Source organism: Arachis ipaensis, chromosome B6 (assembly GCF_059453495.1).
Source record: "Arachis ipaensis isolate K30076 ecotype BB chromosome B6, ASM5945349v1, whole genome shotgun sequence".
NCBI classification, from domain to species: Eukaryota; Viridiplantae; Streptophyta; class Magnoliopsida; order Fabales; family Fabaceae; genus Arachis; species Arachis ipaensis.
The window spans coordinates 58,393,222-58,537,400 of NC_142441.1; the positions used below are offsets into that span (position 1 = coordinate 58,393,222).

General features: G+C 38.9%; 2 protein-coding genes, 4 non-coding genes and 1 pseudogene across 6 annotated transcripts; 5 read left to right on the forward strand and 2 right to left on the reverse strand.

Annotated features, from left to right (window-relative positions):
- The first annotated feature begins 19,251 nt into the window (after positions 1–19,251).
- LOC110263331 (uncharacterized) lies at positions 19,252–20,526 on the forward strand (annotated as a pseudogene).
- Positions 20,527–23,175: 2,649 nt separating this feature from the next.
- Positions 23,176–23,959, forward strand: LOC148555719 (uncharacterized). The gene is made up of 2 exons (XM_088490673.1): positions 23,176–23,674; positions 23,781–23,959. Exons 1-2 carry the CDS (start codon positions 23,176–23,178, stop codon positions 23,957–23,959), a joined length of 678 nt encoding a protein of 225 aa, XP_088346799.1.
- Positions 23,960–24,079: 120 nt separating this feature from the next.
- On the forward strand, positions 24,080–26,463 carry LOC107648732 (uncharacterized). Its single transcript, XM_088491697.1, has 4 exons — positions 24,080–24,310; positions 24,915–25,022; positions 25,110–25,499; positions 26,184–26,463. Exons 1-4 carry the CDS (start codon positions 24,101–24,103, stop codon positions 26,211–26,213), a joined length of 738 nt encoding a protein of 245 aa, XP_088347823.1. The 5' UTR covers positions 24,080–24,100; the 3' UTR covers positions 26,214–26,463.
- A 3,948-nt stretch (positions 26,464–30,411) lies between these two features.
- On the reverse strand, positions 30,412–30,519 carry LOC148555720 (small nucleolar RNA R71). The gene has a single exon (XR_015887189.1). It is a non-coding gene; the product is annotated as a small nucleolar RNA R71 (small nucleolar RNA).
- An 8,186-nt stretch (positions 30,520–38,705) lies between these two features.
- On the reverse strand, positions 38,706–38,812 carry LOC148555721 (small nucleolar RNA R71). The gene has a single exon (XR_015887922.1). It is a non-coding gene; the product is annotated as a small nucleolar RNA R71 (small nucleolar RNA).
- Positions 38,813–63,054: 24,242 nt separating this feature from the next.
- On the forward strand, positions 63,055–63,162 carry LOC148555722 (small nucleolar RNA R71). The gene has a single exon (XR_015887313.1). It is a non-coding gene; the product is annotated as a small nucleolar RNA R71 (small nucleolar RNA).
- Positions 63,163–68,805: 5,643 nt separating this feature from the next.
- Positions 68,806–68,909, forward strand: LOC148555723 (small nucleolar RNA R71). The gene has a single exon (XR_015886957.1). It is a non-coding gene; the product is annotated as a small nucleolar RNA R71 (small nucleolar RNA).
- The last annotated feature ends 75,270 nt before the right edge of the window (positions 68,910–144,179 follow it).

The window sequence follows — 144,179 nt, forward strand, 5'->3', positions numbered from 1 at the left end:
GTCTGTCACTAACGCCCAGCCTTCAGGAGTTTGAAGCTCGTCACAGTCATTCAATCCTTGAATCCTACTCGGAATACCACAGACAAGGTTTAGACTTTCCGGATTCTCATGAATGCCGCCATCAGTTCTAGCTTATACCACGGAGATTCTGATTAAGGAATCTAAGAGATACTCATTCAATCGGATATAGAACGGAGGTGGTTGTCAGGCACACGTTCATGATTTGAGGGAGGTGATGAGTGTCACAGATCATCACCTCCATCACAGTTAAGCGCGAATGAACATCTTAGATAGGAACAAGCGTGTTTGAATGGAAAACAGAAATACTTGCATTAATTCATCGAGACACAGCAGAGCTCCTCACCCCCAACAATGGGGTTTAGAGACTCATGCCGTCAGAGAATACAAAGTTTAGATCTGAAATGTCATGAGATACAAAATAAGTCTCTAAAAGTTGTTTAAATACTAAACTAGTAGCCTAGGGTTACAAAATACGAGTGGACTATGATGGATGATGCAGAGATCCACTTCTGGGGCCCACTTGGTGTGTGCTGGGACTGAGACTTTAAGCAATTCACGTGTAGAGGCCATTTGTGGAGTTGAACGCCAGTTTTTATGCCAGTTTGGGCGTTCAACTCCAGTTTTTTATCCTTTTCTGGCGCTGGACGCCAGAATTGGGCAGAGAACTGGCGTTGAACGCCAGTTTACGTCATCTATCCTTGTGCAAAGTATGGACTATTATATATTTCTGGAAAGCCCTGGATGTCTACTTTCCAACGCAATTGGAAGCATGCCATTTCGAGTTCTGTAGCTCCAGAAAATCCACTTTGATTGCAGGGAGGTCAGAATCCAACAGCATCAGCAGTCCTTTTTCAGCCTGAATCAGATTTTTGCTCAGCTCCTTCAATTTCAGCCAGAAAAATACCTGAAATTACAGAAAAACACACAACTCATAGTAAAGTCCAGAAATATGAATTTTTCCTAAAAACTACTAGAAATAGACTAAAAACTAACTAAAACATACTCTAAACTATATGAAATTATCCCCAAAAAGCGTATAAAATATCCGCTCATCACAACACCAAACTTAAACTGTTGCTTGTCCTCAAGCAACTAGACAAATAAAATAGAAGACTAATAGGTTGAGAAGCAATAATATCTCAGAGTTTTTGATTGAAGCTCAGATTCTAATTAGATGAGCGGGACTAGTAGCTTTTTGCTTCTGAACAGTTTTGGCATCTCACTTTATCCATTGAAGCTCAGAGTGATTGGCATCTATAGGAACTCAGAATTCAGATAGTGTTATTGATTCTCTTAGTTCAGTGTGATGATTCTTGAACACAGCTTCTTTATGAGTCTTGGCCGTGGCCCTAAGCACTTTGTTTTCCAGTATTACTACCGGATACATAAATGCCACAGACACATAACTGGGTGAACCTTTTCAGATTGTGACTCAGCTTTGCTAAAGTCCCCAATTAGAGGTGTCCAGAGTTCTTAAGCACACTCTTCTTTTTGCTTTGGATCTTGACTTTAACCGCTCAGTCTTAAGTTTTCACTTGACACCTGCACGCCACAAGCACATGGTTAGGGACAGCTTGGTTTAGCCGCTTAGACCAGGATTTCAGTCCTTTAGGCCCTCCTATTCACTGATGCTCAAAGCCTTGGGATCCTTTTTAATTGCCCTTGCCTTTTGGTTTTAAGGGTTATTGGATTTTTCTGCTTGCTTTTTCTTTTTCTTTCTCTCTTCTTTTTTTTTTTTTTTTTTTTGCAAGCTTTGTTCTTTGCTGCTTTTTCTTGCTTCAAGAATCATTTTTATGATGTTTCAGATTATCAATAACATGTCTCATGTTCATCATTCTTTCAAGAGCCAACATATTTAACAGTCTTAAACAACAAATTCAAAAGACATATGCACTGTTCAAGCATTCATTCAGAAGACAGAAAGCATTGCCACCACATTTAACCAATTAGAATTTCTTTTATTAAACTCGAAATTTTATTGCTTCTTATTCAAAAGATCTACTATTTTATTCATGTTTAATGATGATGAGAAAAAAAACTATAGCTTAATTGGAGATAAAATCAAATAGATACTAATTACTATTATATGACTTCTAAGGTAAAATTAAAATAAGAACAGTTATCACAGAGTTAAGGCTAAGATTAGAACTCAACAACCTTGAGGTTTGGGAAGTGGATGTTCCTCTAGTCTGTGAGGTGCTTGGTCCTTCAAGAGAGAATTTCTGGCGCTTCAGTTCCTTTAAATCACGCCCTTGCTCCTCTTGGAGTGGGTTGTTTTCCTTTAGGGGCCATGATCTTAGTGATCACGGATAAGCACACCAAACTTAGAGCTTTGCTTGTCCTCAAGCAAAAGAAAAAGAAGGAGATGGGTAGAAGGAGAGCTCCTCCCCACCATCCTGGCGTTTGAACGCCCAAACACTGCCTGTTTTGGGCGTTCAACGCCCAAATGCTGCTATCCTGGGCGTTCAACGCCCAGTTGTTGCCCTTTTCTGACGTTGAACGCCAGATAGCTATCCTTACTGGCGTTCAGCGCCCACTGGATGCCCATTTTGGGCGCTGAACGCCCAAAATGGCCTTCACTGGCGTTTTCTTGCCAGTAAGCTCCCTATCTCTGTTTTGTGTGTAGATTCCTTCTGTAACCCTGTAAACTTATGCAAATGATTCTTTACCTTAGTGTCAGTGAACTTTATATAAACAAATAAAAATAAAAATAGGGCAAAATGCTTAGAGGATTGTTGCCCCATGGCTGGGTTGCCTCCCAGCAAGCGCTTCTTTATTGTCTTTAGCTGGACCTTGCTGAGCTTTTAATCTAGCTTCAGCCTTGAGCATTCTTGCTCAGTGTTGCCTTCAAGATAATGCTTGATTCTCTGTCCATTGACAATGAACTTCTTATCAGAATCAATATCTTGAAGCTCCACATAACCATATGGTGACACACTTGTAATCACGTATGGTCCCCTCCACCGGGATTTCAGTTTCCCGGGGAATAGCCTGAGTCTAGAGTTAAACAACAGGACCTTTTGTCCTGGTTTAAAGATTCTAGATGACAGTTTTCTGTCATGCCATTTTTTTTATTTTTCTTTATAAAGCTTGGCATTTTCGAAAGCTGTGAATTTGAATTCCTCTAGCTCATTTAGCTGGAGCAATCATTTTTCTCCTGCTAATTTGGCATCTAAGTTTAGGAATCTGGTTGCCCAGTAGGCCTTATGTTCCAGTTCCACGGGCAAGTGGCATGCCTTACCATACACGAGTTGGTATGGAGAGGTCCCTATAGGGGTCTTGAATGCTGTTCTGTAAGCCCACAGAGCATCATCCAAGCTCCTTGCCCAATCCTTTCTACGGGTATTTACTGTCCGTTCCAGGATTCTCTTTAATTCTCTGTTAGAGACTTCAGCTTGCCCATTGGTTTGTGGATGATATGGAGTGGCCACTTTGTGGCGAATTCCATACCGAACCATGGCAGAGTAAAGCTGTTTATTGCAGAAGTGAGTGCCCCCATCGCTGATTAACACTCTAGGGACACCAAACCTGCTAAAGATATGTTTCTGGAGGAATTTCAGCACTGTTTTAGTATCATTGGAGGGTGTGGCGATAGCCTCAACCCATTTTGATACATAGTCAACTGCCACCAGAATATAAGTGTTTAAGTATGATGGTGGGAAAGGTCCCATGAAGTCAATTCCCCATACATCAAACAACTCTATTTCCAAGATCCCTTGTTGAGGCATGGTGTAACCATGAGGCAGGTTACCAGCTCTTTGGCAACTGTCACAATCACGTACAAACTCTCGGGAATCTTTATAGAGTGTGGGCCAATAGAAGCCACATTGGAGGACCTTGGTGGCTGTTCGCTCACCTCCGAAATGGCCTCCATATTGAGATCCGTGGCAATGCCATAGGATTCTCTGTGCTTCCTCTCTGGGGACACACCTACGGATAATTCCGTCTGCACATCTCTTAAAGAGATAGGGTTCATCCCACAAGTAGTACTTTGCATCAGTAACTAATTTCTTCTTTTGTATTCTATTGTATTCCTTGGGTATGAACCTTGCAGCTTTATAGTTTGCAATATCGGCAAACCATGGTGCTTCCTGAATGGCAAATAGATGCTCATCAGGGAAAGTCTCAGAGATCTCAAGGAAGGGGAGGGACGTCCCTTCCACTGGCTCTATCCGGGACAGATGATCAGCTACTTGGTTCTCTGTCCCTTTTCTGTCTCTTATTTCTATATCAAACTCTTGCAGAAGCAATACCCATCTGATGAGCCTGGGTTTTGAATCCTGCTTTGTGAGTAGATACTTAAGAGCAGCATGGTCAGTGTACACAATCACCTTTGATCCAACTAAGTAGGATCTGAACTTGTCAATGGCGTAAACCACTGCAAGTAATTCCTTTTCTGTGGTTGTGTAATTTTTCTGGGCATCATTTAAAACGTGACTGGCATAATAAATGACATGCAGAAGCTTGTCATGCCTCTGTCCCAATACTGCACCAATGGCATGATCACTGGCATCACACATTAACTCAAATGGCAATGTCCAGTCTGGTGCAGAAATGACTGGTGCTGTGACCAGCTTAGCTTTCAGCGTTTCAAACGCCTGCAGGCATGCTGTGTCAAACACAAATGGCGTGTCAGCAGCTAGCAGATTGCTTAGAGGTTTTGCGATTTTTGAAAAATCCTTTATAAACCTCCTATAGAATCCTGCATGCCCCAGAAAGCTTCTGATTGCCTTAACATTGGCAGGTGGTGGTAATTTTTCAATTACCTCTATTATTGCTTGATCCACCTCTATTCCCTTGTTTGAGATTTTATGCCCAAGAACAATTCCTTCAGTCACCATGAAGTGACACTTTTCCCAGTTTAAAACTAGGTTGGTTTCTTGGCATCTTTTTAGAACAAGTTTCAGGTGATCAAGACAGGAGCTGAATGAGTCTCCATATACTGAGAAGTCATCCATGAAGACTTCCAGAAATTTTTCCACCATATCAGAGAAAATAGAGAGCATGCATCTCTAGAAGGTTGCAGGTGCATTGCATAGCCCAAAGGGCATCCTTCTATAAGCAAACACTCCGGATGAACATGTGAATGCTGTTTTCTCTTGATCCTGGGGATCTACTGCAATCTGGTTATAGCCTGAGTAGCCATCCAAAAAGCAGTAATAATCATGACCTGCTAGTCTCTCTAGCATCTGGTCTATGAATGGTAAAGGAAAATGATCCTTTCTGGTGGCTGTATTGAGCCTTCTGTAGTCAATACACATGCGCCACCCTGTAACTGTTCTTGTAGGAACCAGTTCATTTTTTTCATTATGAATCACTGTCATGCCTCCCTTTTTTGGGACGACTTGAACAGGGCTCACCCAGGGGCTATCAGAAATGGGATAAATAATCCCAGCCTCTAGTAATTTGGTGACCTCCTTCTGCACCACTTCCTTCATGGCTGGATTTAGCCGCCTCTGTGGTTGAACCACTGGTTTGGCATTATCCTCCAATAGGATTTTGTGCATGCATCTAGCTGGGCTTATGCCCTTAAGGTCACCTATGGACCACCCAAGAGCTGTCTTGTGTGTCCTTAGCACTTGAATAAGTGCTTCCTCTTCCTGTGAATTTAAAGCAGAGCTTATGATCACTGGAAAAGTGTCACCTTCTCCTAGAAATGCATATTTCAAGGATGGTGGCAGTGGCTTGAGCTCTGGTTTAGGAGGTTTTTCCTCTTTCAGAAGAACGTTCAGAGGCTCTTTCATGTCCCCTGAATCCTCCAAATCAGGCTGAACATCTTTAAAGATGTTTTCCAACTCTGATTCGAGACTCTCAGCCATGTTGATCTCTTCTACCAAAGAGTCAATAAGGTCAACTTTCATGCAGTCTGTTGATGTGTCTGGATGCTGCATGGCTTTGACAGCGTTCAACTTGAACTCGTCATCGTTGACTCTCAGGGTTATTTCCCCTTGCTGGACGTCAATGAGGGATCGTCCAGTTGCTAGGAAGGGTCTTCCTAGAATGAGAGTAGCACTCTTGTGCTCCTCCATTTCCAGCACAACAAAGTCAGTGGGAAAGTCAAATGGCCCAACTCTGACAATCATGTCCTCAATCACGCCTGATGGGTATTTAGTGGAACCATCAGCAAGTTGGAGACATATCCGGGTTGGTTTAACTTCTTCAGTTAAGCCAAGCTTCCTAATAGTGGATGCAGGTATCAGGTTGATGCTTGCCCCAAGATCGCATAAAGCTGTCTTGGTGCAATCACCTTCTAATGTGCATGGTATCAGAAAACTCCCGGGGTCTTTAAGCTTTTCAGGAAAGCTTTTCAGAATGACTGCACTGCATTCTTCAGTGAGGAGAACTCTTTCTGTTTCTCTCCACTCCTTTTTATGGCTCAAGATCTCTTTCATGAACTTGGCATAAGAAGGTATTTGCTCAAGTGCCTCTGCAAATGGAATCTTTATTTCAAGAGTCCTTAGATAATCTGCAAAGCGAGCAAATTGCTTATCCTGCTCCTCTTTCCGGAGTTTTTGAGGATAAGGTATCTTGGCTTTATATTCCTCAACCTTAGTGGTTAAAGAAGCCTTTTTAGAGGGGTTGTTATCAGCACTTGTGTGTGTCTGATCCCTCACTGGCAATTGAGTACCAGAGTCAGAAGCTGGAGTGACGTTAGACGCCAACTCACTGTCTGTTCCTGGCGCCTGAACGCCAGAAATGTGCCCCTGTTGGGCGTTCAACGCTAGATTCTTGCCCATTTCTGGCGTTGAACGCCAATCCTGCCTTGTTTCTGGCGCTGAACGCCAGTTTTGGGCATGGTCTGGGCGTTCAGCGCCAGCCTTCCACCCATTTTCTGGCGTTTTAGTGCCATAATTATTTTTCCCTGGGCTCTTACTGTCCTCAGGGGAATCTTTGGTGGGTTGCTCATTTCTTGAATTTTTGATGCCTTGAGGTGGGGTATTTAATGTTTTCCCACTTCTTAATTGTACTGCTTGGCATTCTTCTGCTATTTGCTTTGATAACTGCTGCTTTGTTTGCTTAAACTGTTCTTCCATATGTATATTAGCTATCCTTGTCTCCTGTAACCTGTCTTTGAATTCAGCTAGCTGCTTTGTTAGAAAATCTAATTGCTGATTGAATTCAGCAGCTTGTTTTACAGTACTGAATTCAGCAGTTACTGTTTTAACCTCTTCATTCATGGAAGGGTTGCTGCTTAGATACAGATGCTGATTCCTGGCAACTGTATCAATGAGCTCTTGAGCCTCTTCGATTGTCTTTCTCATATGGATAGATCCACCAGCTGAGTAATCTAAAGACATCTGAGCTCCTTCTGCAAGCCCATAGTAGAAGATGTCTAAGTGAACCCACTCTGAAAACATTTCAGAGGGGCATTTTCGTAGCATCTCTCTGTATCTCTCCCAGGCATCATAAAGAGATTCATTATCTCCTTGTTTAAAGCCTTGGATGTCCAGCCTTAGCTGTGTCATCCTTTTTGGAGGGAAATATTGATTCAGGAATTTTTCTGTCAGCTGTTTCCATGTTCTTATGCTGGCCTTGGGTTGGTTATTTAACCACCTCTTGGCTTGATCTTTTACAGCAAATGGAAACAGTAATAGTCTGTAGACATCCTGATCTATTTCCTTATCATGTACTGTGTCAGCAATTTGTAAAAATTGTGCCAGAAACTCTGTAGGTTCTTCCTGTGGAAGACCGGAATACTAACAACTTTGCTGCACCATGATAATGAGCTGAGGATTCAACTCAAAACTACTAACTCCAATGGAGGGTATGCAGATGCTACTCCCATATGAAGCAGTAGAGGGGTTAGAATATGACCCCAAAGTCCTCCTGGACTGTCCATCTCCACTTATGTCCATGATGGATATATGGATATAACTTGGACTGATTTACCTTTTTATTTATTTTATTTTATAAGAAGTAAATACTTAAATAAAATAAAATAACTAAAAAGGATTTGAATTTTGAAATAATAAAATATATATATATATATATTTTTTTTTCGTAAAAAAAATTAAAAATAGTTAGTAAAAAAAAGGAAATTTTTGAAAAAGAGGGGAGATATTTTCGAAAATTAGAGAGAGAGAGTTAGTTAGGTAGTTTTGAAAAAGTTAAGAAACAAACAAAAAGTTAGTTAGTTGGTTGGAACAAATTTTGAAAAGATAAGAAGTTAGGAAGTTAGAAGAGATATTTTGAAAAGATATTTTTTAATCTAGTGAGGAGAGAGAAAAACAATAAGATAGTACAAGATTTAAAATTTTTAGATCTAATGCTCCTTGTTTTCGAAAATTTTGGAGGGAAAACACCAAGGAACACCAAACTTAAAAATTTTAAGATCAAGACACAAGGAAACTCAAGAACACTTTGAAGACTCACAAGAACACAAGAACATGAAGGAAGAACACCAAACTTAAAATTTTTTTGAAAACCAAGCCAAAATTTTCGAAAATCAAAGGGAAATCAACAAGAAAACACCAAACTTAAAGTTTGGCACAAGATTTAATAGAAAAAATATTTTTGAAAAAGAAGGTTTTGAAAAGAGTATAAAAGATTCTAACCCAATTACCAAGAACACAGATTAACGCTCTAGCCAAATGAGTTATGGGACCTTAAAAAGAAATTTTAAGAAAGATTGTTTTTGAAAACACCAAACTTAAAGTTTGGCACAGGATTTAATAAAAAAAATTATTTTTGAAAAAGGTTTTGAAAAATATGATAGCCAATTACCATGAACATAAACACCACGTTCTAATTAAATGAGCTATAAATTTAAAGTGTTTTAACAAGGGATAAATAATAAAAGACTCTAAACCAAAAAAAGAGAAAATTTTTCCTAATCTAAGCAACAAAATAATCCGTCAGTTGTTCAAACATGAACAATCCCCGGCAACGGCGCCAAAAACTTGGTGCACGAAATTATTACTCTCTTACAATTTCGCACACATGACCAGCAAGTGCACTGGGTCGTCCAAGTAATACCTTACGTGAGTAAGGGTCAAATCCCACGGAGATTATTGGTTTGAAGCAATCTATGGTTATCTTGTAAACCTTAGTCAGGAAATCAATTATGTTTATCAATTGAATTGTGAGTAACCAGTAGAGCATAAATTAAAAGTTACTTGTGGTGCAGTAATGGAGAATATGTTGGAGTTTTGGAGATGCTTTGTCTTCTGAATCTCTGCTTTCCTCTGTCTTCTTGTTCACGCACGCACGTCCCCCTATGGCAAGCTGTGTGTTGGTGGATCACCGTTGTCAATGGCTACCTTCCATCCTTCCAGTGAAAACTACGCTCACGTGCTCTGTCAAAGCACGGCTAATCACCGGTTGGTTCTCGATCTGGTTGGAATAGGATTTACTATCCTTTTGCGTCTGTCACTAACGCCCAGCCTTCAGGAGTTTGAAGCTCGTCACAGTCATTCAATCCTTGAATCCTACTCGGAATACCACAGACAAGGTTTAGACTTTCCGGATTCTCATGAATGCCGCCATCAGTTCTAGCTTATACCACGGAGATTCTGATTAAGGAATCTAAGAGATACTCATTCAATCGGATATAGAACGGAGGTGGTTGTCAGGCACACGTTCATGATTTGAGGGAGGTGATGAGTGTCACAGATCATCACCTCCATCACAGTTAAGCGCGAATGAACATCTTAGATAGGAACAAGCGTGTTTGAATGGAAAACAGAAATACTTGCATTAATTAATCGAGACACAGCAGAGCTCCTCACCCCCAACAATGGGGTTTAGAGACACATGCCGTCAGAGAATACAAAGTTTAGATCTAAAATGTCATGAGATACAAAATAAGTCTCTAAAAGTTGTTTAAATACTAAACTAGTAGCCTAGGGTTACAAAATACGAGTGGACTATGATGGATGATGCAGAGATCCACTTCTGGGGCCCACTTGGTGTGCTGGGGCCCACTTGGTGTGTGCTGGGGCTGAGACTTTAAGCAATTCGCGTGCAGAGGCCATTTGTGGAGTTGAACGCCAGTTTTTATGCCAGTTTGGGCGTTCAACTCCAGTTTTTTATCCTTTTCTGGCGCTGGACGCCAGAATTGGGCAGAGAACTGGCGTTGAACGCCAGTTTACGTCGTCTATCCTTTTGCAAAGTATAGACTATTATATATTGCTGGAAAGCCCTGGATGTCTACTTTCCAACGCAATTGGAAGCATGCCATTTCGAGTTCTGTAGCTCCAGAAAATTCACTTTGAGTGCAGGGAGGTCAGAATCCAACAGCATCAGCAGTCCTTTTTCAGCCTGAATCAGATTTTTGCTCAGCTCCTTCAATTTCAGCCAGAAAAATACCTGAAATTACAGAAAAACACACAACTCATAGTAAAGTCCAGAAATATGAATTTTTCCTAAAAACTACTAGAAATAGACTAAAAACTAACTAAAACATACTCTAAACTATATGAAATTATCCCCAAAAAGCGTATAAAATATCCGCTCATCAGTAATTAATGCAGAAATCTTCTTCCGGGCCCACTTGGTGTGTGCTTGGGCTGAGCATTGAAGCTTCCATGTGTAGAGACTTTTCTTGGAGTTAAACGCCAGCTTTTGTGCCAGTTTGGGCGTTTAACTCCAGCTTTTGTGCCAGTTTTGGAGTTAAACGCCAGAATTCTTGAGCTGACTTGGAACGCCTGTTTGGGCCATCAAATCTTGGGCAAAGTATGGACTATTATATATTTCTGGAAAGCCCAGGATGTCTACTTTCCAACGCAATTGAAAGCGCGCCAATTGGGATTCTGTAGCTCCAGAAAATCCACTTTGAGTGCAGGGAGGTCAGAATCCAATAGCATCTGCAGTCCTTTTTCAGCCTCTGAATCAGATTTTTGCTCAGGTCCCTTAATTTCAGCCAGAAAATACCTGAAATCATAGAAAAACACACAAACTCATAGTAAAGTCCAGAAAAGTGATTTTTATTTAAAACTAATAAAAACATAATAAAAACTAACTAAAATATACTAAAAATATACTAAAAACAATGCCAAAACGCGTATAAATTATCCGCTCATCAGGAGCCTCAAAGCATCATATATAGACAAAGGAATAATACTCATGCATGCTCCTAAATCGCACATGCAGTCAGAAAATATTACACCCCTAATTGTACAGTTAACCATGCATGGACCTGGGTCACTACAATTTTCAGGTATGCCCCCCATTAAAGTAGATATGGAACTACCTAAAGGAATAGTTTCTAATTCATTAATCTTGTCCTTATGTATGCACAAATCTTTTAGGAATTTTGCATATTTAGGTACTTGCTGAATAACATCAAAAAGAGGAACAGTTACCTCAACCTTTTTGAAGATTTCTACCATTTTGGGATCAAGTTCCATCTGCTTTATGGACTTCTTTGCAAGTTGTGGAAATGGGATATGGATGGCATCTCCTACAGCTTCTGTGTCTCTTGCAGCTTCTGCGTTCCTTGGTGCTCCATTCTTGTGGTGAGCTACTTCTTCTTCAACCAAGTCTTGCACTTCATCTTCTTCTTTAACTTCCTCTCTTGCAGTGTAGTTCTGGATCTCAAAGTGATGGCATTGATGCCACCTTTGGGGTTGGGTAATGGTTGAGAAGGAATTTCACTGGAGTTTGAAGGCTGGTTATTGGAGTTATTTATTGATCCAATCTGTGAGGCAAGAGCTTGTACAGCAGAGGTCAGACCGTTTAAGGTGGAGCTAAGCGAGCTCTCCATGGCCTTTTGCCTTTGCTCAATAGACTGAAGTAGTTCATCATGAGAAGAAAAAGGGGGATAGGTGATCTGAGGGGCCTGCTATTGGTTGTGCTGAGATCCTTGAGATTGCCTTAGATGAGGTGCTCTGTAAGGCTGGTTCTGGTTTTGCTGATACCGGTTATTCTGATTATTATTATTATTCCACTACTGATTTCCCTGGTTGTCTCTGCCTCCTCTATTATGGTTGTCCCTCCAGTTCTAGTTAGAATTATCTCTCCACCCCTGGTTGGAGTGGTCTTGCCAACCTTGGTTATAGTTCCCACTCTGGTTATAGTTGTCGCCTTATTGATGATATCCTTGATTTGGGCGGTCACAGAAATTGTGAGTGGCTGCCAAGGTGTTGTCCTCATGTTGGAGCTGTGGACATTCATCAGTGTAGTGACTATAATCATTCTGCATACTCTCTGAAGAACCAGTTGTTGGCTATGTTGTGGTGAAGGAGGTTGAGATTGTTGCTGATTCAGATTTATCTGCTTCAGTAGGTTGGTCATCTCACATATACTCAGTGTGAGAGCAGTAGTCTCAATGCTAAAAGAAACCTCTACAACAGTCTTTAAGTGGCTGTTCTTGTGCCTGTGATTTCTAGTGGACTCAGCTATGTCACTAATCAGTTTCCATGCCTCATCATGTGTCTTGTACTTTTTCAGAGACCCATTACTAGCACCATCCAACGTGGTCTTATCCTGAGGCTTCATTCCTTGTGTGAAGTAGCTGATCAATACCAACTTATCAATCATGTGGTGGGGGCATGCATCCAGCAGACTCTTGAAGCTCTCCCAGTACTCATAAAGGGTTTTTGATTCACCTTGGATGATGCAGGAAATCTCCTTCCTTAGTCTGTCTGTAACTTCAGCTGGAAAGTATTTTTCCAAGAATTATCTCCTGAGTGTGTCCCAGTTGGTAACAGTTGTTTCAAGTTGGGAGTAATACCACTCCCTCGCCTTTCCTTCAAGAGAAAACTGGAAAGCGATTAGTAGAATAGAAGTTTCATCTGCACCATGATGCCGAACAGTAGAATAGGCTGTCTGAAAATCCCTGAGGTGCTTTATAGGCTCCTGAGCGGGTAAGCCATGAAACTTGGGTATCAAGTTGATTAGCGCAGACTTCAGTTCAAAATCTGCAGGCAGATTTGGGTGATGCACTTGATACGGTTGCAGAGTAAAGTCTGGGGCTCCTGCCTCCTGGAGAGTAATCCTCCTGGGTGTTGCCATGTTACCTGCATGTAAATCAACTGAATCAGTGGTAGATGAGCTTGTTTCTTCTTCAAATGGCGGTTCAGATTCGCTCTCAGATAAGACTGGTGAATTGGCAAGAACCACTTCACCACTCTCAGAGGCTAACTGATGCCGAGCTTGCCTAATACGTGAAAGAGTTCTTTCAATTTCAGGATCAAATGTGGCTAAGCTCAGATCAGGCAGTGAATGCATCGTTGATGCCAGGGCATTTTGGCCAATTTCACTGACCTTTTCTTTAGTGTTTTAGGGTAGTTTCATGCATTTTCTTAGGAAATAAGCAAGTTTTGGGTAGAATTTCACTTACATCTTGAGTTAAGCATACATTGAGCACTTTACATGATTTCATGAGAATTTTGCATGAATTAGATGACAAATTGGATAATACATGTCTCATGATGTGGATTAGAACTTTGATGCACTGTATTGCTTGATTTCAGGACAAAGGAAGCAAGAAAGAGCCACGTTGGCAGCCACGTTAGTCTAACTAACGTGACCACTAACGTGGAATGGGAGCTAGCTTGCAACGTTAATGACAAAAGTAATCGCCAATAACGTCCTCGAAGCCATCATAGCCCACGTTAAGAGTCACGTTAACTAAGTTAACGTGGACTCTAACATGGAAGAAAGAAATAAGGCCAACGTTAGTGACACTCACCTTTGTCACTAACGTTGGACCAAGTTCATAAGTGGCCACGTTAAGAGTCACGTTAACTCAGTTAATGTAGACTCTAACGTTGGGAAGCAAAAGAGAAGCCAACGTTAGTGACACTCACCTTTTTCACTAACGTTGGCCAAGCTACAATGAGCCACGTTAGTTGCCACGTTAACTTAGTTAACATGGAAGCTAACGTGGAGAAAGCAAGTGATCGCCAACGTTAGTGACACTTACCTTTGTCACTAACGTTGGAATGAGCCACAATGAGCCACTATGAGCCACGTTAACTCCCACGTTAACTTAGTTAACGTGGAAGTTAACGTTGAGGATAGGATGATGAGCCAACGTTAGTGACACTCACCTTTGTCACTAACGTTGGAGATGGCTATCATTACCACGTTAGAAGCCACGTTAACTTAGTTAACGTGGACTCTAACGTGGGAAGTAGGAGCACCTTGGAACGTTATTGACAAAGGTAAGTGTCACTAATGTTCTCGATGAATTGGCAAGCCTACGTTAAGAGCCACGTTAACTAAGTTAACGTGAACTCTAACGTAGGCGGAGGGAGGACTCTCAACGTTATTGGAAAAGGTGAGCCCCAATAACGTGTGCGAAGGACCAAGAGGCAACGTTAGTGGTCACGTTGGTGCCATTAACATTGAAGTTAACGTAGATCATCCCTGGGTGAGGAACGTTAGTAAAAAAGGTGATTGCCACTAACGTTCTCGAACCCACACTCTCACTTAACGTTAACGCCACTAACGTCCTGAGCTAAACACCCTGCCTACTTCACACTTTCTCTCTGCAAGTAAAGCTAAGCCCACTGAAGAAGTATAACTGCTTCAAACTCAAGATCCAAAGGCCCATATCCAAGACTTGAAAAACCAACTAGAAGATCAGAAGAGTAGTATATATAGGGGTAGTTTTGAATTAGAAAGCAGTTTTTGGGGGATGGGAAATTGAGAACTACTCTCTGTATAATTTACTTTCTCTGCACTTCTAGTTCTAGTTTTCATGATGTATTCTCCATCTTTGTTTTCCATTTCAAGAGCCATGAACAACTAAACCCCTTTCATTGGGTTAGGAAGCTCTGTTGTAATTTGATGGATCATTACTAATTTTCATTACTCTTCTTCTATCTTTTCTCTTGATTTTACTAGAAAGCTTTCAATCTTCATCCAATTGGGTAGTTATCTTGGAAAAAAAGCTATTCATACTTGGATCTTGATGAGCGGATAATTTATACGCTTTTTGGCATTATTTTTAGTATGTTTTTAGTAGAATCTAGTTACTTTTAGGGATGTTTTCATTAGTTTTTATGTTAAATTCACATTTCTGGACTTTAATATGAGTTTGTGTGTTTTTCTGTGATTTCAGGTATTTTCTGGCTGAAATTGAGGGACTTGAGCAAAAATCAGATTCAGAGGTTGAAGAAGGACTGCTGATGCTGTTGGATCCTGACCTCCCTGCACTCAAAGTGGATTTTCTGGAGCTACAGAACTCAAAATGGCGCGCTTCCAATTGCGTTGGAAAGTAGACATCCCGGGCTTTCCAGCAATATATAATAGTCTATACTTTGAACGAGTTTAGACGACGTAAAAGGGCGTTGAACGCCAGTTCTACGCTGCTGTCTGGAGTTAAACGCCAGAAACACGTCACAAACCAGAGTTGAACGCCAGAAATACGTTACAACCTGGCGTTCAACTCCAGAAAGAGCCTCTGCACGTGTAACATTCAAACTCAGCCCAAGCACACACCAAGTGGGCCCCGGAAGTGGATTTATGCATCAATTACTTACTTCTGTAAACCCTAGTAGCTAGTTTATTATAAATAGGACTTTTTACTATTGTATTAGACATCTTTGGACGCCTGGTTCTTAGATCATGGGGGCTGGCCATTCGGCCATGCCTGGACCTTTCACTTATGTATTTTTAATGGTAGAGTTTCTACACTCTATAGATTAAGGTGTGGAGCTCTGCTGTTCCTCAAAGATTAATGCAAAGTACTACTGTTTTCTATTCAATTCAACTTATTCCGCTTCTAAGATATTCACACTACAAGAAAAACACCCATTCAGCCACACTTTTTTTAAGCTACATTTGAAAAGCGTAGCCTATTCCTAGAATAGGCTACGCTTTTTTGCAGGGTGCCCTTTTATAAGATAATAGGAAACACTATTGAGGCATCACTCCAAAAGTGTCTCCTTAGATATTTTAAACATCACTTATAAAGTGTAGCCATATCTGAATAGCTATGGAGACACTTTTTACACCAAAGGAAACGCTTCTAAAAAGTAACCCATTTATTATGTTTTGGGTGCGATTCTAAAATGCTGCCTAATCCATGTAAGACTACTAAATCCCTCAACACTTACTAATTTTTTTTTCACTTTCACCAACACAAAAGTAACTTCAGAATTATTTCACTCGAGAACCCCAACTCCTCAGTCCTCATCACCAGTCACCACCAACACTCCTCAGTTCTGCCGTCGCACCATGCACTCGTGAACCATCGGTGTTGGCACTCCTCTTCCACACTCACCGCTCCTCTGATCCCGTCGCTCACCGCTCCTCTGTTGCCGTCGCTCACCGCTCCTCTGATCCCGTCGCTCACCATCAGTCGTCTTCGCGGTGTGCTCACATCGGTTGTCAGCATCATCCTCTGATCCCGTCGCTCACCATCGTGGTGGAGAAGGTATCTACTCACGCCCATTTTGTTCTAAAATTTCAGAGGGTTATGATTCCGACTTTAGGGTTTTCAATTTGGGGGTTTGGTGACCATTTGCGGCGTGAGTGAACTCTCGTACCCTCATTTCTCCTTTTAAGAATTTTATTATAACTTCTATGATGATTGATACTCTTGGACTCTTGTTACCAAATGTTCAGAAACTGATGACAGGAGAGGACCATCATTAAGAGCTAAGATTGTAGGAAGTAATCACAAGAACAAGAACAAGAATAAAGCTAAGGTGGGGTTAGCAAGACGAAGCAATCACAAGAACAATTATTTTGAAAAATGTTTCATCCATCTCAGGTAATGTTCCTGAAACCTAAACTAGAAGCTTAGTAAAAACAGAAACAAGCATTCCTTTAAAGCTTTCGTGCCTTGGTGTGATATAAGATTTTTTGATAAATGCTCATAAAGAAAACAGTTCTTTAAAACATTATATTCTTCATAAATAAGGTTAAATAACCAACAACAGTAAGAACTGAAATGTGCCGGCTGTACAGATAGGGAAGAAGATTCTAACAAGCAAAGAGATTAAGATAATAATGCATTCTGTAGTAAAAACACTAAAGATACAATCGATAAACTGAAATTGAAAATAGACTGAAAATCAGCTACTTGACTAGTAGATATGCATCAATGTGTTTCTCAAGATCAAATGTACTCTCCTTGTTTTCTCCTTTATCTTCACCATTTAGGACATCTCTTTTAATTTAGCTAGTTCTATGGCCACTGAATTGTTCTAAAATTTGAGAGAGTTCTGATTTTAGTTAGGTAAAATTCTTATCTCTTCGTCTGCCATTTTTGGTAGTGCATATATAGATTTTAGGCCTTATGAGCCAATATCAAAAGAGTACAAGGTTTCTTGAAGCAATTATAAAGATACATGGATGTACTTGACTTCTAAAATTAGCTTGTGTGTTTTCTAAATGGACACAACGAACAGCCTAGCATTTTGTATTCTTTAATATTACTTTATAATTGATTATTGGGGAATTGAAAGGCCATAGGTCTTGCTATGAATAAAATTTTTTACCATAATTTGTGGCTGTATGTGACAAGCATGTGTTGTTAATATTATGAACCACATCAAGAGGTTTAAGCTGTCAGGTAGTGGAATGTGAGTGATTTTATATCAACACCCTCACGCAAGAAGCCATTGGACTTGAAGTGTGAACAATGCATAGGACCATCCACCTCTTTATTTTCTTAGATTTCGAAATTTATTAAGGAGCTTGGGGCAACATTTAATAAATTATAAACCATTTGGACATATGCTGTCATATATCTTCTCTCTTAAATGGTTAAGCTGTTGGTATAGAAACATGAATGATTTTACATCCAACAGCAAGCATACATTTGCATACAATCATAAATTGAAAATTGTAGTCATTATTCCAACTATATGAGACTATATGAGATAGAGTGGTCAATTGATGCTAAATATTGCTGATTGGACTTGTTCACTTCTTCATATGACTAGCTTTATTTATGCATTGTTATTTTGTTATTTTTTCAGAGTGGCAGAAAGCGATTTATTCAGTTGGTGGATCTGAGATGAAGAAATGGCCCATGCAACTACGGAAATCTATGTCTGATGGGTTGTCTGCAACTAGTAATGGCCCATTCTATTCTATCCTTTTCTTTTTTGGGTGCTCATTCTATCATTTGGATTTGCTTCCTTTTGCTGCAATTCCTTTTGTATTTTATTTAAAAAATTTTAAAATACATATTAGATTTGTAGATGGTAATTTTCTGCGTGATTAAACTCCCTTGAATATAATTCGTTTGACTGAATTTAATTTCGTTCCTCCTTCAACGGTTGAACTATTCACCTCAATGGATTATTGAAAACACAAGGTGTGGATAAATATTTTTTATTGCTGAAGCCAATATAAGTGAAGTTCTTATTTTGTTATGATTATTGATTCGTCCATTTTAATTCAGTTGTAACTAAATTATATCATGATCGATATTATTTTGAATATGTTTCATTCAATTATGATTTATAAAATAAAGTGAATACTACTATGCCTATTATATTATGCATAATTTATTATAAAAAGTAAATATATAATATTTAATAAATTTTAACTATTTTATTTTTAGAGAAAATTTAGAAAATCAGTATTTTTATTAAAATCTAACCAACATTTAGCTAACAAAATAAAAATGAGTAATTCTTTATAATTAGATAAAATTTCACATCATTAAAAATATTATCAAGATTTCTTCCTTTTATTTTCAGTTACTCAGTTACTCATGCTTTAGAATTGAATTTTGGGCAGTTATCAGATTGCTTTTATTTTCCAAATAAGTTACTGACCTGAATTGAGATTTTTTATTTTTTTCCTTTTATTTTAATTATATTAGTTTAGAATTTATGAAAATAAATCTAGACTAAATATGATTATAGTCTAATCTCTTAGAATTTTACTTGGTAACAAACAGATTAAAGTTTTTGGTTAAAGCTCCCAAGTGGATTTTGTCAAAACGTTGATCGTGTCATGGCAAGGTACAATGCATACTTTTTCTTTTCACTTTATTATTATGCTATTAATTCATGTGTAGCTCCACCTTGATTGCTTTATTAGTTATGAATTTACAATTTAACTTATTATTTATGTACTATAAATTCTTTGTTTTCCTTAATTTGTTTTGCTTCAGCGAGTTTCTAGTAAAATATTTAGAGAATTACTTCTAAGACTAGGAACTATTTCCTAACCTAACTACAAAGCTATGAAAGTCCGTTTCATAGCCCATGCCCCTTATATTTCATAACACCCTTCCTCCTCTACTCTTGTTATCTTCACTTTGCGACCCCTTATAAATTTTCCTGTAAAAAAATTTAATAATTATCGATTAGGTTTTGTGATATGCCGAAGGATTGGATGGATCTACCGAGGTATAGCAAAGAGTATATCAATGGTGTTATTAGTTTCTTAGAGTTTGCATACTCTGAGGGAGAACCGGACGGACAACAAATTCAATGTCCTTGTAAGAGGTGTTGTAACATTGAGTGGTATAGAAGAGATGTGGTATTTGACCATTTAGTAGCCGACAGATTTGTTAAGGGATATAGAACATGGATTAATCACGGGGAATGGACAATCCCGATGGTGGTTGATGATGACACGGATGATGAAGGTGCACGCGATGACATCGAAGGACTGCTTAATGATGCATTTGGAGATCATGCTGAGGGTGTTACTGTAGGTCCAAATGAAGAGGCTAAAAAGTTTTATAATTTAATAGATGGGGCAAGTCAAGAGTTATACCCGGGCTGCAAGAAATTTTTTACATTATCTTTTACCATCCGCCTGTACTTGTTAAAGTGTTTGCACGGTTGGAGCAATGCCTCCTTCACTTCCCTTCTTAAGCTATTGAAAGAGGCAATGCCTGAAATTAACATACCTCCATCTTTCCATAAGACGAAGGCTATGATAAGAGATTTAGGTCTGGATTATAAAAAAATCGATGCTTGTCCTAATGATTGCCTCCTGTATAGGTAAGAACTAAAGGATGAAACACAATGTCGTGTGTGTGGAACATCTCGATATACTGAAAATTCTAGTGATAATAGCGAGAACCAACCTCACAAGAAAGGTCGTCCTATTCCTGCAAAGACGCTGAGATACTTTCCTATAATTCCAAGACTTCAGAGATTATTTATGTGCTCAAAAACGGCAGTTAGTCTGAGGTGGCATGATGAGGAGCGCGTTAAAGATGAGACGTTAAAGCATCCTGCTGATGGCCTGGCATGGAAGAACTTTGATGAAATGAATGAAGATTTTGCAAAAGAATCACGCAATATTAGACTAGGCTTGTCAAGTGATGGGTTCAACCCATTTCGTAGCATGAATATTTCGTGGAGCACGTGGCCCGTAATGTTGATGGTATACAACTTGCCCCCGTGGATGTGCATGAAACCTGAATATTGTATGCTTTCTTTGCTTATTCCTGGGCCACAATCACCTGGCAAAGATATTGACGTGTATCTACAACCATTGATAGAAGACTTGAAGTTGTTGTGGGAAATAGGGGTGGAAACTTATGATGCATCAAAGAATGAGACCTTTCAAATGCGAGCAGCTCTTTTGTGGACAATCAATGATTTTCCTGCGTATGCTATATTGTCTGGGTAGAGTACAAAGGGAAGATTGGCTTGCCCTTGTTGCAACAAAAATACCTCTTCTCTACAACTAAAACATAGTCGGAAGACAGTTTATATGGACCATCGTGTCTTTTTACCCATGGATCATCCATGGAGAACCAATACAAGGTCTTTTAATGGGAAGCAAGAATTAAGACCCCCTCCACCTGTTATAGAAGGAACGAAAATTTTTGAGATGCTACAAAATGTTGAGAATATTTTCGGGAAGAAGCAAAGTACATCAAATAGTTTCTTATGGAATTGGAAAAAAAGATCAATTTTCTTTGAATTGCCTTACTGGCACAAGAACCCACTGCGTCACAACTTAGATGTCATGCACATAGAGAAGAACATATTTGACAGTATAATTGGAACCCTTTTGGATATCCCAGGCAAGACAAAGGATCATCTGAATGCTCGATATGACTTAAAAGATTTGGGGATCTGGAAAAATCTTCAACCAAAGGAGGTGAATAATGGCAAGAGAACAAAGTTGGCAAAGGCATGCTTTTCTATGACTGCTGCAGAGAAGTCAATTTTTTGTGGTGTTTGAAGACAACAAAACTACCTGATGGTAGTGCTTCGAATATATCACGGTGTGTACATCTAGGAGAAAGAAAAATTTCTGGGTATAAGACCCACGATGCTCATTTTTTGTTACACTACTTACTACCAATACCGATTAAAAGCATCCTTCCTGATCACGTGGCCATTCCGTTGATTCGACTAAGTTCCTTTTTTCGTCGCTTATGCAAAAAGTTAATCACACTGGAAGAGATAGATCGACTGGAGTTAGAGATTGTGGAAACATTATGCCACCTTGAGAGGATCTTTCCCCCTAGTTTTTTTGACATAATGGTTCATCTTCCCATTCATTTAGCAAATGAGGTGAGATTGGGTGGTCCGGTACAGTTTCGTTGGATGTATCCTCCAGAAAGGTACATGTGTACATTAAAGTCGTATGTACGCAACAAAAGTCGCCCCGAAGGTTCTATTGCAGAGGCATATCTGGCTGAAGAGTGCTTAACTTTCTGCTCAAGATACTTGCATGGAGGTGTGCAAACAAGACTTAATAAGCGACCTCGGAATGATGATGATTCTAATGACGATGAAGTTTTGCCTTCAAAGTTGTTTTCTAACAAAGGTCGTTCGTTAGGCGTGGGAAATGGAGAACCAATTAATCTCGATGACATATCAGCTGCTCAAGCCCATGTGTATGTATTATACAATTGTGAAGAAGTCGCAGATTATGTTAGGTAACTTAATATAACTTATGTTTATTCACTAAATCAAGTGCATTTAGATTTTTTCCGATCAAACATAACTATTATTAACTACAGAGAGCATGAGGATGAGGTTAATAATCAGCGAGGAACAAAATGGAGAAAAGCAAAAGTTCACAGTAAAACCTTCTCGCAGTGGTTTGAAACTCGGGCGAGGGATCCAGATGTGCCTGTTTGGCTAAAAGAATTATCTCGAGGTCCGAGCTCTATTGCAAGAAGATTTTCTGGATATATAATTAATGGATATAGGTTTCACACTGTGGAGCGTGAGGCAAGGAGAAAAACACAAAATAGTGGTGTCACATTAATTGCTTTAACTTCAAGCTTTGCAAGTGCTAAAGATAAAAGTCCAATTCAAGACACTGTAGCTTATTATGGCAGGTTATTTGAGATAGTAGAGTTAGATTATTTTGGGCGTTTTAAGATTGTATTGTTTCGGTGTGAGTGGTATGATTCTAGGAGAGACAAGTATGGTCTTACATTTGTTCACTTCAATAAGAAATGCTACCAGAATGAACCTTTCATACTAGCATCTCAAGCACATCAGTGTTTTTATGTGCAAGATCCATACGAACATAACAAACATTATGTTATGGAAACTCTCCCAAGAGACTTATTCAAAACAAATGACGAATCTGAGTCTGAGGCCCGTCAAACCTTCTATAGTGAACAACACGAGCATATAACAAGTCCTGCCATACCAGCTGATGATGGTGAAATTATTCTGGGGAGGAATGATCTATGACCTACAGTTATTGAAACGGTTACCCAAGTGACTTCTGTCCAAAAATATGAGGCAGATTTCATTGGAGATTCTGATTCTGATGGCTCAGCCTAAGCAATTTATTGCTTAATATGTACATATGTATAACTAAGTTTTCTGCACCTTTTTATTTGTAAGTCATATTTTTGTTTTAATTTCTCATTTTGTTAGCGTTTCTTATAGGATATGTCACTTTATTGCTTATATTAACTCGAGTTAACTAATTTATTTGTGTAGGAATAAAGAATTTATTGATCTTAAAGCAACATCAAGTAAGAATTTGCTTCGACAATTTGAAGCCAAGAGACAAAAGATTGTAGATGAACGCAAGCAATATGTGATGCAAGGTGCAGCACGTAATGACAAGGAGGAAACTATGCCAAGGTTGGATATAGTCGAAAGTCAAAAAGAGTTGAGTGCAACCAAAGGAGTGAAGAATTGTACGTCAAAGAAGCTGGATTTTACTCATTTACAAAGCACACTCAACACAATCAACAGAAGGATGAATTTCACGCCTGAAACCTTGGAAGTACAGCCAAGCATTCTTGCGCAACAGTCAGAAAATAAAAAAAGAAAGAATCACTTGATTGTGGCTATGGCTGAGAAGAAGAAGCATGAAGTACAACATCAACCGTCAACACAAGGCTTGAACAATTCTAAGCTTACAAAGGTGGGTGCAAATGAACTTAAAAGGAAGCTCGATGCAATTCATCATATGAATAATAGCGTGCCAACAAGTGTAAGCCAAGATCGGAGTTGTGCAAATTCTACTCAGCCCACAATCAATCAAAGGCAGCAGCAGATTATTCAAGTCACACATGGTAGAACTCAAAAAAGGCAACATGACACTACTTTGCCGAGTTCAAACACTACCTCACAAGCTGAAGATTTAATGTTGGAGCAAGAGGGATCAAGAAAGGAAAAGAGCAAGCCAAGGGTAAGGGCTACAACTATTGATGAATTTTTAAAAGAAAATGGGATAGATGTAGAAATTGACGGACTAAGCTCTGAACTAAGTGATGATGTGGGAGATAGCTTTCCACTTGATGAAAATTATTATTCACATGTGATGGAGGACATTGATGATGACGAAGGTAATATATTTCTATCATTTTTTATATTTTTTGTAAATCATAATGCTTAATTTTTCAATTGGCATCACTAATTACTCCCTGATTTTCCCCTAATGCATGAAACTAGGAGAGCCAAAGAAGAAGAAAACCCGGGGAAAAACAACTTGCAAAGAGATTTATGCAAGAACTATGGATCAGCGGGAAGAAGTTATTTTTGATATTGGACAGCCAGTAGGACCAACCGATCAAAGTGTGTCTAATTTAACTAGTTTCGTAGGCACAATTGGTAGAATAAAAGATTTGTGAGTCTTTTATACACTAGCTGGCATGCTGTAACTCCTAAAGCTAAGAAATTCATGTGGAACTATGTTAATGTAAGACTCTTCTATTATTATTAAATCTCGATTATTCTAAATATAGGAAGGTGCGTATAACACTGTTGATATCATGCAGACCAAGTTTATCCTCCCAGATAGTGGAGAAAAGTGGGTGATCCAAGCAATTCGGGATGCTTGGAAGCGGTTCAAGGGAAAGATTAAGCAGAAGCACTTTGTTCCCTTTGATACCATCGAAGATATGGTGAAAAATCGACCGACACAAGTTCCAGAAAGTCAATTCATAAAATTGATCTATTATTGGAGTCATCCTACAATCCAGGTAAAATAGTTGGTACTTTAATTGCAAATATATTACTGTTTGTTAAGACATAAGCAAATTAATGAAAATTCAATCGATAATGTTGGAATCTGTCCTCTCTCATGCTGTACAAACACATATCCATTCTGATGTAGGTTCTTGAACTGAATTGAATTTTCTTCGAATATATTGCTGCCAGTTCCATTCTGAACTTCTGAATTTGTGTATTTACAATTCTATTTTTGGCTACTTTGTTTGCTGTAATTTTAAGTTGCTGCAATTCTATTTTCTATAGTTCTATTTTGTGCAATTTTATTTTCTGCAATTCTATTTTGTGCAATTATATCTGCTGCTATTCTGGTTGCTGTAGTTTTGTTTGCTGAAGCAAAATTTAATTATATTTTTCTCTGTTTCTATATACTAACTTTTTATTCAATTATAGTCTATAAGTGAAAAAAACAAGAAACATAAAGAACAGCAAAAGTTTCCACATCGCATGGGGCCAATCAATTTCGGAAGAGTACGAGTGGCTCTGGTATACTTATTTAATATTTGTGCTAGGATTTGTTTAGTTAATTTTGGTTATGTTGTTATAGACTTACTTATTTAAGGCTTTATTTTGTAGCGCGCGACAAAGGAAACAAATGAGGAACCAAAAAGGTTTGAAATGTTCCTTGCTACTCGAACAAGTCGGAAAAGGAAGGAAATTGATCAGGAAACACAAGATGCAATTGTATGAGAGTTCATTGAATTACTAATGATTATAAGTCAAATTTAGGATACGGTAATTAATTCTATTTCAAATGTTTCTTTTAATTAGGATGAATTCCAAAACCGCCAAGCTGCTGGTGAAACAGATGAGGAAGCTTTTGAGTCTTTATTTGGAAAAGAACAACCAGGTCAGGTTAGGTGCTATGGAAGATCTGTTACACGAAGTGACTTAAAAAAGCATGCAGAAATTTCTGAACTCAAGCAACAACACCAAGAGGAAGTCACATCTTTGAAGGCTGAACTTGGAGACATGAAGGCCAAACAGCAGCACCAAGAGGCTGACCTTCATGGATTGCGAAACATGATTAAGTTACTAGTTCAGCGATCTGAATCTGGAATGAGGCCAGAAGAAATTGAAGCTTTGTTACAAGATGCCCAACACTCTCCAATTGATGCAAATAGCGCTCATGGATCAACACATATTCCAAACATAAATATGGTATGACTAGTTTTTTTTTTATTCCCTAATATTTGTTTCTATATTGTTAATTGTTAATTAGGATTCTGAATATCTACTGTTAAGTTTAAAATTTTTATTTGTTAGAACTTAGGAGGATGCCAAATCTTTTTAATTTGAACTGAAATTGAAGAAGATGAAAGCTGTGATTTGGGCTTTTTGGTTTTATTTTTTCATTATGTAATTTTATTATTATTGTTATCAAGGTGGAAGTTGTAATTTTTCTGGTTTTTCTGATTTTTCTGGTTTTATTTTTTCATTATGTAATTTCATGTAAAGTTTGAGCTTCTTATAATGTAAAAATAAAAAAGGAAGAAAAATGTTATTATGCACTGCTTGTCACTTGTACAATGCACTTGAGTTTCTGATTTTAGTTCCCATTTAGTATGAAGTCGTGTTACTCCGTTTTTTAGTTATGTCCTTTATGGTGATTTATAGTATTCCCTGAATATGATTGTTATTTTAAAACAAAAGACTTTGGTTTATTTAATTATTTATTCAAACATAGTATGGTTTTGTTTCTTATTTTATGTTTTTGGTGAAATGAAAAGAAGAGTAGTTTCAATTATCCTATGCCGCTCGGATATTGTATATGTTATTAATATGTTAATTACTTTTTTCTTGTACTTTTTCAAATTATAATTATTTTTCTATATAATTATGCAGGATAATTCTGAAGATGCGAGTGAAGATTGAGATGCTGATCATAATGGTTTATTGACAAAGATGGAAATTGAAAGATGTATGGTTGATGATGATATCTTTTATTAGAAGCTAAGATACATTTATATGATATAATATTTTGGTTTTTCCTAGTTTATTAGCAGTAAACTCTAAGTGCATTATATGACTATACTTATTCTAGTTTGAGATGTATGAATACTCAAAATTATGATCATCCCAATATTTTTGGTTCATTGTATAATTATATTTTGTTTCAATATAATTTTTATTATTTAAAGATTATTGTATGGTATTATTATATATGTATTCATTTTTATTTTTTAAATAATTAACTAGTTTAATTAAAAATACAGGATTATATATTTAATTATATTCTCAAATATTAGAGTTTAAATAAAAAAAATTGTTAGAAATTTCTGTTTATATATATATATATATATATATATATATATATATATATAAACAGAAATTTAAAAAAAATGAGGGACAAAAGGCTACACTTATATAAAGTAGCTATAGGTATACTATTTGCTACATTTATAAAGTGATGCAGTAGCCCTGAAAGTGTAGCCTATTCTTTAGAATTACGGTAACTATTAGTGCTGAAAAGCGTAGCCTTAGGTCCTGAATAGCATCACTTAAAAAGCGTACCCTATTCTCAAAGGCCAGAAGCGTAGCCTTTGATACAGAAAAGCGTAGCCTTTGAGAATAGGCAACACTAGTATAGGGATCGCCTACAAAAGTGTCTCCGAAGCCTAAAAAACGTAGCCTTTTCCTAAGGCATCACTTTTTTTCGTTTTTGGCTACACTTTTCAAGTGTACTTGAATGGGTGTTTTTCTTGTAGTGTCATTTGCACTTCAACCTGAATGTGATGAACGTGACAATCATCATCATTCCCCATGAACGCATTCCTGACAACCACTTCCGTTCTACCTTCGATTGAATGATTATCTGTTAGATTTCTTAATCAGAATCTTCGTGGTGTAAGCTAGATTGATGGCGGCATTCATGAGAATCCGGAAGGTCTAAACCTTGTCTGTGGTATTCTGAGTAGGATTCTGGGATTGAATAACTGTGACAAGCTTCAAACTCGCGATTGCTGGGCGTAGTGACAGACGCAAAAGGAGGGTGAATCCTATTCCAGCATGATCGGGAACCTCAGATGATTAGCCGTGCTGTGACAGAGCATTTGGACCATTTTCACAAGAGGAGGGGATGTAACCATTGACAACGGTGATGCCCTTGCATAAAGCCAGCCATGGAAAGGAGTAAGACTGATTGGATGAAGACAGCGGGAAAGCAGAGATTCAGAGGAACGAAAGCATCTCTACACGCTTATCTGAAATTCTCACCAATGAATTACATAAGTGTTTCTATCCCTATTTTCTGTTTAATTAGTATAATTTTCGAAAACTCCATAATCAATTATTATCCGCCTGACTGAGATTTACAAGGTGACCATAGCTTGCTTCATACCAACAATCTCCGTGGGATCGACCCTTACTCACGTAAGGTTTATTACTTGGACGACCCAGTGCACTTGCTGGTTAGTTGTATCGAAGTTGCGACAAATTATAAATTGAGATTAGAGCACCAAGTTTTTGGAACCATTACCAGAGATCACAATTTCGTGCACCAAGTTTTTGGCGTCGTTGCCGGAGATTGTTCCAGTTTTCGGCAAGCTTTTGGTCCGGTAACATCAGTGCCAAATTTTGATCCGGCAACAACACCAAGTTTTTGGCGCCGTTGCCGGGGATTGTTCGAGTTTTCGGCAAGCTTTTGGTCCGGTAACATCAGTGCCAAATTTTGATCCGGCAACAACACCAAGTTTTTGGCGCCGTTGCCGGGGATTGTTCGAGTTTGGACAATTGACGGTTCATCTTGTTGCTCAGATTGGGTAACTTTCTTTTCGTTTTCTTTTCAAAAAGTTTTAAAAAAATTTTCAAAAAAAAAATCTTTCAAAAATTTCTCCTTTGTTTTCGAAAAAAATTTAAGATAAAAATGTTTTCAAAAATATATTTTTCTTCAGAATTTTTAAGAATGAATTCTAGTGTTTCACGAGGCATGTTGAAGCCTGGCTGGCTGTAGGGAATGTCAGGCGTGTCATGTCTGAGTTACATACTAAAGCTTGGCTGGCTATTAAGCCATGCCTGACCCTTTGATTGGAGCTTTAGAATAAAAGTACAAGATTCCTGGAATTCATATTAAAAATTGTGGAATCCTTATTTTTCTTTTTCAAAATAATTTTCGAAAAAAAAAATTTAGTTAAAAGAAAATACAAAAAAATCATAAAATCATAAAAATAAAAAATATTTCATGTTTCTTGTTTGAGTCTTGAGTCAAGTTGAAAGTTTGGTGTCAATTGCATATTCATCTTGCATTGTTCGAAAAATTCATGCATTCATAGTGTTCTTCATGATCTTCAAGTTGTTCTTGGTAAGTCTTCCTGTTTGATCTTGATGTTTTCATGTTTTGTGTCTTTTCTTGTTTTACATGTGCATTTTTGCATTCATAGAGTCTAAACATGAAAGATTTCTAAGTTTGGTGTCTTGCATGTTTTCTTTGCATATAAAAATTTTCAAAAATAAGTTCTTGATGTTCACCTTGACATTCAAAGTGTTCTTGGTGTTCATCTTGACATCCATAGCATTCTTGCATGCATTCATTGTTTTGATCTAAAAATTTCATGCATTGCATCTTTTTCATGTTTTTCCCTCTCATCATAAAAAAAAAAGGAATTTCTTTCCCTTTTTCTCTCTTAAAATTTCGAAAATTAGATTTGACTTTTTCAAAAAATTTTAAAATCTAGTTGTTTTTATGAGTCAAATCAAATTTTCAATTTAAAATCCTATCTTTTTCAAAATCTTTTTCAAAAATCAAATCCTTTTCAATTTTCTTAGTTATTTTTGAAAATTTCAAAAATATTTTTCAAAAATCTTTTTCTTAATTTTACCTCATACTTTTCGAAAATAACATCATCAATTAATGTTTTGATTCAAAAATTTCAAGTTTGTTACTTGCTTGTTAAGAAAGATTCAAACTTTGAGTTCTAGAATCATATCTTGTGATTTCTTGTGAATCAAGTCATTAATTGTGATTTTAAAAATCAAATCTTTTTTTTTAAAAAACTAATTTCAATCATATCTTTTCAAAAATATCTTCTTATCTTATCTTTTTCAAAAATTTGATTTCAAAATATCTTTTCTAACTTCCTAACTTCTTATCTTTTCAAAATTTCTTTCAACTAACTAACTAACTTTTTGTTTGTTTCTTATCTTTTTCAAAACTACCTAACTAACTCTCTCTCTCTAATTTTCGAAAATATCTCTCCTCTTTTTCAAAATTTCTTTTTAAATTAACTAATTATTTTAACTTTTGATTTTAAAATTTCGAAAATTACTAACCTTTTTCAAAAACTATTTTCAAAAATCACTAACCCTTTTTCAAAAATAATTTTCGAAAATCCTTCTCCCTCATCTCCTTCTAATTATTTATTCATCTACTAACACTTCTCTTCATCTCACATCTCTGCTCTCCTCACCTTTGTGTTTCTTTCCTTACATTACATTCTTTGTCCCCTTCCTTTCTTCCACTCACACAGGGACTTCTATACTGTGGTATAAAGGATCCCTATTATTATTATTATTATTTTTTCTGTGCCCTCTTCTTTGTTATATGAGCAGGAGCAAGGACAAGAATATTCTTGTTGAAGCAGATCCAGAACATGAAAGGACTCTGAAGAGAAAACTAAGAGAAGCTAAATTACAACAATCGAGAGAGAACCTTTTAGAAATTTTCGAACAGGAAGAGGAGATGGCAGCCGAAAATAATAATAATGCAAGGAGAATGCTTGGAGACTTTACTGCACCTAATTCCAATTTACATTGAAGAAGCATCTCCATTCCTGCCATTGGAACAAATAACTTTGAGCTGAAACCTCAGCTAGTTTCTCTGATGCAGCAGAACTGCAAGTTTCATGGACTTCCATCTGAAGATCCTTTTCAGTTCTTAACTGAATTCTTGCAGATATGTGATACTGTTAAGACTAATGGAGTAGATCCTGAAGTCTACAGGCTCATGCTTTTCCCTTTTGCTGTAAGAGACAGAGCTAGAGTATGGTTTGACTCTCAACCTAAGGATAGCCTGAACTCTTGGGATAAGCTGGTCATGGCTTTCTTAGCCAAGTTCTTTCCTCCTCAAAAGCTGAGTAAGCTTAGAGTGGATGTTCAGACCTTCAGACAGAAAGAAGGCGAATCCCTCTATGAAGCTTGGGAGAGATACAAAGGACTGACAAAAAAGTGTCCTTCTGACATGCTTTCAGAATGGACCATCCTGGATATATTCTATGATGGTCTGTCTGAATTAGCTAAAATGTCATTGGACACCTCTGCAGGTGGATCCATTCACCTAAAGAAAATGCCTGCAGAAGCTCAAGAACTCATTGACATGGTTGCTAATAACCAGTTCATGTACACTTCTGAGAGGAATCCTGTGAATAATGGGACGCCTATGAAGAAGGGAGTTCTTGAAATTGATACTCTGAATGCCATACTGGCTCAGAATAAAATATTGACTCAGCAAGTCAATATGATTTCTAAGAATCTGAATGGAATGCAAGCTGCATCCAACAGTACTCAAGAGGCATCTTCTGGAGAAGAAGCTTATGATCCTGAAAACCCTGCAATAGCAGAGGTGAATTACATGGGTGAACCATATGGAAACACCTATAATCCCTCATGGAGAAATCACCCAAATCTCTCATGGAAGGATCAACAAAAGCCTCAACAAGGCTTTAATAATGGTGGAAGAAACAGGTTTAGCAATAGCAAGCCTTTTCCATCATCCACTCAGCAACAGACAAAGAACTCTGAACAAAATATCTCTAATTTAGAAAACTTAGTCTATGATCTATCTAAGGCCACTGTAAGTTTCATGAATGAAACAAGGTCATCCATTAGAAATTTGGAGGCACAAGTGGGCCAGCTGAGTAAAAGGATCACTGAAATCCCTCCTAGTACTCTCCCAAGCAATACAGAAGAGAATCCAAAAGGAGAGTGCAAGGCCATTGAATTAATTACCATGGCCGAACCTGTGAAGGAAGGAGAGGACGTGAATCCCAAGGAGGAAGACCTCCTAGGACGTCCAGTGATCAATAAGGAGCTTCCCTTTGAGGAACCAAAGGAATCTGAGACTCATCTAGAGACTATAGAGATTCCATTGAACCTCCTTATGCCATTCATGAGCTCTGATGAGTATTCCTCTTCTGAAGAGAATGAGGATGTTACTGAAGAGCAAGTTACCAAATACCTTGGTGCAATCATGAAGCTGAATGCCAAATTATTTGGTGTTGAGACTTGGGAAGATGAACCTCCCTTGTTCACTAATGAACTAAGTGATCTGGATCAACTGACATTGCCTCAGAAGAAACAGGATCCTGGGAAGTTCCTAATACCTTGTACCATAGGCACCATGATCTTTGAAAAGGCTCTATGTGACCTTGGGTCAGGGATAAACCTCATGCCCCTCTCTATAATAGAGAAACTGGGAATCTATGGGGTGCAAGCTGCTAAAATCTCATTAGAGATGGCAGACAATTCAAGAAAATAAGCTTATGGACATGTAGAGGACGTGTTAGTAAAGGTTGAAGGCCTTTACATCCCTGCTGATTTCATAGTCCTGGATACTAGGAAGTATGAGGTTGAATTCATCATCCTTGGAAGACCCTTCCTAGCCACAGCAAGAGCTGTGATTGATGTGGACAGAGGAGAATTGATCCTTCAAATAAATGAGGACAACCTTGTGTTTACAACTCAAGGATCTCTCTCTGCATCCATGGAGAGGAAGCATAAAAAGCTTTTCTCAAAGCAGAGTCAAACAAAGCCCCCACAGTCAGATTCTAAGTTTGGTGTTGGGAGGCCACAACCAAACTCTAACTTTGGTGTCAAACCCCCATATCCAAACTCTAAGTTTGGTGTTGGGAGGTCTCAACAAAGCTCTGCACATTTGTGAGGCTCCATGAGAGCCCACTGTCAAGCTATTGACATTAAAGAAGCGCTTGTTGGGAGGCAACCCAATTTTTATTTAATTATTTTTTTATTAGTTATATGTCTTTATAGGTACATGATCATGTGGAGTCACAAAATAAATCAAAAATTTGAGAACGGAATCAAAAATAGCAGAAGAAAAATCACACCCTGGAGGAAGACCTTACTGGCGTTTAAACGCCAGTAAGAAGCATGTTTTGGGTGTTCAACGCCAGAACAGAGCATGGTTCTGGCGCTGAACGCCAGAAATGGGCAGCATCTGGGCGTTTGAACGCCAGAAATGCACCCTGGAGAAGAAGTGGCACTGAACGCCCAGAACAAGCATGGTTCTGGCGTTCAACGCCAGAAATGGGCAACAAATGGGCGTTCAATGCCCAAAACAAGCACCAATCTGGCGCTGAACGCCCAGAGTTGTGTGCAAGGGCATTTTGCATGCCTAATTTGGTGCAAGGTTGTACATCCTTGAACACCTAAGGATCTGTGGACCCCACAGGATCACCTCAGGATCTGTGGACCCCACAGGATTCCCACCTACCTCCACTCACTTCTTCTCACCCCTCTTTCACACAATCCCATAAACACTCTTCCCCAAAACTATTCACCAATCACCTCAATCTCTCTTCCCTATCACCACTTCACCACTCACATCCATCCACTCTTCCCTATAAACCTACCTCATAAACACCACCTACCTTCAAAATTCAAAATCAATTTCCCACCCAAACCCACCCTATATGGCCGAAAGCTAACCCCCCTCCCTTCCCTATATATAGCCCTCCATTCCTCCCCATTTTCCCACAATACAACCCTCTCTTCCCCTTCTTGGCCGAAACACATCTCCCTCTCCCTCTCCTCCATTTCTTCTTCTTCTTCACCCATTCTTTCTTTTCATGCTCGAGGGCAAGCAAAATTCTAAGTTTGGTGTGGTAAAAGCATAAACTTTTTGTTTTTCCATTACCATTGATGGCACCTAAGACCGGAGAATCCTCTAGAAAAGGGAAAGGGAAGACAAAAGCTTCCACCTCCGAGTCATAGGAGATAGAAAGATTCATCTCCAAAGCCCATCAAGACCACTTCTATGATGTTGTGGCCAAGAAGAAGGTGATCCCCGAGGTCCCTTTCAAACTCAAGAAAAATGAGTATCCGGAGATCCGACATGAAATCCAAAGAAGAGGTTGGGAAGTTCTAACAAACCCCATCCAACAAGTCGGCATCCTAATGGTTCAAGAGTTCTATGCCAATGCATGGATCACTAGGAACCATGATCAAAGTAAGAACCCGAATCCAAAGAATTATGCTACAATGGTTTGGGGGAAATACTTACCATGATCAAGAAGATGCACGCCCCTACACTAGAAGGGTCAACTTTAATCAAAGGTTGGACCAAGTCCTCATGGACATATGTGTGGAAGGAGCTCAATGGAAGATTGACTCCAAATGCAAGCCGGTTCAACTAAGAAGAATGGACCTCAAGCCTGTAGCTAAAGGGTGGTTAGAGTTCATACAACGCTCCATCATCCCCACTAGCAACCGATCTGAAGTTACTGTGGATCGGGCCATCATGATTCATAGCATCATGATTGGAGAGGAAGTAGAAGTTCATGAAGTCATCTCCCTTGAACTCTACAAAATAGCCGAAAAGCCCTCCCCTAGGGCAAGGCTAGTTTTTCCTCATCTTATTTGCCATCTATGTTACTCAGCTGGAGCTTTCATAGAAGGAGACATTCACATTGAGGAAGAGAAGCCCATCACTAAGAAAAAGATGGAGCAAGCAAGAGAGCCCATTCATGGAGCTCAAGAGGCGCAGGAAGCTCATCACCATGAGATCCTGGAGATGCCTCAAATGCATTTTCCTCCACAAAACTATTGGGAGCAAATCAACACCTCCCTAAGAGAATTAAGTTCCAACATGGGACAACTAAGGGTGGAACATCAAGAGCACTCCATCATCCTTCATGAAATTAGAGAAGATCAAAAAGCAATGAGGGAGGAGCAACAAAGACAAGGAAGAGACATAGAAGAGCTCAAGGACATCATTGGTTCCTCAAGAAGAAAACGCCACCATTACTAAGGTGGACTCATTCCTTGTTCTCACTTTCTGTTTTTCGTTTTCTATGCTAAGTGCTTATCTACGTTTGTGTCTTCATCACATGATCATTAGTAGTTAGTAACTATGTATTAAAGTTATGAATATCCTATGAATCCATCACCTCTTTTAAATGAAAACTATTTTAATTCAAAAGAACAAGAAGTACATGAGTTTCGAATTTATCCTTGAACTTAGTTTAATTATATTGATGTGGTGACAATGCTTCTTATTTTCTGAATGAATGCTTGAACAGTGCATATATATTTTGAAGTTGTTGTTTAAGAATGTTAAATATGTTGGATCTTGAAAGAATGATGAGTAGGAGACATGTTATTTGATAATCTGAAAAATCATAAAAATGATTCTTGAAGCAAGAAAAAGCAGCAAAGAACAAAGCTTGTAGAAAAAAAAATAGCAAAAAAAAATAGAAAAAAAAAGCAAGCAGAAAAAGCCAAAAGCTCTTAAAACCAAGAGGCAAGAGCAAAAAGCCAGTAACCCTTAAAACCAAAAGGCAAGGGCAATAAAAAGGATCCCAAGGCTTTGAGCATCAGTGGATAGGAGGGCCCCAAGGAATAAAATCCTGGCCTAAGCGGCTAAACCAAGCTGTCCCTAACCATGTGCTTGTGGCGTGAAGGTGTCAAGTGAAAACTTGAGACTGAGCAGTTAAAGTCAAGATCCAAAGCAAAAGAAGAGTGTGCTTAAGAACCCTGGACACCTCTAATTGGGGACTTTAGCAAAGCTAAGTCACAATCTGAAAAGGTTCACCCAATTATGTGTCTGTGGCATTTATGTGTCCGGTGGTAATACTAGAAAACAAAGTGCTTAGAGCCACGGCCAAGACTCATAAAACAGCTGTGTTCAAGAATTATCATACTGAACTAGGAGAATCAATAACACTATCTGAACTCTGAGTTCCTATAGAAGCCAATCATTCTGAACTTCAATGGATAAAGTGAGATGCCAAAACTATTCAAGAGGCAAAAAGCTACAAGTCCCGCTCATCTGATTGGAGCTATGTTTCATTGATAGTTTGGAATTTATAGTATATTCTCTTCTTTTTATCCTATTTGATTTCCAGTTGCTTGGGTAATTTATACGCTTTTTGGCATTGTTTTTAGTATGTTTTTAGTAGAATCTAGTTACTTTTAGGGATGTTTTCATTAGTTTTTATGTTAAATTCACATTTCTAGACTTTACTATGAGTTTGTGTGTTTTTCTATGATTTCAGGTATTTTCTGGCTGAAATTGAGGGACTTGAGCAAAAATCAGATTCAGAGGTTGAAGAAGGACTGCTGATGCTGTTGGATCCTGACCTCCCTGCACTCAAAGTGGATTTTCTGCCGCTACAGAACTCAAAATGGCGCGCTTCCAATTGCGTTGGAAAGTAGACATACAGGGCTTTCCAGCAATGTATAATAGTCCATACTTTGAACGAGTTTAGATGACGTAAAAGGGCGTTGAACGCCCGTTCTATGCTGCTGTCTGGAGTTAAACGCCAGAAACACGTCACAAACCAGAGTTGAACGCCAAAAATACGTTACAACCTGGCGTTCAACTCCAAAAAGAGCCTCTACACGTGTAACATTCAGACTCAGCCCAAGCACACACCAAGTGGGCCCCAGAAGTGGATTTATGCATCAATTACTTACTTCTGTAAACCCTAGTAGCTAGTTTATTATAAATAGGACTTTTTACTATTGTATTAGACATCTTTGGACGCCTGGTTCTTACATCAAGGGGGCTGGCCATTCGGCCATGCCTGGATCTTTCACTTATGTATTTTTAACGGTAGAGTTTCTACACTCCATAGATTAAGGTGTGGAGCTCTGCTGTTCCTCAAAGATTAATGCAAAGTACTACTGTTTTCTATTCAATTCAACTTATTCCGCTTCTAAGATATTCATTCGCACTTCAACCTGAATGTGATGAACGTGAAAATCATCATCATTCCCCATGAACGCGTGCCTGACAACCACTTCCGTTCTACCTTCGATTGAATGATTATCTCTTAGATCTCTTAATCAGAATCTTCGTGGTGTAAGCTAGATTGATGGCGGCATTCATGAGAATCCAGAAGGTCTAAACCTTGTCTGTGGTATTCTGAGTAGGATTCTGGGATTGAATGACTGTGACGAGCTTCAAACTCACGATTGCTGGGCGTAGTGACAGACGCAAAAGGAGGGTAAATCCTATTCCAGCATGATCGGGAACCTCAGATGATTAGCCGTGCTGTGACAGAGCATTTGGACCATTTTCACAAGAGGAGGGGATGTAACCATTGACAACGGTGATGCCCTTGCATAAAGCCAGCCATGGAAAGGAGTAAGACTGATTGGATGAAGACAGCGGGAAAGCAGAGATTCAGAGGAACGAAAGCATCTCTACACGCTTATTTGAAATTCTCACCAATGAATTACATAAGTGTTTCTATCCCTATTTTCTGTTTAATTAGTATAATTTTCGAAAACACCATAATCAATTATTATCCGCCTGACTGAGATTTACAAGGTGACCATAGCTTGCTTCATACCAACAATCTCTGTGGGATCGACCCTTACTCACGTAAGGTTTATTACTTGGACGACCCAGTGCACTTGCTGGTTAGTTGTATCGAAGTTGTGACAAATTATGAATTGAGATTAGAGCACCAAGTTTTTGGAGCCATTACCAGAGATCACAAATTCGTGCACCAGATCTCTTCTGAACCTTGGAAGAGGAATGAAGAGATCATGCTAGAAATGCTTTCTCATGTTGGACCAAATTGGGTTTGGTTGGGTATGGTGACTATAATCCTACCCACACTTGATTTGGGAATGCATGTGGTATAATCAGTGACCATACTTCATCTCTTCTCATGAGCAATTGACCAAGGAATTGGCTATTGATCAAGATTTGAGAGATTGAATTACCAAGGAATTGGAATTCGATCACTTAAGATTGCCAAGGAGATCAATGAATGCATTGATTGAGGAAGAGATGAAAATGAACTTGATCCGGAGAATGCAACATCTCCTAAGCCCAATGAATCCCCATTTCTGATCTTACCCATTCTCTTTAATTTCTGCAATTTACTTTCATGAGCATCTTCCCCATTTCCATTTACAATTCTGCAATTTACTTTCCGTCATTTACTTTCAACTCTTTACTTCCAGCACTTACATTTTTTGCTATTTACTTTTCCGCCATTTAATTTCCTGCAACTCTCAAACCAAATTCTGCTTCGCTCAACTAGAAAACCCCTCTGCAATTTACTTTCCGTCATTTACTTTCAGCTCTTTACTTCCAGCATTTACTTTTTCTGCTATTTACTTTCCTGCCATTTATTTTCCTGCAACTCTCAAACCAAATTCTGCTTCGCTCAACTAGAACATTCCTCTAATTAAAGTTGCTTGACCAATCAATCCCTGTGGGATTCGACCTCACTCTATTGTGAGTTTTTACTTGACGATAATTCGGTATACTTGCCAAAGGAAAATTGTTGAGAGACAAGTTTTCGTGCTATCAAGTTTATGGCGCCGTTGCTGGGGATTGATTTTGTATCAACAATGACTAAATTGGAGGATAACTAGATTGAGCATTTTTCTTCTGTTTGATTTAAATTTCTGTTTGAGTTAATTACTTTCAGTTTTAGTTATTTTCCTCCCTTCCCCCCTACACCTTTTTCTTAGTTATTTACCATTAAGTTCACTAACCCACTAACTGTTTGATATATTGCATCACTCACGCTAACAGCAATTTTAACAAGAGTACTTTCTGCATCTATTTCCTTGCTTGTGCCTTGTTGGTTGTATGACACAGAGAAGAAGCGGGGCTTCAACTTTTCTGAACCTGAGAGGACCTTCCTTAGATTAAGGAGGGAAGCAAGAGGAAAGAGAGTAGTTGGTGCTGAGGAAGAGGAGGAGTACTTTGAACCCGACATGGATGAAAACATGGAGAACCATCATGAAGAAGAGGCTCACAACCATGGCAGAGAAGGTCTAGCGCATCAAGCTGGACAAGAGAGAAGAGTTCTGGGTTCTTACATCAACCCAAACCCAGGAAACTGTGGAAGCAGCATCCAAAGGCCAACCATACATGCCAACAACTTTGAACTAAAGCCACAACTCATCACCCTTGTTCAGAACAATTGTTCATTCAGAGGAGGTGTCCAAGAAGACCCCAATCAACATCTAACCACCTTCCTGAGGATATGTGATACTGTGAAGTCTAATGGTGTTCATCCTGACACCTATAGACTACTTCTGTTCCCTTTCTCACTTAAGGACAAGGCATCTAAATGGCTGGAATCCTTCCCAAAGGAGAGTTTAGCAACCTGAGAAAATGTGGTGAACAAATTCTTGACAAGATTCTATCCTCCTCAACGGATCAACAGGCTGAGAGCTGAGGTGCAAACATTCAGGCAGCAAGATGGTGAGACTCTATATGAAGCATGGGAGAGGTTTAAGGACCTAACAAGAAGGTGTCCACTAGATATGTTCAATGAATGGTTGCAACTACACATTTTCTATGAAGTCCTCTCTTATGAATCAAAGAAGGCAGTAGACCATTCATTTGGGGGATCTCTGAACAAGAAAAAGACCATTGAAGAAGCCATAGATGTCATTGAGACTGTAGTGGAGAATGACTACTTCTATGCTTCTGAAAGAGGCAACACTAGAGGAGTAATGGAGCTAAACAATGTGGATGCATTGCTGGCCCAAAACAAGCTTATTACCAAGCAGCTGGCTGACCTCACCAAGAAGATGGAGAGGAACCAAGTGGCAGCAATCACCACTCATCAGCAACCCAAGAGGGAGTGAATGCTGAGGCAGAAGAGGAGCAAGAACAAGCCAACTACATTGGAAACTCACCCAGGCAGACCCATGATCCTTACTCCAAAACGTACAACCCTGGTTGGAGGAATCACCCAAACTTTGGGTGGGGAAATCAACAAGACCAAAGCCAAGATCAGAGACATCACAACCCCAACAACCATGCAGCTCACCAACATTTCACACAGAGATCATATCAACACCACCCTAACAACACCTCTCCACATCCATAACAAAACCAAAAGGACCCAACTCACCCATCCACTCTCAACTCACCATTTTCTGAAGATAGACTCTCCAAAATTGAGACTCTGCTTGAGGGCATATGCAAAGAGATTCAAGATAATAAGGTATTCAAAGAGGAGGTGCGAGCTAGTAACAAGAACCAGGGAGACACCATCAAGAGGCTGGAATTTCAAGTAGGATACTTATCGGAAAAGATTCCCAAACCTACTGATAGCTTCCCAAGTGACACAGAGAAAAATCCGAGAGGTGAAGCAAAGAAAGTCAGATGGGAAGATTGCAAGATGGTTACTATAAGTAATAAGGAGACTGAGGAAAAGCAAAATAAGCCATTAGAACAACTTGGAGAGACATCAGCAGAGAAACAGGAAAAGGATCACCAAGAACCCAAAATTTCACAAAAAGAGCTGACACAGAAGGAGTTGTTGAAACTCTATGCACCTTTTCCCCAATTACTCAATGGTGCTGTAGAGAAGAGAATATACTCAAGGTTTCTTGACCTGTTTGCATCCCTCCATGTAAACATACCATTCATCAAGGCCCTCCAACAAATACCCTCATATATTAAGTATATAAAGGAGCTGCTGACCAGAAAAAGCTCACTCAAGGGAGGACAAACAATAGTGATGAATAAGGAGTGCAGTGCTCTCATTCAACCAGAGTTGCCTATAGAAAGGAAGGACCCAGGGAGTTTTCACATCACTTGTGCCATAGGAGAAACAATGTTTGATAAAGCACTATGCGATTTGGGAGCAAGCATCAACTTAATGCCTTTATCCCTTATGAAAAGGCTGCAGATCAATGAGATAATACCCACAGATGTAGTTATTAGGCTGGCTGACAAAACTCAAAAACAAACAGTAGGAGTGGTTGAAAATGTGCTGGTGAAGGTGGGAAAATACTTCCTTCCCACAGACTTTGTCATCTTGGACATGGAAGAAAGTCACACTCACCCAATCATATTAGGAAGACCGTTCTTAGCTACAGCCAGAGCACTCATAGATATGGAGCGAGGGGAGCTAATTTTGAGGATCCATGATGAACAACTCTGCTTCAATGTCTTCAAACTCTCACAAGAAATAGATCATAATGAGATACTGAGGGAGGAGGCAAGCACTGAAGCACAACCAACACCTCTGGGAAACCACTTGGTTGAAGAACAAGGCAATCAGTAGCTGTCACAGCTCAAGAAAAATAAGGAGGAACCTAAACCACCAGAGTCATATGAGACCAGTAACAAAATTTCCTTAGAAGAGGAGGTCACAAAGAGCAAGGCAACATCAAAAGGGACAAAGAAGAAGGCACCAAGGAGGTGGAGGAACAAGAAGATCCCTACACAGGACTTCTCTCCAGGGGATAAAGTAATCTCATCTTACTTCCCAGATATTCCACCTCATCTCCCCACTATCCCATCTCAGTTACCTAAGGTCTTCACCATCAACAGAGTTCTTTCCTTAGAACATGTGGAGATCCTTGATGAAGCCAATGGATGTAGGTCTACTGCAAGAGGGGAAGATCTGAAGCATTGCCAACCACCATGACAAAAGCAAATTGTCGAGCTAGCGATGCTAAAAGAGCGCTTTGTTGGGAGGCAACCCAACCTGAGGTAGTTTCTTTTTCATTCTCATTTCAATAAAAATCACAAGTTGTTTCCCCTGTATTGCGAGGAGCTAAGTTTGGTGTTCCACACCAAGAAAACACCTAAGAGTGAAAGTGTAGTTTTAAGTTTGGTGTTCTACCAAAGATATTAGTTATAATCACACTACACTCCAATGACAAATTGCTAGCTCCAACCACTCAAGGGGACCACTTGGCAGTAGTTTAGTCTGAAGTTAATGGTTGTTTTGTTAATAACAACATATGAGGATCTCTGCAAGTATGCAATTTGTTGTACTAGGCAAAGAACTAAGTTTGGTGTTCACACACCAAATTAAGTTCAGAAAATTTGCAAGCATACATGCAAGCTAACTATGTCTCAAGTGCTTTGGAAACAAGCAACTTCCAATGACTTTGCAGGAACCTTCTGAGGAAATGGTGCACCATCATCCAAGGAAGTGAAGGAGCAAAAACTATAGATGAGGACAACAAGGGGACAGCAAGAAACCATCACCCGAAGGTTGTATTGTTACTTAATTCCATAAACTTAAAATGCTAAAAATTGGAAGTCAGAAGGAACTTGATTTATAGTTGCTCATTAGTTTAGATGATTAGAGTTTAATGGTTGCTTTATTGCTTTTGTCATATGTGTACTGTCCACGATACCTGCTTCAATTCCATCTTGCTTATTGTGTTGCTTGTCTCCTTTTGAATCAAATAAAAAGAGAATGATTGTTATCAAAGACCATAGTGGAGTTCATATTGTGGAGTAAGTTCCTTAGTGTGTGATATGGTCATAAGTTAGCTAAGTTGATTCACCAACAAGGGTGGGAAGATAACTATCTGTCCTGAATCATATGCTTGAAACACATCCCATGAGACTAGCTAAATAACAAGATCCTAATAAGAAAAAGGGGAAAAGAACAATAAGAGTTGAAAAAGAAAGAAAAGTTAATAAAGAATAAGGCTAGGCACCAAGGGTTTGAAACTTGAGAGATGTGTCTGTGGTGCTCCTGTACCAAGGATCTGCTTGGATGAATAAGTTCGTAGGAGTGCTTCATCACTTGGTAACTTGGGTTAACTAACCCGGGATCATCAACTGAAAATCCACTATCAAGAGCAACCTTGCTACAGAACATTTAGTAACCCAAAGAGGTGCTGGACACCAAGGTCTCAAGAAAGGAAATAACAAACCATGTGCCTGTGGTGTGTATGTATGGGGGAAAGAGACTTGAGAGAGTAAGTCCTTAGGGGTGTCTTAACACCTAGCACCTTTAACCAACTGGTTCGGGAGTGCTGGCTAAAAGCTTATCTTAAAGAGTCGCCCCCTCACAGAGCACTTAGCCTAAGAACACAAATAAGCCCTAAAAACAATAAAAGGATCAATGAATAAGAGTCTCATAGGGTGCAATCAAGTGAGTATTCCAGGACATGATAAAGGTCTGAAAGCCAGTGAAGGAATGAACCTAAGTTGCTATGCATGAAACCACCATAAAACCAAGGATATGACCTCCACAATAATGACTCATTTCTCTTGGCATTCCATTCATCATTCTCTTGTTCCAGTACTTGCTTAGGGACAAGCAAGCTTTAAGTTTGGTGTTGTGATGCCAGGGCATTTTGGCCAGTTTCACTAACCTTTTCTTTACTGTTTTAGGGTAGTTTCATGCATTTTCTTAGGAAATAAGCAAGTTTTGGGCAGAATTTCACTTACATCTTGATTTAAGCATACATTGTGCACTTTATATGATTTCATGAGAATTTTGCATGAATTAGATGACAAATTGGATGATGCATGTCTCATGATGTGGATTAGAACTTTGATGCACTTTATTGCTTGATTTCAGGACAAAGGAAGCAAGAAAGAGCCACGTTAGCAGCCACGTTAGTCTAACTAACGTGACTACCAACGTGGAATGGGAGCTAGCTTGCAATGTTAATGAGAAAAGTAATCGCCAATAACGTCCTTGAAAGCCATCATAGCCCACGTTAAGAGTCACGTTAACTAAGTTATCGTGAACTCTAACGTGGAAGAAAGAAATAAGGCCAACGTTAGTGACACTCACCTTTGTCACTAACGTTGGACCAAGCTCATAAGTGGCCACGTTAACTCAGTTAACGTGGACTCTAACGTTGGGAAGCAAAAGAGAAGCCAACGTTAGTGACACTCACCTTTGTCACTAACGTTGGCCAAGCTACAATGAGCCATGTTAGTTGCCACGTTAACTTAGTTAACGTGGAAGCTAACGTGGATAAAGCAAACAATTGCCAACGTTAGTGACACTCACCTTTGTCACTAACGTTGGAATGAGCCACAATGAGCCACTATGAGCCACGTTAACTTCCACATTAACTTAGTTAATGTGGAAACTAACGTTGAGGGTAGGATGATGAGCCAACGTTAGTGACACTCACCTTTGTCACTACCATAGGAGATGGCTATCATTACCACGTTAGAAGCCACGTTAACTTAGTTAACGTGGAATCTAACGTGGGAAGTAGGGGCACCTTGGAACGTTAGTGACAAAGGTAAATGTCACTAACGTTCTCGAAGAATTGGCAAGCCTACGTTAAGAGCCACGTTAACTAAGTTAACGTGAACTCTAATGTAGGGAGGGAGGACTCTCAACGTTATTGGAAAAGGTGAGTCCCAATAACGTGTGCGAAGGACCAAGAGGCAACGTTAGTGGTCACGTTGGTGCCACTAACGTTGAAGTTAACTTGGATCATCCCTGGGTGAGGAACGTTAGTGAAAAAGGTGATTGTCACTAACGTTCTCGAACCCACACTCTCACTTAACGTTAACGTCACTAACGTCCTGAGCTAAAGACCCTTCCTACTTCACACTTTCTCTTTGCAAGTAAAGCTAAGCCCACTGCAGAAGATAACTGCTTCAAACTCAAGATCCAAAGGTCCATATCCAAGACTTGAAGAATAAACTAGAAGATCAGAAGAGTAGTATATATAGGGGTAGTTTTAAATCAGGAAATAGCTTTTGGGGGGATAGGAAATTGAGAACTACTCTCTGTATAATTTACTTTCTCTGCACTTCTAGTTCTGGTTTTCATGATGTATTCTCCATCTTTGTTTTCCATTTCCAGAGCTATGAACAACTAAACCCCTTTCGTTTTGTTAGGGAGCTCTGTTGTAATTTGATGGATCAATACTAATTTTCATTACTCTTCTTCTATCTTTTCTCTTGATTTTACTAGAAAGCTTTCAATCTTCATCTAATTGGGTAGTTATCTTGGAAAAGAAGCTATTCATACTTGGATCTCTTCTGAACCTTGGAAGAGGAATGAAGAGATCATGCTAGAAATGCTTTCTCATGTTGGACCAAATTAGGTTTGGTTGGGTATGGTGACTATAATCCTACCAACACTTGACTTGGGAATGCATGTGGTATAATCAGTGACCATACTTCATCTCTTCTCATGAGCAATTGACCAAGGAGTTGGCTATTGATCAAGATTGGAGAGATTGAATTACCAAGGAATTGGAATTCGATCACTTAAGATTGCCAAGGAGATCAATGAATGCATTGATTGAGGAAGAGATGAAAATGAACTTGATCCGGAGAATGCAACATCTCCTAAGCCCAATGAAACCCCATTTCTGATCTTACCCATTCTCTTTAATTTCTGCAATTTACTTTCATGAGCATCTTCCCCATTCCCATTTACAATTCTTTAATTTACTTTCCGTCATTTACTTTCAGCTCTTTACTTCTAGCATTTACATTTTCTGCTATTTACTTTCCCGCCATTTAATTTCCTGTAACTCTCAAACCAAATTCTGCTTCGCTCAACTAGAACATTCCTCTAATTAAAGTTGCTTGACCAATCAATCCCTGTGGGATTCGACCTCACTCTATTGTGAGTTTTTACTTGACGTCAATTCGGTATACTAGCCGAAGGAAAATTGTTGAGAGACAAGTTTTCGTGCTATCAAGGGCAACCAAAAGTGATCCTTCCTAGTGGCCAAGTTTAAGCACCGATAGTCAATATATACCCTCCATGAGTTTTGGACTCTCGTGGCTATAAGCTCCCCTTGTTCGTTCTTGATTGTAGTAACACCGGATTTCTTTGGAACCACTTGGATGGGGCTCACCCACTCACTATCTGAAACTGGATAGATAATGTCCGCTTCTAATAACCGGGTGACCTCCTTCTTCACATCCTCTAGAATGGTAGGATTTAGACGCCTTTGAGGTTGTCTAACAGGTTTGGCTCCTTCTTCTAAGAAAATTCGATGTTCACATACTTGGTGGCTAATGCCAACTAAGTCTGCCAAGCTCTACCCAATTGCCTTCTTGTTCTTCCTCAAGATATTAAGCAACTTCTCTTCTTGGTGGAAGGTGAGCTCCCTTGCAATTATTACCGGAAACTTTTGGTTCTCCTCAAGAAAGGCATATTTTAAGTAGGTTGGGAGTGGCTTCAAATCCGCATTTTGTTCATGACTTGGTAGTTTGTCTTCCGGTATCATTGGAGGTGATAAGGCCTCTTCTTCACATACATAGGAACTCCCCACACTTGGGTCTTGATTCATACTTTTTCCATCAAAGCCATCTTGATGGATTTCGGCTACAACATTATCAACCAAATCACACCGGAAAATAGAGTGATCCTCCGGTGGATGTCTCATGGCTTCATCAAGATTAAAGCTCACTTCTCTTCCATCGATCTCAAATGAGTAGGTGCCCGAAAATGCATCCAACTTGAACCGGGAGGTCTTCAAGAATGGCCTCCCAAGCAAAATAGATGATGTCCTACTGGAGTCACTAGGGGGAATCTTGAGAATATGAAAATCAATTGGGAAGACCAACCCCTTTATACTCACTAGGATATCCTCTGCTATACCAACCACAGAAATTATACTTTTGTCTGCCAAAACAAACCGGGCGGCTGACCGTTTCAACGGTGGGAGCTTTAAGACCTCATAGATGGACAAGGGCATAATACTCACACAAGCGCCAAGATCGAACATACAATCAACAAATTGGATCCCATCTATGGTGCAAGTCACTAGGCAAGGGCCGGGGTCACCACACTTTTCCGGTACACCATCCATTAAAGCAGAAATTGAGCTCTCCAATAGGATAGTTTCTAATTCACAAATTTTCTCCTTGTTCATACATAAGTCCTTTAGAAACTTTGCATATTTAGGCACTTGGTGGATAGCATCAAAGAGAGGAATGGTTACCTCAACTTTCTTCAACATCTCCACCATTTTAGGGTCTAACTCAACTTGCTTCTTAGTCTTCCTTGCCAATGTGGGAAATGGTATTGGAGTTGCTTCTTGCACAACATCCCCATTCTTAGGCATTTCGCCCCTTGGTTGAGCAATCACTTCTTCAACTACCTCTTGGGCTTCATCCTCTTCCTCAACCTCTTCTATCTCAACCACATCGTCACTTTGAGTGACTCCTCTTGAGATTAGCTCCTCGTGACTCCTCCCTTGTAATTTGGTGCCGGACCTCAAGGTGATGGCATTGGTGCCATCCTTGGGGTTGGGTAAAGGTTGAGAGGGTAAGGAACTTGAGCTTGGGGGTTGAACATTAGAGGTTGATTCCATGCAGGAAAGAAGGGCTTGGATGGTAGAGGTGAGACCATTGATGCTAGAGCTAATCAAGGCTTGAAAATCTTTTTGTCCTTGAATGAGAGAACGGATTGACTGGTCTTGGTTGGTAGATGAAGAGGGGTAAGTAATTTGAGGGGCTTGTGGTTGGTTAGGTGGAGGTGCTTGCCTTTGATGAGCTGTTTGATGATTGGATTTTTGTGTGGTCTAGAATTTCACTAATGAAGTATCCTTGCAAGTATAATTTCTAAACCAATCAATAATCCTTTCATTCGAAAATTTGTTTGTCACAAGTACAAACCCCTAAAATCTATAAACCGAAGTATTTAAATCTCGGGTCGTTCTCCCTAGGAATTGCAATAAAGTGTCCTTGTTATTGGTTATGAGTTATTTTTGGGGTTTTGATAAGGGACATGAAATGTAAATGACAATGAAGTAAACTAATAACTATGAAGGTCTTGGCAAGGTTTGATGGTCAAGGATCTCTATCCTTATCACTAACCACAACATGAGAATTGGCAAGGATCAATCCCACTAAGTCATCCCTAACTAATAGTAGAGGAAAGTCAAGTGAGCTATATCAATCCAAATCCATAAGTCCTAGTTCTCCACCAAATCAATTAGTGAGATCTAGAGTTAATAGCTCTCAATCATCAATTACTTGGACATTAGTAACTCAAGAGTTTCTAAGTTACCTTCCCAAGCTAAGAGGAACAAAAATCTAACTCACAACTAAAAGGAGCATTTTAACAAATACATAGAAGGCAATAAAGGCAAACATTATTAATTGCAAGAATTAAAGGAATCTACAACTACAAAAGTAAGAGATTAACAATAGAAAGGCAAAACAATAATGAAACAACAAAGAACTTACCAATTGCATTGTAGAAGAAATGTAGATCTACAAAAGAAAGTTCGTAAGCTACAACTAACGATACAAAGGAATTACAAGAGAAGTAGAATGATACAACTACAAGAGAACAATTAAGGATGAAAGAGGAAAATTAAGAGAGAAGAAGAAGAAGTAGATCTAGATCTAAACCTAATCCTAATTCTAATCCTAATCCTAGAGAGAAGTGAGAAGCGAGAGAAGTGATAGCTTCTCTCTCTAAATTTCCCTCCAAAACTAACCTAAACTAAACTAATGTGTGTAATGTGTGTCATCCCTCTTCAATTCTTGGGTTAAATAGTATCAGAAATGAGTTGGATTGGGCCCACAAGGCTTCAAAAATCACTGGCCACGAGTTGCACTAAGTGAATCATGTGCAACCATCGGCGCGTACGCGTACTGTGCATGTGTGCGCCCCTATGCGCGATGCAAGTATGGCAAATTTTATATTATTTTGAAGCCCCGGATGTTATCTTTCCAACGCAACTGGAACCGCATCATTTGGACCTCTGTAGTTCATGTTATGGTTGATTAAGTGTGAAGAGGTCGGCTTGACAGCTTTTGCGATTCCTTCATTTCTTCATGAGTTCTCCATTTTTTTCATGCTTTTCCTTCATTCCCTTGATCCAATCTTTGCCTCCTAAACCTAAAATCACTTAGCAAACATATCAAGGCATCTAATGGAATCCAATTTAAATCAAGATTAAACAATTAAGGGCCTAAAAAGCATATTTTCACACTTAAGCACAAATTAGGAGACAATCATGAAACCATGCTATTTCATTGAATAAATGTGGTTAAAAGGTCATAAAATCTCCTAAATTAAGTACAAGATAAACCCTACAAATGGGGTTTATCAACCTCCCCACACTTAAACCAAGCATGTCCTCATGCTTAAACCAAGAAAGGACAAAGGGTATCAACATTTATTCAATGTAAACTAATTTAAATGCAAACTACCTATATGCAACTATCTACATGAATGCAATTGCTTGGTCAAAATAAATCAATTCCCAAGAATACATATATGCACAAGGGCTAAGGGTATTAACAACCATGCCAAACCACAATTGAATTGAGCTATTAAATATTTTTACAAACTTGCATGAGGAGTGATGATCATAGGTGGAAAACATGTAATTGAGCAATCGAACCCTCACCGGTAATGTTTGCACTCTATTCGCTCAAGTGTTTAGGGTTGATTCACTCAATTCTCCTCTAATCATGCTTTCCAAGATTTGTTTTTCTTCTAACAATCAACATTTATTTTATGCATGCATACAATTATCATGAGGTTTTTCTCTTAGGTTGTAATGGGGGTAGGATGCATATTTGGTTAAATGAGCTTGAAATTTGAATCTTTGATAAGCTTAGACTTCCCACCTAGCCTATGACATCCTATACAATTCAAAGCTAACCTAACTACCCATTTTTCACTTTTTAACATACTCATGCATCTTCTTTCCATTTCACAACACTTATGCATTGATTCTTATTGAGCTTTACTTTGCTTTGGGGCATTTTGTCCCCTTTTATTTCTTTCTTTTTCTATTTTTTTCTTTTTCTTATTTTTTTTCTTTTTCTTTTCTTTATTTTTGTTTCTTTTCCTTTTTCTATTGTTTTTTTCATTTTTTTTCTTTCTTTCAAACTATATACAAGAACATCAATGCATAAGGTTTATACATTTTAATTAACACATGAGCATGTATCCAATTCCTAATATTTACAATAAAAATACAAAACTACCCTTTTATTCACCCAATGTCCCAAGTTTTCCCACACTTGAATGTTACACACACACACTAGCCTAAGCCAATCAAAGATCCAAATTAGGAATTTTATTGTTTTTTCGCTTTAAGGCTTGTAATGTGCTAAATTAAAGAACAAAGTGGGTTAATCGTAGGCTCAAAGTTGGCTAACAAAGGTTGATAAAAGGTAGACTATTTGGGTAACTGAGCTAAATGAAATAATGGCCTCAATTATATAAATGCATGAATACACAAAATAATGGACATAAAGAATCAAACAAATCAAAGATCACAATCATAGAAAGAGAATAATGCACACACGAAGGAAAATAAATGGTTATATGATGTAACCACACAATTAGGCTCAAATCTCACATGCTTGTGTTCTTAGCTCAAAAATCATATTCCACAATATATATATAATGCAAGCAAGTTCAATGAAAAGTTTTCACTCAAATCAATTGAGGTGCCCTATAGATAGAATTCTTGAAAAATCTCATTATTTTGACTAAGCTTACTGTGTATATATATGCGAAAATAAGAAAAAGCAAGTAAAAATCCTAAAAGACCTAAAATGAAATGAAAAAGTGTTGAGATTAGAAACTTGTCACCCAAAATCGCCGACCGATCGGATGACCTCCCCACACTTAAAAGTTTGCACCGTCCCCGGTGCACTCAAAGATGAGCAAGGGGGTACGTGATGCACGAAAAACTTGTCTCATAACAAATTTCCTTCGGCAAGTGTACCGAATTTATCGTCAAGTAAAAACTCACAATAGAGTGAGGTCGAATCCCACAGGGATTGATTGATCAAGCAACTTTAATTAGAGGAATGTTCTCGTTGAGCGAATCAGAATTTGGGTTGAAAATTGCAAAAAATTAAATGGCGGGAAAGTAAATAACAGAAAAGTAAATACTAGAAATAAAGAGCTGAATGTAGATGACGGAAAGTAAATTGCAGAATCTTAAATGGGAATGGGGTAATTGCTCATAAAAGTAAATGACAGAAATTAAAAAGAATGGGTAAGATCAGAAATGGGGAGTTCATTGGGCTCAGGAGATGTTGCATTCTCTGGATCAATTTCATTTTCATCTCTTCCTTAATCAATGCACTTATTGATCTCCTTGGCAATCTTAAGTGATCGAATTACAATTCCTTGTAATTCAATCTCACAAATCTTGATCAATAGCCAATTCCTTGGTCAATTGCTCATGAGAAGAGATGAAGTATGGTCACTGATTATACCACATGCATTTCCCAAATTAGGTGTTGAGAGGATTATAGTCACATATCCATCCAAACCCAATTTGGTCCAGCATGAGAAAGCATTTCTAGCATGATCTCTTGATTCCTCTTTCAAGGTTCAGAAGAGATCCAAGTTTGAATAGCTTCTTTTCAAAGATAACTACCCAATTGGATGAAGATCGAAAGCTTTCAAGTAAAATCAAGAGAAAAGATAGAAGAAGAATATGAAAACTAGTATTGATCCATCAAATTACAACAGAGCTCCCTAACCCAATGAAAGGGATTTAGTTGTTCATAGCTCTGGAAAATGAAAACGAAGATGGAGAATACATGATGAAACTAGAAGTGCAGAGAAAGTAAAATACAGAGAGTAGTTCTATGCCAAGAGGCTCCCTATAATTTCCCAACTCCCATTTTAATTCAAAGCTACTCCTATATATACTACTCTTCTGATCTTCTAGTTGGCTCTTCAAGTCTTGGGTATGGGCCTTTGGATCTTGAGTTTGAAGCAGTTATCTTCTTCATTGGGCTTAGTTTTACTTGCAGAGAGAAAGTGTAAAGTGGGCAGAGACTTTAGCTCAGGACATTAGTGGTGTTAACGTTTAAGTGGAAATGTGGGTTCGAGAACGTTAGTGACAATCACCTTTTTCACTAACGTTCCTCACCAAAGTAAGAGCCACGTTAACTCCAACGTTAGTGGCACAAACGTTGCTACTAACATTGCCTCTTTGTCCTTCGCACACGTTATTGGGATTTACCTTTCCCAATAACGTTGAGAAGTCTCCCCCTTTCCTGCGTTAGAGTCCACGTTAACTTAGTTAACGTGGCTCTTTTAACGTAGGCTTGCCAACCTTTGAGAACGTTAGTGACACTTACCTTTGTCACTAACGTTCCAATGTGCCCCTATTTCTCACGTTAGAGTCCACGTTAACTAGGTTAACGTGGCTTCTAACGTGGCCATGCTAGCCATCTCCAACGTTAGTGACAAAGTTGAGTGTCACTAACGTTGGCTCATCATTCCTTTATCTACGTTAGCTTCCACGTTAACTAAGTTAACATGGCTCATTGTGGCTTGTGTGGGCTCCTTCCAACGTTAGTGACAATGTTAGGTGTCACTAACGTTGGCGATCACCTTCCTTCTTCACGTTAGCTTCCACGTTAACTAGGTTAACGTGGGAGTTAACGTGGCTTATTGGGGCTTGTGTGGGTTAATCCCAACGTTAGTGACAATGTTTGGTGTCACTAACGTTGTCGATCACCTACTTTCTTCACGTTAGCTTTCACGTTAACTAGGTTAACGTGGGAGTTAACGTGGCTTATTGTGACTTGGCCAACGTTAGTGACAAAGTTGAATGTCACTAACGTTGGCTTGCCCTTTACTTCTTAACGTTAGAGGCCACGTTAACTAAGTTAACGTGGCAACTAACGTGGCTACTTATGAGCTTGGTCCAACGTTAGTGACAAAGGTAAGTGTCACTAACGTTGGCTCCATTTCCTTTCCTCCACGTTAGAGTTCACGTTAACTTAGTTAACGTGACTTTTAACGTGGGCAATGATGGCTTCGAGAGCGTTATTGGCGATTACTTTTCTCATTAACTTTGCAAGTTACTCCCATTCCACGTTAGGAGTTACGTTGATTAGATTAACGTGGCTGCTAACGTGGTTCTTCCTTGCTTCCTTTGTCCTGAAATCAAGCAATAGAGTGCATCAAAGTTCTAGTCCAAGTCATGGGAAGTACAACATCCAATTTGTCATTAAATTCATGCAAAATTCTCATGAAATCATGTAAAGTGCACAATGTATGCTTGAATCAAGATGTAAGTGAATATCTACCCAAAACTAGCTTATTTTCTAAGGAAATGCATGAAACTACCCTAAAAACAGTAAAGAAAAGGTCAGTGAAACTGGCCAAAATGCCCTGGCATCACAACACCAAACTTAAAGCTTGCTTGTCCCTAAGCAAGTACTGGAACAAGAGAACGATGAATGGAATGCCAAGAGAAATGAGTCATTCTTGTGGAGGTCATGTCCCTGGTTTTATGGTGGTTTCATGCATAGCAACTTAGATTCATTCCTTTACTGGCTTTCAGACCTTTATCATGTCCTAGAATACTCACTGTGATTGCATCCCATGAGAATTTTATTCATTGATCCTTTTATTGTTATTTCAGGGCTTATTTGTGTTCTTAGGCTAAGTGCTCTGTAAGGGGGCGACTCTTTAAGATAAGCTTTCAGCCAACACTCACGAACCAGTTGGTTCAAGGTGCTAGGTGTTAAGACACCCCTACGGACTTACTCCCTCAAGTCTCTTTCCCCCATACATACACACCACAGGCATATAGTTTATTTATTTTCTTTTCTTGAGACCTTGGTGTCCAGCACCTCTTTGGGTTACTAAATGCTCTGTAGTGAAGGTTACTCTTGATAGTGGACTTTCAGCTGATAATCCCGAGTTAGTTAACCCAAGTTACCAAGTGATAAGGCACCCCTAAGAGCTTATTCATCCAAGTAGATCCCTCACACAGGAGCACCACAGACACATGCCTCAAGATTAAAACCATTGGTGCCTAGCCTTATTGCTTACTCTTTTTCTTTTATTTTTCAACCTTTATTGTTCTTTCCCTTTTTCTTATTAGGATCTTCTTATTTAGCTAGTCTCATGGGGTGTGTCTCAAGCATAGTATTCATGACAGATAGTTGTCCTCCCACCTGGTGGTTGAACCAACTTAGCTATCTTATGACTATACCATAAACTCATGAACTTACTCCATAGTGTGAACTCCTCTCTGGTCTTTTGTAAAAACTCATTCTCTTTTTCATTTGATTTAAAGGGACAAGCATACAAGTAAGCAAAGTAAGGATGCAGTGACATAAAGACTAGCAATCGTAGACTTATTCAACAAAAAGCTTAAAAGGCAAAATAAAAAAGTTCAAACTAACATGGAAGCAAGTTCTATTTCATACGTGATCTTCCTTATTTAAAGCATAGAGAAAGATGGACCAAAGAAGGAACTCCACCACCTTTTACTCGTGTGGTTGCCCATGCTCTCTTCCTTGTTTGTCCTCTTTGTGTCCTCTTGCATTTCCTCGCATCCGTGCCAATCTTGCTTGCTTCCAATCCTCAAGTGCCTTCCTTACTGATTCATGACTCTCTTCCACCTTTTGTCTTTCTTCTCGTGCTAATTCATCCCTCATTTCTTCGTACCTTGTAATTCCTGGATGCAATATAGGTAGCTGTCCTACTAAGTAACCGAGCCTGCCTTGAGTGTTTATATGATGCCAGTCTCGCTCAGGTAAACTCCTTCTGCAAATGCCCTTTGCTCGTCCAGTAGTTCTGCCTGTTCTATTTGTCTTTGATGCATCTCATGTATGTATGCACCTTGATGTGCTTGGATATTGATTAGCCTCTGGATGGATTCTTGTTGTTCATTTTGCCTCTGTTCCATCCCGTGGAATGTTTCACCCTATTGTTGTCCTTGACTCAGTTGTTGCTCCATCATTTGCTTTTGCCACTCCCCTTGTTGAGTCATCCATCTTGAGAGTGATTCCTCTTGCTGCCCCATCATCTGTAGTTGAAGCTCTTTCTGTGCTCCTTGGCTTTCCAAATATTGTCGAGATAGGCCATCAATAGCTTCCTGCAGTTGGTGCATATCCAAGGTGACTGGTGCTTGCCCTTCTAAGACTTGTCCTTCTACTACTTGAGGGGCTGGCCTCTTCCTTTGCTTCCGTGGAGGCAGGGGAGATGCGGTAGCATGCATTCGTCGAACGGTTATTGGAATTCCCTCTTTTATCAACACGGGGTCCTCATCTTCTTTTATTGGAATTCCCTCTTGTACACAAATGTCTTGCACAATCTGGTCATGATTGGGGTTGTTGTCCATTCTTGAATGATAACTCTCTTCTTCAAATGGTATGGACCATAGCTTTAATGCCCTTATAACACTCATGGGACCGAAATCCACAATCTTTCCTCTCACAAAGCTTGTATACGACTTGTCAGCCTTATCATATCGGACCGCATTTGCATGAAATTCTCTTACAAGATTTGCATTCACCTTAATGACCAGATCAGTGAGGAGCTCCCATCTTCTCTTTTCTACCTTCTTTGTGATTTCGGGGCACTCAGTTTTCTTAACTTGAAATCCCAGCTCATAAATGATCTCCTTATCCACCATCCACCCGTGTTGCAATGCATGATGCAAGATTTTAAATCTCTTTTCATCATACGGGTGTTGCTCCATAGGTTCCTTTCCCTTTCTTCTTTTAGAGCTCGAAGATGCCATGAATGAGGGTTAATGTGTGAAGTTGGCAAGGGTGTGGAGACTTTCGGTTGTTTAGGGTTGAGTGCAATGAAGGGAGTGAGGGAGAATGTTTTTAATGGGTTAGGAAATGCTTTGCTCCGAAATGGATAAGTGTGAAGAGTGGGTGTGGAGTGTGAAGCTAGGGTACGAAGGAACAAGGATCACTTATATAGAGAGGTTGTGAGTGAATGGAGGGTGTGGATTGATGGAGTGGTTACTTGATGGACGGTTGGGGTTGTGCATGTAGAGAGGACAAGGATCATCACTTTATGATGGGGATTACTCGGTCTTCAAGGGTCCCATTCTTTTCCATGATGCATGGCAACATTTTCCAATGCGTTCCCTTTTGGGAACAAGTGTGTGGTCCCTCTTCATGAAGTGGCCGAACCTTCCTCATTTCATTGTCCAATCAATCTCCTTCAATGCTCCTCTCCTTTTTCCTATAAAGATAAAATAAGAAAAGTAAGAATTAATATAAAAAAAACAATTTAAACTTCACGGATAGAATAATAAAAAGAAGAAAAGATTTTGTTTATTCATGAACTCCAACTAACTAACTAACTGTGTATCCTTATACGCACATTGGTGGCACCATGGGGTGACACCAAACTTAGTTTGGAGCACTATGATGAAAAGTTTTGTTCAAAACTCCAAGACTAGCATGCTCTGAGTTGCATCCATGCTTTTTTGGCATGCTTTGAACACCAAACTTGTTCTTCACTATATACTGCATAAGAAGGATTTCACCAACTGTTTGTCGAGTTTGGGTTGGAATTCATGAATATTGACTTATTCACTATTAAAAGCATATAAAGCATGGGTTGCCTCCCATGAAGCGCTTCTTTAGCGTCACTAGCTTGACATTTCTCCTTCATCAGGGAGGTTGATAATGCTTCAAGTCCTCCCCTCTTGCTGTGGACTTATATCCATTGGTTGTATCAATGATCTCTACATGTTCCAAGGAGAGAACTCTGTTGATAGTGAAGACCTTAGGTAACTGAGATGGTACAGTGGAGAGATTAGGGGGGATATCTGGGAAGTAAGCTGAGATCACTTTATCCCCTGGAGAGAAGTCCTCTGTAGGGATCTTCTTGTTCCTCCACCCCCTTAGTACCTTCTTCTTTGTCCCTTTTGATGTTGCCTTGCTCTTTGTGACTTCTTCTTCTAAGGGAATTTTGTTGTTGTCTTCACATGTCTCTGGTGGTTTAGGTTCCTCCAGCTTTTCCTTGAGCTGTGACAACTGCTTATTTCCTTGTTCATCAACCTAGGGCTTTCCCAGATGGGCTGGTTGTGCTTCAGTGCTTGCTTCCTCTGTCAGCATCTCATTATGATTTTTGCTAGGTTCTTTGTTCTCTTGGTCTGATTCTTGTGAGAGTTTGAAGACATTAAAGCTGAGTCGTTCATCATGGATCCTCAATATTATCTCCCCTCGCTCCACATCTATGAGTGCTTTGGCTGTAGCTAGGAATGGTCTTCCCAATATGATTGGGTGAGTGTGACTCTCTTCCATATCTAGAATGACGAAGTCTATGGGAAAAAAGTATTTCCCAACCTTTACCAACACATTTTCCACCACTTCTATTGCTTGTTTTTGAGTTTTGTCTGCCAGCCTGATGACTACATCTGTGGGCGTTATCTCATTGATCTTCAGCCTCTTTGGTGCACGAAATTGTGACGTCCAGGCGCAAACTATTCCTGGCACGTGAGAAACTTGGTACGTGTAATCGTGATTACACATTCATAATTTGTCACAACTTCGATACAACTAACCAGCAAGTGCACTGGGTCGTCCAAGTAATACCTTACGTGAGTAAGGGTCGAATCCCACGGAGATTGTTGGTATGAAGCAAGCTATGGTCACCTTGCAAATCTCAGTCAGGCGGATATAAAATAATCATGGAGTTTTCGAACAATAAATAATAGAATAGGGATAGAGATACTTATGTAAATCATTGGTAGGAATTTCAGATAAGCGAATGGAGATGCTTTTCGTTCCTCTGAACCTCTGCTTTCCTGCTATCTTTATCCAATCAGTCTCATTCCTTTCCATGGCTGGCTTTATGTGATACATCACCACTGTCAATGGCTACTTTCGGTCATCTCACGGGAAAATGATCCAATGCCCTGTCACGGCACGGCTAATCGTCTGGAGGCATCACCCTTGTCAATGGCTTCATCTTATCCTCTCAGTGAATAATATGCTTACGCACCCTGTCACGGCACGGCTATTCATCTGTCGGTTCTCGATCATGCTGGAATAGGATTTACTATCCTTTTGCGTCTGTCACTAACGCCCTGCAATCGCGAGTTTGGAGCTCGTCACAGTCATTCAATCATTGAATCCTACTCGGAATACCACAGACAAGGTTTAGACCTTCCGGATTCTCTTGAATGCTGCCATCATTCTAGCTTATGCCACGAAGATTCTGGTTAAGAGATCTAAGAGATACTCATTCTAGCTTATTTCATGTAGAACAGAAGTGTTTGTCAGACACACGTTCATAAGGGAGAAGGATGATGAGCGTCACACATAATCATCACCTTCATCACGTTCTTGGGTGCGAATGGATATCTTAGAAGTGAAATAAGATGAATTGAATAGAAAACAGTAGTACTTTGCATTAATCTTTGAGGAACAGCAGAGCTCCACACCTTAATCTATGGAGTGTAGAAACTCTACCGTTGAAAATACACAAGTGAAAGGTCTAGGCATGGCCGAGATGGCCAGCCCCCTAAAACGTGATCAATAGTCTCCTAAGATGAACAATGGATTACAACTGAGACCAAAGATGCCTAATACAATAGTAAAAGGTCCTATTTATAATAAACTAGTCACTAGGGTTTACATGAGTAAGTAATTGATGCATAAATCCACTTCCGGGGCCCACTTGGTGTGTGCTTGGGCTGGGCTTGAGTGTTACACGTGTAGAGGTCCTTCTTGGAGTTGAACGCCAGATTTTGTGCCAGTTTGGGCGTTCAACTCTGGTTTTGGCTCCTTTTCTGGCGTTGGATGCCAGATTTGGGTAGAAAGCTGGCGTTGAACGCCAGTTTACGTCGTCTATTCTTGGCCAAAGTATGGACTATTATATATTTCTGGAAAGCCCTGGATGTCTACTTTCCAACGCAATTGGAAGCGCGCCATTTCGAGTTCTGTAGCTCCAGAAAATCCACTTTGAGTGCAGGGAGGTCAGAATCCAACAGCATCAGCAGTCCTTCTTCAACCTCTGAATCTGATTTCTGCTCAAGTCCCTCAATTTCAGCTAGAAAATACCTGAAATCACAGAAAAACACACAAACTCATAGTAAAGTCCAGAAATGTGAATTTAACATAAAAACTAATGAAAACATCCCTAAAAGTGACTAGATCCTACTAAAAACATACTAAAAACAATGCCAAAAAGCGTATAAATTATCCGCTCATCACAACACCAAACTTAAATTGTTGCTTGTCCCCAAGCAACTGAAAATCAAATAGGATAAAAAGAAGAGGATATACTATAAATTCCAAACTATCAATGAAACAGAGCTTCAATCATATGAGCGGGACTTATAGCTTTTTGCCTCTTGAATAGTTTTGGCATCTCACTTTATCCATTGAAGTTCAGAATGATTGGCATCTATAGGAACTTCAGATTTCGAATAGTGTTATTGACTCTCCTAGTTCAGTATGATGATTCTTGAACACAGCTATTTTATGAGTCTTGGCCGTGGCCCTAAGCACTTTGTTTTTCAGTATTACCACCGGATACATAAATGCCACAGACACATAATTGGGTGAACCTTTTCAGATTGTGACTCAGCTTTGCTAAAGTCCCCAATTAGAGGTGTCCAGGGTTCTTAAGCACACTCTTTTTTTTTTTTGCTTTGGACCTTGACTTTAACCGCTCAGTCTCAAGTTTTCACTTGACACCTACACGCCACAAGCACATGGTTAGGGACAGCTTGGTTTAGCCGCTTAGACCAGGATTTTATTCCTTTAAGCCCTCCTATCCACTGATGCTCAAAGCCTTGGGATCCTTTTTATTTGCCCTTGCCTTTTGGTTTTAAGGGTTATTGGCTTTTTCTGCTTTCTTTTTCTTTTTTTTATCTTCTATATTTTTTTTTTCGCCTATTTTTTTTTCTGCAAGCTTTGTTTTTTTGCTACTTTTTCTTGCTTCAAGAATCATTTTTTATGATTTTTCAGATTATCAAATAACATGTCTCCTAGTCATCATTCTTTCAAGAGCCAACATATTTAACATTCTTAAACAACAACTTCAAAAGACATATGCACTGTTCAAGCATACATTCAGAAAACAAGAAGCATTGTCACCACATCAATATAATTAAGCTAAGTTCAAGGATAAATTCGAAACTCATGTACTTCTTGTTCTTTTGAATTAAAACATTTTTCATTTAAGAGAGGTGATGGATTCATAGGACATTCATAACTTTAAGACAAAGTTACTAACTACTAATGATCATGTAATGAAGACACAAACATAGATAAGCACATAACATAGAAAACGAAAAACAGAAGAAAGAAGAACAAGGAATGAATCCACCTTAGTGATGGTGGCGTTTCCTTCTTGAGGAACCAATGATGTCCTTGAGCTCTTCTATGTCTCTTCCTTGTCTTTGTTGCTCCTCCCTCATTGCTTTTTGATCTTCTCTTATTTCATGAAGCATGATGGAGTGCTCTTGATGTTCCACCCTTAGTTGTCCCATATTGGAACTCAATTCTTCTAGGGAGGTGTTGATTTGCTCCCAATAGTTTTGTGGAGGAAAGTGCATTTGAGGCATCTCCGGAATCTCATGGTAATGAGCTTCTTGCGCCTCTTGAGCTCCATGACTGGGCTCTCTTGCTTGCTCCATCTTTTTCTTAGTGATGGGCTTGTCCTCTTTAATGAGGATATCCTCCTCTATGTCAATCCCAGCTGAATTACATAGGTGGCAAATGAGGTGAGGAAAGGCTAACCTTGCCATAGTGGAGGACTTGTCAGCCACCTTGTAGAGTTCTTGAGGTATAATCTCATGAAATTCCACCTCTTCTCCAATCATGATGCTATGGATCATGATGGCCCGGTCTATAGTAACTTCAGACCGGTTGCTAGTGGGAATGATTGAGCATTGAATGAACTCCAACCATCCTCTAGCTATGGGCTTGAGGTCCAATCTTCTTAGTTGAATCGGCTTGCCTTTGGAGTCAATCTTCCATTGAGCTCCTTCTACACATATGTCCATAAGGACTTGGTCCAACCTTTGATCAAAGTTGACTCTCCTTGTGTAGGGGCGTGCGTTCTCTTCCATGTATGGCAAGTTGAACGCCAACCTTACATTCTCCGGACTAAAATCTAAGTATTTTCCCCGAACCATTGTAACATAGTTCTTTGGATCCGGGTTCTTACTTTGATCATGGTTCTTGGTGATCCATGCATTAGCATAGAATTCTTGAACCATTAGGATGCCAACTTGTTGGATGGGATTTGTTAGAACTTCCAACCTCTTCTTTGAATTTCATGTCGGATCTCCGGATACTCATTTCTTTTGAGTTTGAAAGGGACCTCAGGGATCACCTTCTTCTTGGCCACAACATCATAGAAGTGGTCTTGATGGACTTTGGAGATGAATATTTCCATCTCCCATGACTCGGATGTGGAAGCTTTTGTCTTCCCTTTCCCTCTTCTAGAGGATTCTCCGGTCTTGGGTGCCATCAATGGTAATGGAAAAACAAAAAGCTTATGCTTTTACCACACCAAACTTAGAATATTGCTCGCCCTCGAGCAATAAACAAAAGAATAGAAGAAGAAGAAGAAGAAATATGGAGAGGGAGAGGGAGATGTGGTTTGGCCAAGAGGAGTGTAGAGGGGTGTGTTGTGTGAATTTGATGAAGAATGGAGGGCTTTATATAGGGAAGGGAGGGGGGTTAGGTTTCGGCCATATGGGTGGGTTTGGGTGGGAAATTGGTTTTGAATTTTGAAGGTAGGTGGAGTTTATGAGGTAGGTTTATGGGGAAGAGTGGATGGATGTGAGTGGTGAAGAGGTGATGGGAAAGAGAGTTTGAGGTGATTGATGAAGGGTTTTTGGGGAAGAGTGTTTATTGGGTTGTGTGAAAGAAAGTGGTGAGGAGAAGTGAGTGGAAGTAGGTGGGGTCCTGTGGGGTCCACAGGTCCTGAGTGGATCCTGTGGGGTTCACAGATCCTGAGGTGTTCAAGGATTTACATCCCTGCACCCATTAGGCATGTAAAAATTCCTTTGTACCCAACTCTGGGCGTTCAGCGCCAGGTTGGTGGCCATTTTGGGCGTTCAACGCCCATTTGTGTGCCATTTCTGGCGTTGAACGCTAGAACCATGCTTGTTCTGGCGTTCAGCGCCCAGAAGCTGCCCATTTTGGGCGTTCAGCACCAGAACCATGCTCTGTTCTGGCGCTGAACGCCAGACAGATACTACTCCAGGGTGTGATTTTTCTTCTGCTGTTTTTGATTTCGTTTTCAATTTTTTTGTTTATTTTGTGACTCCACATGATCATGAACCTATAAAGACATATAACTAAGAAAAATATAGTTAGATAAATAAACATTGGGTTGCCTCCCAACAAGCGCTTCTTTAATGTCAATAGCTTGACAGTGGGCTCTCATGGAGCCTCACAGATGTGCAGAGCTTTGTTGAGACTCTCCAACACCAAACTTAAAGTTTGGATATGGGAGTTCAACACCAAAGTTAGAGTTTGGTTGTGGCCTCCCAACACCAAACTTAGAGTTTGACTGTGGGGGCTCTGGTTGACTCTGCTTTGAGAGTAGCTTTTTCTGCTTCCTCTCCATGGTTACAGAGGGAGATCCTTGAGTTTTAAACACAAGGGAGTCCTCATTCCATTGAAGGACTATTTCACCTCTGTTAACATCAATCACAGCTCTTGCTGTGGCCAGGAAAGGTCTTCCTAGGATGATGGATTCATCCTCTTCCATTCCAGTATCCAGGACTATGAAATCAGCAGGGATGTAAAGGCCTTCAACCTTTACTAACACGTCCTCCACTTGTCCATAAGCCTGTTTTCTTGAACTGTCTGCCATCTCTAATGAGATTTTAGCAGCTTGCACCTCATAGATTCCCAGTTTCTCTATTACAGAGAGGGGCATGAGGTTTATTCCTGAACCAAGGTCACACAGAGCTTTAAAGATCATGGTGCCTATGGTGCAGGGTATTATGAACTTTCCAGGATCCTGTCTCTTCTGAGGCAATATCAGTTGATCCAGATCACTTAGTTCATTGATGAACAAGGGAGGTTCAACTTCCCAGTATCAATGCCAAATAATTTGGCATTCAGCTTCATGATTGCACCAAGAAACTTGGCAGTTTGCTCTTCAGTAATATCCTCATTCTCTTCAGAAGAGGAATACTCATCAGAGCTCATGAAGGGCATAAGGAGGTTCAATGGAATCTCTATGGTCTCTAGATGAGTCTCAAATTCCTTTGGTTCTTCAGAGGGAAGCTCCTTATTGACCACAAGACGTCCCAGGGGGTCTTCCTCCTTGGGATTCACGTCCTCTCCTCTCCTCATAGGTTCGGCCATGGCGCTTATGTCAATGGCCTTGCACTCTCCTTTTGGATTCTCTTCTGTATTGCTTGGGAGAGTACTAGGAGGGATTTCAGTGATCCTTTTACTCAGCTGGCCCACTTGTGCTTCCAGATTTCTAATGGAAGACCTTGTTTCATTCATGAAACTTACAGTGGCCTTAGATAGATCAGAGACTAGATTTGCTAAATTAGAAGCATTTTGTTCAGAGTTCTCTGTCTGTTGCTGAGTTGATGACGGAAAAGGCTTGCTATTGCTAAACCTGTTTCTTCCACCATTATTAAAGCCTTGTTGGGGCTTTTGATCCTTCCATGAGAAATTTGAATGATTTCTCCATGTTGAGTTATAGGTGTTTCCATAAGGTTCACCTAAGTAATTTACCTCTGCTATTACAGGGTTCTCAGGATCATAAGCTTCTTCTTCAGAAGATGCCTCTTGAGTACTGTTGGATGCAGCTTGCATTCCATGCAGACTCTGAGAGATCATATTGACTTGCTGAGTCAATATTTTATTCTGAGCCAATATGGCATTCAGAGTATCAACCTCAAGAACTCCCTTCTTCATAGGCGTCCCATTACTCACAGGATTCCTTTCAGAAGTGTACATGAACTGGTTATTAGCAACCATGTCAATGAGTTCTTGAGCTTCTGCAGGCGTTTTCTTTAGGTGAATGGATCCACCTGCAGAGGTATCCAATGACATCTTAGATAACTCAGACAGACCATCATAGAATATATCCAGGATGGTCCATTCTGAAAGCATGTCAGAAGGACACTTTTTGGTCAACTGTTTGTATCTTTCCCAAGCTTCATAGAGGGATTCACCTTCTTTCTGTCTGAAGGTTTGAACATCAGCTCTAAGCTTGCTCAGCTTTTGAGGAGGAAAGTACTTGGCTAAGAAAGCCGTGACCAGCTTATCCCAAGAGTTCAGGCTGTCTTTGGGTTGAGAATCCAACCATAGTCTAGCTCTGTCTCTTACAGCAAAAGGGAAAAGCATGAGCCTCTAGACTTCAGGATCTACTCCATTAGTCTTAACAGTATCACATATCTGCAAGAATTCAGTTAAGAACTGAAAAGGATCTTCAGATGGAAGTCCATGAAACTTGCAGTTCTACTGCATCAGAGAAACTAATTGAGGTTTCAGCTCAAAGTTGTTTGCTCCAATGGCAGGAATGGAGATGCTTCTTCCATGTAAATTGGAATTAGGTGCAGTAAAGTCACCAAGCATCTTCCTTACATTATTATTATTTTCGGCTGCCATCTCCTCTTCCTGTTCGAAAATTTCTGAAAGGTTATCTCTGGATTGTTGTATTTTAGCTTCTCTTAATTTTCTCTTCAGAGTCCTTTCAGGTTCTGGATCTGCTTCCACAAGAATGTTCTTATCCTTGCTCCTGCTCATATGACAAAGAAGAATGCACAGAAAAATAATAATAATAATGGAGATCCTTTATACCACAGTATAGGGATTCCTGTGTGAGTGGAAGAAGAGGGGGAGACAAAGAATGTAATATAATGGAAGAAACACAACTGTGAGGATGGAAGAGAGGTGAGATGAGATGTTAGGATATGAATGAATAAATAGAATGAGATGGGGGAGGGATAATTTTCGAAAATTATTTTGAAAAAGAGTTAGTGATTTTCGAAAATGGTTTTTGAAAAATGTTAGTAATTTTCGAAAATTTTTGAAATCAAAAATAAAAAATAAAAATAATTAGTTTAATTAAAAAGAAATTTTTGAAAAAGAGGGAAGATATTTTCGAAAATGAGAGAGAGAGAGTTAGTTAGGTGGTTTTGAAAAAGTTAAGAAACAAACAAAAAGTTAGTTAGTTAGTTGAAACAAATTTTGAAAAGATAAGAAGTTAGGAAGTTAGAAAAGATATTTTGAAAAGATATTTTTGAAAAAGATAAGATGAGAAGATATTTTTGAAAAGATATGATAGAAATTAGTTTTTGAAAAAAGATTTGATTTTTAAAATCACAATTAATGACTTGATTCACAAGAAATCACAAGATATGATTCTAGAACTTAAAGTTTGAATCTTTCTTAACAAGTAAGTAACAAACTTCAAATTTTTGAATCAAAACATTAATTGATTATGTTATTTTCGAAAATTTGATATAAAGATAAGAAAAAGATTTTTGAAAACTATTTTTGGAATTTTTGAAAATAACTAAGAATTTTGAAAAAGATTTGATTTTTGAAAAAGATTTTGAAAAAGATAAGATTTTCAAATTGAAAATTTGGTTTGACTCATGAGAAACAATTTGATTTTTAAAAATTTTTGAAAAAGTCAACTCAAATTTTCGAATTTGATGAGAGAAAAAGGGAAAGATATTTTTTTGATTTTTGAATTTTTTATGAAAATCATGAAAATTATGCAATGCAAGAAATTTTTAGATCAAAACAATGAATGCATGCAAGAATGCTATGAATGTCAAGATGAACACCAAGAACACTTTGAATGTCATGATGAACATCAAGAACATATTTTTGAAAAATTTTTAATGCAAAGAAAACATGCAAGACACCAAACTTAGAATTCTTTAATGCTTAGACACTAAGAATTCAAGAATGCATATGATAAACATGAAAAGACACAAAACAAAAAATCATCAAGATCAAACAAGAAAACTTACCAAGAACAACTTGAAGATCATGAAGAACACTATGAATGCATGATATTTTCGAAAAATGAAAGATGCACATGCAATTGACACCAAACTTATAACATGACTCAAGACTCAAACAAGAAACAGAAAAATATTTTTGATTTTTATGATTTTCTAATTTTTTTTTTTGGGTTTTTTTTTTCGAAAATTATATGAAAAAGAAAAAATAAGGATTCAAAAATTTTTAACATGAATTCCAGGAATCTTGCATTCTTAGTCTAAAGCTTCAGTCCAGGAATTAGACATGGCTCACTAGCCAGCCAAGCTTTCAATGAAAGCTCCGGTCCAAAACACTAGACATGGCCAATGGCCAGCCAAGCTTTAGCATGTAATTCAGATATGACATGCCTGACATACTCATTCCCAAAGGAATAGACATGGCTTTACAGCCAGCCAGGCTTCAACATGCTTCATGAAACACTAGAATTCATTCTTAAAAATTTTGAATAAAATTTTTGAAAACATTTTTATACTTTTCGAAAACAGATGAGAAATTTTTGAAAGATTTTTGAAAAATTTTTGAAAAGAAAACAAAAAGAAAATTACCTAATCTGAGCAACAAGATGAACCGTCAGTTGTCCAAACTCAAACAATCCCCGGCAACGGCGCCAAAAACTTGGTGCTGTTGCCGGATCAAACTTGGCACTGATGTTACCGGACCAAAAGCTTGCCGAAAACTCAAACAATCCCCGGCAACGGCGCCAAAAACTTGGTGCACGAAATTGTGACGTCCAGGCGCAAACTATTCCTGGCACGTGAGCAACTTGGTACGCGTAATCGTGATTACACATTCATAATTTGTCACAACTTCGATACAACTAACCAGCAAGTGCACTGGGTCGTCCAAGTAATACCTTACGTGAGTAAGGGTCGAATCCCACGGAGATTGTTGGTATGAAGCAAGCTATGGTCACCTTGCAAATCTCAGTCAGGCGGATATAAAATAATCATGGAGTTTTCGAATAATAAATAATAGAATAGGGATAGAGATACTTATGTAAATCATTGGTAGGAATTTCAGATAAGCGAATGGAGATGCTTTTCGTTCCTCTGAACCTCTGCTTTCCTGCTATCTTCATCCAATCAGTCTCATTCCTTTCCATGGCTGGCTTTATGTGAAACATCACCACTGTCAATGGCTACTTTCGGTCATCTCACGGGAAAATGATCCAATGCCCTGTCACGGCACGGCTAATCGTCTGGAGGCATCACCCTTGTCAATGGCTTCATCTTATCCTCTCAGTGAATAATATGCTCACGCACCCTGTCACGGCACGGCTATTCATCTGTCGGTTCTCGATCATGCTGGAATAGGATTTACTATCCTTTTGCGTCTGTCACTAACGCCCTGCAATCGCGAGTTCGGAGCTCGTCACAGTCATTCAATCATTGAATCCTACTCGGAATACCACAGACAAGGTTTAAACCTTCCGGATTCTCTTGAATGCCGCCATCATTCTAGCTTACGCCACGAAGATTCTGGTTAAGAGATCTAAGAGATACTCATTCTAGCTTATTTCATGTAGAACAGAAGTGTTTGTCAGACACGCGTTCATAAGGGAGAAGGATGATGAGCGTCACACATAATCATCACCTTCATCACGTTCTTGGGTGCAAATGGATATCTTAGAAGTGAAATAAGATGAATTGAATAGAAAACAGTAGTACTTTGCATTAATCTTTGAGGAACAGCAGAGCTCCACACCTTAATCTATGGAGTGTAGAAACTCTACCGTTGAAAATACACAAGTGAAAGGTCTAGGCATGGCCGAGATGGCCAGCCCCCTAAAATGTGATCAATAGTCTCCTAAGATGAACAATGGATTACAACTGAGACCAAAGATGCCTAATACAATAGTAAAAGGTCCTATTTATAATAAACTAGTCACTAGGGTTTACATGAGTAAGTAATTGATGCATAAATCCACTTCCGGGGCCCACTTGGTGTGTGCTTGAGCTGGGCTTGAGTGTTACACGTGTAGAGGTCCTTCTTGGAGTTGAACGCCAGATTTTGTGCCAGTTTGGGCGTTCAACTCTGGTTTTGGCTCCTTTTCTGGCGTTGGACGCCAGATTTGGGTAGAAAGCTGGTGTTGAACGCCAGTTTACGTCGTCTATTCTTGACCTAAGTATGGACTATTATATATTTCTGGAAAGCCCTGGATGTCTAGTTTCCAACACAATTGGAAGCGCGCCATTTCGAGTTCTGTAGCTCCAGAAAATCCACTTTGAGTGCAGGGAGGTCAGAATCCAACAGCATCAGTAGTCCTTATTCAACCTCTGAATCTGATTTCTGCTCAAGTCCCTCAATTTCAGCCAGAAAATACCTGAAATCACAGAAAAACACACAAACTCATATTAAAGTCTAAAAATGTGAATTTAACATAAAAACTGATGAAAACATCCCTAAAAGTGACTAGATCCTACTAAAAACATACTAAAAACAATGCCAAAAAGCGTATAAATTATCCGCTCATCACTCTTCACCAAGGATAAGGGCATTAAGTTGATGCTTGCTCCCAAATCACAGAGTGCTTTATCAAACATTGTTTCTCCTATGGCACAGGGGACATGAAAACTCCCTGGATCTTTTCTTTTTGTAGGCAACTGTGGTTGAATGAGGGCACTGCACTCCTTGTTCATTACTATAGTTTGGCCTCCTTTGAGTGAGCTTTTCCTAGGGAGCAGTTCCTTCATGTACTTGATATATGCAAGCATTTGTTGGATGGTCCTGATGAATGGTATGTTGACATGCAGAGATGCAAACAAGTCAAGAAATCTTGAGTATATTCTCTTCTCAACAGCACCATTGAGTCGTTGGGGAAAGGGTGCATAAAGTCTCAGCAGCTCCTGTTGTGAGAGTTCTGGTTCTTGGTGATCTTTTTCCTCCTTCTCTGTTGAGGTGTCTCCAGGTTGTTCTGCCGACTTGTTTGGCTTGTCCTCAGTCTCCTTATCACTTATAGTGACCATCTTGCAATCTTCCCATCTTACTTTCTTTGTTTCACCTCTCGAATTCTTCTCTGTGTCACTTGGGAATCCATCTGTAGGTTTGGGAATCTGCTCAGAGAGATACCCCACTTGGGATTCCAACCTCTTGATTGTGTCTCCCTGGTTCTTGAAATTGGCTCGCACTTCCTCTTTGAATGTCTTGTTGTCTTGAATCTCTTTGCCTATGCCTTCAAGTAGATTCTCAATCCTTGAGAGTCTGTCATCAAATGATGGTAGATTGGGATTAGAGGTGGAAGGATGAGGAGGGTTATTTTGGCCTTGGTAAAGGTGTTGAGAGGGTTGGTTATGTGGGTGCTGATATAGTCTAGATGTGAAATGTTGGTGGGCTGCATTATTGTTGGGATTTGAACGTCTTTGATCTATGCCTTGGTCTTGTTGATTTCCCCAACCAAAGTTTGGGTGATTCCTCCATCCAGGGTTATAGGTCTTAGAGTATGGATCATGGTTTTGCCTAGGTGAATTCTCAATGTAGTTGGCTTGCTCCTGACTACCCTCTGCTTCTTCATTCACTCTTTCTTGGGTTGTTGATGAAGTAGTGATTGCTGCTACTTGGTTCCTCTCCATCTTCTTGGTGAGGTCAGCCAGCTGCTGGGTAATGAGCTTGTTTTGGGCCAGCAGAGCATCTATATTGTTTAGCTCCATTACTCCTCTAGTGTTGCCTCTTTCAGAAGCATAGAAGTAATCATTCTCTGCTACTGTTTCAATGACATCTATGGCTTCCTCAATGGTCTTCTTCTTATTCAAAGATCCTCCGGATGAATGGTCTACAGCCTTCTTTGATTCATATGACAGGCCTTCATAGAAAATGTGCAGCTGTACCCATTCGTTGAACATGTCAGGTGGACACCTCTTTGTCAGGTCCTTAAACCTCTCCCATGCTTCATAAAGAGTCTCACCATCTTGTTGCTTGAAAGTTTGGACCTCAGCTCTCAGCCTATTGATTCGTTGAGGAGGGTAAAATCTTGCTAAGAATTTGTTCACCACATCTTCCCAGGTTGTCAAGCTCTCCTTCGGGAAAGACTCCAGCCACTTGGCTACCTTATCCTTGAGTGAGAATGGAAATAAGAGCAGTCTATAGGCGTCAGGATGAACACCATTAGACTTCACTGTGTCACATATTCTCAGGAAGGTGGTTAGATGTTGATTGGGGTCTTCTTGGACACTTCCTCCGAACGAACAGTTGTTCTGAACAAGGGTGATGAGCTGTGGTTTTAGTTCAAAATTGTTGCCATGGATGGTTGGCTTTTGAATGCTACTTCCACAGTTTCCTGGGTTTGGATTAATGTAAGAGCCTAAAACTCTTCTATCCTCCCCAGCATGATTTGCTCGACCTCCTCCGCCATGGTTGTCAGCCTCTTCCTCACGATAGTCTTCCATATTTTCTTCCATGTTTGGTTCAAAGTATTCCTCCTCTTCCTCAGCACCAACCACTCTTTTTCCTCTTGCTTTCCTCCTTAATCTAAAGAAGGTTCTCTCAGGTTCAGAATCAAAGGAAGTTGAAGCCCCACTTCTTCTCCCTGTCATACAACCAACAAAGCACAAGCAAGGAAAATAAATGCAGAAAATATTCTATTAGAGTTACTGTTAGTGTGAGTGATGCAATATATCAAACAGTTAGTGGGTTAGTGAACTGAATTGTAAATAACAAAGAAAATTGCAAAAGTAGGAGGAAGGGAAGAAATTAACCAGAACTGAAAGTAAATTACTCAAACAGAAAATTAAATCAAACAAGACAAAAATACTCAATCTAGTTATCTTCCAATTTAATCATTGTTGATGCACAATCAATCCCCGGCAACGGCGCCATAAAATTGATGCACGAAAAACTTGTCTCATAACAAATTTCCTTCGGCAAGTGTACCGAATTTGTCGTCAAGTAAAAACTCACAATAGAGTGAGGTCGAATCCCACAGGGATTGATTGATCAAGCAACTTTAATTAGAGGAATGTTCTAGTTGAGCGAATCAGAATTTGGGTTGAGAATTACAGAAAATTAAATGGCGGGGAAGTAAATAACAGAAAAGTAAATGCTAGAAATAAAGAGCTGAATGTAGATGACTGAAAGTAAATTGCAGAATCTTAAATGGGAATGGGGTAATTGCTCATAAAAGTAAATGACAAAAATTAAAGAGAATGGGTAAGATCAGAAATGGGGAGTTCATTGGGCTCAGGAGATGTTGCATTCTCCGGATCAATTTCATTTTCATCTCTTCCTCAATCAATGCACTCGTTGATCTCCTTGGCAATCTTAAGTGATCGAATTACATTACAATTCCTTGTAATTCAATCTCTCAAATCTTGATCAATAGCCAATTCTTTGGTCAATTGCTCATGAGAAGAGATGAAGTATGGTCACTGATTATACCACATGCATTTCCCAAATCAGGTGTTGAGAGGATTATAGTCACATATCCATCCAAACCCAATTTGGTCCAGCATGAGAAAGTATTTCTAGCATGATCTCTTCATTCCTCTTTCAAGGTTCAGAAGAGATCCAAGTTTGAATAGCTTCTTTTCCAAGATAAATATCTAATTGGATGAAGATCGAAAGCTTTCAAGTAAAATCAAGAGAAAAGATAGAAGAAGAATAATGAAAACTAGTATTGATCCATCAAATTACAACAGTGCTTGACGTTAGGATTTTTGCCAGTAAAGAATGTCATAAAAACAGCCGCGTTGCAGATATAGTCTCTAAACCGACAAAAATCCCTTCGTACAAACGTTTTGGTTGTCACAAGTAACAAACCCCTTTGAAATTGATAACCGAGTATTCAAACCTCGGGTCGTCTTCTCATGGAATTGCAGGGAGGTGTTCTTATTATTGATTATAAAAACGTGTGTTTTTGGGGAATGTTGAGTTTGGGCAATGGGCACAGATATATTTAAATGACAAGTAAAATAAATAAATAACTATAAACTAAACTCTTGGCAAGGTAAGAGAAATTGGAAGTCCAACTTGGTTATCTCTCTCAACAATAATGAAAGTTGAATCTTAATTCCTCTTAGTTAACCTTTAAAGCAAAGGAAAGTCAAGAGACTAATTAGTTTGACCTTCGAATCCTATTTATTTCCTAAGAAAAAGTTGGGATTATTGAAGTTCAGTTCAATTAGCAAGATAGCGATTATCAATTATGCTGAGTTTGATAATGTTGAGTTACTGATTTCTTAACCAAGACCAAAAGGGGAAAATCTAAATTATCTATATAAATAAAAGAAAGCAATCATAAATCTGAAATACCTCAAATAATATTAATTAAGAAAATCATAAGATGAATGTAGCATAAGCCAAATAGGCAACATAACTAATATAAGCATCAAAGTATCTGAAAGTAAGAGATAAATATAAAGTAAAAGAACATTGAACCTGGGATTGAGAGTCACTCCTAAAACTAAGAGAAGTCCTAAATCCTAATCCTAAGAGAGAGGAGAGAACCTCTCTCTCTAAAAACTACATCTACTCCTAAAATTGGGAATGTGAAAACCTTTATGAATGGATGCATTCCTCCACTTTATAGACTCTAATCTGTGTTTTCTGGGCCGAGAACTGGGTCAGAAACAGCCCAGAATTCGCTAGTCTCGAATTCAAATGCGCTGATTTCCGTCACTGCGACGCGGCCGCATGGAAACGCGATCGCGTTGCCTAGCGTCAGGGGAACTATAGCATATTATATATCAAATCGAAGCCCCGGACGTTAGCTTTCCAACGCAACTGGAACCGCGTCGTTTGGACCTCTGTAGCTAAGGTTATAGCCGTTTGAGTGCAGAGAGGTCAGGCTGGACAGCTTAGCAATTTCTCCAACTTCTTGCATTCCTTCCACTTTTGCATGCTTTCTTCCCATCCTCCAAGCCATTCCTGCCTTATAATATCTGAAAACACTTAACACACATATCAAGGCATCTAATGGTAATAAGAGAGGATTAATAATAAGCAAATATAAGTCCAAAGAAGCAAGTTTTCAATCAAAGTGCATAATTAGGAAGGAAATATAAAACTATGCAAATAGTATGAATAAGTGGGTAAAGAGTTAATAAAAACCACTCAATTGAGCACAAGATAAACCATGAAATAGTGGTTTATCAGAGCTCCCTAACCCAATGAAAGGGGTTTAGTTGTTCATAGCTCTGGAAAATGAAAACGAAGATGGAAAATACATGATGAAACTAGAAGTGCAGAGAAAGTAAAATACAGAGAGTAGTTCTATGCCAAGAGGCTCCCTATAATTTCCCAACTCCCATTTTAATTCAAAGCTACTCCTATATATACTACTCTTCTGATCTTCTAGTTGGCTCTTCAAGTCTTGGGTATGGGTCTTTGGATCTTGAGTTTGAAGCAGTTATCTTCTTCATTAGGCTTAGTTTTACTTGCAGAGAGAAAGTGTGAAGTGGGCAGAGACTTTAGCTCAGGACGTTAGTGGTGTTAACGTTTAAGTGGAAAGGTGTGGGTTCGAAAACGTTAGTGACAATCACCTTTTTCACTAACGTTCCTCACCAAAGTAAGAGCAACATTAACTCCAACGTTAGTGGCACAAACGTTGCTACTAACGTTGCCTCTTTGTCCTTCGCACACGTTATTGGGACTTACCTTTCCCAATAACGTTGAGAAGTCTCCCCCTTTCCTACGTTAGAGTCCACGTTAACTTAGTTAACGTGGCTCTTTTAACGTAGGCTTGCCAACCTTCGAGAACGTTAGTGACACTTACCTTTGTCACTAACGTTCCAATGTGCCCCTATTTCTCACGTTAGAGTCCACGTTAACTAGGTTAACGTGGCTTATAACGTGGCCATGCTAGCCATCTCCAACGTTAGTGTCAAAGTTGAGTGTCACTAATGTTGGCTCATCATTCCCTTATCCACGTTAGCTTCCACGTTAACTAAGTTAACGTGGGAGTTAACGTGGCTTATTGGGGCTTGTGTGGGTTAATCCCAACGTTAGTGACAATGTTTGATGTCACTAACGTTGTCGATCACCTACTTTCTTCACGTTAGCTTTCACGTTAACTAGGTTAACGTGGGAGTTAACGTGGCTTATTGTGACTTGGCCAACGCTAGTGACAAAGTTGAATGTCATTAACGTTGGCTTCCTCTTTACTTATTAACGTTAGAGGCCACGTTAACTAAGTTAACATGGCAACTAACGTGGCAACTTATGAGCTTGGTCCAACGTTAGTGACAAAGGTAAGTGTCACTAACGTTGGCTCCATTTCCTTTCCTCCACGTTAGAGTTCTCATTAACTTAGTTAACGTGACTCTTAACGTGGGCAATGATGGCTTCGAGAGCGTTATTGGCGATTACTTTTCTCATTAACTTTGCAAGTTACTCCCATTCCACGTTAGGAGTTACGTTGATTAGATTAACATGGCTGCTAACGTGGTTCTTCCTTGCTTCCTTTGTCCTGAAATCAAGCAACAGAGTGCATCAAAGTTCTAGTCCAAGTCATGGGAAGTACAACATCCAATTTGTCATTAAATTCATGCAAAATCCTCATGAAATCATGTAAAGTGCACAATGTATGCTTGAATCAAGATGTAAGTGAATATCTATCCAAAACTAGCTTATTTTCTAAGGAAATGCATGAAACTACCCTAAAAACAGTAAAGAAAAGGTCAGTGAAACTGGCTAAAATGCCCTGGCATCAGTACGGCGACTCTCTGGATTGCTACCTTCAGCTGATAGGTCAACCGGTTGCTGCGTGTTCTTTCTTCCACTTCCATTTTTGCTTGTGGTGCGTCATTCATGAAAAATAGAAAACAACACCATAAGATAGGAAAATACAAAGGTAATGAAGCATAATTGTTGGAACGAGGTAAATCACTAAGAATAAGTGAGTGAATTAGTGTGACATTAGGAAAATAAGGATGTGAGTTCTAAATTAGGCGCCTTTTAGAATACACATTAGCATAAAAATTTATGTCACAAAAGAAGTATGCACTGTACTCATTCTAGTATGCTTGAGATGCTTTAAGTGAACTTGTAAGGTAATACAAGCATTAAGAAGCATGAAGGCATTGAAGCTATAAGCATATGGATGCATACGATCGTGAAATACAATGCATCAAGGTAAATGCACACCATCTAATGTCAAGAGATTGCATAATCAAAGAATAGGGTTCAAATCACATGGTGGCCAAATCATGCAATTCAAGAAGAGTTACAAGCTCGAAGGCAATTCTCATCACTTGGTATTCTTAAAAGGTAAGCATGAAAAACTCAAAACTAAGTAGAAAAATATAACCTCAACAATAGAATCCAACAAAGATTATAAACATAATGATATTAAGATAACATCCCTTTTTAATACTCAACAGCAATTAATGGTATACAAGAATAGCAATCCAACACTTACAATGAAAAAGAGAAAATGAAATGAAAACTAACTAAAACTAACTAATCAACAAACTAACTAACTAATTAGTTAACTAAAATAAATGGTTATCAATGGTGTTTGGGAGTGTTTGGAGAAAGGAGAAGAAACGGAAAGAAGAGAAGAAAATAGATATTTTGAAGGAAGGATATCCGCGCGTACGCACGCATGGCGCGCGCGCACGGATGGTGGTGCAATGGGCGCGACGCGTACGCGTACATGGTGCATGCGTGCGGATGGCTTATTTCGAGAGTGACGCGTACGCGTCATTTGCGTGTCCGCACGAGTTGGTTTGTGCAAAAGGCACAATGCTAGCGCAGCGTTCGCATAACTCTCGGGTTTTTGACTTGGGGGTGGAATTTCTCAATCCACGCATACGCGTATGGTGTATGAAATTGTGATTACACTTATCACAACTCCGCACAACTAACCAATAAGTGCACTGGGTCGTCCAAGTAATACCTTACGTGAGTAAGGGTCGATCCCACGGAGATTGTCGGCTTGAAGCAAGCTATGGTTATTTTGTAAATCTTAGTTAGGAGATTAATGATAAGAGTAATTGTATTTATGAAAAATAAATAACATGAAATGAATAGTACTTGTGATTCAGTAATGAGAAACAGGCTGAGGTTTCGGAGATGCACTGTCGTCTGAATCTATGCTTTCCTACTGTCTTCTTCTCCAAACACGCATGGCTTCCTTCAATGGCAAGCTGTATGATCCTGCCGGATGAAAAATACTAGGTACGATCTCTGCACGGCTAATCAACTATCGGATTTCTCGTCTTGGATGAAAAATACCATGTACAGCTACCGCACGGCTAATCATCTGTCGGTTCCCAATAGCGTCGGAATAGGACCCTTGTCCTTTTGCACACTGTCACTGCACCCAACATTCGCAGGTCTGAAGCTCGTCACAGTCATCCCTTCCCAGATCTTACTCGGAATACCACAGACAAGGTTTAGATTTTTCGAATCCCAGGACTGCTGCCAATTGGTTCTAGCCTATACCACGAAGGTTCTAACCTCCAGACTCGGTCCGTGGATTAGAAACCCAAGAGATACGTACTGAAGCTGTCGCCCAATGACTACGTTGAGCTCAGATAGAACGGGAGTGGTTGTCAGGCACGCGTTCATAGGTTGAGGATAATGATGAGTGTCACGGATCATCATATTCTCTATATTGAAGTACGAGTGAGTATCTTAGAACAGAATCAAGTGTGATTGAATAGAAAACAGTAGTAATTGCATTAATCCATTGAAACACAGTAGAGCTCCTCACCCCCACCGATGGGGTTTAGAGACTCATGCCGTAGAAGATACAATATGAAGTGTAAAATGTCATGAGGTGCTAAATGAATCTCTAAAAGTAGTTTTTATATTAAACTAGTAACTTAGGGTTACAGAAAATGAGTTACTAGGTGTAGATAGTGCAAAATTCTACTTCTGGGGCCCACTTCTTAAGTGTTTGGGCTGAGCTTTCAAGCTTCCACGTGAATATGCCTCATATTGGAGTTAAACGCCACCTTGGGTGCCAAAATGGGCGTTTAATGCCGAAAAGTATGCCAGTTCTGGCGTTTTACGCCAGAAAGTTTTTGGCTGGATTATAACGCCAGTTTGGGCCATCAAATCTCAGGCAAAGTATGGACTATTATATATTTCTGGAAAGCCTAAAATGTCTACTTTCTAACGCAATTAAGATCGCGCCAATTGGGCTTCTGTAGCTCCAAAAAATCCATTTCGAGTGCAGGAGGGTCAGAATACAACAGCATCTGCAGTTCTTTCTCAGCCTCTGAATCAGATTTTTGCTCAGGTCCCTCAATTTCAGCCAGAAAATACCTGAAATTATAGAAAAAAACACAAACTCATATTAAAGCCCATAAATGTGATTTTTGAATGAAAACTAATAAAAATATAATAAAAAGTAACTAAAATATACTAAAAACTACCTAAAAATAATGCCAAAAGGGTATAAATTATCTGCTCATCACAACACCAAACTTAAATTGTTGCTTGTCCCCAAGCAACTAAAAACAAAATAGGATAAAAAGAAGAGAATATACAATAAATTCCAAAAACATCAATGAAGATTAGTTTTAATTAGATGAGCGGGACTAGTGGCTTTTTGCTTCTGAACAGTTTTGGCATCTCACTTTATCCTGTGAAGTTCAGAATGATTGGCATCCATAGGAACTCAGAATTCAGTTAGTGTTATTGATTCTCTTAGTTCAGTATGTTGATTCTTCAACATAGCTACTTTATGAGTCTTGGCCGTGACCCTAAGCATTTTGTTTTCCAGTATTACCACCTGATACATAAATGCCACAGACACATAACTGGGTGAACCTTTTTAGATTGTGACTCAGCTTTGCTAGAGTCCCCAGTTAAAGGTGCCCAGAGCTCTTAAGCACACTCTTTTTTTGCTTTGGACCACGACTTTAACCGCTCAGTCTTAAGCTTTTCACTTGACACATTCACGCCACAAGCACATGGTTAGGGACAGCTTGGTTTAGCTGCTTAGGCCAGGATTTTATTCCTTTGGGCCCTCCTATCCATTAATGCTCAAAGCCTTGGATCCTTTTTACCCTTGCCTTTTAGTTTAAAGGGTTATTGGATTTTTCTGCTTGTTTATTCTTTTTCTTTCTTTTTTTTCTTTATTTATTTATTTATTTTTTCGCCACTTTTTTTTTCTTTCTTTTTTCTAACAAGCTTTTCAATGCTTTTTCTTTCTTCAAGAATCAATTTTATGATTTTTCAGATTATCAAATAACATTTCTCCTTTTTTATTATTCTTTCGAGAGCCAACAATTTTAACATTCATAAACAACAAATTCAAAAATTTGCACTGTTCAAGCATTCATCCAGAAAACAAAAAGTATTGCCACCACATCAAAATAATTAAACTAATTTCAAGATAGAATTTGAAATTCATGCACTTCTTGTTCTTTTGCAATTAAAAACATTTTTCATTTAAGAAAGGTGAAGTATTCATAGGACCTCATAGCTTTAAGACATAGACACTAGACACTAATGATCATGTAATAAAGACACAAACATAGACAAAACATAAAGCATAGAATTCAAAAAACAGAAAAATAAGAACAAAGAAATTAAAGAACGGGTCCACCTTAGTGATGGCGGCTAATTCTTCTTCTTGAAGATCCCATGGAGTGCTTTAGCTCCTCAATATCTCTTCCTTGCCTTTGTTTCCCCTTGATGTGTGGAAAACGATCCAACACTAAACTCACCGGCAAGTGTACCGGGTCGCATCAAGTAATAATAACTCACATGAGTGAGGTCGATCCCACAGGGATTGAAGGATTGAGCAATTTTAGTTGTGTGGTTGATTTAGTCAAGCGAACAAGAGTTGATTTGAGTGATTTGTATCCAACAGAAGCTAAATTGCATGAAATATAAAGGGAGAGGGATAATTGACAAGAATTTAAAGTGCAGAAGAATTAAAAGAGCTGAATCATAAAATGTGAGTAATATAAATTACAAAAACTTATATTGCAAGAAATGTAAATAACTGAAACTTAAAGTGCAAGAAATATAAATGGCTTCAATTATAAAAGGAATTGGGAGCTGGGAGTGCAGAAATTAAACAAGCAGAAGTAAATGATAATTTACAGAGAAGTAGAAATTGAATTGAGATTGCAACAGATCTGAACAAGAAAGGAAGAATTGCTTGAGGAACCAAACAGAAAATGAAATGTATCTCAATTGCAATAACTAAAAGAAAGTTGAAGGTCTCATGGGTGGAGGAGACTAGAAAACAAGTCTAGATATCAAATCCTTCCTTGATCCAACAAGAACAATTGCAAAAGAAGTGACAAATTAAATTGCAGAAGAAGTAGAAGATGAAAGCAGTAAATAAGATTTTGATTCAAATAACAGTTTCTAGAATTATGCAGAAAAATAAGCAAAGAGATCTCAAGGTGAGATTGAAACAGAATTTCTTCAATTCTCCACCCAAGATCCAAGACAAGAAGCAGAGAGTGCAGAAGCAAGAACAAGGAAGAAGAGAGATCAATTCTCCTTCCCAATTCTCAGAGATCCAAAGTAATAATTCACAAGAAAGTTAAAAATGAAAATTCTAAAATGAGAGTAAAGGTCTTATCTAAATCAAACTAGCTTCTATTTATACACTTCCTATTTTTGGATTTTATAATTTGGAGTGAGCTTTTTAATTTAGTGAAGAATTGAATTTAAATTAAATTTTGGTTCAATTTTTGGCCCATGGGTGCTTGCTCCCAATAGTGTGCTCAGCTCCTGGGGAGAGTGCAACACTCATGACTTGTGTCCTTGGCCCTTTGTAGCGTGCCAAGCTAGCACCAGTGTAGCACTCAGCTCTCCTTGAGAGTGCAGCATCATGGTGCCTTGAGGCTTGTCTTGTGCGCACCAATGCTCCCTGGACCGTGTCAAATTGTTTGAAGAGTAGCGCTCAGCTCTCCTTGAGAGTGCAGCATTGGTGCTTCAAAGGAGGGGCTCCTGGTTCAAATCTTGGTGGGAGCATTTTGGTGCCAATTTCCTTGGTTTCTTGTAGCGCCTTCTCCCCACTCTTCATGACTGTCCCTGGTTCAAATCCTTGTGAGTGAACTTAAGCCAATTTTGGCTTATTTTCTTGCAAGGGTAGCGCTTCCCTTAAACCCCTTGCTCATGAGTTCGAACCTTGTGGCTTTCACTAGCAAAATTTTTCCTTGAATTTATTTTTGGAAGTCCCCCGATAATGCTCTTGGCAAGAGCTGAGCATTGTGCTTCTTCCCTTTCTTCCTTGGTTCATTATAGTGCTCAGCTCTGAAGGAGAGCGTAGCATCCAAGCCTTGCTTCCCTGGTTCATTATAATGCTCCCTTGGAGAGCATTGAGATCTTGGAGAGAGCACTGTGGCTTTCCTCCTTCAATGTGCCACGCTCCCTTGTTTCTTTTGCCACACTTTTCTCTTCCTTGGGCCACGCTTCTTAGGCTACGCTTTCTTATTTTCTTCTTTTCTTCACCTACAAATAATCAAAACAACCAATCAAAGTATCACCAAATTCACAAGGTTTATAAATCATTCAAAAACCAATTAATTTTAGCTTAAACTTCATGATTTTGTGTCAATTAAAGGGTGGTTGATTGATTCACCAAAACCATGCAATTTCACTCTAAATCATTTACTTACAATGAAAGAAAGTGCATAAAACCTAATGAAACAAGTGAAAAATTGCTTGAAAAACTAGCATAAGATGACTTGTCATCACAACACCAAACTTAAACCTTGCTTGTCCCCAAGCAAGCACTAAAGATAAGAGAAGATAAAATGAAATAAAGAAGTATGCATGTTCTTATTTAGCAAATAGTTGAACTTGGTTCATGGGGTTTTATGCAGATCAATGGTAGCTCATTTATTACTTGCTGCTAAATAAACAATGTTTCCTCAAGGGTTCACTAAGGTTGCTGCCACAATACTTTACTTTTTGCTTACTTCCCTTGCTAATTTTTCCTTCTTTATTTTGCTTAGAGAGCTTATTACTTATTGAAGGCTTGGTGGCAATTGTTGCAGCAGCCTTTGGCTTAATTGTGCTCAACATTCCTTCACCACAGACACATGGCTCACCTTTTTCTTCCTAGGATCATTGATGCCCAGCATCTCTTTGGATAACTAAGTGTTTTGTAGCTAGGTTGCTCTTTATTGTGGACTTTCAGTTGGCAATCCCAAATTAGTTGATCTAAGTGGCCAAGTTTTGAAATACTCCTTAGAACTTACTTGTCCAAGCATATTCTAGTACAAAAAAAACACCACAGGCATGTGTCCTAGGGTCCAAGCTATTGGTGTCTAGCCTTATCTTTGCCAATTCTTGGCTTTTCTTTTTCTTTTTCTTTTTCTTTTGATTCATTCTCAAGGGACTTTCATTAATTGAAAGATTATAGCAGCAAACTAGCTTAAGCTTCAAGGAACATGTCATTATGCAGCATTTATTTTGTAAGCTAACAATTGGATCAAACAAATACCACCACTAACTTTCATCCTAACTTTTGCAACATTGAACATTCACTTTTCTAAATCAAACATTTTTTTCTTTTATTCAAGCAGCAAGGAGACAAAACAAAATCTAAGATAATGAGGGATGACAATTATTATGCAGATCACTTTCAAGCTAATTACTCAAAACAAAAATGCAGAACAAAGAGCAATTGGAGGTATATCATGTTTCAGACATACATCTTCCTTATTTAATTTGAAATTATGAAAGAACTTCACCACCTTCTAGTTGTTATGTTCCTGGTTTTTGCTTGATTCTCCCTTCTTCTTCTTTCTATTCCAGAGCTTGGAGTAGTCCTGAGCTTCTTCGCCAGGGCATCTTCTATCCCAGACAGAGTCTGTCAAACCTATGAGTCTAGTCTCCTCTAATCTAGACCTCATACGGTCTGAATTATTCTGAGTTCTTGCTCTCTGACAGTTCACTAACTCTGGGTATTGCTCATATGGCTTGATTTGTGGCTCCAATGCTGGCATGCAATGGGTTAGATAATCCAACTTTGCTTGAGTGTCTTCATCATACTCTATTCTATCTACGTGCCTATTCTCCCCAATAGTATGATACACATTCTTCCACTGATAAAAGTTGTGAGTATACTTCCCATACTTGGCTTGGGTCAGGAATATTTTGTCATATGACTCTTTAAGATTTGTTGCTTGTTCTCTCTGCCCTTCAAGAAACTTTGTTTGGAATTCTTAATGTTGAGCCATCATTTGTTGCTGCCAGCTCTCTTGCCTCTCCTTCATTCTGCTCTGCCAAGCTTCATTTTTCTCTCTATCCTTCAAATATTGCTCCCGGTGCTCTAGATATTGCTCTTGTTGTTGCAAATATAGCTCTTGTTACCTTGAATACTGCTCTTGTGCTCTCACATTTTGTTGTGATATCTCCTCAAGAGCTCTTTGTAATTGACTCATGTCTATGGCACCGTGAGCTTGCTCTTCCTCCTCTTCTAGTCTTCTTCTCCTTTGGGGTCTTTCTTCTTGATCATCATCCTCAGTAATGCCTTCCATATTTCTCTTTGTGATTCCCTTTCCTTTTTTACTTTCTCTGTGTCCTCATCTTCAAAGATCACTCCAGCTTTGTTGCATAGCCTTAGAATGGTGCTTGGATGACCAAGCCTAGTTGATTTGTTTGTGCTTTCAGCTATCTCTTGAATACTGTCGACTATGAGTTGTGCGAGGTTGATTTCTCCTCCATGTAGGATGCAGTATGTCAAGAGTGCTCGCCTGATTGTGACCCCTGAGGTGTTTCCAATAGGAAGTATAGATCTCCTTACTATCTCATACCACCCATTGGCCTCAGGAGTGAGATTTATTCTTTTCAAGTGGCCTGGGACTCCTTTTGAATCTCTTTCCCAGTCTGTGTCTTCCAAGCATATCCCCTGTAAGATCTCATTGGGGTCATTCTCTCCCTGCAGTCTGGCCTCATAGCTAGGCTCTTCATAAGTTATGGTTCTCAACTTCAGGGCCCTTGTAATGGATGCTGGACTGAAATCCACTTCAACTCCTCTAACATAACTCTTGTAAGGGATGCTGTCTTCGCTCTCTTACGCAGCATTTGCGTAAAATTCCCTGATCATGACTAAACTAATCTTGATGAAAGGATCGCATAGAAGATCCCACCTTCTTTCCCTAGTGATTTGCCTCATGATGGGGTATTCCCCGTCACTCAGCTCAAAACCCCTCTCATAAATGATATGCTTTATTTTTATGAGCCTATGATATTTTCTTTCATGAAACTCAGATCTAAACTTCCTTGTATCATAGGATAGGGGTTCGGTTACCATTGGTTCCTTGCCCTGTCTTCTCCTTGAACTTGATGAGGCCATAAATTCAAATAGAGGGAAGAGGCAAGGGTGAATTTGTGGTTGGTTGAGGCACGGTTTTGTGGTGCAAAGAGGACGAAGAAAGGAATGCTGTTATTGAGTGGGGAATGGGACGTGTTTTAGGTATGCACAAGATAGAGCAAAGGCTTATAATTGTGAGGAGGGCTTGTAGGAATATGTGATGCAAAAAAAAATCCCAACCTATTTATAGGCAAGGCATCAAAGCTTTGGACAAAAACACACTTGAAGAAGGATTTCGGTTGAAAGCATGCAGGGTGAAGATTGAGCTAAGTATAGTGGAAGGCTTATGAGATGGACGGTCTGTGATAAAACACTATTTTATGGTTTATATTGTGTTTATTTATGTGGTTTTATCATGATCTTTACCCACTTATTCATTAAATAAGCATGCATTTATAATTCCTTCCTAAAGTTATTGCATGATTGAAAACTTGCTTCCTAGAGACTTTTAATTATGTATTTTATTTCTCCTTTATTCCATTCGATGCCGTGATCTGTGTGTTAAGTGTTTCAGGCTTTATAGGGCATGAATGAGTTGGAGATTAGAGAGGAAGCTTGCAAAAATGGAAGGAACACAAGGAATTGAGGAGATGACCAGCGAAAAGTGACACGGCCGCATGGATGACGCGACCGCGCGAAAGAAAGGAAATCGCAGTGACGCGGCCGCATGGATGACGCGACTGTGTGGCATGGAATAGCACAAGTGACACGGCCGCATGGATGACGCGACTACGTGAAAAACCAGAAAGCCGAATGACGCGGCCGCATAAATGACGCGACCGCGTGACATGCGCGATCTGCATAATCTGCAGAATCGCTGGGGGCGATTTCGGGCCTTATTTTGACCCAGTTTTTGGCCAAGAAAAGCATACTAGAGCCAGAGAACATACAGAAAACAACAACAACATTCATTCCGCATAGTTTTAGTTTTTAGATCTAGTTTTCCTCTCCTCTAGGTTTTTCTCTCTACACATTCATAGTTTTTAGGATTTGTTATGTTCATTGTTTTTGCATTGGGATATTAAGAAGAGTTATTGCCTCATCAAGACTTCGACATTCTAGTTCGTTCTCTTTACTTGTCTCTGACTCTTCCATGTTCCTTAATTTACTTATTTTTACTATCAGATTATTTTAGCATTTATTAATACAAGAATTACTTTTATTTTTAATTAATCTTTTGATCATTATTTATCATGTCTTTCTTTAATTCCCTTTCTTATGTTATGACTTCTTCATTTACAATGAGCGAGTAGTTCCCTAACTTGATAGGGAGTTGATTGAAAGAAACCCTTGAAGTTGGGATGCTCAAGAGAAAGATTGTAGTTGGGTTTATTGTTGGATTGCTCTCTAGTCACTAACACCAATTCTCTCAAGAGCGGATTGGAACTTGTGGATAGAGATAGCATTCTAACTTGTTTAACTTTTCCTTACTTAGTGAGGGATAACTTAACAGAATAATCCCCCATTATCAATTAGTCTTGAGAGTACTGCAACAAGAATAGGGCTTCCAACTAATCAACTCCCAGTCAAGGCTTTTATTTAAATTTATATAAATTCTCTAATTTGATTTTCTGCCATTCAACTTAAACCTTTTTGAAAACATCCAATTAATAAAATAGCACACTTTTCTGCAACTCGTTGGGAGACGACCTGGGATTCATACTCCCAGTATTTTCATTTTAATTTCTGTGACACCCTTCTAAATTGATAAGCGGATTTCTGGTTGGTTGAGACTATACTTGCAACGCATATTTTATAATCATTCTTAACTCGCCAATTTCCGCCCGCATCAATTTCTGGTGCCGTTGCCGGGGAGTTGCAATAGAGTGCTAAAGTTATTAATTGGAATTTATTTATTTGCATTTTGTTTTATTTTTCTACTATGAGCACGTTCGCTTCCTGATCCAAGCTTGCTAATATTCGATCCTGAGATTGAAAGAACTATTTCACGACTAAGGCAAGCTCGGCGTTGGTTAGTCCTCTCAGAGAACGAATTTGAAATGTCACTTGAGAAAGAAACCAGCCCCCGTTCTACTGATTTGGTTGTATCATGCGCAGGTAACATGGCAGCAGCCAGGAGAGTTACTATCCAGGAGGCTAGAGACCCTGATTTTACGATGCAACCATTTCAAGCGCATCACCCAGCGGTAGCTACCGATTTTGAAATAAAGACCGCATTACTCAATTTGATGCCCAAGTTTCATGGCTTACCTGCTCAAGAGCCTATCAAGCACCTGAGAGATTTTCAGGCAGCCTGTTCTACTGTTAAGCGTGAGGGTGCAGATGAAACTTCAATTTTGCTGAAAGCTTTCCTATTTTCTCTTGAGGGGAAGGCAAGAGAGTGGTACTACACTCAACCAGCAGCAATTGTATCCAACTGGGATACACTGAGGAGAGAATTCTTGGAAAAGTTCTTTCGAGCTGAAGTTACTGATAAACTGAGGAAAGATATTTCCATGATTGTTCAGGATGAATCCGAGACGCTTTATGAATATTGGGAGTGCTTCAATAATCTTCTGGAAGCTTGCCCTCACCATATGATTGACAAGATAGTGTTACTCGGTTATGTCACACAAGGAATGAGGCCCCAAGATAAGACCACATTGGAAAGTGCTAGCAATGGGTCTATGAAAAAGTACAAGACCACTGATGAGGCATGGCAATTGATTAGTGACTTAGCTGAATCTACTAGGAATCACAGGCAGAAATAAGGCCGTGCAAAAGCTGTTGCAGAAGTATCCTCTAGTAGAGAGACTACTGCTTTAACTCAGAGTATCTATGAAATGACCAACTTGCTGAAGCAGATGCAATCGGACCAACAACAAGTTCAGCAAGCTCAACCTTCTCCAGCACAGCAAAACCAACAGTTAGTCCCACAGAGAGTTTACGGAATCTGCACTGATTATAGCCATTATACCGATGAATGTCCGCAGCTCCAGCAGGAAGACAACACCGTGGCAACCACACATAACTTCTATGACCGCCCCAACCAAGGGTACAATCAAGGTGGCAACTACAGCCATGGATGGCAAGACAATTCTAACCAGAATTGGAGGGACAACAAAAACAATAGAGGAGGCAGAGATAATCAGGGAAATCAGAGGTGGAATAACAACAACAACAGGCAGCAGAATCAGAATCAGCCTTATAAAGCACCTCACCTAAGGCAATCCCAAGGACCACAGAGTACCCAACAGCAGACCTCTCAATTTACCCATCCTTCTGCATCTTCCAATGATGACTTACTACAATCTATTGATCGGAGACAGCAGACCATGGAAAACAACATTAATGCCACTCTGAATGGTCTGATAGCTATTTTGCAGGCTCTTGTCTCCCAGATAGGATCAATGAATAACTCCAATAACCAACCTTTGAGCTCCAATGGGATTCCCTTTCAACCATTATCCAATCCCAAGGGTGGTATTAATACCATCACCCTGAGGTCTGGAACCACACTGTAGGAGAGGAATCAAGAGGAGCCAAACCCACCAGAACACGCCTCAGCTGAAGAGGTAGTGGAAATAGAAGATGTTGAAGAGGAAGAAGACATACATGACATGGCTGAAGAAGAAGAAGTGCAACCACGAGAGGAAGCACTAAAAGGCGCAGACACTGCAGAAGACACCACTCCTATTCCATTTCCACAACTTGCAAGGAAGCCCAGGAAGCAGCTGGAACCTGATCCAAAAATGGTAGAGATATTCAAAAAGGTTGAGGTAACTGTTCCCCTTTTTGATGTTATTCAACAGGTACCTAAATATGCAAAGTTTCTAAAAGATTTATGTATACATAAAGACAAAATTAATGAATTAGAAATTATTCCTTTAGGAAGTTCCATATCTGCTTTAATTGGGGGTTTACCTGAAAAGTGTAGTGACCCAGGTCCTTGTATAGTTAATTGCACTATTGGTGGTGTGATAATTTCTGACTGCATGTGTGATTTAGGAGCATGTGTAAGTATAATGCCTTTGTCTATATATGATATTTTGAGGCTCCCTCCCTTAAAAAGGTCGGCAGCTCATTTTGTGTTAGCAGATAAAAGCATTATTACAGTGGTTGGTGTTGCTGAAGATGTACTAGTAGGCATTAAGGGACTCACGTTCCCCACTGATTTTTATATCCTGGAAATGCCCCAAAATGACTCAGACAAGCCATCATCAATCCTACTCGGAAGACCATTCCTGAAGACCTCAAAGTTTAAATTAGATGTTTTTTCAGGAACATACTCTTTTGAAATAGATGGCCGAGTAGTGATCTTCAATCTGAATGGAGTTATGAAGCATCCTCCAGAGGATCACTCTATCCTCAAGTGTGACATTATAGATGAAACCGTGTCTGAAGTTCACCAGGAGGAATTTGAAGAGAAGCACACAGGACAAGGTCCAAGTGTGGGGACATTCTCAAAGGACAATGACAGTGCCTTACCACTGTTACCAGCTCTAGACAACCCAGAGCCTGAACATGATAAGAAGTTAGAATTAAAACCCCTTCCTCCACACCTCAAATATGCTTACCTTGAAGACGGGCAGAAGTTTCCGGTTATCATTGCAAGGGAACTCACTTCTCAACAGGAAGGCAATTGGGTGGAGTTTGGAAGACATAGTAGGCATCAACCCTCAAGTCTGTGAGCATAGAATATTTTTAGAAGAGGGAGCAAGACCTGTCTGTCAACCCCAGAGAAGACTGAACCCCACTATCCTAGAGGTTGTCAAAAAGGAAGTGACCAGACTACTAGAGGCAGATATCATCTATCCCATCTCAGACAGTGAATGGGTAAACCCAGTACAAGTGTTGCCAAAGAAGTCCGGAGTCACTGCAGTGAAGAATGAGCATGAAGAGCTCCTGACAACCAGAGTTCAGAACGCCTGGAGGGTCTGCATTGATTACAGACGCCTCAACAAAGCAACCTGTAAGGATCACTATCCTCTTCTATTTATTGATCAAATGCTGGATCGCCTGTCAGGTAAATCGCATTATTGTTTTTTAGATGTTTACACAGGTTATTTCAGATTCATATAGCTCCTGAGGATCAGGAAAAGACCACTTTTACATGTCCTTTTGGGACTTATGCTTACAAGAGAATGCCCTTTGGCTTGTGCAATGCACCAGCTACTTTCCAGAGGTGCATGATGAGTCTTTTCTCTGATCTTATTGAGGACTGTATGGAGGTTTTTATGGATGATTTTAGTGTTTATGGAGATTCCTTTAGCCTTTGCTTAGATGGATTATCTAGAGTATTAGATAGGTGTGTCAGTACAAACCTGGTATTAAATTTTGAAAAATGCCACTTTATGGTTAAACAAGGGATTGTACTAGGACATGTTGTGTCTAATACTGGCATTTCTGTAGATCCAGCAAAGGTGGATGTTATTTCTAGTTTACCTTATCCCTCTTCTGTGAGGGAGGTCCGTTCTTTCCTTGACCATGCAGGTTTTTACAGGAGGTTCATTAAGGACTTCAGTAAGGTAGCACTTCCCTTATCCAGACTACTGCAGAAAGATATTTTGTTCGAGTTCAGTGAAAATTACAAACAAGCGTTTGATAAGCTGAAGACCGCACTGACTCAAGCTCCAATTGTAAGAGGACCAGACTGGAGCCAACCATTTGAAATAATGTGTGATGCTTCCAACCATGCAGTAGGAGCAGCACTGGCTCAGCGTAAAGGTAAGGATCTTTTTGTTATTGCTTACGCGTCTAAAACTTTAGGTGCCGCTCAGTCGAATTACACTACTACTGAGAAAGAGCTTCTTGCTATTGTTTTTGCTCTGGATAAATTCTGAGCCTATTTACTTGGTACGAAGGTAGTAGTGTATTCAGACCATGCAGCTCTAAAGTATTTATTATCTAAAAAGGAGTCCAAACCAAGGCTTATACGTTGGATACTACTATTACAAGAATTTGATTTGGAAATTAAGGACAGGAATGGTAACCAGAATTTAGTGGCGGACCACTTGAGTTGCCTTGAGCACATTACAGATGACTCCACTCCTATAGCTGATAATTTCCCATTTGATAACCTGCAAGCAGTATCTGAGATAGTCCCATGGTATGCACCTGTAGCTAATTATCTAGTTAGCCGCACCTTCCCTCCGAACTTTTCTAAACATCAAAGAGACAAGCTGAAAAGCGAGTCTAAATATTATATATGGGATGACCCATATTTATGGAGATGTGGCGCTAACTAGATAATTAGACGGTGTGTGCCTCAATCAGAATTCCAGTCCATCTTAGAGGCCTGTCACTCATCTGAGAGTGGAGGACATTCTGGCCCTCAAAGAACTACTAGAAAAATCTTAGACTGTTGATTCTGGTGGCCTACTCTTTTTAGGGACGCTGCTGAATTTTGTAGATCTTGTTTCCCATGCCAGAAATTTGGTAATATATCCAGGAGGGATGAGATGCCTCAACAAATTATGCCTTTTTGTGAAATTTTTGATGTTTGGGGCATTGACTTCATGGGTCCGTTTCCAAATTGTAATGGTTATTTCTATATATTGTTAACTGTGGATTATGTTTCCAAATGGGTAGAAGCAATTCCTACCCGCAATGATGATGCTAACACTGTTGTTTCCTTTGTGAGAAACCATATTATCTGTCACTTTGGATCACCACGAGCAACCGTGAGCGATCAAGGCACCCATTTTTGTAACAAGAGACTAACAGGACTAATGAAGAAGCATGGAATAATTCATAAAGTTGCAACAGCCTACCATCCTAAGACTAATGGGCAAGCCGAGGTGTCAAATAGAGAGATAAAGCGTATCTTGCAGAAGATAGTCAAACCTCATAGAAGAGACTGGAGCACCAGGCTACAAGATGCACTCTGGGCATACAGAACAACATACAAAACACCCATTGGGATGAGTCCTTTCCGCTTAGTTTATGGAAAAGCTTGTCATCTCCCTGTTGAAATAAAGCATAAAGCCTTTTGGGCAGTAAAGGAATGCAACATGGGAATTGAGAGAGCCGGAGCTGAAAGGAAGTTGCAACTGCAAGAACTGGAAAGCCTTCGCCTAGAAGCTTATGAGAACTCAAGATTATACAAGTAGAAGATGAAGTCTGTACATGATCAGCACATTAATAGGAAAGAGTTCCAACCTGGGGACTTAGTCCTCCTCTATAAATCTCGACTAAGGCTCATGCCAGACAAGTTGAGATCAAGATGGGAAGGTCCATACAGAGTAGAGAAGGCCGAACCGTACGGAGTTTATCACTTAAGCCATCCTTCAAACTTTGAACCTATCAAAGTTAATGGACATCGTTTAAAGCTGTACCATGGCGAGAAGCTGAAGAAAAACAAGGATCTCGAGATCTTCCTCTTGGAAGATCCCCATATAGCTGAAGACTGAGCTAGTGGAGCGTCCAACTTACGGACGTTAAAGCAAAGTGCTAGGTGGGAGACAACCTACCATGGTATGATCGTTCTTTTCCCTATTTTTAATTTTCTTATTCAATAACTCTTCTCTTCATTAGTACATTTCGTGCATCTGCATTTACATACCTTTATTTAAAAAAAAAAATCACGCGACGTGACCGCCTCATTGACGCGTCCGCGTCGCAGGGAGCTGGGAGACAATAATAATATGAACAGAGAGTTACGCAGGAGCAGGGCTGGAGGCGTGCCAATGGCACAAATCGTCCCACACGACCGCATTGTCGATGCGACTGCGTCATATAGGAATAATGGCCTCCCACGCTACCGCGTGCCCCACGCGGCCGCGTGACCTGGATTTTAAAGTAACAAGGGTGTAGAGCCGAAAGTTGTGCTAGAGTGGTGCTGGACTGGCGCTGGGCGCGCAGTCCCTCTCATGCGATCGCGTGCCCCACGCGACCGCGTCGTATCCCAATAATTGACCACTCACGCGATCGCATGCCCATGCGATCGCGTCACCCAAAATTTGGCATTAATATGATTTTGAACAGAGAGTTGTGCGAGTGCGAGGCTACCCTCGCGCCATTAGCCTAAAACGGGTCACGCGACCGCATGACCGACGCGATCGCGTCATTGAGTTTAAGCGCAAGGCGCGCGACCGCGTGCCCCACGCGACCGCATCGCTTGCGCCGCACAGCCTTCCTAATGTTGCCAATTATCATATCTTTTTCCCCCAAATCCTATTTTTCTCTTTTCCCTCCTTATTTCTTCTCCCTCCCTTCTTCCCTTCTTCCTTCTTTCTCACTTTTTTACTCTCTCTCACCCCCATTAACAAGGTTTTTCTTTCTCCTTCCCTCCTTTTTTTTCTATTATTCTTCTTATTTTTATATGTCATCTTCTTTTCTTTTCTTTTTCCCTTCATTATTCATATTTTCTTTTTCCTTCTTTTTCCTTTTTACTTGGTGTTATCAATTTATTTGAGTCACTATTTATTATTATATGCTTGTGGATTGTTGTAAATTTGTTTGACAATTATATATTGCTTTTTAAGGGATTACTTGCATGTTCAAATTCTTATTTTCAAAAGCTTCTTCTACATGCATGTTATGTGTTTGTGAAAAAGCCCATATGGCATTATGAACTTCTCTACATTTTTCTACTCTAATATTCAATGCTTGCTTTTCACAAATTTCCTTTACCATTTTATTCATTGATTTTAATTGTCAATACAAACGTGATGGTTTGTTACGAATGATGCTTGATCTATGCTACTCATGCCCTTTGCCGGCATGCCAATAAACACCTTGCATTCACTTGTCATCATATGCACTAGTTATTTTCCATTAATGAGTTTTCAGATGTACTCATGAGCGTGTGTTGATATCATTTACCTTTTTATGTGCATTTATAACCATCCTTTTCGTTCTCTTCCTTGCTCTACACCTTTGAATTTAATTTACTTTCTCTTCCCTTTTTCAAGATGGCCACCAAGAAAGGAAAGGAGAAAGCTAACCCCAAACAACCAGCAAGAAGAGGAACAAAAAGAGCATTAGTGGCAGAACTTTTTTCAACTGCGGTTAAGCCCTCAACAAAGAAAATTAAGAGGATTATAAAGGTTGATGATAAAGAAAGAGCCTTCCCAACAAAGGACACTACGCGATTCCCTAATCGCTACTGTGAGCAGATGTTCCCCATCCTGGCTGAAAGGAGTTACAACAACGAATACCTTCTTTTCCTTCCGCCCAACATTGCTACATTTGTTGAGCCGCAGATTGCCCGAAGACAATGGAATTTCCTACAGAGATAGCCAAGGTAGGTCAATCTTTCTTGGGTAGTCGAGTTCTACTCCAACTTCCACCTGCCGACCCTGCAATCTGTCTATGTCCGTCAAAAGCAAGTCCCCATTACAGAAGAGGCCATTCAAAAAGTTCTAAGTTTTCCCCCTATTCCAGAACGATTGGACGCCTTTCAAGAAGCCGCACTCAAGCGCCAGATGTAACAATTTGACTGGGATGCCGTTCTCAGAGTTATCGCACTACCTGGCAGCCGATGGATCTAAGGATACCATCATACCCGCCCTAAGGAAATTTCGGCTTCAGCACTTACCTTGGAGGCTCGCGTATGGGTACAGATCATGTCCCATTACGTCTTTCTGAGCACTCACGAGTCCTCCTTCACTGCGGACATGGCCGTTCTACTATGGTGCATCCTTACAGACCAACCTCTGAATCTACCAAGACATATCTGGAATGCCATGGGACACGTACAAATCATGGGCAACTTACCTTTTCCCACCCTGGTCTCAGATCTTGTCTCAGCAGCTGGAGTCTCCTACAGAACTGGGGACACCAAAGCCATGCTTCCACGGGATGATCAGTTTGTCCCCAACGGGAAATACCGTAGACTTCCAGCAGCCACTATCAGCCAGCCTACTGAACCAGTTGAAGATATTCCTTCTTCAACACCACAAGCACCCACAATAGCCCAACTGCTCCAGCAGATACTTGAAAAGTTGGATCGGCAGGAACAGAAAGCTAAGATGAGAGAGCGCCGTAACAAGCGCCAATTCACATACCTCAAGGAGCTGATCATGGGAAAATTCAAGGACTCAGACACCCCAGACTCCACTTCTTTTACCAGCACAGGGAGCCATGATGGTCCAAACTGTGGAGATACTGCTACCAGCCCACCTTTGTTCTTGACAGATGGCACCGAGGAAGGTGCAAAGCCTTAAGTGTGGGGAGGTCGGTCAGTACCTGACTTCCGGAGGAAATTTCTCTTCCCTAGCACCAATAAATTAGGATATTTAGTTAGATTTTTCTTTTATAGAATAGGATAAATTGCATAGTAACAGATTAGTTGCATGCATGTTCTGCTTGTTTAAAAAGACAATAAGTTTCTTCTAAGACCCTATCTTTGGAACAAAATTTCACTAATTTTAATTAAAACTTTTATGTTAAATTTGCTTGAAGTTGTATTTGGAACATGATTTTTGAGCTAAAGAACACAGAACCTGTGAGATTTGAGCCTTTATGAATGGTTACATTATTTAACCATAATTATTCAATTCTTGTGTGTTTACTTCTCTATGATTGTAATCTATATTTTGTTTCATCTTATATGTCCAATATTTATTATATTTATATGTTTACATATGATTGAGGCCATTATTTGTTTAGCTCACTTATCCAAATAAAGCCTACCCTTTCAATTACCTTTGTTAGCCACTTTGAGCCTTTAAATCCCATTTGTTTTATATTTTACCACATTACTAGCCTTAAGCGAAAAAACAAATATATATCCCAAATTGAATCTTTGGTTAGCTTAAGATAGAATTGTGTGTGTTATTTAAGTATGGGAAATTGTGAGAACAAAGGATAATAAGGGAATGAGTCATGATAATATTATGGGAATTTGGATACCTACTCATGTGAAACTATAAGAATTAAAACTCTATGTGCATTGATAAGCTATGTTATTTTTTTTTGTTTCTATGTTAAAAAAAAAATCCAAAAATATTCAACAAATAAATAAGGGGACAAAATTACCCCAATGCTAAGTCAAGCATTTAAAGATCAATGCATGTATGATAAAATCAAAATAAAAGGTTGATACATGAGTATGGATGTGAAAGAGATTTCTGGGTAGCTAGGTATGAATTTTAAAAGTTATATAGAATATATATAGGTTATGTTAAAGCTTGGGTTAATTAAAGATTCAATTTATAAGCTTACTTAGCCATATATATATCCTTACCCTTACCTTGGCCCCATTACAACCTTGAAAAGACCTCATGATGTTTGCATTGGTATATTAAATGTTGTTGATTGGTTAGGAGAAGAACAAAAATTAGAGAGCATGATTAGAGGAGGATAGAGTGATGACCCTATACACTAGAGAGACTAGAGTGTACATACATCATCAGTGGGGGTTCCATGCATGAATTTCTATGTTCCCTGCTTTCATGAGCTATCTTCTTGCATTTTTATCTGTTCTTACTGTATAAGAATTGAGTTAGTGGAATTTGATTTGTAATTGTTTTGAAGAGCTTATTTACTTTAGATCAAGTGGACAAAAATCATATAGTTGCATTCATATATATATAGGTTGCATTGCATTTCATAGGTTTTACATGTTCTTACTCATTCATTTTATCTCGTTCAACTAAGCATGAGGACATGCTAATGTTTAAGTGTGGGGAGGTTGATAAACCACTATTTTATGGTTTATATTGTGTTTATTTATGTGGTTTATCATGATCTTTACCCACTTATTCATTAAATAAGCATGCATTTATAATTCCTTCCTAAAGTTATTGCATGATTGAAAACATGCTTCCTAGAGACTTTTAATTATGTATTTTATTTCTCCTTTATTCCATTCGATGCCATGATCTGTGTGTTAAGTGTTTCAGGCTTTATAGGGCATGAATGAGTTGGAGATTAGAGAGGAAGCTTGCAAAAATGGAAGGAACACAAGGAATTGAAGAGATGACCAGCGAGAAGTGACGTGGCCGCATGGATGACGCGACCGCGCAAAAGAAAAGAAATCGCAGTGACGCGGCCGCATGGATGACGCGACCGCGCATCATGGAATAGCACAAGTGACGCGGCCGCATGGATGATGCGACCGCGTGGCAAAGCAGAAAGCCGAATGATGCGGCCGCATGGATGACGCGACCGCGTGACATGCGCGATCTGCATAATCTGCAGAATTGCTGGGGGCAATTTCGGGCCTTATTTTGACCCAGTTTTTGACCCAGAAAAGCATACTAGAGCCAGAGAACATGCAGAAACCAACAACAACATTCATTCTGCATAGTTTTAGTTTTTAGATCTAGTTTTCCTCTCCTCTAGGTTTTTCTCTCTACACATTCATAGTTTTTAGGATTTGTTATGTTAATTGTTTTTGCATTGGGATATTGAGAAGAGTTATTGCTTCATCAAGACTTCGACATTCTAGTTCGTTCTCTTTACTTGTCTCTTACTCTTCCATGTTCCTTAATATACTTAATTTTACTATCAGATTATTTTAGCATTTATTAATACAAGAATTAATTTTATTTTTAATTAATCTTTTGATCATTATTTATCATGTCTTTCTTTAATTCCCTTTCTTATGTTATGAATTCTTCATTTACAATGAGCGAGTAGTTCCCTAACTTGATGGGGAGTTGATTGAAAGAAACCCTTGAAGTTGGGATGCTCAAGAGAAAGATTGTAGTTGGGTTTATTATTGGATTGCTCTCTAGTCACTAACACCAATTCTCCCAAGAGCGGATTGGAACTTGTGGATAGAGATAGCATTCTAACTTGTTTAACTTTCCCTTACTTAGTGAGGGACAACTAAACAAAATAATCCCCAATTATCAATTAGTCTTGAGAGTACTGCAATAAGAATAGGGCTTCCAACTAATCAACTCCCAGTCAAGGCTTTTATTTAAATTTATATAAATTCTCTAATTTGATTTTCTGCCATCCAACTCAAACCTTTTTGAAAATATCCGATTAATAAAATAGCACACTTTTCTGCAACTCGTTGGGAGACGACCTGGGATTCATACTCCCAGTATTTTCATTTTAATTTCTGTGACACCCTTCTAAATTGATAAGCGGATTTTTGGTTGGTTGAGACTATACTTGCAATGCATATTTTATAATCATTCTTAACTCGCCAATTTCCGCCCACATCAGTCTGCATGCTTTGTTGAAGATTGACAAGGATTCTCTCCTCATTGGTTGCATGCATTTTGGTGTCCAAGGGTGCGTGCATGCAGATTTTGTTTTCCAAGGGCACGTTTCTCTAAGCACATGTGATTACTTCTCACTTGACTTGTCATAGTTGTGACTCCCTTCTCTTGTCCTTTTCTCAATCCCCTTTTTCCTATTCAACCAAATTATCAAAAGGGTGAGTCTCAGGATAAAAAATAGCATGGTTATGTAGTGATGGGTACTTAAACTATTAATCATGTTCTTTATTCATAAACAACCAATTGTGTTCCTTAGATAATGAACCAAGATTTGGTGAACACCAAACTTGTCCATTGCTAAGGAGTCAATATAAAATGCACATATTCCATCACAATTGGTATATTATTCATAAAGCACATTTTATTTCTTACCATGGATTCCTAAAATAAAAACTATGTATGATCCATTCATGCATGACTTTGATTTCATGAACAGAAATTAATTCTTCTGAAAATTAATGCATATGTAGACACCAAAATTACTGTTTGGCCGTATACTTTATCACAATGATTAAGCATATAGTCTAAGAAAGCTTGAAAAGCCAATTTGGAGTGCCTTGAGGCACACCAAACTTAGAAATCTAACATATGCTCCAAAACAGTGCATGCAGCTATCAGGTAAGTTCATGAGAAATCAAATTCATGCTAGAATGATAATAGATTATTGAATTTTAAAGACAAGGCAAAAATCTTAGATCATGGGTTGCCTCCCATGGAGCACTCTTTTATTGTCACTAGCTTGACATTGGCCCTTCATTAGGGTGGTTGCTGACTGTAGTGTCTCAGCTTGTCTCCCCTCACTGTGATCTTCCTTTTAGTGCCTTGATGCTCAATTTCAGCATGCTCTAGTGAGAGTATTTTGCTGACAGTGTAGTAGTCATCAGCTTGTTGTTGTGGTTTGTGTTTTTCCAACTGTTTTGGTTTGAATTTCTTTGCCATGGCTGCTGATTCTGAGTGTGATTGTCTCCCCATCTGAGATTAGGGTGGTTCTTCCATGATGGATTGTAGGTGTCACCATAGACTTCACTTGATCCAGAATTTTGGTTGTGCATATACTAGACTTGTTCCTGTTGCTGATCCTCTTTATTTTCTTCATTTGTCCCCCATGTGAGTGATGCTTGGTTTGTGCTCACTGCTACAACTTAGAGGCTATCAATTCTTTTGGCCATTTGCTCAGATTATTGCTGAATTTACTGCTGCATCATTTTGTTTTGAGCTAGGATTGAATCCACTCCTTCCAACTCCATCACTCCTTTCCTTTGTGATGGTTGGCATTGCCTTTGGTGAGCAAAGAAATACTGGTTGTTAGCCACCATATCAATGAGATTTTGGGCCTCCTTTGCAGTTTTCATCAATTATAAAGAGCCCTCTGCTGAGTGATCTAGTGCCTCCTGAGCTTTTAATGTCAAATCTTCATAAAAATTCTGCAATATGTCCCATTCATTGAACATTTTCAGGAGGACACTTCCTGATTAGAGCCTTGTATCTCTCCCATGCCTCATAAAGAGGTTCAGCATCCATCTGTGTGAATGTTTGTACTTCAGTTTTCAATCTAATAATCCTATGAGGCGGATAAAATTTGGCAAGGAACTTGCTCACTAGATCCTCTCAATTGTTGATGCTATCTCTCGGGAATGACTCTAACCATTGAGTAGCTTTATCTCTGAGGGAAAATGAAAATAACAGCAGCTTGTAGATGTCAGGATGCACACCATTAGTTTTGACAGTATCACAAATCCTCAGAAAAGTGGATAAGTGTTGGTTTGGATCTTCAAGTGGTCCACCTCCATAGGAGCAGTTGTTTTGAACCAAGGTGATGAGTTGTGGCTTCAGTTCAAAGTTGTTTGCATTGACATTTGGGGTAAGAATGCTGCTCCCACAATGTCTAGGATTTGCAAATGTATAGGATGCCAAAACTCTTCTCTGTAGTGGATTATTGTTGTTATTGGCTGCTCCTGCTAGTGGATTTGTTGGGTTTGTTGAGTGTTCCTCCATGTCCTGGAACTCTTCCTCTAATTCTTCCTCTCCAATAACACTTTTACCTATTGCTTCTCTTCTTAATCTCCTGAGGGTTCTTTCGTCTTGTTCATAAAAGGTGGGTATAGCTCCCCTTGTCCCTGACATACAAACAAAACATAAAAATCACACAAAACCAGAAAAACCAGGAAAACTTCACTCTATTGCTAAAGTGAGGTTTTAGTTAGCTTAAGCAAAAATTCAAACAGTTAGTGTGTTAGTCAAAAAGTAAAGAAACAGAAAAGAAAAAGTGCTTGATCTAGACCACCACCTTCCTTAATCATTGTCAATCTAATCAATCCTCGGCAACGGCACCAAAAACTTGATGTGTGGAAAATGATCCAACACTAAACTCACCGGCAAGTGTACCGGGTCGCATCAAGTAATAATAACTCACATGAGTGAGGTCGATCCCACAGGGATTGAAGGATTGAGCAATTTTAGTTGGGTGGTTGATTTAGTCAAGCGAACAAGAGTTGATTTGAGTGATTTGTATCCAACAGAAGCTAAATTGCATGAAATATAAAGGGAGAGGGATAATTGACAAAAATTTAAAGTGCAGAAGAATTAAAAGAGCTGAATCTTAAAGTGCAAGTAATATAAATTGTAGAAACTTAGATTGCAAGAAATGTAAATAAGTAAAACTTAAAGTGCAAGAAATATAAATGGCTTGAATCATAAAAGGAATTGGGAGCTGGGAGTGCAAAAATTAAACAAGCATAAGTAAATAACAATTTACAGAGAAGTAGAAATTGAATTGAGATTGCAACAAATCTGAACAAGAAAGGAAGAATTGCTTGAGGAACCAAACAGAAAATGAAATGTATCTCAATTGCAATAACTAAAAGAAAGTTGAAGATCTCAGGGGTAGAGGAGACTAGAAAACAAGTCTAGATCTCAAATCCTTCCTTGATCCAACAAGAACAATTGCAAAAGAAGTGACAAATTAAATTGCAGAAAAAGTAGAAGATGAAAGTAGTAAATAGGATTTTGATTCAAATCACAGTTTCTAGAATTATGCAGAAACATAAGCAAAGAGATCTCAAGGTGAGATTGAAATAGAATTTCTTAAATTCTCCACCCAAGATCCAAGACAAGAAGCAGAGAGTGCATAAGCAAGAACAAGGAAGAAGAGAGATCAATTCTCCTTCCCAATTCTCAAAGATCCAAAGTAATAATTCACAAGAAATTTAAAAATGAAAATTCTAAAATGAGAGTAAAGGTTCAAACTAGCTTCTATTTATACACTTCCTATTTTTGGATTTTAGAATTTGGAGTGGGCTTTTTAATTTGGTGAAGAATTAAATTTAAATTGAATTTTGGTTCAATTTTTGGCCCATGTGTGCATGCTCGCAGTAGTGTGCTCAGCTCCTGGGAAGAGCGCAGCACTCATGACTTGTGCCTTGGCCCTTTATAGCGTGCCAAGCTAGCACCAGGGTAGCGCTCAGCTCTCCTTGAGAGCGCAGCATCATGTTACCTTGAGGCTTGTCTTGTGCGCACCAATGCTCCCTCGAATCTTGGTGGGAGCATTTTGGTGCCAATTTCCTTGGTTTCTTGTAGCGCCTTCTCCCCACTCTTCATGACTGTCCCTGGTTCGAATCCTTGTGAGTGCACTTAAGCCAATTTTGGCTTATTTTCTTGCAAGGGTAGCGCTTCCCTTAAACCCCTTGCTCATGAGTTCGAACCTTGTGGCTTTCACTAGCAAAATTTTTCCTTGAATTTATTTTTGGAAGGCCCCCAATAATGCTCTTGGCAAGAGCTGAGCATTGTGCTTCTTCCTTTTCTTCCTTGGTTCATTATAGTGCTCAGCACTCAAGGAGAGCGTAGCATCCAAGCCTTGCTTCCTTGGTTCATTATAATGCTCCCTTGGAGAGCATTGAGCTCTTGGAGATAGCGCTGTGGCTTTCCTCCTTCAATGTGCCACGCTTTCTTGTTTCTTTTGCCACACTTTTTTCTTCCTTGGGCCACACTTCTTAGGCTACACTTTCTTGTTTTCTTCTTTTCTTCACCTACAAATAATCAAAACAACCAATCAAAGTATCACCAAATTCACAAGGTTTATAAATCATTCAAAAACCAATTAATTTTAGCTTAAACTTCATGATTTTGTGTCAATTAAAGGGTGGTTGATTGATTCAACAAAACCATGCAATTTCACTCCAAATCATTTACTTACAATGAAAGAAAGTGCATAAAACCTAATGAAACAAGTGAAAAATTGCTTGAAAAACTAGCATAAGATGACTTGTCATCACTCCTCTTTCATGGCCTTTTGGTCCTCTCTAATTTTATGGAGGATAATGGAGTGCTCTTGTTGAGGTCCATAAGTGGGCTCTATTGTTTGCTCCATCCTCTTTCTAGTGATGGGCTTTTGAGATGAATCTCTCCATCTCTCATGACTTGGATTTGGAAGCAACTGCCTTCCCTTTCCTCTTTTTAGAGGTTTCTCTGGCCTTAGGTGCCATTAGTGGTTATGGAAAGCAAAAAGCTGAGCTTTTCCACACCAAACTTAAAAGCTTTGCTCGTCCTCGAGCAAAATATGATAAAAGGGAGTAGAAGAAGAATGATGCAACTAATTTTGAAAACTTATTACTGTATACAAGAAAAATTAAGAAGATTTGAAAAGAATTTGAAAAGATATGTAAGTTTTGAAAACGTTTTGGAAGGAATTGAAAAGAATTAAAAACAGAATAAAAAAATAATTGGAAAGATTATTATTTTTTGAAAATAGAAATTGAAAGATGAAAATTTAAAATATGTTTGATGCAAAAAATTATGAATTAAAACATGAAAATTGAAAAAAATCGAATTGGAAACAAAATTACCTCCCTTGTGTCATCCTGGTGTTAAACGCCCAGAATGCTATCTATTCTGGCGTTTAACGCCCACTTGTCTGCCTATTTGGGCATTTAACGCCCAGCCAGATACCCTGACTGGCGTTAAACGCCAGGAATCATTCTTTACTGGGCATTTTTCTGAACACCCAGAATGCTGCGATTTCTGGCGTTAAACGCTCATTTTGCTTTCCTTACTGGCGTTTAAACGCCAGTAAGCCTGTCCTCCGGGGTGTGCTATTTTTGATGCTGTTTTGGATTCCACTTTAATTCTGCAGCTGTTTTTGTGACTCCACATGATCATCAACCTAAAGAAAACATAAACTAACAATGGAGAATGAAATGAAAAATTAATTATCATGGATAAATAAGATTGGGTTGCCTCCCAATAAGTGCTTCTTTACTGTCTTTAGCTGGACTTTTACTAAGCTTTTAATTTAGTCTCAGTTTTGAGCATTCTTGCTCAACATTGCCTGCAAGATAATGTTTGTGCTTACTATACTCTTTGGGTATGAATCTCGCAGCTTTATAGTTTGCAATGTCTGCAAACCAAGGTACTTCCTAAATGGCAAAGAGTTGCTCATCCGGGAAGGTTTTATCCAGGACAGGTGATCAGCTACTTGGTTCTCTGCCCCCTTTCTGTCTCTTATTTCTATATCAAACTCTTGCAGAAGCAATACGCATCTTATGAGTCTGGGTTTTGAATCCTACTTTGTGAGGAGATATTTTAGAGCAGCATGGTCAGTGTACACAATCACTTTTGATCCTACTAAATAAGATCTGAACTTGTCAATGGCATAAACCACTGTAAGTAACTCCTTTTCTGTGGTTGTGTAATTCTTCTGTGCGTCATTCAAAACATGGCTATCATAGTAAATGACGTGCAGAAGCTTGTTATGCCTCTGTCCCAATTCTGCACCAATGGCATGGTCACTAGCATCACACATTATTTCGAATGGTAATGTCCAATCTGGTGCAGAAATGACTGGTGGTGTGACCAGCTTAGCTTTCAGAGTCTTAAACGCCTGCAAACACTTTGTGTCAAAGACAAATGGCGTGTCAGCAGCTAGTAGATTGCTCAGAGGTTTTGCAATTTTTGAAAAATCTTTTATAAACCTCCTATAGAATCCTGCATGCCCCAGAAAGCTTCTGATTGCCTTAACATTGGAAGGTAGTGGTAATTTTTGAATTACCTCTACCTTAGCTTGATCCACCTCTATTCCCTTGTTCGAAATTTTGTGCCCAAGGACAATTTCTTCAATCACCATAAAGTGACATTTCTCCCAGTTTAAAACTAGGTTAGTCTCTTGGCACCTTTTCAGAACAAGTGCTAGATGGTCAAGACAGGAGCTGAATGAGTCTCCAAATATTGAGAAGTCATCATTGAAGACTTCCAGAAATTTTTCTACCATATCAGAGAAGATAGAGAGCATGTACCTTTGAAAGGTTACAGGTGCATTGCACAGAACAAATGGCATCCTTCTGTAGGCAAACACTCCAGATGGACATGTGAATGCTGTTTTCTCTTGATCATGAGGATCTACTGCAATATGGTTGTAACCTGAATAGCCATCCAAAAAGCAGTAGTATTCATGGCCTGCTAGTCTCTCTAGCATCTAGTCTATGAATGGTAAAGGAAAATGATCCTTCTTGGTGGCTGTATTGAGCCTTTTGTAGTTAATACACATACGCCACCCTGTAACTGTTCTTGTAGGAACCAGTTCATTCTTTTCATTATGAACCACTGTCATTCATCCCTTCTTGGGGACAACATGGACAGGGCTCACCCAGGGGCTATCAAAAATAGGATAAATAATCCCAGCCTCTAGTAACTTAGTGACCTCTTTCTGCACCACCTCCTTCATAGCGGGATTTAGCCGCCTCTGTGGTTGAACCACTGGCTTAGCATCATCCTCCAATAGGATCTTGTGCATGCATTTGGCTGGACTAATGCCTTTAAGATCACTTATGGACCACCCAAGAGCTGTCTTGTGTGTCCTTAGCACCTGAATTAGTGCGTTCTCTTCCTGTGGCTCTAAAGCAGAGCTTATGATCATGGAAAAAGTGTCATTTTCTCCCAGAAATGCATATTTCTAGGATGGTGGTAGTGGTTTGAGCTTGGGTTTAGGAGGCTTCTCCTCTTCCTGAGGAGTCTTCAGAGGTTCTTCTGTTTTCTCTGGTTCCTCCATATCAGGCTGAACATCTTTAAAAATGTCCTCTAGCTCTGATTCGAGATTCTTAGTCATATTGACCTCTTCCACCAGGGAGTCAATAATATCAACGCTCAGGCAGTCTTTTGATGTGTCTAGATGCTGCATAGCTTTGACAACATTCAACTTAAACTCATCCTCATTGACTCTCAAGGTTATCTCCCCTTTTTGGACGTCAATGAGGGTTTGTCCAGTTGCTAGGAAAGGTCTTCCTAGAATGAGAGTTGCACTCTTGTGCTCCTTCATTTTCAGCACTACAAAGTCAGTAGGGAAGGTAAATGGCCCAACCTTGACAATCATGTCCTCAATTACGCCTGATGGGATTTTAACGGAGCCATCATCAAGTTGGAGGCATATCCTGGTTGGTTTAACTTCATCAGTCAAACCAAGCTTTTTGATAGTGGATGCAGGTATTAGGTTGATACTTTCCCCAAGATCACATAGAGCTGTCTTGGTACAATAATCCTCTAATGTGCATGGTATCATAAAGCTTCCGGGATCTTTAAGCTTCTCTGGTAAGCTTTTTAGAATGACTACACTGCATTCTTCAGTGAGGAAAACTTTTTCAGTTTCTCTCCAATCCTTCTTATGACTTAAGATATCTTTCATGAACTTAGCATAAGAGGGTATTTGCTCAAGTGCCTCTGTAAACGAAATCTTTATTTCAAGAGTCCTGAGATAGTCTGCAAAGCGGGCAAATTGTTTATCCTGTTCCACTTGGCGGAGTTTCTGAGGATAAGGCATCCTGGCTTTATATTCTTGAACCTTAGTTGCTGCAGGTTTACTTCCTACAGAAGTGGTTGGAGAGGCCTGCCTAAGAGGGTTGTTATTAGCACTTGTAGGTGTCTGATCCCCCATTGGCATTTGAACACCAGAATTGGGTGCTGTATGGGCATTCAACACCAGATTGCCACCCTTTTCTAGCGTTTGGACGCCATACTTGGCTATCCACTGGGTGTTCAACGCCAATTTCTTACCCGTTTCTGGCGTTTGAATGCCAGAATCCTTCCTCTCTGGGCTCTTACTATCCTTAGAGGGATTTTGGGTAGTGGTTTTGTCATCCTCTGTCAGCTGTTCCTTTTTTGGCTTTCTGCTGCCTTGAGTTGAAACATTCAATGTCTTCTCACTCCTTAAATGAACAGCTTGGCACTCTTCTGTTATCTGTTTAGATAACTGCTGTCTTATCTGATTCAATTGTACTTTCATATTCTTGTTAGCCTTTTCAGTGTCTTGTAGCATCTCTTTAAATTCTGCAAACTGTTTTGTTATAAAAAGCAATTGCTGATTGAGTTCAGCAACTTGTTCTGGAGGACTAAGTTCAGTGGATACTGCTTTAGCCTCTTCTTTCATGGAGGACTCACTACTTAAGTACGGGTGCTGATTTCTAGCAACTGTATCAATGAGCTCTTGAGCCTCTTCAATTGTCTTCCTCATGTGTATAGATCCACCAGCTGAGTGGTCTAGAGACATCTGGGCCTTTTCTGTAAGCCCATAGTAAAAGATGTCTAACTGCACTCATTCTGAAAACATTTCAGAGGGGCATTTCCTTAGCATCCCTCTATACCTCTCCCAGGCATTATAAAGAGATTCATTATCCTCTTGTTTAAAGCCTTGGATGTCCAGCCTTAGCTGTGTCATTCTTTTTGGAGGGAAATATTGATTCAGGAATTTGTCTGATAATTGTTTCCATGTTCTTATGCTTGTTGTGGGTTGGTTATTTAACCACCTCTTAGCTTGATCTTTTACAGCAAATGAAAACAGTAATAATCTGTAGACATCCTGATCCACTTCCTTATCACGTACTGTGTCAGCAATTTATAAGAACTGTGCCAGAAACTCAGCAGGTTCTTCCTGAGGAAGACCGGAATATTGACAATTTTGCTACACCATGATAATGAGCTGAGGGTTTAGCTCAAAATGGCTGGCTCTGATGGGGAGTATATAGATACTACTCCCATATGAAGCAGCAGTGGGGTTAGCATATGACACCAGAGTCCTTTTGGACTGTTCATTTCTACTTAGGTCCATGATGGAGAAAGGGAAGTGATGTGGATTGTAAAATGGAAATTTTCTCTCTCTTTTTTTTTAAAAAAAAATGAAATCAAAAGAAAATAAAATAAAATAAATAAAAATTTGAATATAAGTTCAAAAATTAGAAGAAAAAGAAATAAAAGAAAATTGAAAACTAAATTAATTATTTAATTAAAAAGATTTGAAAAAGATGTGGGTGAGGATTTTCGAAAATTGAAGAGAGAGAAATTGGCTAGGAAGTTTTGAAAAAGATATGTCTTAAAATTAAAGATACTTGAAAGAAAATAAATAAAAGAAAAGCTTTGAAAAAGATTTGATTTTAAGATTTGAGATTAGAAAAGATAAGATAAGTTAGGTAAGAGAAGATAAGGAATTTAAATTAAAAAGCTTTGAAATTTAAATTTTAAATTTGAAGTTTGAAATTTGAAATTTGAATTTTGAATTTTGAATTTTGAATTTTGAATTTTGAAAAAGTTAATAGTATAAGATAAAGATTTTTAAAAAGATATGATTTTTTTGAAAAAGATTTGAATTTTGAAATTTTAAAACTGAGAAAAGATAAAATAAAAATTTTTAAAATAAAAATCTAAATTTTTAAAAGTAAAATTCGATAATTCAATTAAAATAAAGAGAAAAGATATTTTTGAATTTAATGAGGAAAAAGAAAAACAATAAAATGACACCAAACTTAGAATTTTTAGATCAAAACAAAGAAAACAAACAAGAAACCTTTGAATGTCAAGATGAACACCAAGAACACTTTGATGATCAAGATGAACACCAAGAACAAATTTTGGAAATCTTTAAGAAAATAAAAACACAAAGGACACCAAACTTAAAAATTTTTATACTTTGGACACTAATAATTTGAAATTGCACAAGAAAGCCAAGGAAAGACACAATCCAAGAAAAACTAAAGATCAAACAAGTAAAATAAACAAGAACAACTTGAAGATTAAGAAAGAACAAAGAACATATAATTAAAAATATGAAGAAAAATAAAAACATGCAATTGACACCAAACTTAAAACATGAAACTAAACTCAAACAAAAGACTCAATTATTAGTTTTTTTTTATTTATATAGAAAATTTCAAAAAAATCTAGAAAAAGGAAAACAAGGATTTTAAAATTTTAACCAAAAACAATAATAGAAGACGCAATTTTTGTGACTCTAAATAAAAAAGATAAATTTTTTCCTAATCTAAGCAACAAAATAAACAGTCAGTTGTCCAAACTCGAACAATCCCCGGCAACGGCGCCAAAAACTTGGTGTACGAAATTTTGATTACACTTTTCACAACTCCGCACAACTAACCAGCAAGTGCACTGGGTCGTCCAAGTAATACCTTACGTGAGTAAGGGTCGATTCCACGGAGATTGTCGGCTTAAAGCAAGCTATGGTTATTTTGTAAATCTTAGTCAGGAGATTAATGATAAGGGTGATTGTATTTATGAAAAATAAATAACATGAAATAAATAGTACTTGTGATTCAGTAATGAGAAACAGGCTGAGGTTCCGGAGATGCTCTGTCGTCTGAATCTCTGCTTTCCTGCTGTCTTCTTCTCCAAACATGCATGGCTTCCTTCAACAGCAAGGTGTATGATCCTCTCGGATAAAAAATACTAGGTACGATCTCTGCACGGCTAATCAACTGTCGGATTTCTCGTCTCGGATAAAAAATACCATGTATAGCTACCGCACGGCTAATCATCTGTCGGTTCCCACTAGCGTCGGAATAGGACCCTTGTCCTTTTGCACACTATCACTGTGCCCAACATTCGTAGGTTTGAAGCTCGTCACAGTCATCCCTTCCCATATCCTACTCGGAATACCACAGACAAGGTTTAGACTTTCCGGATCCCAAGAATGCTGCCAATTTGTTCTAGCTTATACCATGAAGGTTCTAACCTCTGGACTCGGTCCGTGGATTAGAAACCCAAGAGATACGCACTCAAGCTGTCACCCAATGACTATGTTGAGCTCTGATAGAACGGGAGTGGTTGTCAGGCATGCGTTCATAGGTTGAGGATAATGATGAGTGTCACAGATCATCATATTCTCTATATTGAAGTACGAGTGAGTATCTTCGAACAGAATCAAGCATGATTGAATAGAAAACAGTAGTAATTGCATTAATCCATTGAAACACAACAGAGCTCCTCACCCCACCTATGGGGTTTAGAGACTTATGCCGTAGAAGATACAATATGAAGTGTAAAATGTCATGAGGTGCTAAATGAATCTCTAAAAGTAGTTTTTATACTAAACTAATAACTTAGGGTTACAGAAAATGAGTAACTAGGTGTAGATAGTACAAAATTCCACTTTCGGGACCCACTTCGTGAGTGTTTGGGCTGAGCTTTTAAGCTTCCACGTGCATATGCCTCATATTGGAATTAAACGCCACCCTGGGTGCCAAAATAGGCGTTTAACGCCAAAAATTATGCCAGTTCTGGCGTTTTACGCCAGAAAGTTTTTGGCTGACTTTTAACGCCAGTTTAGGCCATCAAATCTCGAGCAAAGTATGAACTATTATATATTGCTGGAAAGCCCAAAATGTCTACTTTCCAACGCAATTGAGAGCGTACCAATTAGGCTTTTGTAGCTCTAGAAAATCCATTTCAAGTGAAGGAGGGTCAGAATCCAACAACATCTGCAGTCCTTTCTCAGCCTCTAAATCAGATTTTTACTCAGGTTCCTCAATTTCAGCCAGAAAATACTTGAAATTACAGAAAAACACAAACTCATAGTAAAGCCTAGAAATGTGATTTTTGAATAAAAACTAATAAAAATATAATAAAAAGTAACTAAAATATACTAAAAACTACCTAAAAACAGTGCCAAAAAGGGTATAAATTATCCGCTCATCAGCGTACATGGCGCGTGCGCGCAGATAGGCAAAAATGCTTGATGCACGCGTACGTGCACAGTGCGTGTATGCGTGGATGGTGATCTATTTTTCAAAATTTTTTTCTATGTTTTTGCACCAATCCCAGCATTCCAAACCTCCAAACAGCTACCAAAACACCATAAAACCTTATTTAACATACTAAACTACTAATTAGACTCAACAAACTCAACAAAACATGAAATTAAGCTAATTCTATTAGTATGTACAAAAGAGAAAAAAATGAAAAGAATTTTACCATGGTGGGGTGTCTCCCACCTAGCGCTTTTGTTTGTTGTCCTTAAGTTGGACTTATGGGGAGCTCCTCTCAAGGTGGCTTGTGCTTGAAGCTATCCTTGAACATCCACCAATGCTTGAATCTCCAATAAGCTCCATTCTTCAATTGTAATATCTTCAAGCTTTAATGGAGTTCTTCACAAACCATGAGCACCCAAATTTGATTTTCCTTGTGTGATCCAGGATTCCACACTTTCTTTTTACACCCGTCCTTAAATTGGTCATCGTTATTCCATCCGGGTGGCATGACCTTAGAATTCTCAAAGAAGCTTCCAAACAACTTCCTAGACCCATGCGAATTAGTTCTCCACCAATCATTACTATACAACTTTGAGCATGCAACCATCATGAACTTAGAGTGATGTTTCCAACCACTACACAACTCTCTTCTACTTTTAACTCCACAAAGAACTCTAAGTTGACCATCATTTTCATTCAAACCATATTCAAGTGAAAAAGTAAAGCTTAGGGATAAGAATTTTATCCACTTGAATGTTGTGTAGGATGGTGACTTAGGAAGGGGTGGTCCTAATGATCTTGCAAGCTCCACTCCTTTGTGCTCTTCCTTGACTATCTCCACCTCTTCGCAAGCTTCTTCAATTTAAACATTTTCCCTTTTATCGCTTGGCTTGGTGTTGTCTTCAAGAACTGCGATTTCTTGCTCAATGGGAGGTGATTCAATTTTAGATAAGAATTCATTGATGAATGAATCCATCTCTTGATCAACCTCTTCATATTCTTCAATCTTGATATACACCATGTCAACTTTTTCCCTTGATAGCTCTCTTCTGATTCACTCTCTTCTTCATTATTCACCAAGGGTATGGGAGGTTGTGCACATTCTTCTATAAATTCAACGTCATGTCCAATGGAAGGGGATTCAATTGTTGATAAAAATTCATCCATGATTGAATCCATCTCTTGATAAGCCTCTTCCAACTCTCCACCTATGATATGCCTTGGAGGTTGCGCACCCTCCTCAACATCAATATCAAGCTTCTTGGAAGAGTGCTCCATGATGCTACATTCCCATGGACTTTCAACATCTCCTAAATCTTCAACCATTTCTTCCTTTTCTTCAATAATCATGGTTTCCTCTAGTTGCTCCAATACAAAATAACATCCCTCATTTTCCACTGGAGTTTCTAATCTCTCTTTCATGCTATGCTCTTCAATTAATTCTTCACATGTGGCCATGGAAGCACCTTGAGTGTTCAAGCATTGGTAGGCTAAAGTATGCACTACCTTGGTCAAGTTAGTCACGAACTCTAAGGTGTTCCTTTGCATATCCGCTTGTCCTTGAAGTAGCAAGGTAAGAGAATCATCTATTGGGACTTGGGATGGATAAGAGGGTTCATCATTTTAGAGAGAGGGTTCATAGTAGGGAAGTGGTTCTTCTTGGTAAGGGTATGGAGATGATGTGTATTGAGGTGGTTCTTCATAGTAGTCATGATAGGGTCGTGGTGGTTCCAAAGGTTCTTGCTCATAATGGTCATAAGAATATGGTATGGGTGATTGGTCATGTGATGGATATGGATCATAGGAAGGTGTTTGGTAATGAGAGGCTTGTGAGAATGGTTGAGGTTCATGTTGAGGATAAGAGTCATAGACATATGATGGTGGTAGTTGATTTTCACATAAAGTTTCACCATAGCCATTGAATTGACATGCATTAGGATGGAAATTATACCTATACGCATCCAGAGGTTGTTGCCAATAGGAGTGATCAATTCCTTGAGGCTCTTCCCATCTTGAAGTGTTCCATCCTTGGTACATGTTGTCATTAAAGTTCACATTTCCTACAACACAATTAGAACCAAACTCATAGCCAAAGTGAGAATTCATGATAGCAAGAGAAAGTGACAACAAAATCAAATAAGAAGCAAGAAAATTAAATCCTAAAACTAGCAAGAACTAACAAAGAAGCAAAAAGGCAAACATATTCACAATATTCACATATATACAATAACCAATAACACAACACCATTGTAATTCCCCGGCAACAGCGCCATTTTGATGATTGGATTTTTGTGTGGTCTAGAATTTCACTAATAAAGTCTCCTTGCAAGTATAATTTCTAAATCAATCAATAATCCTTTCATACAAAAATTTGTTTGTCACAAGCAGAAAACCCTAAAATCTATAAACCGAAGTATTTAAACCTCGGGTCATTCTCCCTAGGAATTGCAATAAAGTGTCCTTGCTATTGGTTATGAGTTATTTTTGGGGTTTTGATAAGGGACATGAAATGTAAATGACAATAAAGTAAACTAATAACTATGAAGGTCTTGGAAAGGTTTGGTGGTCAAGGATCTCTATCCTTATCACTAACCACAACATGAAAATTGGCAAGGATCAATCCCACTAAGTCATCCCCTAACTAATAGTAGAGGAAGGTCAAGTGAGCTATATCAATCCAAGTCCATAAGTCCTAGTTCTCCACCAAATCAATTAGTGAGATCTAGATTTAACGGCTCCCAATCATCAATTACTTGGACATTAGTAACTCAAGAGTTCCTAAGTTACCTTCCCAAGCCAAGAGGAACAAAAATCTAACTCACAACTAGAAGGATCATTTTAACAAACACATAAAAGGCAATAAAGGCAAACATTATTAATTGCAAGAATTAAAGGAATCTACAACTACAAAAGTAAGAAATTAACAATAGAAAGGCAAAAAATTATGAAACAACAAAGAACTTACCAATTGCATTGAAAAAGAAATGTAGATCTACAAAAGAAAGATCATAAGCTACAACTAATAATACAAAGGAATTACAAGAGAAGTAGAATGCTACAACTACAAGAGAACAATTAAGGATGAAAGAGGAGAATTAAGAGAGAAGAAGAGGAAGTAGATCTAGATCTAAACCTAATCCTAATTCTAATCCTAATCCTAGAGAGAAGTGAGAGAAGCTCTTCAATCCTTGGGTTAAATAGCATCAGAAATGAGTTGGATTGGGCCCACAAGGCTTCTGAAATCGCTGGCCACGAGTTGCATTAAGTGAATCATGTGCAACCATCGGTGCGTACGCGTACTGTGCAGTGCGCGCCCCTATGCATGATGCAACTATGGAAAATTTTATATCATTTTAAAGCCCCGGATGTTAGCTTTCCAACGCAACTAAAACCGCATCATTTGGACCTCTGTATCTCAAGTTATGGTCGATTAAGTGCGAAGAGGTCGGCTTGACAGCTTTTGCGATTCCTTCATTTCTTCATGAGTTCTCCATTTTTTTCATGCTTTTCCTTCATTCCCTTGATCCAATCTTTGCCTCCTAAACCTGAAATCACTTAACAAACATATCAAGGCATCTAATGGAATCAAATGTAAATCAAGATTAAACAATTAAGGGCATAAAAAGCATGTTTTTAGGAGACAATCATGAAACCACGCTATTTCATTGAAAAAACGTAGGTAAAAGGTTATAAAATCCCCTAAATTAAGCACAAAATAAACCCTACAAATGCGGTTTATCAGTGCTTGGTAGTTTTGGTATGGTTTGCCTTGGTTTTAGTCTTGATATGGAGGGTTTTGTTGGTATCGCTTTTGTTGATTGTTGTTGTTCCATGTTTTGTTCCCTCCATTGTCCCTTCCTCCTTGATTATAGTTGTCCCTCCATCCTTGGTTAGAGTTATCTCTCTATCCTTGGTTGGAGTTTGATGAGCGGATAATTTATACGCTTTTTGGCATTATTTTTACATAATTTTCAGTATGATTTAGTTAGTTTTTAGTATATTTTTATTAGTTTTTAATTAAAATTTACATTTATGGACTTTACTGAGTTTTTGTATTTTTCTGTGATTTTAGGTATTTTCTGGCTGAAATTGAGGGACCTGAGCAAAAATCAGATTCAGAGGTTGAAGAAGGACTGCAGATGCTGTTGGATTCTGACCTCCTTGCACTCAAAGTGGATTTTCCGGAGTTACAAAACATTAAATGGAGCGCTTCCAATTGCGTTGGAAAGTAGACATCCAGGGCTTTCCAGCAATATATAATAGTCCATACGTTGCCCGAGTTTAGATGACGCAAACTGGCATTGAACGCCAGTTCCATGTTGCAATCTGGCGTTCAGCGCCAGAAACAAGTTGCAAAGTGGAGTTCAACGCCAGAAACACGTTACAAACTGGCGTTCAACTCCAAGAATGACCTCTCCACGTGTAAACTTCAAGTTCAGCCCAAGCACACACCAAGTGGGCCCTGGAAGTGGATTTCTGTGTCATTTACTCATTTCTGTAAACCCTAGTAACTAGTTTAGTATAAATAGGACTTTTTACTATTGTATTTACATCTCTGGTTTCATCTTTAGATCACGTTTGGGGGCTGGCCATTCGGCCATACCTGAACCTTCATCACTTATGTATTTTCAAATGGTAGAGTTTCTACACACCATAGATTAAGGTGTGGAGCTCTGTTGTTCCTCATGAATTAATACAAAGTACTACTGTTTTTCTATTCAATTCAACTTATTCCGCTTCTAAGATATTTATTCGCACTTCAACATGAATGTGATGATCGTGACACTCATCATCATTCCCTATGAACGTGTGCCTGAAAACCACTTTTGTTCTACCTTCGATTGAATGAGTATCTCTTAGATTTCTCAATCAGAATCTTCGTGGTATAAGTTAGAACCCATGGACGGCCATTCTTGAGATCCGGAAAGTCTAAACCTTGTCTGTGGTATTCCGAGTAGGATCCGGAAAGGGATGGCTGTGACGAGCTTCAAACTCGCGAGTGCTGGGTGTAGTGACAGACGCAAAAGGATGGTGAATCCTATTCCAGTATGATCGAGAACCTCCAGATGATTAGCCATGCAGTGACAGCGCATCGGACCATTTTCATAGAGAGGACGGGATGTAGCCACTGACAACGGTGATGCCCAATATACAGCTTGCCATAGAAAGGAGTAAGACTGATTGGATGAAGACAGCAGGAAAGCAGAGGTTCAGGAGGAACGAAAGCATCTCTATACGCTTATCTGAAATTCTCACCAATGAATTACATAAGTACCTCTATCTTTATTTTACGTTTTGTTTATCTTTTAATTATTAAATCATCATAACCATTTGAATCCGCCTGACTGAGATTTACAAGGTGATCATATCTTGCTTCAAGCCGACAATCTCTGTGGGATCGACCCTTACTCACGTAAGGTTTATTACTTGGACGACCCAGTGCACTTGCTGGTTAGTTGTACGAAGTTGTGAAACAAAATTAAGAATATGAACGTGTGTATGAAGTTTTTAGCGTCGTTACCAAGGAAGTAAAGATCACGATTTCGCACACCAAGTTTTTGGCGCCGTTGCCGGGGATTGTTCGAGTTTGGACAACTGACGGTTCATCTTGTTACTCAAATTAGGTAATTTTATTTTAATTTTAATATTTTTATTTCTTATTTTCGAAAAATACAAAATTTTTTCTTCTTTTTCATTTTTTCTAATTAAATTTCGAAAAAAATATATAAAATCATAAAAATAAAAAATATTTTGTGTTTCTTGTTTCAGTCTTGAGTCAATTTTTAAGTTTGGTGTCAATTGCATTTTTTCTAAAAATTTATGCATTTTTCGAAAATTCGTGCATTCATAGTGTTCTTCATGATCTTCAAGTTGTTCTTGGTAAGTCTTCTTGTTTGATCTTCATATTTTCTTGTTTTGTGTCTTTCGTTGTTTTTCATATGCATTCTTGAATTATTAATGTCTAAAGAATAAAAATTTTTAAGTTTGGTGTCTTGCATGTTTTTTTTTCTTAAAAATTTTTCAAAAATAAGTTCTTGATGTTCATCTTGACATTCAAAGTATTCTTGGTGTTCATCTTGACAATCATAGTGTTCTTGCATGCATCACATGTTTTGATCCAAAATTTTCATGCATTGAGTCAATTTTATGTTTTTCTCTTTCATCATTAAAAATTTAAAAATCAAAAATATATCTTTCCCTTTTTCACTCATAAATTTTCAAAAATTTGAGTTGACTTTTTCAAAACTTTTTAAAATTTAGTTGTTTCTTATGAGTCAAATCAAATTTTCAATTTGAAAATCCTATCTTTTTTTCAAAATCTTTTTCAAAAATCAAATCTTTTTCATTTTTTCTTATTTATTTTCAAAAATTATAAAAATATTTTTCAAAAATCTTTTTCTTAATTCTATCTCATAATTTTCGAAAATATTACTAACAATTAATGTGATTGATTCAAAAATGTAAAGTTTGTTACTTGCCTAATAAGAAAGGTTCAATCTTTAAATTTTAAAATCAAATCTTTTTGTTTCTTGTTAGTCAAGTAATCAACTTTAATTTTCAAAATCAAATCTTTTTAAATTTCCTTTTCAAACCTTTTTCAAAATAATTTTCAATCATATCTTTTTCGAAATCAAATTTAAAAAATTTTCTAACTTCTTTTCTAACTTCCTATCTTTTCAAAATTTGACTTTCAAATCTTTTTCAATCAATCTTATCTTTTTGTTTCAATCACATCTTTTTCAAATTTCAATCTTATCTTTCCAAAATTTGATTTTCAAAATCTCTTAACCACTTAACTTTTTGTTTGATTCTTATCTTTTTCAAAACTGTCCAACTAACTTTCTACCTTTAATTTTCGAAAATCCCTCCCTCTTTTTTTCAAAATTCCTTTTTAATTAACTAATTGTTTTAAATTTTAATTTTTAATTTAACTTCAATTTTTAATTTCGAAATTTAACTTTAAATTTTATTTTTATTTTAATTAATTTTCGAAATTCCCTCTCTCTCATCTCCTTCTATTTATTTATTCATCTACTAACACTTCTTTCCATCTCATATCTCTGCTCCTATCCTCACCCTTGTGTTTGAATTATCCATTCTTCTTCACTGTTATTCCCTTTCTTCTTCTACTAACAATAAGGAACCTCTTTACTGTAACATAGAGGATTCCTCTTCTTTTCTTGTTCTCTTCTCTTTCATATGAGCAGGAACAAGGAAAAGGGCATTCTTATTGAAGCTAATCCAGAACCTGAAAGGACTCTGAAGAGAAAACTAAGAGAAGCTAAATTACAACATTCCAGAGACAACCTTACTGACATTTTCGAACAAGAAAAGGAAATGGCAGACGCACCTAACAACAATAATGCAAGGAGGATGCTTGGTGACTTCACTGCACCTAATTCTAATTTTCATGGAAGAAGCATCTCAATTCCTGCCATTGGAGCAAATAACTTTGAGCTTAAACCTCAATTAGTTTCTCTGATGCAACAAAACTGCAAGTTTCATGGACTTCCATCTGAAGATCCCTTTCAGTTCTTAACTGAATTCTTGCAGATCTGTGATACTATTAAGACCAATGGGGTTGATCCCGAGGTCTACAGGCTTATGCTTTTCCCGTTTGCTGTAAGAGACAGAGCTAGAGTATGGTTGGACTCTCAACCTAAAGATAGCCTGAACTCTTGGGATAAGCTGGTCACAGCTTTCTTAGCCAAGTGCTTTCCTCCTCAAAAGCTTAGTAAGCTTAGAGTGGATGTCCAAACTTTCAGACAGAAAGAAGGTGAATCCCTCTATGAAGCTTGGGAGAGACACAAGCAACTGACCAAAAAGTATTTTTTTGACATGCTTTCAGAATGGACCATTCTGGATATATTCTATGATGGTCTATCTGAACTATCAAAGATGACATTGGACCATTCTACAGGTGGATCCATTCACCTAAAGAAAACGCCTGCAGAAGCTCAGGAACTCATTGACATGGTTGCAAATAACCAGTTCATGTACACTTCTGAGAGGAATCCTGTAAGTAATGGGATGCCTCAGAGGAAGGGAGTTCTTGAAATTGATACTCTGAATGCCATATTGGCTCAGAACAAAATATTGACTCAGCAAGTCAATATAATTTCTCAGAGTCTGAATGGATTGAAAGAATCATCCAACAGTACTAAAGAGGCATCTTCCGAAGAAGAAGCTTATGATCCTGAGAACCCTGCAATAGTAGAGGTGAATTACATGGGTGAACCCTATGGAAACACCTATAATCCCTCATGGAGAAATCATCCAAATTTCTCATGGAAGGATCAACAAAAGCCTCAACAAGGCTTTAACAATGGTGGAAGAAACAGGTTTAGCAATAGTAAACCTTTTCCATCATCCACTCAGCAACAGACAGAGAATTCTGAGCAGAATCCATCTAGCTTAGAAAATTTAGTCTCTGATCTATCTAAGGCCACTGTGAGTTTCATGAATGAAACAAGGTCTTCCATTAGAAATTTAGAAGCACAAGTGGGCCAGCTGAGTAAAGGAATCACTGAAACCCCTCCTAGTACTCTCCCAAGCAATATAGAAGAGAATCCAAAGAGAGAGTGCAAGGCCATTGATATAAAAATCATGGCCGAACCTACAAGGGAGGAAGAGGACATGAATCCCAGTGAGGAAGACCTCCTGGGACGTCCAGTGATCAACAAGGAGTTTCTCTTTGAGGAACCAAAGGACTCTAAGGCCCATCTAGAGACCATAGAGATTCCAATGAACCTCCTTATGCCCTTCATGAGCTCTGATGAGTATTCTTCTTCTGAGGAGAATGAGGATGTTACTGAAGAGTAAGTTGCCAAGTACCTTGGTGCAATCATGAAGCTAAATGCCAAATTATTTGGTAATGAGACTTGGGAAGATGAACCTCCCTTGCTCATCAATGAACTGAGTGATCTGGATCAACTGACATTACCTCAGAAGAAACAGGATCTTGGAATGTTCTTAATACCTTGTACCATAGGCACCATGACCTTTGAGAAGGCTCTATGTGACCTTGGGTCAGGGATAAACCTCATGCCACTCTCTGTAATTGAGAAACTGGGAATCCTTGAGGTACAGGCTGCCAATTTCTCATTAGAGATGGTAGACAAATCTATGAAAATGGCTTATGGACTAGTAGAGGACGTGTTAGTAAAGGTTGAAGGCCTTTACATCCCTGCAGATTTCATAATCCTAGACACTGGGAAGGATGAGGATGAATCCATCATCCTTGGAAGACCCTTCCTAGCCACAGCAAGAGCTGTGATTGATGTAGACAGAGGAGAATTGATCCTTCAATTGAATGAGGACAACCTTGTGTTTAAAACTCAAGAATCTCCTTCTGTAACAATGGAGAGGAAGCATAGAAAGCTTCTCTCAGTACAGAGTCAACTAAAGCCCCCACAGTCAAACTCTAAGTTTGGTGTTGGGAGGCCTCAGCCAAACTCTAAGTTTAGTGTTGAACTCCCATATCCAAACTCTAAGTTTGGTGTTGGGAGTCTATAAAATTGACCTGATCACCTGTGTGGCTCCATGAGAGCCCACTGTCAAGCTATTGACATTAAAGAAGCGCTTGTTGGGAGGCAACCCAATTTTTATTTATCTCATTTTATTTTTATTTTTATTGTTCTTTCATGTTTTATTAGGTTCATGATCATGTGGAGTCACAAAATAAATACAAAAATTAAAAACAGAATCAAAAATAGCAGAAGAAAAATCACACCCTGGAGGAAGGACTTATTGGCGTTTAAACGCTAGTAAGGAGCATCTGGCTGGCGTTCAACGCCAGAACAGAGCATGGATCTGGCGTTGAATGCCAGAAACAAGCAACATCCTGGCGTTCAAATGCCAAGAATGCACCCTGAGAAGAGCTGGCGCTGCACGCTAGAAACAAGCATAGAACTGGCGTTCAAAGCCTGAAACATGCTGCATCTGGGCGTTGAACGCCCAGAACAAGCATCAATTCAGCGTTTAAACGCCAGAATTGCATGCAAAGGTGTTTTACACGTCTAAAAGGTGTAGGGATGTAAATCCTTGACACCTCAGGATCTGTGGACCCCACAGGATCCCCACCTACCTCCACTCACCTTCCCTCCTCATAATCCTATATCACCCTTTCCCAAGAACTCTTCACCAATCACCTCAATCTCATTTCCCCATCACCTCTTCACCACTCACATCCATTACTCCCCTAAAACCATCATACAACCCACCTACACGCACCCACTCAAATCCAAACCATCCACACACCTCCATCTCTCCCTCTTCTCATCATTTCTTTCTTCTTTTGCTCGAGGACGAGCAAACACTTTAAGTTTGGTGTGGAAAAAGCATTATCTTTTTTCATAACTACTAATGCCTCAAGGGATGCACTTCCCTCCACAAAACTGTTGGGAGCAAATCAACACCTCTCTAGGAGAATTAAGTTCCAACATGGGACAACTAAGGGTGGAACATCAAGAGCATTCCATCATCCTCCATGAAATTAGAGAAGATCAAAGAGCTATGAGGGAGGAGCAACAAAGACAAGGAAGAGACATAGAGGAGCTCAAGAGCACCATTGGTTCTTCAAGAAGAGGAAGACGCTACCCTCACTAAGGTGGACTCATTCCTTAATCTCCTTGTTTATTTATTTTCCTATTTTTCGATTTTGAGCTTTATGATTACTTATATTTTTGTCTTTACTATATGATCATTAGTGTCTAAGAGTCTATGCCTTAAAGTTATGAATATGAATCCATCACCTCTCTTAAATGAAAACTGTTCTAAAAACAAAAGAACAAGAAGTACATGGTTTCGAATTCATCCTTGAAACTAGTTTAATTATTTTGATGTGGTGGCAACACTTTTTGTTTTTTGAATGTATGCTTGAACAGTGCATATGTCTTTTGAAGTTGTTGTTTATGAATGTTAAATATGTTGGCTCTTGAAAGAATGATGAAAAGGAAAAATGTTATTTGATAATCTGAAAAATCATAAAAATGATTCTTGAAGCAAGAAAAAGCAGTGAATACAAAAGCTTGCAAAAAAAAAAGCAAGCAGAAAAAGCCAAAAGCTCTTTAAACCAAAAGGCAAGAGCAAAAAGCCAATAGCCCTTAAAACCAAAAGGCAAGGGTAATAAAAAGGATCCAAGGCTTTCAGCATCAGTGGATAGGAGGGCCTAAAGGAATAAAATCCTGGCCTAAGCGGCTCAACCAAGCTGTCCCTAACCATGTGCTTGTGGCGTGAAGGTGTCAAGTGAAAACTTGAGACTGAGCGGTTAAAGTCAAGGTCCAAAGCAAAAAAAAAAAGAGTGTGCTTAAGAACCCTGGACACCTCTAATTGGGGACTTTAGCAAAGCTGAGTCACAATCTAAAAAGGTTCACCCAGTTATGTGTCTGTGGCATTTATGTATCCGGTGGTAATACTGGAAAAAAAGTGCTTAGGGCCACGGCCAACACTCATAAATTAGCTGTGTTCAAGAATTAACATACTGAACTAGGAGAATCAATAACACTATCTGAACTCTGAGTTCCTGTAGATGCCAATCATTCTGAACTTCAACGGATAAAGTGAGATGCCAAAACTATTCAAGAGGCAAAAAGCTACAAGTCCCGTTCATCTGATTGGAGCTATGTTTCATTGATATTTTGGAATTTATAGTATATTCTCTTCTTTTTATCCTATTTGATTTTCAGTTGCTTGGGGAGAAGCAACAATTTAAGTTTGGTGTTGTGATGAGCGGATAATTTATACGCTTTTTGGCATTGTTTTTACATAATTTTCAGTATGATTTAGTTAGTTTTTAGTATATTTTTATTAGTTTTTAATTAAAATTCACATTTCTGGACTTTACTATGAGTTTGTGTGTTTTTCTGTGATTTCAGGTATTTTCTGGCTGAAATTGAGAGACCTGAGCAAAAATCAGATTCAGAGGTTGAAGAAGGACTGCAGATGCTGTTGGATTCTGACCTCCCTGCACTCAAAGTGGATTTTCTGGAGCTACAGAACTCCAAATTGCACGCGTTCAATTGCGTTGGAAAGTCGACATCCAGGGCTTTCCAGCAATATATAATAGTCTATACTTTGCCCGAGTTTAGATGACGCAAACTGGCGTTGAACGCCAGTTCCATGTTGCAGTCTCGCGTTCAGCGCCAGAAACAAGTTGCAAAGTGGAGTTCAACGCCAGAAACACATTACAAACTGGCGTTCAACTCCAAGAATGACCTCTCCATGTGTAAACTTCAAGCTCAGCTCAAGCACACACCAAGTGGGCCCTGGAAGTGGATTTCTGCATCATTTACTCATTTTTGTAAACCCTAGTAACTAGTTTAGTATAAATAGGACTTTTTACTATTGTATTTACATCTCTAGTTTCATCTTTAGATCACGTTTGGGGGCTGGCCATTCGGCCATGCATGAACCTTCATCACTTATGTATTTTCAAATGGTAGAGTTTCTACATACCATAGATTAAGGTGTGGAGCTCTGCTGTTCCTCGTGAATTAATACAACTTACTACTATTTTTCTATTCAATTCAACTTATTCCGCTTCTAAGATATTCATTCGTACTTCAACATGAATGTGATAATCGTGACACTCATCATCATTCCCTATGAACGTGTTCCTGACAACCGCTTTCGTTCTACCTTCGATTGAATTAGTATCTCTTGGATTTCTCAATCAGAATCTTTGTGGTATAAGTTAGAACCCATGGACAGCCATTCTTGAGATACGGAAAGTCTAAACCTTGTTTGTGATATTTTGAGTAGGATCCGGGAAGGGATGGCTGTGACGAGCTTCAAACTCGCGAGTGCTGGGCGTAGTGACAGACGCAAAAGGATGGTGAATCCTATTCCAGTATGATCGAGAACCTCCAGATGATTAGCCATGCAGTGACAGCGCATTGGACCATTTTCACAAAGAGGACGGGATGTAGCTACTGACAACGGTGATGCCCAATATACAGCTTGCCATAGAAAGGAGTAAGACTGATTGGATGAAGACTGCAGGAAAGCAGAGGTTCAGGAGGAACGAAAGTATCTTTATACGCTTATCTGAAATTCTTACCAATGAATTACATAAGTACCTCTATCTTTATTTTACGTTTTGTTTATCTTTTAATTATTAAATCATCATAACCATTTGAATCCTCCTGACTGATATTTACAAGGTGACCATATCTTGCTTCAAGCCGACAATCTCCGTGGGATCGACCCTTACTCACGTAAGGTTTATTACTTGGACGACCCAGTGCACTTGCTGGTTAGTTGTACGAAGTTGTGAAACAAAATTAAGAATATGAACGTGCGTATGATGTTTTTAGCACCGTTACCAAGGAAGTAAAGATCACGATTTCGCACACCAGAGTTATCCCTCCATCCTTGGTTGGAGTTGTCCCTCCATCCTTGGTTAGAGCTATCTTGCCACCCTTGATTAAAATTGCCCCCTTGACTATAGTTGCTTCCTTGTTGGTGATAACCTTGGTTGGGGCGATTGTAGTATGCATTAGTAGCCGCCAAGGAACTATCTTCTTGGAGGTTTGGGCATTCATCGATGTAGTGGGTGTAACAAGAGCAAATTTTACACACTCGTTGAGGGACCAATTGTTGACTTTGTTGTTGAGGAGGTGGAGATTGTTGTTGATTAAGTTAAAGTTGCTTGAGAATATTTGTCATTTCTCCCAAGGTTTGGGTAAGGGCGGCGGTCTCACCACTAGTAGAAACTTCATTTATAGCTCTTAGATGGTTGTTTCTTTGTCTAGCGTGTTGGGTGGACTCGGCCAAATCGGTGATCAATTGCCATGCCTCCTCCGCCATTCTATACTTCGTCAAGGAACCATTGCTTGAGGCATTGACGAACGGATTTCCGCTAGTTTAGAAATTCACAAATAATATCTCGTTGAAAGTATAGTTTCTAAACCAACAAAGAATCCTTTCGTACAAAAACATTGTTGTCACAAGTAACAAACCCCTAATAAAATTGATAACCGAAGTATTTAAACCTCGGGTCGTCTCTCAAGGAATTGCAGGGAGGTATGATTTATTATTGGTTATGAGAAAAAGTGTATATTTTGGGGGTTTTTGAATTAAAGAACAAGAAAATTAAATGACAAGAAAAATAAATTAATAATTAAGAAAACTCTTAGCAAGGTATGAGAATTGGAAATCCCATCCCAGTTATCCTTATCAAGTGTGATGAGAATTGTTTATTGCTCCCACTTAGTTAACCCTTACTAAATAAAGGAAAGTCAAGTGGACTAATCAACTTGATTCCTCAAGTCCTAGTCAAATCCTATGGAAAGACTAGCTTTAGAGGGATCCAAATTAAGCAAATTCCAATTTGCAATCAACAGCTGAGTTTGATAACTCAAGTGTCACCAATTACTCAACCAAAGCCAAAAGGGGGAAGAAATCTAAATTAAATTAAGAGCATCAATAACATAAATAGAAGAAACAATCATAAAATCTGAAATACCTTAAATTACATTAAATAAAGAAATTAAATTAAACCTAAGAATCCATAAACCAATATTGAGAAAATAAACAAACTAAAGTAATAGATGATGAGTATTTTGGTGAAAAATAAATTTCTCCCAAAACGCACAAATCTAACCGGCAAGTGTACCGGGTCGTATCAAGTAATAAAAACTCACGGGAGTGAGGTCGATCCCACAGGGATTGAAGGATCGAGCAATTTTAGCTTAGTGGTTAAATTAGTCAAGCGAATCAAGATTTGGTTGAGTGTTTTGTGATTTGCAGAAATTAAATTGCATGGAAGTAAAGAGAACAGGGAATTAAAGTGCTGAATCTTAAAGAACAAGAAATTAAATAGCAGAAACTTAGAATGCAAGAAATGTAAATAGCGGAATCTTAAAGTGCAAGAAATGTAAATAGCTGGAATTGTAAAGGGAATTGGGGATTGGATTTGCAGAATTTAAACAAGGAAAAGTAAATTGCATCAAGCAGAGAAGTAGAAGAAGGTTTGGGTTAGATTGGATCTTGAAGCAGAAAAGTAAATGAACATTTAAACAGTAAACAGAAAATGTAAAATTGGGAAATTAGATCTCAGGACCCAGAGACTAGAAAACCAAGTCTAGATCTCAATGCCTTCCTAGATCCAACAAGAAATTGAAATTGAAATTCAAAGAGAGTGGATGAAGAGCAATTAACAGAAATTGAAATTCAATCAAGCAGTAAACAAAGCAGTCAGATCCAAGGTTGAGATTGAAACAGAATTTCTTCAATTCTCCAACCCAAAAATCCAAGACAATTGTAATTGAAATTGAAAGCAATAAAACTGAGAGGAAGAGAAGTGTATTCTCCTTCCCCAAGACAAAGAAATTAAAGATCACTCAATATCAAAAGCTCTCCGAAAACTATTATGAAAATTCCAAAAAAAAAGCTCCCCGAAGAACTTGAATTCTATCCTATTTATACACTTTCTTCCAATGATCTTCAAGCCTTGAGTTGGGCCTTTGCTCTTGGTGGAATTGGGTTGAAAGAGGCCTTGGTTGATTGCTCTTGGAGTTTGAAGAGGAACCAAAACGAACCAATTGAACCGGGTTTGAGTTTTGCAAAAGTTGGACCAAAAGTTTGAGCAAAAGTTAGGGGGCTAACTTTTGCCCAAACTTTTCATATCAGCAGCTATATCCATCTGATACCAACGTTGGTGCCAAAGTTAGGGGTCTAACTTTGGCCCTAACATTGGCCTTACCTTGTGCTCTTGTGGCGCCAACATTAGCCACCAAGTTAGGGGCTAACGTTGGCGCAAACTTTTGCTCCTCCCCTTGTGATTTTCATGTGCCAACGTTAGCCACCAAGTTAGGGGGCTAACGTTGGCGCAAACGTTTGGTGCCCAGGGAGGTTTTCTTCATGCCAATGTTAGCCTCAAAGTTAGGGGCTAACGTTGGCGCAAACTTTTGGTGCCCAGGGGTGATTTTCATGTGCCAACGTTAGCCTCAAAGTTAGGGGCTAACGTTGGCGCAAACTTTTGGTACCCAGGGAGTGATTTTCAAGTTCCAACGTTAGCCCAAAAGTTAGGGGCTAACGTTGGGGCTAACTTTTCACCCAAAAGTTTGTGCAAAAGTTTGAGGCTAACTTTAGGTCCAGCTTTTTGCTTCCTGGTTCAATTTTACTTATTCCATTGTCTTCTCTTTACTCCTAGCTATTCCTTCTTGCTTCAACCTTTCTCCAAGCTTTCTTCACCTATCATTAATCAACCAAACACATCAAAGCTATGCTTAAAATCATGAGATATTCATTCTTTCATAATATGTAACAATTATAGTATAAAACCTCATGAAATAGCATGAATTCATACATGGTTGATTAAATCAAAGGAAACATGAAAATCTACCTAATTGGCTTGCTTGTGGCTCAAGAAAGTGCATAATTCTAATGAAAACAAAAGAAAAAGACTAGTTAAAATAGGCTAAGATGACCTGTCATCAATAGAGTAATTGAAAGTAGAAGAGAACATAAATTAAAGGAACATTGAACCTGGAATTGAGAAGGATTGAACCATAAACTAAGAAAAATCCTAATCCTAAAACCTAAGAGAGAGGAGAGAGCCTCTCTCTCTAGAAAACTATATCTAAAACCTAAAATTGTGTATTATGAATGAATGTTGAATGCCTCCTTTGATTCCCTCATTCTCCAACCTCTATTTTGTGTTTCTGGGATTGGATTTGGGCCGAAAAAGGGTCCAGAAATCGCTGGGGGCAAATTCTACAGCTTTCTGCACGTGGCGTCTGTCACGCGTACGCGTAGGTCATGCATGCGCATCGTTTGGAAGTTTTCGTTGTCACGTGTACGCGTCAGTCACACGTACGCGTCGCTCGTGTTTTGCGCTAGGCACGCGTCCGCATCGTCCATGCGTGCGCGTCGCTACCCTTTTCTTCAAAACTCTATTTTGTGCGTTCCTTCCATTTTTGCGTGTTTCCTTTATGTCCTCTAAGCCATTCCTGCCCTGTGAAGCATGAAATTACTTAACACACAGATCACGGCATCAAATGGTAATAAAGGATAATTAAAATTAATATTTTTAAGGCATAGGAAACATGTTTTCACATATATCATAGAATAAGGAAGGGATTGTAAAACCATGCAAATTATATGAATAAGTGAGTGAATGAATAATTGATAAAAACCACTCAAATTAGCACAAGGTGAATTATAATATAGCAGTTTATCAACCTCCCCACACTTAAACATTAGCATGTCCTCATGCTCAATTCAAGAGAAACTGAAAAAGAGTGAAGGTAGAATGGTGGAATCTATGCAATGCAATCTATCTAAATACAAGCTACCTAAATGAATCATGCAATTCTAATTACTATCCACTTAGATATACAAAGCTTACATGTGGTTAAATTGGGTCAAATTTTTCAAGGAAACTTATATGCACAACCAAGGGCTAAATCATGTTAAAACATATTCACAATTGAGTCGAGTTAATCAAAAGAGTTCACAAACTTGCAAGACAAGCAATGATCAAACATGGATATATGAAAATGAGCTATTGAACCCTCACTAGATTTGTATATACACTCTAATCACTCAGTGTTTGGGGTTAATCACTCTACTCTTCTCTAGTCATGCTTTCTAAAACTTTGTTCTTCATCTAACCAATCAACAAATATTTAATGTACACATACAAACATCATGAGGTCTTTTCAAGGTTGTAATGGGGTTAAGGCAAAGGTGAGGGTATATATATATATATATGGCTAAGTGAGGTATAAATTGAATTCTTGATTAGTCTAAGATCTCACCTAACATATACATACTCTTATACCATTCTTAAAATTATGCTTAACTTCCTAATTTTCCCACTTTTGTATTACATGCTCATGCATCAATTTATTTTAATTTTATCTTATGTTCATTGATTTTTACTAGACTTAATACTGGGGTAATTTTTGTGTCCCCTTATTCAATTATTTAATTATAGAATGATTTTTTTTTAGAGAAACATAACATATATCAATACACATATTATTTTAATTATTTTGGTCTTACATGAGCATGTACCCAAATTTCAAATAAATTTTCAATTTAATACCTTTTTCCTATCAACCCATGTTCCCACGGTTTCCCCATACTTAGTTGATACACAATCTCTATCTTAAGCTAACCAAAGATCCAATTTGGGGTTTTTAATTTATTTTTCTACTTAAGGCTAGTGATGTGGTTATAGAACAGAAGGAGATTAAAAGGCTCAAGGTGGCAAACAAAGGCGATTGAAAGGATAGGCTGTTTGGGGATAAGTGAGCTTTTAAAAGAAACATGGCCTTAATCATATGCATGCATGTAAATACATTGAATATTAGACATATAGAATGGAAAAAAGCAGAGATTGCAATTATAGAGAAGGAAACACACAGGAATGAAAACTATGGTTAGATAATGTAACCATGCAATTAAGCTAAAAAACTCACGGGTTGTGTGTTCTATGACTCAAAAACTATATATCAGTTATGTATGTCATGTAAGTAAGAGTAAAGAGTTCCAACTCTAATCAATGTGAATGTTTGAATGGCTTTTATAAAAAGAAATATATTCCTTGAAAAATGTCGTCAATCTACCAACATTTATCATTATATATCTATATATGCTAAGTGAATTATTGTGATCATGAAAATCTAAAAATTTCTAGTTTACTCCTTATGTTCAATTAAACCAAATTATCATATGCTAAAAGGGTAAATTGAACTAAATAATCCATATTTTCTATATCACAACTAATAAGCTAAGAGTGCAAATTAAGCTAAATATCTAAGATATATAAATATAAACCAAAGTGAAAAATGTAATAAAGTAGAAATAGACAAAAAATTCAATAAAAGAAGTTGTGCAAGTACTGGAAGGAAAATAAGATAAAATAAAATAAAAAAATAAAGCAAAAATACAGAAAAAGAAATAAAATAGGATAAAGAGTCTGAAAGTTGTTCACCAAAATAGAATTCGCCAGAGATGGCGACCTCCCCACACTTATATAATAGCATCATCCTCGATGCTCAATCAAGCTGGGTGTGATGAAGCGTCATCTCCGGAATGGTGTGCTGCTGATGTCTCTGTGGCGGCCTAAGGTGCTGCAGTCTGTGTGGGTGCCTGAGGATTTGCCTGCTGAAGCGGAGGCTCTGTCTGTGTAGGGACCTCTGGATCTGCTGGCTGTATCTGTTGGGGCTCCTCATGATGGGGCGCAGCCTGCTCAGCCTCTGCCCGTGCATCGTCCTCCTGCTCATCCTCCTCCTCCTCAGATGGCTCTGATGGTGTGTCAGGCTCGGAGGGGATGTCAGTGTGGCCCAACCAGATCATCAACTTCAAATGCTCATAGCGTCGCTTGTTGCGACGCTCAGACTTCTCATATCGCCGCTGGTTGCGGTGCTCCATCTGGTCTAGCCACTCAAAGAGGTAGTACACTAAGTGGTAAATAGGCTGGGAGGCAGGTGAGGGTGCTGTGGGTGTGGGTGGTGCGGCAGGTGATGGAGGGGCATCAGAAGATGTGGCAGCATCAGTGGAGGCAGTGAGAGAGGGCAGTCTGTAGCCCAGAGCCTCAAACTTCCTGCCATGTGGGATGATCTTCCTACAGTCTGCAGCTGGTGGCTTCTCATCCTCAGGCTCCCAGGGTACATCAGCTCGGTGGCCCAACTAGGTAATCAGGTATTGGAGGGGCAGAGTACCTCGAACATGGACTTTAGCCATGGAGTGACGTATAAATCGGGGAAGGTACAGGTCCTTGCCTTCCATCACGCACTAGATAAGAGTAATCATGGCAGCTGGCACCTCAGTCTCGTGAGTGCTCGGCATCACATAGTTGCTCAAAATTTGTTGCCATAGCCGAGCCTCATCATTTAGATAATTGATCTTGATGCCTTTAGGGTGCACTATTGATTTACCCATAACCCATGGGAGAGCAGGATCAATAGCTGTGGTGCTCTTCACTGCTTCCCAATCAAAACACAAAAACCTCATATCTTCCTCAGCCTTCTGATAGCCATCTGGTTTATCTGACTTAGGCTGGAAATGGAGGATATCTTCAATTGCCTCCTCATTAACTAAAACTTATTTTCCTTTGAGCTGGACTGCATCCAGGGTCATTTTGAAATAGTTGCAGTAAAATTCTCTGACCCAAGATGCATTAACCTCAGTCAAATCCCTCTTCAGAAAGAACCAGCCTCTCTGTTTTATCTGTTATGTGGTGTACTATTGTAGTTCAGCTGGAATTCGGAGGGTCTTTTCTAGGTATAGGTGCCTTTTAGTCCCAAAGACCTCATATTTCAGTTCACAGTAGCGGTTTGCGAACTTGATCAGATCAGTGGCAGGCACTAGTTAATCTGCCTTTTCTTGTGGAGTAAAGTTTTTTTCACGCCAAGAATCATCATGTAGTATATCTAAAATAGTGGTAGATGATTCTCCTTTTTTTCTTTTGCCTGTGCCTGCTTTAGCTTTTTCTTTGCCTTTTGGATCAGACATCCTAAAAAGCAGGGGCTCCGGGATACAATTTATCAACTAAAGCAGGAAAATAGGAAGGCAAATAGTATTCACGCAATATAAGCATAGATGAGTAAAAAGAGGAATGAGAATTAAAGCATGTAGTGAGTCAGATAGTTATAGAATGTTAGACTAAATGCAAGATAAAATTCAAAGAATTCAATTAAAAAGAATAATCCAAAAACTATGAGATGCAGAATGCTTGCTTGTCAGGAAACAACAATTAACATGCCTTGAAAGGGGTTAAAAGTCAGTTAGGTTAATAGTTAGTTAAGTGAAAAGCCAAATAAGTAGGTTAGAATTAGTGGCATGGTAATGTAGTTCCTAGAAGTATAATAGGTTTAGGAACAAGCAAGCTCACATTCAAGCATACAATGCACATTATTGATAATAAACCGTGTGATAAAAGAAGCGCAAAAATGAGTAAAATCATCAATAATGCAATTTAAATAAGAAGGGAACCAGAAGGAATAGGAATGCCCATCCGTCCATGAATTGGCTTGGTTGAAACCTATTAGTGCAGAATTCAAAAGTACCAAAGCCAATTCATGAATGGAAGTTAAGTGAAACAATTTGCATAAAAATCGGGCAGCATCCGGCAGTTAAAGGAACATTCCTGGGAAAAACAATAGCAGAATCATCAACCAGATGAATGTTATGAGTGGCCGATAGCAAGAAGAACAAGAATCAATGAATCAGGAAGCACAAAGCAAGGCGAAGTGATGTGCATAAACTTGATATGCTACGATTTAGGAAATTGCACGATCGGCAAAATTCCTTCCGGCAAGTGCACCGGTTATCGTCAAGTAAAAACTCACAATAGAGTGAGGTCGAATCCCACAAGGATTGGTTGAGTGAGCAATTCGGATTAGAAGTATGTTCTAGTTGAGCGGAATCAAGATTTAGATGAGAATTGCGGAATGTAAAATTGCATGAATTAAAGAGCGAGAAGCTAAATTGCTGAAATTAAAAGGGATGGGGGTGATTGCATGAATTTAATTGCAGAATGTAAAGAGAAAGTGGTAAATCAGAAATGGGAATTCATTGGGTGTTAGGAGATATTGAGATCTCCGAATCAAAACAACTTTTATCCCTTCCTCAACCAATGCATTCATTAAATTTTGCTTGGCAATCTTATATGATTGGATCCCAATCCCTTGGCTCACCAATTCTCTCTAAAAACAAACAAATTCCCAATCCCTTGGTTTAAATGTTCATAAGAAGAGATGATGCTCGATCACTGATTATACCACACAGTTTCATGAACCACAATTTGGTAGGATTACATGTCACAATATCCATCCAAACCCCAATCCAATTCACTGTGAGAAAGCTTCTCTAGCATGAATCCTCCATTCCTTTCCCAAGGTTCCGAAGGATTCCAATTATGGGTAATTTCTTTCCCAAGACAACTACCCAATGGAATTAGATCGAGAAGCTTTCTAACAAAATTCAAGAGAAAAGATTGAAGAAGAAGATAAAACTATTATTGATTCATTGAATTACAATAGAGCTCCCTAACCCAATGAAAGGGGTTTAGTGAGTCATAGCTCTGAATTCAATTACAAAACTAATAGAAAATGATCCCAAGTTTTCCGTGTCCAGCCCCCTCGCTAACTTAAATTCTATCCTATTTATACACTTTCTAAATTGAGCTTCTGTTGTGTTTCTTGGGCTTTGAGGCCTTTCCCTGATTTCCTTTTGCTTTGGGTTTATGGTCCATAATCCTGATGAGGCTGTGATCCAATTCTGTAACATTCATTGAGCAAACTTAGTGATAAACAAGTAATGACACAAGACTCAACAAATTGAAGCTCCAGACTCATCAATTCTTCAGGCCCAATCCCATAAACCATGATATTCAATTGGGTTTCATACCATAATACGTTTAAGTTAATGTTTGTGCTCAAATGCTAACTTAAACTTCAATATATTTGGCCCAGAAACCCTTTCAAAAAGTGGCGTTTAAGTTGAAGTTTAAGTTTCAGTTTAAGGTTAAACTGAAACTTAAACGTGGAAATGGAAGAAAGCAACCCAGGAGTGTGAAATGTCGAACACGTTTAAGCTTCAGTTTAAGGTTAAACTGAAGCTTAAACGTGGAAATGAAGAAAGCAACCCTGGAGGAGCAATTGGGTCGAACACGTTTAAGCTTCAGTTTAAGGTTAAACTGAAGCTTAAACGTGGAAATGAGAAAGCAACCCTGGAGGAGAGAAATAGTCGAACACGTTTAAGCTCCAGTTTAAGGTTAAACTGGAGCTTAAACGTGGAAATGCTCCTGGTGCCTTTCTTACTTCTGGCGTTTAACTTCCAGTTTAAGGTTAAACTGGAGGTTAAACGCCAGTTCCAGCATTCCTTAACCTTCATGATTCTGGCGTTTAAGCTCCAGTTTAGGCTTAAACTGGAACTTAAACGCCATTTCCAGCATTATATGGTTTGGTAGTTTAAGTTCCAGTTTAAGCTTAAACTGGAACTTAAACTCCACATGTGATATTCAAGCTTCCTTTATTGATTTTGTTGCTTCCTTGCCTAGCCTCTTCTTCCCTGAAATCATCCAAACAATTGCTTCAAAGTCTTGCAAAATTTCATGAGAAATCTTCCATTCATAGCATTCAAGTAATATACTAAAAACTCATGGAATTTGCATCAAAATCATACTGTTTGGATGGTTCATTGCTTTGTTATTCATTTAACCATTCTTGGTTACTTTAAGCTCAAGAAAATGCATAAAACAACTAAAACTAACAGAAAAATGCTAGTGAAACTAGCCTAAGATGCCTTGGCATCACGAAGCAGTTGGCTAATTCGAAACTCAATCAAGCATTCAGGAAATTCTACGAATTCCTTATCAATTAGAAACACTATAACCATGTGTAAATTCATAGGAATCAAGTGAGTGAGTGAATAAAATAGCAAGAAGCAATGATTCTTAAATGCAGCCAAAATAGTCACTGATAAAGTAGCATTGAAAGGTCAATTGTAATTCAGATTTGAATTTCATTAAAATCAGATATTAAGAATCTAAAATTAAGGAATCAAGTTAGCGCAGATAAGATCTCAACAGCATCAACAAATCAAGTCAGGCTCATATAAACCACAACATTTGTCAATTATCATGAAGAACAAGGTGATTCACATGACGCAGGCATCATTAAGCAAAACAAAGTAGCTGGTTAATCCCTAAACGCAACCAATTTTTCAAAAATTTTGGCAGCATGCCGGCTATAAATTGGACGTTCCCAGGTAATAGATAGCAGCAGAAATTCAGTTCATATGACGTTAAAGTAGTACATAAAAGCGTAACAAATTACAAGTCACATGAATTCAGAAAAGAACAAATTCAATTTGCAGCAAGAAATGCAATTTAGGTGGAATAATGTCAAAACAGCATTAAACAGGAATGGACAGCATATTCGCAGCATCAACAGCACGGCAATTTCAAAATTTGCAAAACAGATAAAGCAAACAGCAAAAACGGCTCAATTATCAGACCTAAATCCACTAACCACATCCTAGCTACCTAACCACCTAAAATCCACTACGAACATGCATATCTAACTAACCAAAATTGGACAGAATTGAAAAATATGCAAACTAACTAACTGGAACAGGAAAGGAATAAAAGTGCAGTGGAACCTGGTGTGCGCAGCGAAAGAAATTGAACGAAGAGAGAGGGTGGTGGTACGGTGGCATTAATGGGTGGCACGGCAGTGCAGAGATGCGGCACGGCGGTGCGGAGATGCGGCACGGTGGCGCTGGGGTGCTTGCGGTGGTCCGGGTGGAGGCAGGGGGTGAAAGAGGGATAGGGATAGGGGTGAAAAAAGGGGAGGGTCGAGGAGAGGAGTGTGGCATTGGGGTGGTGGTGGCCGGCATTAGGGTGCGGCGGCGGGGTTGGGTTGGCGACGGGGCAGGGGCGAGGAGGGGGGTAGGGGAAGAAGAGGAAGAGAAGGGGGAAAGAGCGGGTGAGGGCAGTGCGGCGAGGGGTTGTCGATGGTGGTGGCACAGCGGCTCGGTTGGCGGTGGTGGTTAGGAGGTTGGAGGGAGGAGAGGAGAAGACTGTGAGGGAGAGGGAAAAGTGAGCACGCGAGGGCTAGGGTTTCCGCGTCAGAGGGGGTTAGTGAATTCAAATCCACGCATATGCGTGGGTCACGCGTGCGCGTGGAAAAGGTAAAATTGAAACTGTGCGAAAGCGTCATTGACGCAAACGCGAAAAATAGGGGTAGGTGAAGATGACAGGTACGCATGAAGCACGCGTACGCGTCGACCAGAATCGTGCTAAATGCATGATTCCCGTGTCGTTTTGGTGCAACTCTCTGTTTCAATTTGGGGGGGTCAAAATTTTCAGGCGACGCGTGCGTGTCGCCCACGCCCACGCGTGGTGTGTGTAAAAATGAAAATGACGCGTACGCATCATTGACGCGCACGCATGGTCCAATGTATGCCTAACGCACACCAGCCGCACGATTCCAGCCCAACTTTCTGGGCGTTGGATGGTGACACTGATTTGAAATTGACGCCCACGCGTGGCATATGCGCACGCGTGGTATGACTTTTTTTTTTGGAATATGCAGAATGCAAAATGCAGATGCTGATGCGAATGTTATGAATGATTCTAGGGAAAATAAAAAAATAAAATCAAACTAAAATCAAACAAAACAAAATAAAATTAAAATTGAAAAAGGAACGATCATACCATGGTGGGTTGTCTTTCACCTAGCACTTTTAGTTAAAGTCCTTAAGTTGGACATTTGATGAGCTCATTCTTATGGTGGCTTGTGCTTGAACTAATCCAGAAATCTCCACCAACATTTGCAATTCCAATAGCCTCTGGGGTCCCAAACTAGACACGTAAAGCCTTCGAGCAAGTTAAAGCAAGTATTCTGGCTCCAGAAGCGTTGATTGTCAGAATAAATTCCAGGATCCCAAACCTTGCTTTTGTACCCGTCTTCACTTCTATCTTCATTATTCCAACCGGGCGGTACACAACCTGAATTTTCACTGAGATACCCAAACTTCTTCCGAAATTCATTTAGTCGAGCTCTATACCAATCCTTGCACTTTCATTTGGAGCGTGGAACCGTATTAAACTTTAGATGACAAATTCTATCACTAACCATCTCCCTCTTACTCTTAAAGCCACAAAGAGCTCTAAGCTGGCCATCGGTTTCAAGCAAACCGTATTCAAGTGGAAAGGTAAAGATAAAGGCCAAAGATTTTACCCACTTGAAGTTTGTATTGGGTGGTAATGGCCTTGGGAGAGGTGTTTCCAGTGGCCTTTCAAGCTCCACTTCCTTGTACTCCTCTGTGTATTCTTCCACTTCTTTACAGACCTCTTCAACTGCAACCACGTCTTGATCAAAGTCTTCAATTTCTTTCTCATCACTTAAGTCATAAGTTGGAGGTTGAGAAAAATCTACCTCTACATCATCTTCATATTCACTTGGGGTAGATTCTTCAGTATCAAAGAATTCAATTACGGATGCAAGTTCATCACTAGGAGAGCTTGATTAATGATCATCATTACCAAGGAAACTTGTTTCTTGATTTGTTCCCTCCAGTTTTTCATAAGATACATGCCTTGGGGGTTGTGCACTATCCTCCTTAGCATCAATTGCAAATTTCTGGGCGGAATTCTCCACAACTCTTGATTCCCATGGAGGTTCAGCGTCTCCTAAGTCTTCAACCAATTCTTCTTCCTTGATAATTTCAGCTTCCTCTACTTGTTCCAGTACAAAGTCATGCTCCGTACTATCAACCGGAGCTTCTAGTGTCTCCTTCATGCTACGTTCTTTATTAGATTCTCCACATGAAGCCATGGGAGTTCCTTGAGTGCCCGAACATTAGGAAGCTAATTGATTTATCGTTTGCTCCAGTTGATGAAGGGTTGCATGAAATTGATCTACTGTTTCCTTGAGTTGAGCCTGTGATTCTTGGGTTGATGGATATGGACATGGTGCATATGGAAGTGGTGGTTCTTGGGAGTAATTGGATTGGAATTGGGGTGGATAAAGGTTAGGGTCATATGGAGGTGAATGATTTTAAGTGGCTTGTGAGTATGGTGGTTCGAAGCTATGTTGAGGAGGTGGTTCATTGGCATATGATGGGGCTTGTTGGTAACTACAAGGGGTCCACCATGTCTATCATCTTGGTATGCACCTTAGAATGGCTCTTGACCATAGTAATTTGGTGGAGGTGGTTTGTCACGAAAGGGTCCACCATAACTATTGTCTTGGCATGCATTGGAGAATGGACGTTGTCCATGGTACCTTGGAAGGTGTTATTTCCGAAAGGGTTGATCAGATCCTCGTGGCTCCTTCCATCTGTGATTGTTTCGACCTTGATGCATGTTCCAGTTATAGCTTCCATTCCTTTCAACAACATTAGAACCAAACTCAAAGCGACGGGGGTGAGAACTCATAGTAGCTAATAAAAATTAAAAACACAAATAAACAAGCAAAATAAAATATTTACAATAACCAATAATAAGGCACACAATTGTTTTTCCCCGGCAACGGTGCCATTTTGACGAACGGATTTCCGCTAGTTTAGAAATTCACAAATAATATCTCGTTAAAAGTATAGTTTCTAAACCAACAGAGAATCCTTTCGTACAAAAACTTGGTTGTCACAAGTAACAAACCCCTAATAAAATTGATAATCGAAGTATTTAAACCTCGAGTCGTCTCTCAAGAAATTGCAGGGAGGTATGATTTATTATTGGTTATGAGAAAAAGTGTATTTTTGGGGGTTTTTGAATTAAAGAACAAGTAAATTAAATGACAAGAAAAATAAATTAATAATTAAGAAAACTCTTGGCAAGGTATGAGAACTGGAAATCACATCCCAGTTATCCTTATCAGGTGTGATGAGAATTGTTTATAGCTCCCACTTAGTTAACCCTTACTAAATAAAGGAAAGTCAAGTGGACTAATCAACTTGATTCCTCAAGTCCTAGTCAACTCCTATGGAAAAACTAGCTTTAGAGGGATCCAAATTAATTAGCAAATTCCAATTTTCAATCAACAGCTGAGTTTGATAACTCATGTGTCACCAATTACTCAACCAAAGCCAAAAGGGGGAAGAAATCTAAATTAAATTAAGAGCATCAATAACATAAATAGAAGAAACAATCATAAAACCTGAAATACCTCAAATTGCATTAAATAAAGAAATCAAATTAAACATAGGAATCCATAAACCAATATTGAGAAAATAAACAAACTAAAGTAATAGAGTAATTGAAAGTAGAAGAGAACATAAATTAAAGGAACATTGAACCTGGAATTGAGAAGGAGTGAACCATAAACTAAGAGAAATCCTAATCCTAAAACCTAAGAGAGAGAAGAGAGCCTCTCTCTCTAGAAAAATACATCTAAAACCTAAAATTGTGTATTATGAATGAATGTTGAATTCTTCCTTTGATTCCCTCATTCTCCAACCTCTATTCTGTGTTTCTGGGCTTGAATTTGGGCCGAAAAAGGGTCCAGAAATTGCTGGGGGCGAGTTCTGTAGCTTTCTGCACGTGGCGTCTGTCATGCGTACGCGTAGGTCACGCGTGCGCATCACTTGGAAGTTTTCCTTGTCATGCGTACGTGTTAGTCACACATACGCATCGCTCGTGTTTTACGCTTGGCACGCGTCCGCGTCGTCCATGCGTGCACGTCACTGCCCTTTTCTTCAAAACTCCATTTTGTGTGTTCCTTCCACTTTTGCGTGTTTCCTTTCTGTCCTCTAAGCCATTCCTGCCCTATAAAGCCTGAAATTACTTAACACACAGATCACGGCATCGAATGGTAATAAAGGATAATTAAAATGAATATTTTTAAGGCATAGGAAACATGTTTTCACATATATCATAGAATAAGGAAGGGATTGTAAAACCATGCAAATTATATGAATAAGTGGGTGAAAAATTGATAAAAACACTCAATTGAGCACAAGATAAATTATAAAATAGTGGTTTATCAGGCATCTTAGAAGATCTTATCTTGTGGCTTCATTCCTTGACAAAAATAGCTAATCAACACTAGAGTGTCAATCATATGGTGAGGACATGAGTCAAGAAGTCTCTGAAACCTTTCCCAATACTCGTATAGAGTTTCCATTTTACCTTGGACAATGCATGAAATTTCTTTCCTCAATCGATCGGTCACTTTCGGAGGAAAGAATTTATCTAAGAACTCCCTTCTAAGCAAATTCCAATCACCAACAATCTCATCGGGTAAAGTGTAAAACCACTATTTGGCTCTTCCCTCAAGTGAGAATGGGAAGGCAAACAACCAAATAGCAACCTCATCGGAACCCTCCCACCTTGTTGTTAAACATACACCTTGGAAGTCTCTAAGGTGTCTATGAAACTTTGGTAGAAGATTAATCAAGGTGGTTTTGAGCTCAAAATTAGAATTTAACTCCAGATGACGCACTTGAAGCGGTTGAAGAACAAAGTCCAGAGCACCGGCTTCCTTAAGAGTGACTCTCCTTGGAGCGGCCATAGTTTCGCTACCTAGATCAATAAAAGAGGTATTAGTAGTATCGATGGAAGCGTATATCGTTCATTCTTCGAATGACGATTCCGATTCAACCTCAGATAAGGTTGATGAAGTGGTAGGAACCGTTTCACCACCTCCAAAGGCTAACCATCTCCGAGCTTGCCTAATATGGAATAAAGTTCTCTCAATTTTGGGATCAAAAGTGGCTAGACTCAGATCCGGTAATGAACGCATCATTCAATGAAAGAGGCATAGAGCTCATGACAAGAAAATGCACTAAACAAAGAATAATCCTAACTAACAATCAAACTAGAAAACAATCAATGAAAAATGCAAGTATTCACATATCCACATATTTATACTAACCAACAACATGGCACACATATGCAACTCCCCGGCAACAGTGCTATTTTGATGAGCTAAATTTTTTCGGTATAGAATTCTCCAATGGAATTATGTCGTGAGTATAGTCTAAACCAATAAGCTATAACGCATGAAACAAAGAAAGTGTGTGTCCACAATTCAAATCAATAACTGAGAGTATTAGTCTCGAGTCGTTCTCCCTAGGAGTTTCCCTAAGGTGCACATCATTGGCTAGGAGTCTCTTGGTGTTTGAGGTTGAATACGAGAAATGTAAACAAGCTTGCATAAAAGTAATGGAAAAATAACAATGAAACTAAGGGACACAAGAAATTGATATCAAGCAAGAGTGAATGACAATCAATCAATATAAAAGCCTTGGCTAGAGTTGAGAATTGGAAGTCCTATCATCATTATCTCCATCAATTGTGACATCAATTGGTCATTGCTCCACTTAGTCAACCTCTAACTATGAAGGAAAGTCAAGTGGATAAATCAACTTGAGTCCACAAGTCCTAGTCAAATCCTAAGGAAAGACTAGAGTTAGTGTCATTCAAATCAATTAGCAAATTCCAATTGTCAATCAACAAAAGACCTTAATAATTCAAGTGTCTCCAATTACCCAACCCTTAAGCCAAGAGTGAAGAACTACTCCATAGCTATAGTTGACATTTTATCAAGCATTTGGTGAGCAATAATGGAAGACATCATGAAATTGGGGAAAGGAATTGAATTAAAGCTATCTATGGCAAACAATTAACAACAATCAAACAATTAACAACAATGAAAATGAAATTCCTCAATGCATTAATAGAAATCAAAGTAACAAGGTCTAGATCCAAGATCTACAACACTAGAGCATCAAGAACACTAAATTGAGAGTAGAAGAAGAGGATCTACAATCTAGAGCAATGTAAATTTGAATCAAATTCAGATCTCACCAAAGGATCCAAGTACAATTGGAATTGAGAAAGCAAAAAACCTAGAGAGAAGTTGGAGTTTCTCTCTCTAAAAATGTAACTTCCAAAAGTAACTAACTAGAAAAGTGGGTAAAAGATGTGTCCTCCTTTAATCCTTGGTTCTTTTAATCTTTTCCCGCTAGAATTCCACTCGGAATTGGGGCAGGAGCTTCTCTGATATCGCCAGGCACATTTTCATTAAAGAGAACACGTGCATGCGTCACGCGTAGGCGTGGGTCATGCGTGCGCGTCGATGGGTCTTTGCGATCCACGCGTACGCGTCAAGCGTGCGTACGCGTCGATGAGAATTCTGGCTAGCCACGCATATGCGTCCCTTTTCGTGTGCCAATCGAAGATCCAGCTCCCACGCGTGCGCGTCGGTGCCAATGCTCCAAAGCTCCATTTTTATGCTCCTTCCACTTATGCATGCTTCCTTTCCCTCCTCTAGACCATTCTTGCCCCTATAAGCTCTGAAATAACTTAATAAACAGATCACGACATCGAATGGTAATAAAGGGAGATAAAAATATAGCTTATTTAAGGCCTAAAAAATATGTTTTTAACCATTAAGCAAAATTGGGAAGGAAACACAAAACCATGCATTTTATGTTGATAAGTGTGAAGGAAGTTGATAAAATACTCTAAATTACGCACAAAATGTACCACGAAATAGTGGTGCATCAATCTTGTGTTGAATTTAGTAGATTTTATCAACTTATCCCACATTTATTTACTAAAATAGCATGGTTTTGTAAATTCTCCCTAAATTGTGCTTAAGAGTAAAAACATACTTTTTAGGCCTTAAAATTGCTAAATTTAATTCACTTTAATTCCATTCGATGCCTTGATATGTTTGTTGAGTGATTTCAGATTTATAAGGCAAGGATTGGATTGAAGAAGTGAAGAAAAAAGCATGCAAAGTGGAGAATTCATGAAGAAATGAGGATTTGTGAAAATCATAGCGACGCGCACGCGTGACCCACGCGTACATGTGATTAAGAAATTTTGCCAAGCGAAGCGCACGCATCACCCGTGCGTACGCGTGACACTTGTCACGTGACCTCATTAAAGAAACACGTTGGAGGAGATTTCTGAGCTACTTTAGGCCCAAATCTAACTCATTTCTAAAGTATTTGAAGCCAAAATCAAGAAGGAAGAAGGGGGGAGCAATTAGAGTAGTGTAGGAAACATGCTTTAGGTTAGTTCTAGAGAGAGAAGCTCCTTCTTCTCTCTAAAAATTAGGGTTCTTAGTTTAATTGTCTCTTAGATTTAGGTTTTGATTCTTGTTTCTAATTAGTATTCCTTGCAATTTCTTGTTCTTATATTTTAATTCTCTTATTTTTTCTTGTTAATTTCTCTTTTATGCCACTTTGAGTTTCATGAACCTTTGTTACTCTTAATTTCATTTAGTGCAATTTGTTGTTTTTTTTTTATTGTTGCTTAATTGAGTTGTTATTATTTTCTTGCATTGGGTAGTTGTAGATTTTGTTAATTCTTGCAATTTCCTATGTTTTAATTTCCCTTTTATGCACACAAAATATTTGATAAAATGTTTGGCTTAGTTTTATAGTAGATTTTGTACATTCTTGGCTTGGAAAGAGAAATTAGGTGCTCTTGAGTCATTAATACCCAACTTATGTTGGTGATCTAGAGTTGTTAGTTAATATTGTTTCCATTGACGCTAATCTTTTGCTAATTCAATTAGTAAGTTGATTAGTACTTATGGATTGAGATTAACTAGTTTTATTTGATTTTCTCCCGATGTTGGAGATAACAAAATAGGATTATCTATTGGTGATTATTGTCTTATGATTAATGACTAGGATAGAAAACCTTGATTCTAAATCCTTGCCATGAATGCCTCTTTAGTAATTGTTATCTTTAGTTGTTTAATTTACTTCCTTGTCATTTAAATTCCTGCCTTTTTAATTTCTTGTTTTATCAACCCACCCCCTTGAACCTCATAACTAATAATTAAACACTCGATTGTAATTCCTAGGGAGAACGACCCGGGAGTAATACTCTCGGTTATTTTTATTGGGTTGAACTTGTGACAACCAAAATTAAACTTTGATCAAGGGTTGTTTGTTGGTTTAGATCTATAGTGCGTGAAATTAAACTCACACAACTTCACCGGCAAGTGCACCAGGCCATCCAAGTAATACCTCAGGTGAGTGAGGATCGATCCCACGAGGATTGTTGGATTAAGCAAGCAGTGGTTATCCTAAAGATCTTAGTCAGGCGAATAGAAAGATAATGGTTGTTGTTGTAAGTGAATAAAACAAAACAGTAAAGGACACAATAAACAATTAACGTAGAAACAATAATGAGAAATCAGTTAAGGCATTGGAGATGCTTGATCTTTCTGGATTAATACTTATTACAGACCATTTTAATAATGAATGATTCATTCTATGGCAAAGCTGTAAGTGATTAACTTCTGTCCTCTTAACAAGTTAATCTCCTCTAATTCACATCAAATACTGTTGTCAGTGGTCATTCAATATGAACGAGGGTGAAGCTCACACAATTCATTCTCCTTCTTGATCCTACTCAAAACGCCACAGACAAGGTCAGATCTTCTGGATCAAAGAATGAAGCTCAATATTCTAGCTTTAGCACCACAGAAACCTCATTACCCAAGCTAACTAGATTATATGTCACTTATCCTTAATTAGCCCAGATAAATTATTGGTTCAGGTGATGTATTCTCAAGTTTTAGCTCAAAACTATCCGGGTCAGGACTTGCAAGAACTCATGTAGAGAAAGGGACAGACCCAGTCCCATTGGGATGAAGAATGAAAATACATCATAGAATGGAATCAAATATATATTAAAATAGAAATAGTAATATTATTAATCCATAGGAATCAGCAGAGCTCCTAACCTTAACCTAGGAGGTTTAGTTGCTCATAATTTATAGAGAAAACTTAGATGTCTGATAGTAAAGTATGATACAAGTTGATGCATAATCCTTAGTGATCTCCACTTTGTGCCCACTTTGGTCTCGTGCTCGTGATGCACAAAAATATGTCTGTCAACAAATTCCCTTCGGCAAGCATACCGAATTGTCGTCAAGTAAAAACTCACAGTAGAGTGAGGTTGAATCCCACAGGGATTGATTGGTTGAGCAACTTTAATCAGAGGAGTGTTCTAGTTGAACTTAAACAGAATTGGATTAGGAATTGCAGAAATTAAGATGGTGGGAAACGTAAATAACAGGAAATGTAAATAACGGAAAGTAAATGGCGGAATGTAAAGTGCAAAAAGTAAAATTGCAGAAACTTAAATGGGAATGGGGGTGATGAGCATAAATGTAAAATAGCAAAGTAAAGAGAATGGGAAGATCAGAAATAGGGAGTTCATTGGGCTCAGGAGATATTGTATTCTCCGGATTAAGTTCATTCTCATCTCTTCCTCAATCCATGCAACTCATTAATCTCTTGGCAATCTTAGGTGATTGAATCCCAATTCCTTAGCAATTCAATCTCTCTAAGCTTGGACAATTGCCCAATTCCTTGATCTAATTGTTCATGGGAAGAGATGAAGTATGACCACTAATTATACCACATATTTTCCTAGATCAAAGTATTGGTAGGATTGTATGTCACTGTATCCATCCAACCCCCAATCCAGTCCAACATGAGAAAGCATTTCTAGCATGATTTCCTCATTCCTCTTCCAAGGTTCAGAGAAAGTCCAAGTATGAATAACTTCTCTTCCTAGACAGTTACCCAATTGGATGAAGGTAAAAAAGTTTCAAGTAAATCAAAGAGAATGGAAAGAGGAAGAAGAATAAGAACTATAATTGATCCATTGAATTACAACAGAGCTCCTTAACCCAATGAAGAGGGGCTTAGTTGTTTATAGCTCTGGGAATGGAGAATTAAAATGTAGATTGCATTGAAAGAAAGTAAAACTGAATTAAAATGTAGATTGCAACGCTTTTACCACACCAAACTTAAAATGTTTGCTCGTCCTCGAGCAAAAAAAAAAGAAAAATAGTAGAAGAAGAAGAAAATGGAGGAGATGGAGGGAAAGTGTGTATTCGGCCAAGAGGGAGAAGAAGTGTTTGTAATGTGTGAAAATGAAGTAGTGTTGAGGGGTTTATATAGGGGTGGAGGGAGGGTTAGGTTTTGTGTATTAGGGTTGGGTTTGGGAGGGAAATAGATTTTGAATTTAGAGGTAGGTGGGGTTTTTGGAGAAGAGTGGATGGATGTGAGTGGTGAAGGGTATTTGGGGAAGAGATATGGAAGTGATTGGTGAAGGGTATTTGGGAAGAGTGTTATGAAAGGGTGTGAAGAGGAGAGAAGAAGAGGTGTGGTAGGTGGGGATCCTGTGGGGTCCACAGATCCTGAGGGGTCAAGGACTTAACATCCCTACTCCATTTAGGCGTGCAAAACGCCCTTAGAGAGCATTTCTGGCGTTAAACGCCAGGTTGCTGCTTGTTTCTGGCGTTTAATGCCATCTTTTCTCCCATTCTTGGCGTTAAACACCAATTAGATGCTTTGTTCTGGCGTTAAACGCCAGTCTGGTGCCTGTTTCTGGCGTTAAACGCCCATAATGGTGCCAGACTGGGCGTTTAACGCCCATTCTGCTACTCTTACTGGCGTTTAAACGCCAGTAAGCTCTTCCTCCAAGGTGAGCTATTTTTCATTCTGTTTTTCATTCTGTTTTTGATTTTTCAGTTGTTTTTATGACTTCACATGATCATCAACCTAAAGAAAACATAAAATAGCAATGGAAAATAAATAGATACAATTAAATAACATTGGGTTGCCTCCTAACAAGTACTTCTTTAATGTCAATAGCTTGACAGTGAGCTCTCATGGAGCCTCACAGATAATCAAAGCAGGGTTGGGGCCTCTCAACACCAAACTTAGAGTTTGGTTGTGGCCTCCCAACACCAAACTTAGAGTTTGAATGTGGGGGTTTTGTTTGACTCTGTATTGAGAGAAGCTTTTCATGCTTCCTCTCCATGGTTACAGAAAGAGAACCTTGAGTCTTGAATACAAGGTAGTCCTCATTCAACTGAAGGACTAACTCTCCTCTGTCAACATCAATCATAGCTTTTGCTGTGGCTAGGAAGGGTCTGCCAAGGATGATAGATTTATCCTCATCCTTCCCAGTGTCTAGGATTATGAAATCAACAGGGATGTAAAGGCCTTCAACATTTACTAGCACGTCCTCTACTAGTCCATAATCCTGTTTCATTAATTTGTCTGCCATCTCTAGTGAGATTCTTGCAGCTTGTACCTCAAAAATTCCCAGTTTCTCCTTTACAGAGAGTGGCATGAGGTTTATCCCTGACCCCAGGTCACACAGAGCCTTCTCAAAGGTCATGATGCCTATGGTACAAGGTATGAATAATTTTCTAGGATCCGGTTTCTTCTGAGGTAATGTCTGCCTCATTAATGCGTTTAGTTCATTGGTGAGCAACGGGGGTTCATCCTCCCAAGTCTCAGTACCAAATAACTTGGTATTCAACTTCATGATTGCTCCTAGATATTTAGCAACACTCTCTTCAGTGATGTCTTCATCCTCTTCAGAGGAAGAATATTTATTAGAGCTCATGAATGGCAGAAGGAAGTTCAATAAAATCTTTATGGTCTCTGTATGATCTTCAGATTCCTTTGGTTCCTCAAAGGAAAACTCCTTTCTGTCCAGAGGACGTCCCAAGAGGCTTTTCTTACTGAGACTCACGTCCTCCTCACTCTCTCCAGGTTTGGCCATGTTGGTCATGGTTATGGCCTTGCACTCTCTCTTGCGATTTTCTTCTGTATTGCTTGGGAGAGTACTGGGAGGAGTTTCAGTAATCTTCTTACTCAGCTGACCCACCTGTGCCTCCAAATTTCTAATGGAAGACCTTGTTTCATTCATGAAATTTAGTGTGGTCTTGGATATATCAGAGACTATGGTTGCCAGGCCAGAATGGCTCTGTTCAGAATTCTCTGTCTGTTGCCGAGAAGATGATGGAAAAGGCTTGCTATTGATAAACCTATTTCTTCCACCATTATTATTGAAGCCTTGTTGAGGCTTCTGTTGATCCTTCCACGAGAGATTAGGATGATTTCTCCATGAAGGATTATAGGTGTTTCCATAGGGTTCTCCCATGTAATTCACCTCTGCCATTGCAGGGTTCTCAGGATCATAAGCTTCTTCTTCAGAAGATGCTTTTTTAGTACTGTTGGATGCAGCTTGCAATCCATTCAGACCTTAGAAATCATATTGACTTGCTGAGTCAATATTTTGTTCTGAGCCAATATGGCATTCAGGGTATCAATTTCAAGAACTCCCTTCTTCTTAGGCGTCCCATTGTTCACAGGACTCCTTTCAGAGGTGTACATGAACTGGTTATTTGCAACCATTTCAATGAGTTCCTGAGCTTCTGCAGGGGTTTTCAGATGAAGAGATCCTCTTGCAGAATGGTCCAATGACATTTTTGACAACTCAGATAGACCATCATAGAATATAGATATGATGCTCCATTCTGGACGCATGTCAGTAGGACACCTTTTGATCAATTGCCTTTATCTTTCCCAAGC

Excerpts from the sequence above, each read along its gene's own strand:
- LOC148555719 (XM_088490673.1), top strand. The coding sequence starts at position 23,176 with ATGGCTGAGAAGAAGAAGCATGAAGTACAACATCAACCGTCAACACAA. Across the intron at positions 23,675-23,780 it reads GGACATTGATGATGACGAAG|GAGAGCCAAAGAAGAAGAAA; the intron begins GTAATATATTTC and ends GCATGAAACTAG.
- LOC107648732 (XM_088491697.1), top strand. The coding sequence starts at position 24,101 with ATGCAGACCAAGTTTATCCTCCCAGATAGTGGAGAAAAGTGGGTGATC. Across the intron at positions 25,023-25,109 it reads AGGAAACACAAGATGCAATT|GATGAATTCCAAAACCGCCA; the intron begins GTATGAGAGTTC and ends TCTTTTAATTAG. Across the intron at positions 25,500-26,183 it reads ATATTCCAAACATAAATATG|GATAATTCTGAAGATGCGAG; the intron begins GTATGACTAGTT and ends ATAATTATGCAG.